Consider the following 144,179-nt stretch of genomic DNA (forward strand, 5'->3'; position numbering starts at 1 on the left):
GGGAGAGAGAGAGAGAGAGAGAGAGAGAGAGAGAGAGAGAGAGAGAGAGAGAGAGAGAGAGAGAGAGAGAGAGAGAGAGAGAGAGGGGTGACAGAAAGAGAAGGATATGGATTATTATGTGTCCTTATTGTTGTATGAAAGTTAAGGACACTGTGTAGTTGGGGACTATGGCAGCATAACTAAAAGGGAGAACCAGAAGGTAACACATACATGAGGGATCAACCCACCACACCACCGTCAACAAACCTGAGTGAACGTGTGAGATTGAGGGATCAACAGCATACAAATATCCCGGTTCACCAAACACTCTATATCCATGATCCCTCCGGATCTGCTCCTTTACCTAAAAAAATCTACTGATAAAAGACTAAATAAATATGTTTTCAGCCTTCACTTGAACACTCAGACTGTGTCTGTGTCCCGAACACTGATTGGAAGGCTGTTCTATAACTGTGGGACTTTATAAGAGTAACCAGGAAGCTTCAAAATGGCTGAGCAATGGTAGCAACACCAGCTTCTGAAAAAAAGAAGGTAAGTGCAGCAGGGATGCAGGGAGTGTGGCCTGGGGACGCATCGTCTCGTTTCCTCAGGGAACTAGGGTTACACACATAACCTAGAGACATTCCCCTTTCAGGAACTTCGAGCTGCGTACACAATGCTTTGGGAACGAGTGTCCTATTGCGTCACACTGACCAGACCCTGCCTAGTGTGTGAGTTTACAACCAGAACGTAGGACAGAGGAGCCAGGAGTGGCTCTAAGGTCGAGGTCGTAAAACCTAAGAAAAGCTCAGTGGGGTGGACCATGGTGCACTCCGAGTAGAGTGAGCCTTGATCCCGAATGGAGCAGGGAGATCAGAGAAAGATGATGAAATTGCATCCACTATCCACTTACTGAGAGTCTGCTTATTGGCAGGGAAGCCTTTCTTGTAAGGGCCATAGCAGACAAACAGTTGCTCCGACTTCCTCCACGGACTCGTCCTGTGGACAATGTTCACACTGGACTCAGCCTGTTTTGCTTCTCCTGGTCGGGGGCTAAGAACGGAGGAGGACAGAATGCCTGCAGCACGACAGGTCGTGGGGGAGTCGCAGGAACCTTAGGTACGTACCTAGGTTTGGGGTAGAGGAATGCACTGGCCATGGCAGGGGCAAACTCCCGGAGAGACGGGGCCACAGAAAGAGCCTGTAGGTCCCCGACCCTCTAAAGGGAGGAAATTGCCAGGAGAAAAGCGGTTTTAACTGACAGGTACCTAAGGGGCACCTGGCCAAGGGCTCGAAACTGGGGCTCTGATAGAGCCGCCAGTACAACGGCCAAGTCCGACACAGGCACTCTGGGTCACATCCTGGGCCTCAGCCTCCAGGTGCCGCGCAGGAAACGTGTCACAAGATGGTATCTACCCAGCTACTGTCCCGCAGGCAGGGTACAATAAGCTGCGATAGCGGACATGTAAACCTTCAGGGTGGACAGAGCCAACCCTGTGGCAAACTGTTCCTGCAAGAACACCACAACTGAACAAGCCAGCTGCTAGAAACTCTGCCACCTCAGGGGCCATAGCCTTCATAACTCTGGGCGGGGGTGAACTAGGGTTCCCCCTGCCTGAGAGCAGATCCCTCCTGGGAGGAATTTTGAACTGGTCTGTAAACCATGGTCTGCCAGGCCAACGAGGTGTCACCAGAAGGAGACGGGCTCCTTCCCAGCGAACTCTCTCCAGAACTCCTGGGAGCAGCGCGACAGGGGGAAGGCGTATACGCATAGCCTCGGCCACGTCAGCACCATGGCGTCCAGTCCCAATGGGGCTGGGTGAGAAAGAGAGAACCAGTGGGGGTCAGTGCAAAGTCTCCCAAACCGTAAACAGATTGACCTGGGCTCTGTAAAATCTAAATTCCCCGGGCCTTGGCCCTTGCCTTGAATGAGCTTTCTCTTTCGAATTCAACCATCCCGGGATGTAAGCTGCTTCCAGCTGCTTTTCTCTTGCAGTGCCAGCCTGTACAGGGGCGAGATCTGAGACCCCCCTGGTGGTTGATTTACGAGAACACCACTGTGTTGTCTGTATGGACCAACACATGGTGATCTTTTAGGTCTAGGAGGAAGTGTTTCAGACCCAGAAACACAGTCATCATCTCCAGGCAGTTTATCTGCCAAGAGAGGTGTGGCTTGCTCCACCGACCATGGGCGGAGCGGCCACTCATGAACGCTCCCCACCCCGTGAGGGATGCATCCGTTGATAGCATTATGAGATGACAAGGAGCTTCCAGGACTGGGACTTGAGACAGGAACATATATTCTTTCCACACATCTAAGGCTCGAAGGGCTCGCCGCAAGACCTTGATGGTACGGTGTGGATTGCTCTTTTGGGAGAACCCTTTGTCTCAGAGCCACCACTGTAGGGGTCTCATATGGAGGAGGCCAAGTAGAATCACCCTGGACGCTGCCACCATGAGACCTAGCAGCCTCTGGAACTGCTTCACAGTGAGTGACTAGCCTTCTCTTACTCTCCTGACTGCTGTGAGGATAGCTTTGATCCTGTCAAGCCACACGACTTCCGGCGCCGCTTTGCCCTGGCAAGAGCGGGGCCCAAGCCGCGAGGGAGAGCGCTCTCCCTAAAGAGCACTATCCGGGAGCGGAGCGTGTGCTAGCCATGCGGTTGCAATGCAAGCAACCAACTCCCTTGAGAGCTGATTGAGCATGCTCCACTCCCAAGCAAACAACACACCGATCGTGTGTATCCCCCTGAAATGAAACGGGGGGCAATGAGGAACACAAATACGGAAGTTTTGTTTGTTCTTAAACATGTTTGAACAGATCTCACACACGAAGCGCTTACCTGACAAGGCCCATATTCAAACACTTCTAAAACATCTTTACTGTATAGTGTTTGAGATTCTACAATAAAATATAAAACCAAAATCATCTTTATTTTACCTTCCTTTACATTTTTGCTAATTCAATCAAATGATTTACTCAGAGTGACCCTGACTATTCATTTTCAGGTCGTTCTACTGTACAATTTTTAAGAAACATAAGAATTAGTGGATTTGACTCGCGATATTTAAACACTCATAAAACATTTTCCTTTTTAGGTTTGCTCAATCTTTTGAATAATTCCTAATAAAAGCATCAATGTCTATTATCGTCTTAAATTTCAAGATAGGTGTAGGTGTAAGTGATGGGAACAGAGGTGGTAAGGAGGTGATTGGTAGGTATGGCTTTAAGAAGAGGAATAGTGTTAGATGTTGCTAAAAGGATGGAAATGGCAGTGGTGAACATTTATATTAAAAAGAAGGAGGAGCATAGGGTGACGTATAAGAGTGGAGAAAGGTGCACACAGGTAGACTATGTTTTATGTAGGAGAGGCAACCTGAAGGAGATTGGAGACAGTAAAGTGTTGGCAGGGGACAGTGTAGCTAGACAGCATCGGATGGTGGTGTGTAGGATGGTTTTGGAGGTGAAGAAGAAGAGGTGGAGGGTGAGGACTGAAAGAAGAATAAGAGGGTGGAAACTAAAGGAGAAAGACTGTAGTGTGAGATCCAGGAAAGAGGTCAGACAGGGGCTAGAAAGGTACTTGGTGTGACATCTGAAAATAGAAATGAAGACAAAGACATGTGGTGGTGGAAGTGCAGGAAAGCAAAAGGAGTAAGAGGTCGGCAAAACAGAATTGGGATTGACAGAGTGATGAGAAAAGTAGGCAGGAGCACAAGAAGATGCGGCAGTGGGTAAACAGGGATGTGGCGAAAGACAAGGAAAAGGAATGAGGAGCTGTATGAGAAGTTGGACACTGAGGAAGGAGAAAAGGATTTTTACCGATTGCCCAGGCAGAGTGGCCGAGCTGGGAAGGATGTGCTACAAGTTAGAGCAATAAAGGATGGAGATGGAAAGTGTTGACTAGTGACTATCTTTAAGAATAAGGAAGATGTGCAGACCGGCATTAACTACAGGGGAATTTAGTTGATCAATCACACCATGCAGTTATGGGAAAGAGTAGTGAAAGGCAGGCTAAGAGAAGAGGTGATCTGCGAGCAACAGTATGGTTTTATGCTGAGGAAGGGCACCACAGGTGCATTATTTGCTTTGGGAATGTTGATGGAGAAGTATAGAGAAGGTCAGAAGGAGTTGCATTGTGTGTTTGTGGATTTAGAGAAAGGGTACAACAGGGTGCCGAGAGAGGAGTTGTGGTATTGTATGAGGAAGTCAGGTGTGTCAGAGAAGTATGTGAGGGTGGTGCAGGACATGTATGAGGACGGTGTGACAGCAGTGAAGTGTGCAGTAGGACCGACTGACTCGTTCAAGGTGGAGGTTGGACTGCATCAAGAATTGGCTCTGAGCCCTTTCCTGTTAGGTCAGACAGGAGTCTCCATGGACTATGATGTTTGTGGATGATATTGTGATTTGTGGTGAGAGTAGGGAGCAGGTTGAGAAGAGCCTGGAAAGCTGGAGGTACATGCTGGAGAGAAGGGGAAAGAAAGTTAGTAGGAGTAAAAAAGTGTACATATGAGTGAATGAGAGGGAGGGCAGTGAAGTGGTGAAGTTGCAGGGAGAAGAGTTGGAGAAGGTGGAGGAGTTCAGGTATCTGAGGTTAATAGTGCAAAGTAATGGAGAGTGTGTTAGAGAAGTGAAGAAAAGAGTGTGAGAGAGTGCAGGCAGGGTGGAGTGGGTGGAGAAGAGTGATAGTAGGAGTGATTTGTTATAGAAGGGTATCTGCAAGAGTGAAAGGAAAAGTTTATAGGACTGTGGTAAAACCTGCTAAGTTCTATGGTTTTGAGACACTGGCATTGACAAAAATACACGAGGCGGAGCTGGAGGTAGCAGAGCTGAAGATGTTGAGGTTTTCGTTGGGAGTGACGAGGATGGACAGGATAAGTAATGAGTTTATTAGAGAACATCGCATGTAGGACGTTTTAGAGATAAGGTGAGGGAGGTGCAATTGAGATGGTTTGGACATGTGCGGAGGAGGGACATGGGGTATATTGGTAGGAGAATGCTAAAGATGGAGCCACCAGGAAGGAGGAAAAGAGGATGACGAAGAACGAGGATTATGGATGTGGTGAGGGAAGACATGCAGGTAGTTGGGTTGAAAGAGTCAGATGTAGTGTAGAGGACAGGGGGGTATGAAGATGGATGATCCGCTGTGAAAGACCCCTAATGAGAGAAGCCAAAAGAAGAAGAAGAAGAAGATGATGAAAAATAGCAATACATAAAACATTTTATGTCTTTTTATTATCTTTTCATAACGTAAATGCCGTTCTGAAGCGTCTTTACATCTATTTTGGCCACTTGCACCACCCATACCATAAGTGCACGATTAGACGCGCAAGACAAAAAAAAGTGTGGCTGGCTTGACCGTGTATTTTCAAACTGTAGCTGGCTTAACCGCACCTGAAATGTTTGTGGGAAGCTTTGAAAATCTTTAGAGGACCAGGAGGAATCCTAAAGGGATACAGTAGTCTTACTCTAACCTGAAGTCAGGATCAAACCGGGGACTCTGGACCTTTAGTGTAACTTATTTCCCATAATTCCCAGGTTGTGAAGGGTTTCCCTCGAAAGTGACATAGAAGCTGCTGGTTAAAGTATGTAATGCACAGATCAGCCCCAGTGGCCTAATGGATAAGGCACTGGCCTCCTAAGCCAGGGATTGTGGGTTCAAGTTCCATCTGGGGTGAGTGAGAGTCTTTTTAAAGGGGAGGTGGTAGTTTAGAGTTTAAGCTGATTGGAAGATCAGGGATTCAAGCCCCAGCACTGTAAACTGTCTTTGTTGGGCCCTTGAGAAAGGCCCTTAACACTCTATTCTCTAAGGGTGTATCATGGCTCCCCCCCAGCTTCCTAACATCGCAACACTAAAAAATCAAAACCCTGCTAATACATACAGAGGTATCCTGGTGATTCTGCCTGCCTACACTAAAGATATTTTGCAAGGCACTGGATACGTGCACAGCAGTGGGGGGGCCGTTAATGCCAGAAAGTCCTTATTTTCTAAATTCAAATATATTTTAAACTCAGAATCACAGACTTAGGTTTTTAACATATTTTTATAGATGAATATGTATTAAATGATTCTTTTAATTTCATAGAGTTGGATTTTCTATCCAATCTGATTTTAGCTAACCCTGTTTTTTCACTCCACAATGGAAATAGATATGATCGATTTAGTCGCAGATATACTTAGCTCTGAAGGAGAAACACGAAAAACATGTCATGGAGCAAAAAGTATCTGAGAAGAAGGCATCTGAGATGCCACCAACTGATGCTTTCTTTACAGATGCTGTAAAGTACTTCCAGAACTGCATATCCACCGTCATGGGCGCGCTGACTTTGCCGTATCTTAGCCGGCTGGAGAAGAAAATGGCAGAGCATTTCAAGTTCAAAAACTGTCCTCAGCTATATCAGGGCTTCTTCCTGGAGTTCCTGGTCAAAAACCTGCAGGTCTGCCTACATCAACACATGAGAAATACACATATATATTAAGGGTGTAACGGTACACGTACGCGTACCGAATTAATCCGGTACAGGGCTTTCAGTTCGGTTCACGTGTGTACCAAATGCAATTATTTTTACGTGAGGAACACAGTTAACATCTGAGTTTTCTCACGAACACATTAAGTGTCAAACCGCTACTTTGCTTATTTTCCGCCTCGCACTTTTAGCACATATTATTTTATTATTCTTAAACTTGAACTCATACACAATAATGCCAGGGGGTATAAAAGAGAAACCAGAGTTAGCGCAGTGTCACTGTGGCCACTCACTCCGTACCGTAAATAAGATTTGTAATGCGCCGAAATACGATTTGTAATCCATTGCAATCCAAAAGTCGTATTTTGTCTTTCGTGTACGCAGAATTGTGCCATTTCAGTTTTTACGACAGTCTAGAAATATGTGTTCTTTAGTGTTTGCTTCAAGAATTTCTCGTAAAAGGAGAAAATCCTGACAATTCTGCATATCGAGGGAATGAATGAATAAACGATGGAAGGAATAAAGACATTTGTTAAAGTATGCTAAAGGATGTAAAACGTGCACACACTCTCTCTCTCTCTCACACACATACACACACACACCCACACACACACACACACACACACACACACACACACACACACACACACACACACACACACACACACATATATATATATATATATATATATATATATATATATATATATATATATATATATACATCTGTATGACCCAAATGAGGTCAAACATATTTAAACTCTAAAATTCTTCCATTTATTTAATCAATTAAATTTGTGCCAATCTAACTGATTACTAAATATAATCAGTATAATAAAAGTTGAATTGTTGATGTTCACAAGTCTTAATAATATTTAAACTGCGTTAATGAAAAAACAACAAGCAATTTTATATTTTGCATTTCTTCCCCCAATCTGTGATGAAATTTTCCCCGAATTGTCACTTATATACCATAAACCATAAATTATGTGTACCCTTACACTCCTAATATACTGTATATACAGTATATACATATATATTGAGAGATACTGAGTAAAGATCACTAGCTGTCAGGAGGCTCTGTAATGCTGAACCCTGGTCTGGATGTGTGTGCAGATTCTACAGGATGCTGCAGGAGGCGCTGTAGCTATTGGTAACCAGGATTTTCGAGCATACGGCTTCAGACCCAGCCAGCAAGATGTGTATGACTTTATTAAGCAATGCGGAGAAGCAGATCCTTCACGAGTAAGTCCTATACACATTTCAATATGTACTGGGTATGTACTCAATACTTCCTTTTGACTCAGACAAGTAAATTTTTTGTAAATACTATTGTGGATAAAGTAACAGTCATTGGAAAGAAAAGGATCATGTACATTCCTATTAAAATATTCTCTGTATTTGACTATTTCACAATGGGTGAACAAACATCCTGCATCATCAGGATATTGTATTTGTTTAAATTTGAATGCTATTCATAGGAAATTAAAATCATATAACAGACATCAAGTTTACTTTGATGCAAACTCTCACTGACAAACTATATACATAAAATTGACATTGTTTAATTTAACACACTGGTCTTCTTCCTGTCTTGCTGTGTTTGAGCAGCTGCCATTCATCGAGGCTGCACTCAGGAGCCACTACAGGGTTCAGGACAGTCGAGAGCTGGGCTACGGAAAACTGCGTACCCTGGTAGACTTTGCCAGGCGCCAGAAGCAGCTGTGTGATGGGGCCAGTTCCAGTCTTGTGCGCTATGAATGCCCTCTGCTCCCTAAAGAGCCAGAGTGAGGCTTTTCTCATTTACACACACACAAACACACATACACACACACACACACACACACACACACACACACACACACACACACACACACACCAGATAAAATACAGTTTCAGTAGTTCTGATTTTCCACCTAGTTAAATGGATATGTACAGTGGGTACGGAAAGTATTCAGACCCCCTTAAATTTTTCATTTTTTTGTTATATTGCAGCCATTTGCTAAAATCATTTAAGTTCATTCTTCTTCATCATGAATGTACACACAGCTCCCCATACTGACAGAAAAACACAGAATTGTTGACATTGTTGCAGATTTATTAAAAAAGAAAAACTGAAATATCACATGGTCCTAAGTATTCAGACCCTTTGCTGTGACACTCATTTATTTAACTCAGGTGCTTTCCATTTCTTCTGATCATCCTTGAGATGGTTCTACATCTTCATTTGAGTCCAGCTGTGTTTGATTATACTGATTGGACTTGATTAGGAAAGCCACACACCTGTTTATATAAGACCTTCCAGATCACAATGCATGTCAGAGCAAATGAGAATCATGAGGTCAAAGGAACTGCCTGAAGAGCTCAGAGACAGAATTGTGGCAAGGCACAGATCTGGCCAAGGTTACAAAAAGATTTCTGCTGCACTTAAGGTTCCTAAGAGCACAGTGGCCTCCATAATCCTCAAATGGAAGACGTTTGGGACGACCAGAACCCTTCCTAGAGCTGGCCGTCCGGCCAAACTGAGCTATCGGGGGAGAAGAGCCTTGGTGAGAGAGGTAAAGAAGAACCCAAAGATCCCTGTGGCTGAGCTCCAGAGATGCAGTCAGGAGATGGGAGAAAGTTGTAGAAAGTCAACCATCAGTGCAGCCCTCCACCAGGCACTGCTCATCACCTGTCCAATACAGTCCCAACAGTGAAGCATGGTGGTGGCAGCATCATGCTGTGGGGGTGTTTTCAGCTGCAGGGACAGGACGACTGGTTGCAATCGAGGGAAAGATGAATGCGGCCAAGTACAGGGATATCCTGGACAAAAACCTTCTCCAGAGTGCTCTGGACCTCAGACTGGGCCGAAGGTTTACCTTCCAACAAGACAATGACCCTAAGCACACAGCTAAAATAACGAAGAAGTGGCTTCACAACAACTCCGTGACTGTTCTTGAATGGCCCAGCCAGAGCCCTGACTTAAACCCAATTGAGCATCTCTGGAGAGACCTAAAAATGGCTGTCCACCAACGTTTACCATCCAACCTGACAGAACTGGAGAGGACCTGCAAGGAGGAATGGCAGGGGATCCCCAAATCCAGGTGTGAAAGACTTGTTGCATCTTTCCCAAAAAGACTCCTGGCTGTATTAGATCAAAAGGGGGCTTCTACTAAATACTGAGCAAAGGGTCTGAATACTTAGGACCATGTGATATTTCAGTTTTTCTTTTTTAATAAATCTGCAACAATGTCAACAATTCTGTGTTTTTCTGTCAGTATGGGGAGCTGTGTGTACATTCATGAGGAAGAAGAATGAACCTAAATGATTTTAGCAAATGGCTGCAATATAACAAAGAGTGAAAAATTTAAGGGGGTCTGAATACTTTCCGTACCCACTGTATATAAAAGGACTAAATGACAACGTAAAGGTGAATTGACGCCTCTATAATGTGTTTTGCAGTAAATCTTCCAGTAATGCAGCACATACTTAATCTTCCAAGTCATAAATATGAAATAGCAGTGTTTCACAAAGCTGTAATTGTCTATACACGCCACTAGGGGGAAAAATGCTAAACTATGCATCATAAACTGTAAATGAAATTGCAGTCACTTGGGGGCAAGTATACAATTCAAAGCCTACAAGATTAAAAAAGAAGTTCTCTGGTTGTGAATAAGTATAAATAAAAGAATGATTCTCAATTATGATTACTGTATATAGCAATCACACATCTTTAATGTCTATGTTGATCGTAAATGCATCATTTGTATGTGTGTGTCAGGGACCTGCTGGTGGAGACAGTGGGTTTGCTAGGGGACAAGAGCTGGAAGCAAGCAGTGGCAAGTCTCCTTACTGCCCCACTTCTGGAGGACCTGGCTGAATGGAGCCAGTGGGAGCTGGTTTTTCAGCCCAATCATGGACCCCTCAAACACTTTGTTGACAAATATTGCGTTATATCAGTATGCAGTCAACGATTTAGTTACAGACCTCCGAAGTTACCAAGATGTGATGTCATGGGCGTAAATTTTTCCATGAATCTGCTATATTAGCGATTAAAATATGACTTATCTAGTGAACGTTAGCTTGTTTACAATAGCTTGTAGCATAGTGCACTGCAGCTAACATGCCAAAGCCGTTTCCCATGCAGTGTTTTATTTGGGACGACTTGGTATCATGTTAACATTAACACACACTTAGCATATTGTTTATTTGTGCATTTACTAAATGAGCACTGTGCTACATCCGAACTGACCCCACTGTATTTTTATAACCAATTTCTATTCTGTTCTTAAGTGTCTTAATTGGTTTTAAATAAAATTTTAAACCTTTTTTTAATTCCTTGTTTTTATAGTTGTGCTTATTGTTTAATGATAGTTTTACTTTCTTTATGTAAAGCATATTGAATTACCATTGTGTATGAAATGTGCTACAGTATAAATAAACTTGCCTTGCAGTGTCATAGACTAGATAAAATGATGGAGAAAAGAAAAATGGACATATCATTTTTCAGTGCACCTAAACCATAACTTATAAGTACAACATGACTGTATTATTTGTGTCTACTGCTAAATGTAATTGTGTGTGGTGTGCGATAAGCATTCAGATAAACTACGTATGGTTATATTAATTATTTCTTTCAGCTTCTCCCAGCAGGGGTCGCCACAGCGGATCATCCGCATGTTTGATTTGGCAAATGTTTTTATGCTGGATGCCCTTCCTAACGCAACCCTCCCCATTTATCCGGGCTTGGGACCGGCAATAAGAGTGGCTGGGGTTGAACCTGGGCCACAGCAGTGAGAGCGCCGCATCCTAACCACTAGACCACCAGGGAACCATGGTTATATTAATTATAATAACATAAAAAAAAAACTGTATACTTTTGTCACTGATGTTGCTTTGAACATACTATCAGACCACTAACTGCTCCAATTCCAGTACTGAAACTAGAATATATTTCAATATATTGCTCTTTGATAATTCTACTTATTTGATTATCATGTAGGTGTTTCTGGAGCCTCTTTCGAGAGTGCTTGGCCAGGCCATGTCTAAAACCGTGCTCCTGGATGCAGCTAAGTCAGAGACAAGGTACCTCAACAAGCTCCATCAGCTGGTAAGGTAAGTAGGTAAGGAATGAAACCTAATGTGGTGTGCTGTTATAGGACATAATCAATACCACACTTCCTTTAGCACTTATTAATTCAAATGTGTAATAGTTATACATTATATATAAAAAGAAATGGTAGCATGAAATGAACCTGAAGACCCAAACCTGTTCCAGCACGACAGTGCCCTTGTGCACAAATAAAGATGTGGTTTATACGATTTGGAATGGAAGATCTCCTGCTATAAATCTCTGACCTCAACTCTATTGAACTCTATTGTGTGTGTGTGTGTGTGTGTGTGTGTGTGTGTGTGTGTGTGTGTGTGTGTGTGTGTGTGTGACAAGTCTTGAAGGTGTTTGAGTCATTTACACAGCAGCTGAGTTTCCTCTCTCTCATGAAGTTTTCTATGAAATACAAATCTGTCTATTATTAGGCCGAGCTCATGTGAATGTCTCCCCTTTGAATTTCTTACTAAATATATCAGTTCAAATGACCGCAATGATATAAAGGTTCTGACTTGTCTGGTAGCTTAATTACTACCCGGGCTGTACAATTTTCAGAAATTCATCCACATCATTAATATTCACCAGTAATATGGTGTACATTTTTGTACCACAAGTGATATCTAAGCTAAAACATATTATCTCAGTTATTTTCGGTTGTTACTTCCTTTCCTGCAGAAACCGCTGGGTGACTCTATGAGTGACGTCTCCTCAGTACTGAGTCTGGCTGATGGTGAGGATTTGTTGGAAAACTCCGAGCTCATGTCTGACTCCAGTTCTAAAGCCTCGAAGCAGGGTAAGCTTTACTCCAAATGCTTTAGAGCACTTTTCATCCCCTTCACTAGAGTAGTGTTGTATCTCTCTCACTCTCTCTCTCTCTGAAGATGCAGATAATGATGGTGACAGCAATGACGTTAATGATGATGCTGATGCTGACGATGAAGATCTCTATGAACTGGCGGAGGAGGGTAACAGCAGTGTTGACAGTAAAGATGAGGATGAGGAAGGTGAAGGTGTAGAAGTGGCTCCTGAAGGACATTCAGATGGGGAGACTGTTAGTGAGCAGCTCAGTCAGCAGAGAGCCATCATCGAGGACATCAGGTTCACCATTTCTAGTCTTATAATGGATTTGATTTGTTGTGTTATGTTCAGTTATGTCTTTAATAGTTTAGTGTGTATATATATATATATATATATATATATATATATATATATATATATATATATATATATATATATATATATATATATATATATATATATATATATATACATACAGTGGGTACAGAAAGTATTCAGACCCCCTTCAATTTTTCACTTTTTGTTATATTGCAGCCATTTGCTAAAATCATTTAAGTTCATTTCTTTTCCTCATGAATGTACACATAGCTCCCCATACTGACAGAAAAACACAGAATTGTTGACCTTTTTGCAGATTTATTAAAAAAGAAAAACTGAAATATCACATGGTCCTAAGTATTCAGCAATGACTTAAACCCAATTGAGCATCTCTGGAGAGACCTAAAAATAGCTGTCCACCAATGTTTACCGTCCAACCTGACAGAACTGGAGAGGATCTGCAAGGAGGAATGGCAGAGGATCCCTGAATCCAGGTGTGAAAAACTTGTTGCATCTTTCCCAAAAAGACTCATGGCTGTATTAGATCAAAAGGGGGCTTCTACTAAATACTGAGCAAAGGGTCTGAATACTTAGGACCATGTGATATTTCAGTTTTTCTTTTTTAATAAATCTGCAACAGTGTCAACAATTCTGTGTTTTTCTGTCAATATAGGGTGCTATGTGTACATTCATGAGAAAAAGAAATGAACTTAAATGATTTTAGCAAATGGCTGCAAAATAAAAAAGAGTGAAAAATGTAAGGGGGTCTGAATACTTTCCGTACCCACTGTATATTTATATAAATAGTGAGGAAAATAAGTATTTGAACACCCTGCTATTTTGCAAGTTCTCCCACTTAGAAATAATGGAGGGGTCTGAAATTGTCATCGTAGGTGCATGTCCACTGTGAGAGACATAATCTAAAAAAAAAATCCAGAAATCACAATGTATGATTTTTAAACTATTTATTTGTATGATACAGCTGCAAATAAGTATTTGAACACCTGAGAAAGTCAATGTTAATATTTGGTACAGTAGCCTTTGTTTGCAATTACAGAGGTCAAATGTTTCCTGTAGTTTTTCACCAGGTTTGCACACACTGCAGGAGGGATTTTGGCCCACTCCTTCACACAGATCTTCTCTAGATCAGTCAGGTTTCTGGCCTGTCGCTGAGAAACACGGAGTTTGAGCTCCCTCCAAAGATTCTCTATTGGGTTTAGGTCTGGAGACTGGCTAGGCCACGCCAGAACCTTGATATGCTTCTTACAGAGCCACTCCTTGGTTATCCTGGCTGTGTGCTTCGGGTCATTGTCATGCTGGAAGACCCAGCCTCGACCCATCTTCAATGCTCTAACTGAGGAAAGGAGGTTGTTCCCCAAAATCTCGCAATACATGGCCCCGGTCATCCTCTCCTTATTACAGTGCAGTCGCCCTGTCCCATGTGCAGAAAAACACCCCCAAAGCATGATGCTACCACCCCCATGCTTCACAGTATTCTTGGGATGGTACTCATCATTCTTCTTCCTCCAAACATGTTTAGTGGAATTATGACCCGAAAGTTCTATTTTGGTCTCATCTGACCACATGACTTTCTCCCATGACTCCTCTGGATCATCCAAATGGTCATTGGCAACCTCAAGACGTGCCTGGACATGTGCTGGATTAAGCAGGGGAACCTTCCGTGCCATGCATGATTTCAAACCATGACGTCTTAGTGTATTACCAACAGTAACCTTGGAAACGGTGGTCCCAGCTCTTTTCAGGTCATTGTCCAGCTCCTCCCATGTAGTTCTGGGCTGATTTCTCACCTTCCTTAGGATCATTGAGACCCCACGAGGTGAGATCTTGCATGGAGCCCCAGTCTGAGGGAGATTGACAGTCATGTTTAGCTTCTTCCATTTTCTAATGATTGCTCCAACAGTGGACCTTTTTTCATCAAGCTGCTTGGCAATTTCCCCGTAGCCCTTTCCAGCCTTGTGGAGGTGTACAATTTAGTCTCTAGTGTCTTTGGACAGCTCTTTGGTCTTGGCCATGTTAGTAGTTGGATTCTTACTGATTGTATGGGGTGGACAGGTGTCTTTATGCAGCTAACGACCTCAAACAGGTGCATCTAATTTAGGATAATAAATGTAGTGGAGGTGGACAAACAGGTCTTTGAGGGTCAGAATTCTAGCTGATAGACAGGTGTTTAAATACTTATTTGCATCTGTATCATACAAATAAATAGTTTAAAATCATATATTGTGGTTTCTGGATTTTTTTTTTAGATTATGTCTCTCACACTGGACATGCACCTACGATGACAATTTCAGACCCCTCCATGATTTCTAAGTAGGAGAACTTGCAAAATAGCAGGGTGTTCAAATACTTATTTTCCTCACTGTATATATATTATCCTTCTTTCTGATGAAAGTCCTCAAAATCCCCTTCTGATTCTCTCTGTCCCGTCGGAAAAACGAGTTCGGTGTGGGAGTGGAGCTGAACGAAGCGGGTCAGAACCTAATGAAGAAGCAGCAGGCGAGGCTGGGCCGCAGTCTGGAGCGCCTCTCCACTGAACTCTACAGCAAAGACACACACTTTGTCCTGGAACTCATTCAGATTCGACTGCTAGAACATCAAACCTCTTGCTGTTTCTTGCTGCTTCTTGAACTTTCTTTCATTATTTTGACAACACCGTGGGAATAAGACATTGGATTTGTGATTGATTTATTCGGACACTTATTAAGATGTGTAGTTTTCAATATTTTTATTTGTAATGGTTCAAAGCGTTGTATAAACTGTGTGAATTGGTCTGTGTGCAGAATGCTGATGATAGCAGCTACAACGTGGACAGAAAGGAGGATCCGGCGTTGGCCTTCGTAGTGCAGAAAGACTGTGTCACTATTTTGAATAACGAGTGCGGTTTCGAGGAGAAGAACGTGCGCGCCATCTGCGACGTGGGAAAGAGCACCAAGGGAAAGCATACTTGTGGATACATCGGTAAAAAAAGTACCAGTTGCATGCCAGGTAGAAGAAGGTCTAGTAGTACAAGCGTATTTTTTCACACTAAGCTTCGTTCTCCTCCCTATGAAAAATTTACAGTAGAAATTATATAAAATTACTGAAAGGGTTTATTGTAGTTTTTCTTCTTTAGTTCTTTTTAGAACATTGTGGTGAAATCATTGAAATGGATGTTGAAGAATAGTGATCAGTATAGGATTGTGTACTTGTTAATTAAACAAATTCCAGTACATTTAGCAAAAACAGAGAAATTTACAGTACTGTACCGTATAAACTATAGTACAGTATATATGTATGTGGCAGCATGCGTGTAGATGAGGACCAGTTTGTGAGTGGCTGGGGGAGCGTCTGCTGCTACGTTTGCACTAAACTTTTATATATATTTTTTATTTTATGTATCTGATTTTTTTATGTTTTGCTGAAAGAGGGCGGGGTTACATCGATTGGCCCCAGTTTACCTCACAGCTCGGTTTACGCCGCACTTGAAAGCAGCACGAAAACCTTACTTTAATCATTATTGTTAGAAAAGGAAAATGTGAACTGACAAAGCTGTGAACCAACACAAATACTTCTCACTACAGTGACTGAATTCGATTTCCTTTTTAACCATCTTAAACATACAATACAACCTACGTTGCAGATATTTCTCTCACTCAACTTTGGAAAGGTGAATCTTATAATTTTGGGGGGAGAGGGGTGGGTACAATCTACTTCAGATTGTAAAAGGCGTTTGATTGGACAGAAAGACTTTGCTGATGTCATCAAAAATGTTGGTCCGTATTGGAATGAAATGGTTTCTCAGTGGTTAAAGACTTTTGGTCATCAGAAGGTCATGAGTTCAAATCCCAGCACCACCAAGCTTCCACTGCTGGGCCTCTGTGGAAGGCCCTTAACCCTCAATAATCAGTTTTACAACCAATGAGAGAACTGTAAGTTGTTCTGGATAAGGGCACCTGCCAAATGGCATGAATGTAAATCAAAATATAGCTGTTTGAGAAAGAAATTCAAATTATTATAATGCAAATATTGTGACTGTTTTGGAGAACACTAGATTATAGATTTTTTATATATAGATTATTATTTTATGGCTGGTATGTTCAGACTAAAAGACACAAATTAGATTTTGGTTTAATGGGAAATTTTAACAATATATTTTTTTATTTCTGGGATATTTGTGTCCATGTACTGCACATTGAATTCTGCCACACAGGCTGATATTTCATTTTGTGGAAAAACAAATAGTTTCTAATTTAAATTATATAAATAAACTGTATTAGACGTCGATGTTGTGACCCAGGAGAGTGGAGTTTCATCGATAGAAGAATCAAATAGGGCATTTTTCTACTTTTATACAGTTTCAGATGCAGAAATGGCCCAAAGAATGTTACATTAGTGTGTTTTTAGTTTCACATGCCTTACATAATTATTTTTCCAGGCACCCCCAACACCCCCCAAACACATACACACACACACACACACACACACACACACACACACACACAGGGCAGAAAGGCAACGGCTTTAAATCGGTTTTTAAAGTCACAGACTGTCCTGAAATCCACTCCAACGAGTTCCATATCAAATTTGACAAGGTCAGCAGCCCTATGGGATACATCCTGCCTCACTGGGTGGAGGAGGAGAGACCTGTGCTCTCTGTTGCCAAGGAGATTGCTGAGAAAAGGTGAAAAAAATATTATTTTAGCACAAGATATTCCAGTTTATACTCATTTTATACTTGGTATATTCTACACAATAGGGATGTGCATCTCCATGTCTGAGGCTGCTGCAATTTGTCAATGATACGATACATTAAAGATACATATGAAGCAGCTACCAATGCGATGTGATACGATTCACCCCATAACGATGCAGTGCGGATCTCAATTCGATTCAACGCAATGTGATTCAAAGAAAAAAATATGATGCTATGCGATTTATCATGGTACAGATATTTCGTTTTTATTTATTTCTTTCAGACAGAAAGCAAATCATTAATTTACTTAAATGCCTTCTGACTTCTAAAGCATGGCCCTTTCACAAACAGGCCTTTGTAGTGCAAAAAAACAGAAAAAGATTCAACAAAACCAGATGTTTTTTTCCTGTTCTGTCTCCAGAAAGGTGCAGCTCTACCTCTGCCAGGTTAATCTATCATAAGTGACTCTCAGGACACGCCTCACTTGAGTTTGGCGAAAAGGAATGGATCTACATATCAAATATTAGTCACAAATTATTGGTCACTTTCGACTAATAATTTTATAGAAATATATCGTTTTTTTACAGATGCAAATATGTTAAATACGCTGCTTCGTGATACACACATCCGATGCTATATTGTTAACTTTTATGCCGATCCCAGTCAAGGAGACGTGTCCCTGTTCCTGTCCATCACAGTATCAAACACATGGGCATTGTGCTTTCTTTAGAATCACTACATTTGCTTAATTGTGTATTGTATATTTTTTTTCTAGATCATCGCTTCAGATTTGGTTAAAATCGCATGTGAAATAGCTCTTACATCCCAACTGAGGATATCTCAAGACAATTCCTATCCTATCCCTTGCTTTTCTGCACAGCTGGACCACAAAGATCTTCCTGCCTCTCCGATCAGAGAGCTACCAGACCAAAAACCTTTTCCAATGACGTCCATCCGTCTCTCCTGCTCTTCCTCCACCGTCTTCGTTCCATCAGCATCCACAGTGAGGTGAGCACTTCCTGCATGATATTCGTCTCTGGTGCGCAGAAAAAAAACTTAATAGTATCATGCTGTTTGTTTCGATTTTGCAAAACAGGCCGAGAGGAGACTGGTGCAGATGACGAGACGAGATCTGAGTCACAACGTGGTAGAGGTGGAGCACACAGGCGGGGTGGAGCGCTGGCCTGTTGTCAAGAAGATGCTCCACCCACAGAAGGTGACACACACACACACATTTTTCTATTCATAATGCAAGCTTGCCTGAAACACCTTTGCCAACAATATAACTTTTCTTGACATTTCTTGAAAACGTTCAGTGCTGAGCCTGATGCACTTCTTGGTTCCATCTCATTAAAATGGCAAATTGCCATATAAGCCAAGTGGACTGAATTCAAGTCCTTGGTCTTTTGGAATGTTCTCAGTCATTGATGTGTTTCTGGATGTCTAGGTCCAGATGATTCTCTTAGTAATTCTATTTCAATATTAGACAAAATTGTTTCTCCTTTTCGAATAATTTCTTCTAATATTGAAATAGAATTACTAAGAGAATGAAAGTTGAGTGAAAGTACAAAAGTATTTGATTTTAAATGTACTTAAGTATTGAAAGTACTATGATTTATTACAGCTTTAATGTTTCTATTATCATTTTTGTCATAAGACTCTTCGGTTAGTCAACTAAGTTTATGTGAAAAGTTTTTCATGTAGTTGAGTAAAAAAAAAAAAAAAAACTACTCAAACTGTAGTTGAGTAAAAAGTGAGATATTTGACCTTGAAATGTAGTGAAGTTAAAGTAAAAGTCTCCCCAAATGGAAACAGTTCAGCAAAGTACAGATATGTGAAAAAGCTACTTAAGTACAGTAACCAATTACATTCACTTTATTACTGTCCAACACTGCTCAATACGGCTAAATCGTTGCCATCGTGCTGCATGTTAAATTAGCATCAATAAATAAATATGGTGCATTCATTATTTCCCTCAGTTTATTTCTCACTAATGATGCCAGTCATGAGCAACTGCGATCCACTGTGACAGAAATGTAAATGAGCAATACAGTGTAATTCAATAGTGTTCATGTGTTAACACTACGTGTCTTTTTCCGGGACTCCACAGGAGATTTTGACATTCCTTCTTCTAGAGAGGATGTTGATAGGGACAGTTCCTGGAATCAGTGGCTCCGGTCGGAAATCCCACAACTCTTCTTTGAAGCCATGGATGTATTCAGTGTAAGTATATATACACTGTATACGGCCGACATTTTAAAGTGTGTCCCCACTTCTCCCCTTAGAACGTCGCCTTTATCCTATAAAACAATAATAGTTTAATAACAGTGTATAGTCCATAAGTATTTAGACAGACACACATTTTTCCCCTCATTTAGTCTCTATACATGCTGCCATAGCGAGTCTTGCCGGAGTCCAAACTGCACAGTGACTTTACCTCTCATGCAACAATAGGTACACTTAATAATCCATATCCTTCTCTTCCTGTCACCCTCTTCTCTCTCTCTCTCTCTCTCTCTCTCTCTCTCTCTCTCTCGGTTGAGTTAAACATGCTCCGGAGGCTCCAGTGACTACTGTTCCTGACCCTCTCCCCTCCGTGGATCTTCCCACTTCGTCCAGGCCTGCCTCTGGATAGTGTTCTCTTTGACTGGAGGCCACTCTGTGCAGCTGGGGAAGGTTTGTCATCAACGCCTTGGGTGGTTCCATGAAATTCCGGAGTAAGAACAGGAGCTTTGAGGATGGATTGGACTGTAGTTGATGTCAACAGTCTCCTACACTGACTCAGGAATACATTTCGCTTTTGATCATCATCACTGCACCCCGCAACATTGTATACCTGCCACAAATGGACATTCGGTGTAAACCAGGTGAGGATGAGTTCCCTCTTGAGTCTGGTTCCTCTCAAGGTTTCTTCCTTATGCCAGCTCGGGGAGTTTTTCCTTGCCACAGTCGCCACCGGCTCGCTCATCAGGGACAAACTTACTCATAAAGAACATATTCATTTTTAATCACCGCATTATCTGTGTAAAGCTGCTTTGAGACAATGTTCATTGTTAAAAATTTAATTTAGTTGAATTGAATACACCACCACAAAGGATTTGAAATGAAGCAATCAGTATGCGATTGCAATGTAAACCTTCAGCTTTAATACGAAAGCGTTTAACAAAAAAATAATAATACAACCATTTTTCACACACGGTCTCCATTTTCGGAGGCTCCAAAGTAATCAGACACTTGGCCGATAAGCCATTTTATAGTCATGTGCGGCTTTAATTACACAATAGTGTTAACTTTGCATTTGGTAGCTATTCATGGGAACTTCTGTTCCTACAAAGATGGCTTTGTCATGTTAGGGATATCAGTAGAAGAATGCTGGAGAATAGAGCCACCAGGAAGGAGGAAAAGAGGAAGGACAAGAGCGAGGTTAATGGATGTAGTAAGGAAGACATGAAGGTGGTTGGTTTGAAAGAGACAGATGCAGAGGACAGAGTGATATGAAGACAGATGATCCGCTGTGGTGACCCCTAAAGGTAACAGCTGAAAGAAGGTGTTCATCCCTTCAGTGAACTACCAAGACTTTGCAGAGGTGCATGCTAAAGCTATTCAGTTAGCTAATGTTGGCTCAACACCTTACAAAGGAGACTTAATGTATTTTGATTCGTTTTGTCTCTCAGCTTTAAAATCTTGCGAATGCTTCCTTTGACGTATATCATTAATGCACAGCTGTTTAAAAAAAAAACGTTACAGAGTCACCCAGAGTTCAGTGGACTGCAAGGACTCTGTCAGGTTTTGCAGTATATTCCCCAGCCTAATGAAATCCTGGACTTTATAACGAAAATGTATCGTGTAATCATCACTACTTTAAGTAATTGGAAATAATGCTACTGAGGTAAAGAGCAGACGTGAAAAAAAATGAATGTAAAGCAGCAAATTAGGAACATTGGCATTAATTTGCACAATTCCATTCATCCATAAACAGGAAAACCCGAAAGACATCACGATCAGCTACCTGGTGTTTATCAAGGAGCATTCGCAGGAGCAAGACTACAGGGTGCTGAGGGAAGCCATTCCTGTACTCACCAATAAGGGTTTCCTTTGCCCTGGCCAAAGAAAAGTGCAGTTCTCTGAAGAGTACGGCAACATCGACCTGCCCAACAAGCTTCCTGGTAAAATACCACGCTGTTCTTTCAGCCTGTGTTTGTTCTGCCAAACTGAAATACTCCTACTCATAGATATGGCACTATGCATGGGGCAAACAGTTTGGCACTATACCTCTGACCATATGGGAGTCCTGGTTCACCCCATGTGTTTAATACTGTAGAAAAGCCTTTTTATTTATTATTTTTTTATTTTTTGCTCAAATAAACCTGGAAAAAACAAGTTTAAATGAGAAAGATGACTAAAGATTGGCAGATCAATTTTTAAAGGGATCCATCTGTTTTACATGACTTATTTGTTTATTATGGTATTATGCTTTAATGTGCAGTTATTGTTATCTATAATGTATTAGATAAATTATTATCTATAATCTAGTAACAGTCTAAAAATATGAGACACTTGTGTCAATTAATACAACATCCTAATTATATACTTTTTAGTCTTTTTGTTTTGTTTTCTAAACGTACTCTGGCATGTAAGACAGATAGAAGCTATAGAACATTTTAATATGAAGGTCATGAACTATAGGGACAATAAATAAAAAGGAATGAATTTGAAATAAAAGTGCATGAATATTGGATGGAGATGTAAAACGCTTGGACCCGGGTAACTCACCTTGCTCTCAATCTTCTCTGGTTTTTTTTTTTTCTCCGTTTTCCTTTCGAAATCCTCATCTCAGGTGTGGACTGGGTCCTGCTGGATTCGTGCTACCTGCGTGATGGAGATCTGTCAGGATGGAGGGATTTCTTGAGTGACCTCGGAGTGAGGGATCTTCTCATTTTCAGGAAGGAGCGACGCACCCTCAGAGCCACAGAGCTGGTAAGAGAATCATATGTAATCAGGGATCAGACTACTAAGGGAGTGGAGGTTATAATAACAGCAAATATCGAATATCTGTGGAATGGGATGTTCAAAAACCACACAAATCTCATGGTCAAACTTTTCTCTGTATTGTGTATATCTGAGAGATCTCCGATTCCTCCTGTGCAATATATAATGACTTAATTCATCCTATTAATCTTTTAATTGTGTAGTTATTTCATCGACTAGCGATTGTGGTCGTAAGTTGCATAGGTCGTAAGTCGACGACTACCTGTACCTTCAGCTGTGTAGTTGAAGGTACAGGTAGTCGTCGACTTACGACCTATGCAACTTACGACCACAATCGCTAGCCGCGGCGTACGACAGTGCGTACCAGCTTCCGGCATCATTTCACAGTACTGTACATATAGCCTACTCTACTTACGACCAAATCGATGTGTCGGTCCCAATCGTGGTCGTAAGTCAACGACTACCTGTAGTTTTCTATTGTCTGTATATAGCCTATAAAAACACAATGACTTGTTGGTGTTGTGGTGTAATGAGGCTGAACACAAAGATTATTTTCTAATCAGACTTTTCAAGGTGCTCTATTTCTCTCATACACAGCAATTTACTTATGATTTCTCATCACTACCACCCAGACAGTTCCTCCCTATCATGCAGCACTTATCAGCAGCTGAAGGTGTAATGTATCACATGCTTCTTCTGAGATATGTGAAGCCATTCAAGCAGTAAAGCATCTTTTCAAACTACTAATGAAAAGGTTGATTAAACCTTTTCACAAAAAGGTTTTCAAAGTTAAAAGTGTAATCTGCCCTCTTGCACATACATGAGCTTAGAGACACAGATGATTCCATGAGTCCTGCTGTGATCAGCTCAGGAGGGAGGCTGAATAATTGAACAAACTGCAAAGTCACTCCTAAACACTTTGCGTTTGGAAACAGCTAGTCTTTCATGGTTTTTGAGAGGCACATGCATACTCCTTATATTTCTACGCAACAAACGAGGTCATTTAACGCTATAAAGATTTACTTTGACTAAACAAATGTTTAACTTTATTTTAATTGAAGAATCTTCCCTTAGCACGAATTACAGCTTTACACACTCTGAACAGTTTGTTTCTTCTTGTTCTTCACTAGTTGGAGATTTCTTTCTGACCGTGTGATCCAGTTCATCCCAGAGCAGTTCAATAGGATTTAGGTGCAGTGACCGGGCAGGTAATTTCTTGACAGATATCACTTACAGAGCTCGGATGTGTGCTTCGGGTCATCGCCTTACTGTATTGTATGGCAAAGTTGCTTTCAATGAGCTGCAGTCCAGACGGAAGTACATGGATAATTATATGGTAGCCATTTTGGCTCAGTGTTCCTTTCACCTGGAATAAGTCTCCAACCAATCAATGTTTTTCTGTCCAATTCTTGTGTGTTTTTGTCTTTTACCTAGTAAACAAAAGGGGCATGCATGTGTCTGAAAAAACACTTTTGACAGGCCTTATAAAAATCAATGATTTAGATTTTCTTAAAAAAAAAATTAAAAAAAAATACCGTAAATTTGACAAATATTTTTATTTTGAACATAAATAAGCCGTACCTGTCTATAAGCCGCAGGTGTCTACACTGAAACTCATGAACTTTACAGAGGCTTTAACGAAAGACAGTGTCTGTAACACGGTGTAACGGGTGAAATATGTTGTGGCTCCTTAAAGAGCAGAGCGGCATTTTGGGAATAGCATTTTTTCGCTATTACTGCATGTGTGCAAGACAGAGGAATATGTCCTTATTATTTTCTGATGCTCATTTCTAAGTTTCTTTGACTAACCCGTAACGCTGTTGCCAAGAAAAATAAAAAAGCACGAGTTTTGAAAACCTGTCTGTGCTTATATGATTTCTGTTGCAACTGGAGTTAGCGAGCTCTCCCTTCACCCAGACTCAACGCGTTACAACGGCTTGTATCTAAACAGTAGCCTACCAAGAAAGTCATTGTTCCCTGTCTTTCTCCTTCCGTGGAAGTTTTTTCTCCCGATGCCGTGCAGCTCAGAACACAGGTGAGGTGCGTTTTTTCGTTTCCGTTCGGAAATTTCATTGGTCTAATGTTATGGGGCTCAGTTTTTTGGCTTAAGGTTTGTGAAACCGGGAAAAACCCAAGGAAAAATCTATAAATTAGCCGCTTCGTTGTTTAAGCCGCGGGGTTCAAAACGTGGGAAAAAAGTAGCGGCTTATAGTCCGAAAAATACGGTAGTATATCTTAAATTCAAAAAAACTACAGTGAAACTAATGGAGAATTTGAAAGAGACGTTTCTTGTTCCCCCTTTTCCAGAATGGTTGTTAGATTTTCAGCATATTGTTGCAGGAACAATTTGAAGATCATGACTGCATGTCTGAGTCGCATAACATAATAGCAGAGCAATTGCCAGACCTTTTAAAGATCAACAAACACAGCCGTAATTCTTTCATGACTCCCACCTAGAGTCTCCCTCAGTAAACAGACGACTGGCTCAGTGATTCTGAGACACAGCAGCTGTGTTCATTTGCTGTAGTAATGTGTATTTACTATAGCAGGGATGACACTGGAAGAGGCGAAATGCCAACAGATATTATAGTATGTCGGAGGCATGCCGGATTTGCAGGGCCTGACCTACATTTTTGCAATTTGCTGCTCTGCTTTTGAAAAGAGCTTTAAGTGAGATTCTCTTCTGCATGCATGTCAGTGTAAAATTGCTGCCTGCACCGAGGAACACATTCTGCACTGAAAATTGATTCAGGGCTTCTATACAGCATAAAGTCTCTTGTCATGCCCCTAGAGATATTCTTTCCAGTCACATGAGTCAATGCTGCTGTGTTTAAATGCACCCAAAGCCCTAATAATAGAAGCTAATATGAATGTTTGTAGACTCATTTTACTCATCTTGCTTTTAAGTCGCTTTAGTGGGTAAATGTGAAAGTGTATGTAGGTACAAGGTTCTGTCTCATACAGCAGATACAAAAACGGTGTATACATAGAAAAACAAAAATGGCAAAAACTATTGTACTATTTAAAAATAATATGCAATATATGTATTTTGCTTTTATGTTTGCCATTTCTTCCTTGTTTTCTGTGTACAAACACGATTCGAAAGATTTGGGGAAAAATGCAATGATATGCAAATCTCATTACCCATATTCAATTCACAACAGAACATAGAAAACACATCCGATGTTTTAAGAATTTCTTTTTTTATTTGATAGCTGCAACACGTCTAAAACAAGTTGGGATGTGGCCAAAAAAGTAAGCATTGCTAAGAAAGAAACAGCAGGGGGAACATTTTGCAACTAATTAAGGTTCTTTGGCAGCAGGTCAGTAACATGATTGGGTATAAAAGAGTATATTAGAGAAGCAGAGTCTCTCAGAGGTAAACATGGGCAGAGGTTCACTAATCTGTGAAAAATCTGTTTACAAATTGTGGAACAATTTCAGAATGATGCTCCTCCTTGCAAAGATCAATCCCAAGAGTGAAAATCAGTATTGGATGCCTGTGAACTTTGGGGCCACAGACATTCTGCAATAGAAATCGCTGCATGGGCTCTGAAACACCTCCAGAAATCATTGACTGTTAACACAGTTCGACATGTCACCCCCAAATACAGGTTAAAATTCAGTCATGCAAAGAAGAAGCCATATGAGAGCATGATTCAAAAAGACTACCATCTTCTCTGTTCATTTAAAAAGGAACTGAGGTTAAATGGAAAACTGTTCTGTGGGCAGACAGATCAAAATTTGAAATTGTTTTTGGAGACTATGCATGCTGCATGGAATGGCCAACTTTCACATGTGCAAAATCATATTAATGCTGAAAGGTATATACAGGTTTTTGACCAACATAAGCTTCCATCCATTCCATCCAAACTTCCCTTTTTCAGAGAAGGCTTTGATTTAGATCATTGCATTCTTCTTTTATTGGAATTTCTCAACGTTTTTGGAATTGGGGTTGCATTTAGATTGCATTTATTAATCATTAATAATTAAATTTTTTATTAATTTAATTAATCTAATTTATTATTACTTAATATATCATTATTATAGATAATATTACAAATATGTGTAATACAATTTTATTAATAATTGTTTTGGTTTTACAGTTCTTTCATAATTTCCTGATATACTTTATTTTTCATCTTCGTCCATCCGTTATTTGCCAAGGCATCAAGTCCATGGGCAGCGGAGGCAGAGATGTGGCCCAAAACTTCAGATCAACACTATATCATAGAGGATCAGCAGTGTGAAGAGCTCCACTCACTGATAACGGCAGATCAACTTCCACCTGATATCAAACTGCAGCAAAGACAAGCTCTGATGAACCTGCTGGAAAACAAATGGGACACAGGGTATGTCATACACACACATATTGTACTATATGGACAATTAGACTTACAATAGTCCCAATTTGCTGTTAGAATAACCTCCACTCTTCTGGGAAGATGTTCCACCAGATTTTAGAGTGTGCTTGTGAAGGTTTGTGCTCATTCAGCTACAAGGGTGTTACTAAAGTCAGGTACTGATGGTACTGATGGTACTGGTGGTACTGATGTATGTCACCCCAAAGGTGTTCAATCAGGCTGAATTTAGAGTTTTATAGCAGGCCACTCAAGATCTTCCACTTCAACCCATATAAAGTTTTAGGTCTACTAGTTCAACTGAAGGGCAAATTTCATTCTACCACATCCTATACAATTGTGCACCTCCATCTTTGTGGTAACAGTTTGGGAAAGAACCGCATGCAGCTGAAAAAAATCAAGCGTCCCCAGACCTGTTCATATAGAGTATCTCAAAAACATCTTAACAATGTAGGATTATACCCTGCTCTTCCTCACATTAGATTCTCCTCATACTTTCTCTGTAAAAGACCTGTCTGTCAATCGGCTGCTCTAATCCTCCTAATCTGTGCCGATCGTGAAGCAAAGCCTTTCGCCTTGCCGTCAAGCCATTCATCTTGTGGTCAAGTCTGTTATTCGAGTCATATATCTTTTCCATTTCCGATTCTCCCGAGTCTTAACATCTGACGGTCTATATTCTGTGGAAAATGATGCTGAAATGCAGGTGGCTGGATGTTAATGGGGTCATTGTCACTGTAGTTATTCCGTCTGATCCTATAAGCTATACAATACAAATACTAAACCTTTGTCTGGGTCAGGGTGTGAAGCTGGCTGGATTGACAATTCATTTAATATTCATTTAATGTTGTTTTTTAGGGTTTTTGTTTCATAAGCTAAAAATTAGCCAGGGGTAATTGTGTAAGTTCATAATCAGAGCAATTCTTCTTGGAAAGAAAAAATTCAGCATGTGACATGACACCCTGGAGAATCTAAAAAAAACTAGAATGTACCAAAAGTCAAAATCTCAAATGTTTTTTCAAGTTGTTTTGTCTTGAATTGGGAATTTCAAGTCTGTTGTTGGATTTTACCAATAAACTTTTCAAAAGAATGTGATTCCAAAACTATTTGAACAAAAGTTTGTGGACACCTAACTATAAGATTGGTATGTGCTTTTTGAACATTCCATTCCACCTGTAGTACCCATTTGCTCTTACAATTACCTCCACTCTTCTGGGAAGATGTTCTACTAGATTTTGAAGTGTGTTTATGGAGATATGTGCTCATTTAGCCCCTCAAGGGCTTTAGTAAATTCAGGCACCGATGTAGGTGAGGAGGTGTGAGGTGCAGTCATGGGTGTTCAAAGGTGTTGAATAGGGTTGTGGTCAGAGCTCTAGATCAGGCCACTCACGATCTTTTACTCCAACCCATGTAAACTATTTCTGAAACAACAAGTTCATTCTACAGCATCGTCCTATACAATTGTATACCTCCAACTTTGTCGTAATAGTGTATATAGTGTATATTAAAAATGACCGATATATTATACATATTTAAAGCTTTATTTACAAATGCCTTGGACTGAAGGATAAATTATGCACATACACGTGAACAGGCTTCTTTTATGAGAGTTTATAAAGAAAAAGCTTCTCCATGCTTTGTTTAGAAGGAGGACCTCTGGGGTAATTGTGCTACCAATGTTCTAGAGATTAGGTTAAAAAATATCTGGGTGTTTTCTTTATGGCGGGGTTCAACCTATTTCTGCTGCAGGAACTCCTCCAAACCTTCATAACTGCCTTTATAGGCTTGTCGTTGTTGCTAGTCACTAAGGCTAATGACCAGGCACAACAACGGGTCTGGGACTCATTGTCTCAGCGTATCGGCTCCCACGTCACCTCTTGTCCTCCAGTCGTCTCTGTGCCACGGCATATGAGTCATCAAGCTGTATGAGCAAGTTTCCTTAACCCCTGTAAATCCTCATTAGAGACCTGTCTTGTTGTAAATAATTTTTTCTTGTGTTTAATGGCTACAAAAGCAATAATAAAAACAGCAATTTGTGGTATCAGGAAAATTATCCCCAGTTCATGGCGTGTTACAGTTGCCACCATGATGGGAATATTTTCGAATAACCGCAATGGTAATGGCTCTGAGTTACTGATCAGAAGGTCAGGGGTTCAATCCCCGGTATCGCCAAGCTGCCACTCTTGGGGCCCTTTGAGCAAGGCCCTTAACCCTCTGTGCTCCTGGGGTGCTTTATCATGGCTGACCCCGGCTTCCTAACATCGCCGGGATATACGAAGAAAGAATTTAAATGTGCCGTAAAAGTACATGTGACAACAGAAGTGGCAAAAGTACACACATCCTTTACTTAAGTAGAAGTACAGATACTCATGTTTTAAAATACTCGGGTAAAAGTTGAAGTACTGATTATACTTTTTTACTCGAGTGAAAGTAAAGAAATTTTGGCTCTGACATGTACTTAAGTAAAAAGTAGTTATTACTTCTACCTGTTTTAGCTGTTAACTGGACCTCACATCATATAAGATAGATAGATAGATAGATAGATAGATAGATAGATAGATAGATAGATAGATAGATAGATAGATAGATAGATAGATAGATAGATAGATAGATAGATAGATAGATAGATAGATAGATAGATAGATAGATAGATAGATGGATGGATGGATGGATGGATGGATGGATGTGATAGCCTAGTGGGTTAATGTCAGGGTCCCCACGAGGATGAGTTTGAGAGTTTGATTCCTGGTTGCTGTGTTGGTAAATAAAACTTCTGGACCTTGTCCCCTCTGAAAACATTTCAATTCTGTCCTTTATGTTTTGGATTAATTTCTTGATTTCCTGGTCTTTAATGAAAGATAACTCCACCAAAAAAAAAAAAAAAAAAAAGGCACTTCTGTGGTAGCTCAGTGGGTTAAGGCTTGTGCCTGAACATGGTCCTTAATATAGTCCATGCTGGTGATAAGGTTTTAAAGCCAGTCCTACATGCCTTCTTTCTTACTGCGCTGGCATGAAACAAAGTATGAACCCTCCAAAAAGCACACATGCTTTTCAGCAGTGGTCGCTCAGTGGTTTAAGGCTTGTGCCTCATCTAAACATGCTTTCCAGTCTGATCTCTTCCATGGTTCAGTGGGTTAAGGCTGGTGCCTCGCTGAAGTCCTAGACTTAACACTCAACACACACTCATTACTAATTTCAGCCCATTCCACCATCATTTATTCATTATTAATAATACTTTACTGTACTACACTGTTTACATGCTGTTTTTTGCACCTTTACTGTTTCTTATTACACTATGCTGTTATTATACTATACTGTTTACATGCTGTGTTTTGCACCTCTTGACTGCTGCTGTTTTTTGCACTACATTGTGTCTGTTTATAAAGTCAGTCCTGGGTATAGTTTTTACAGTTCTCCTCATACAGTACTGTATATTCAGAGTTTACAGTAGGTTTACTAGTTGGCGCTATCTCAGGTTTTGTGTCTTGTCTTGTCTTGTCTTGTGTTTTCTGTTTGCACTGTTTGTCTGTATTGTTTTTTGTCTGCACTGTTTGCACTAGGTTGCACTCGATGCACTTTATGTAGTTTGTTGTTGTTAGTGTTAGTGTTAGTGTAGCTCCAGGGTTCCGGAGGAACGTTGTCTCGTTTTTACTGTGTACTGTGTACCACTGTGTATAGTAGAAATGGCAATAAAAGCCTCTTGACTTGATATTGAGGATCAGGGTTTGAATCCTGCTTTCTGCCTGCTAGTTGTGATGTCGGTTATGTTCCTGCTTCCTAAATCTTTCTTTAGCTTTATATTCTTGTGTTGATGGTTTAAAGGTAGATAGACCTGCTCTAAACAACCCTTCCAGCCTGTCTTCCCTGATGGTTCAGAGGGTTAAATCAGGTGTCTTGCTTTTGGTGGGGTTCAGGGTTCGAATTCTGCTTTCTGTCTGCCAGTCACGATCAGGATTCACTTCCTACATCTTTCTTTAGCGATATATTTTTGTTTTTAATGGGTTGAAAAGAAAGATAGACCTGCTCTAAACAAGCTTCCCAGCTTGTCCTCACCGATGGTTCAACGGGTTAAGGTTGGTGTCTCGCTGGTGGTGGGGCTCAGGGTTCGAATCCTGCTTTCTTCCTGCTAGTTACAATGTGGTTCAACTTGTGCTACTTACATCTGTATTTGCTTCCTGCATCTTGATTTACCATTAGATTCTTGTGTTGATGGTTTGAAAAGAATAATAGACCTGCTCTAATCAAGCTTCCCATCCTGTTTTTTTCTGATGGCTTAGTGGGTTAAGGCTGGTACTTTGCTAATGTTGGTGGTCAGGGTTCAAAACTGACTTTCTGTCTGCTAGTCATGAGGTAGGTTAAATTCCTGATTCCTTCATCTTTATATTTTTGTTTTGATGGGTCAAAAAGAAAGATAGACCTGCTCTAAACAAGCTTCCTAGCTTGTCCTTCCTGATGGTTCAGTGGGTTAATGCTGGTGCCTTGCTAATGGTGTGAATCAGGGTTCGAATCCTGCTTTGTCCCTGCTAGTTACGTTATGGTTTTGCTTCCTAAGTCTGTTTTTAGCATTATATTCTTGTGTTGATGGTTTGAAAGAAAAGATAGACCTGCTCTAAACAATCGTCGCAGCCGGTCCTTCTCGATGGTTCAGTGGGTTAAGACTGGTATTTTGCTGATGGTGGGGTTCAGGGTTCGAATCCTGCTTTCTGTCTGGTGAATTTCTTGCTTTGAAGCATGAAACGAAGGATAAACCCCCCAAAAAAAGAAGGCAAGGTGTGGGACTTGATGGCTTTGTGATAAAAGCCTTGCCTCTGAGTTCAGAGGTTGCTGGTTCGAATCTGGCTTGTCCCCACACTGGGTAAGCTGTATGGAAAGAAATGTGTGCTGAGCAATGGAGTGGTTGACTGTGAACAAAGGTTGTGAAGACCTGCTGCTTCACAGCCTCAGAAAAAGTAAGGGTGATAGGTTTTTGGCAGAATTTTTCCCTATATATGCAAAACTAAGTCGATACTTTTTTGGACATTTTTGCTTCATAACCCCCAGTTTTCAGCTTCTCAGACGCTGGGGGGGCAGATGCCCGGATATTGCCCCCCTGCTTTAGGATACACCCTCCGAATCCGAATCCACATCCAACCTTCACGCAGTCATTCCTGACACCTTCCACACTCTTAACTTTGAGCCCTGGCCGGGGTTTGAACCAGCAACCTCTCAACCCAGAGGCAAAGCTCTTCCAATTGAGCCACAGGATCTCCTGCAAGAACCTGATTTTTAGGACCTTTTTTGGTTCTTTTTTTAAAACTTTTTAAACAATTTAAAGGAAAGCTAAGGGGTAGGAATCGAACCGGGTGAGTCAGATAGCAGGAACCACTTCACTGACCATTACACCAACACAGAAGAGGCAAAAAAGCCTTTGCTTATTGGACTCTTGGCTTTTCTATAGTTAGGAGACCAGTGTTTTCTCTTAGTTCATGATGGTAGAGGGTCAAAACGTCTCCTTCCTGTACATTCTCTCAGTAACTCAAAGTCTAAGAGAAGTGACTCAGGTACAAGAACCACATCTCCAACACCTGCACCACTGATATACCATGATTTACCAGCAACCAATTTTAATGATCTTTCATTGTTCTGTTTTTAAAAACTTCTTATAATGTTCAATATGAAACTAGAGGTAAGAATTGAACCAGGGAAGTCTTTCATCATAGATCACTAATGGCATTACTTTAACACTCAAAACTTTGTTAGACACAAATAAGCAGGAAAGACAAAGACAAAGAGACACAGACCCAGCTTTAGAAAGAGTGAGAAACAAATAGAGAGACAGCAAGAGAGAGACATATACAGTGAGACAGAGACATTTACTAAAAGAGACACAGAGACAATTAGATAGAGAAAATAGAGAGACAAAGATAGCGACATATAGCCACTTTCTGTTGTTAGTGTTTATCCCGAGCGACTCTTAATGATCTCATTTACTAAATGAGCAGTAGTGAGTTAAGTGCATGCTCAGGTGCCCAAAACTGGCAGCTTGGAGGTGTTAAACATGTATCATATGTACAGCATGTGATATATATATATATATATATATATATATATATATATATATATATATATATATATATATATATATATATATATAAAAGGCTATAAAAGGTGATTAAATATAAAGGCTATATCAGTGCAGAGACGTGTGGACATCATTTAGAGCCTTTGCTATGTTTCAACACGGACAGTTAATGAGGTGATACCAGAGAAAGTGCACCTCTTCAAGTCAAGTCAGGAAGCTTATATACAGAAAATGATAGACATTTTACAGATTTAAATGATGTATTGTTTTTATCTGTACGATCAATAAAGACGGTAATTTAAGTTTCTGTTGCATTATGAGGGAAAAACCCACAAAACGCCACCTAGAGGGTTAATGGTGTGAATCATGGCGGATTTTGGTGTTTGATTTGAGACTTGGCGCATAAATAAAACAAAAGTTTACTAATTAAAAATATTTTTATCTGGAGTTTATTTATTTATTTTAGATCTAAGTAAAGAAAGGCTGTCGTGAATAAATAAATTTTTTGCCAAAGGTTTAAATTTCGCCTCTTTTTTATTTAGTTATTTATTTATGTATTTAAATTTTTTTTCAAAATGGTAAAACAGAAATGTGCGCTGAATTGATAGTGTTAAAAAAATTTCGTGCCGTTTAAAATGTTTTTATTTTTACAGCCAAATATAAATATACAGTGGTACCCCACTTATCGACCGGCTCGGACACTGACCTTTTCGCTTAGCGAACAGTTTTTCGACGAAAATTTGCGCCCGCTGAACGACCAAATGCCCGCTTATCGGCCTTTCTTTTACCCTGACCCACGTGGAGCATTTTTTTTTGTTACTTTTGTAATGTTTTTAATTTATACTTTTTACTGTATTATTGTCAGAAATCCACCTGCCGCGCCCCCTTTGGTGGCTGTCAAAACCTCCGCTTTCCCTGAAGCCCCCGGCTTCAACAATGCACACCTGGGCTCATTATTTACTCATCCCCAGCTCCTATATAAACCCTTCATTCAGCCACACTCCTTGTCGGTTATTGTTGGTATGGGAACGTGTTTGGTGCATGGTTGTCTGTGTTTTCCCTGTCATACGTATTCCTATGCGTTTCTTCCTTTCCGGACTCCACGCGCTCCCCACGGCTGTGCTTTCTTTCCAAAGCGCACCTTTGCCTCCCCTGCGTTCGCCCGTGGACCTCGCCCCTCCAGGGCGTACCACGGATATCTCTCTCTCGTTTGTCGGGATTCTATGGACTGCCGTGTGTGTGTTTGTGTGTTTTTGTGTTAAACTCTCCATGTTTTCGTTAAACCAAAGCGAACTGTGCTCCGGCTTTGCCTCCGCTCATTATGCTGCATAACAATTATATACAGTATTATTTATGTACCTGTATTATTCAGTATTAATACTGCTAAAAACAGGGCAAAAATTGTTAATAAATGGGTATCGGTGGAGGTCGGGAACGGATTAATTGGTTTTCCATTATTTCTTATCGCTCTTCGACCTTTTCGCATTTCGACCGGTTTTAAGGAACGAATTAAAGTCGATAAGCGGGGTTCCACTGTACATACATATATGTATATTTGTGTGTGTATATATATATATATATATATATATATATATATATATATATATATATATATATATATATATATAATATAATATATATATTAATACAAAACGAATTAAAAATGTTGTTCCCCCAATGAATGTGTCCAGGCTGGAAATCCACATATAGAACACAAGCAGAGAAAAGATGATGATGATCATGAATGTGTCTGTTCATGTTTACATCACTGACTCCCTCTGTCTCATCCACATTAACCCTAAACTTCTTACTGCCTTCTGCCTGCTGATTCTTAGCTCCGTAAACTAGTCTACATCTGTGGTGAGTGAGAGACAGGACTTTATACACCAGTGGATTGAAAAAGACAGGCAATGACAGGAAATCGGTTGTTCGGCTGAAATCGGCACGCAGTGAAAATTAATAAAAAAAATTTCACCAAATCAGTGGATTAAAACGAAAGTAACGAGCCGGTTTTGAAAATGTAAGAAGTAAAAAGTACAGATATTGGTGTAAAAATGTAATGAGTAAAAGTAAAAAGTTGTCTGAAAAATAAATAGTGGAGTAAAGTACTGATACCAAAAAAATATACTCAAGTACCACCTCTGTGTGACAAGTATAAAGCACCTTTCTTTTCTTTCTTTCTTATAATCGAATTATTAGAAAATAGATATCAAATTTCTTAGCCATATTTACACTTAAACCATTTCATGTTTTGGAACCTACACGAAGCAGGTTCAATCTTAGCATAATTTACATTTTAACAGCAATGGTGTCAAAACAACGATCTTTGAGCTGGATCTTTATCTTCGGGAAGAGGGTAAAGTCTGCAGGAGACAAATCTGGGAAGTAGGCCGGGTGTGGAGGTGAGATCGTGTTTCTGGTGTAAAACTCACATCTGTAAGTGTTCTAACTTGCTGTCCATGATGAAATAACAGACGTGGTAACACACATGGTAAAAATAGCACCAGTTGCACAGTTCCCAATGTGCACACTGGCTAATGAAGGTCGGTGCTCCCTGTGGCTGTTCGTGGAGCCTTGTGCTGCCATCTGTTGGCATGTTACAAAACTAGTCTTAAACTTTTTGATACCACCTCATAGTGTAAATTGCTCTGTTTTGCTAAATTAGGTACTGTAATTCATAAAAAATATACATCACAATGTAGATATAAATGTGACTGTGACTCTTGGGCCTATAAATCTTAAAAACATTGGAGCTGACTCCAATGAAACTGAAGACAGTATTTTTTCTGTGTTTTAGAAAGAAGTAGACACAAAGTCTTCGTTTTACTTCCACCTCACCCAGCTGACATGGGTGCCTGCCTTCAAACCCACACATGACGGGAAACAACTTGTGGACTACTTGCTTCCAAACAGGGTGTATTTATTTTCTAAAAAAGTGCACAAACTCTTAGGATCCCACGTCTGTTATTACAGCAATCTGGATCCAAGCGAATTCTCCCGAGCCATAGGTAAGCAGGTGTCTACATGTCCTTCCTGGTTTCAGAGTAAATATTTATCAAAGGCTTGTCCTGGCAGATTAATAAGGACTGTTCTAACTGTACAGGAATGAGACACACTGTTCAGGTGGACGAGTTTGTCATGTACCTCAAATGCTGGTGTACGAAGGAGTCTGATGTCAAGCTCGAAGGAGCTGATTTCATCACCACCGTGCAGCACATCCACTCGGTGTATTGCTACTTGCAAGCAGAGTGCTCCATCACACAGCTTCGCGAGCTCTTCCAGCACTCGCCTGCTGTCTTTATAGAGTACGACAGGTCAGGAAGCACTCAAATCCAAACGCACAACTTCTTCTTTCTATCAGAAATTTTATATTAAATAAATTATAAAATATAATAAATTATATTAAATAAAGGACTCTAAAATGTCCACTGTGTCTTCAGGAAGGACGAGTGGTCTTCCGGACACTTTTACCATTTCAAAGACGTGTGCTGGCGAGATCCAACAGAGATGTTTTTAAGATACAAGGAGCTGATCCGCAGGCCAGACAGCAGGGTCCAGGAACCTAAATTACTGGCTCCATTTTATAGCAAACTGCTGCAAATGGAAGAATTGTTCAAGGTGAGCCTTCGGGGTTTGAGTTTCGTTATTGCTATTAGAGGTCGACCGATTTATATTAGATTTTACAATTAGTAGTTTTGTTCGTCGATAACCGATTTTCAAAATGAATACTATTCAGTACTATTTTACACTCCATGTAAAGTAGTTCTGAACTTTATTACAAAAATACGAATATGTTAATAAACATTGAGAAAAATAAGACACGCATTTAAACTGAAACAAAAAAGACTCCAAATTAAAAAAACAGTTACCTCCAAAATTAAAAAGACAGTTTAAAATAAACATGACGTGGTGTTGGTGAGTTGCCTCTAGAAGCCGCTCTCGTACTCTATAACGCAACCCGGAAAAACTATAGGTATGGATTTTTGCCAATACTTCCAATAATCAGTTATCAGCCGACCTTTAGTTGCTGTGCACTCGGAAAAAAAAACTAGAAAGTGTTGCATTTCAAATGAAAACATTTTTGTCTTGTTTTATAGTCTTTGAGTGTGGAACCCAGTTCGTCCATGAAGCAGTATGTGGACCTGTTGGAGGCAATATTCGAATCATCGCCACTACCTGCAGGAGAGGTGCTTCAGGATATCTCCATCATTTTTGCCAGACTGGGTGGGTGTTTTGTTTTGTTTTGTTTTTAATGTCGTAATCACACTAAAACCATATCAGAGTGAATATGGCTCTACAGTATTGCAATAAAACGGATATTTTGTGTTTGGTTCTTTTTTAACAAAAGCCGAAAAGTGCAAACGAGGCACACACTTAGAACAAGATCAAGACTTCGAATTGAACCAGCACTACTGCAACACACTGAAAGGTAAACGTTTACTGATGACGTTTCATTCAATTACATTTGAGATGTTTTTCATTTTGTATTTACTCCATCCTCGATATTATTTCTGCAAGCGATGGTGTCTCGTCTGAAGGTGTTTCCTACCAAGACGCAGGCCTGGGTCACACTGGCTCGGAAACCTATGATACCAGACAACCCAAACCTGGAGAAGATCTTCAAATCTCATTCAGAAGTTTGCCTACTCAACCTGCCCACGGCTCAGAAAAAAACAACCAACAGACTTAACTGAAATCTATAAGGTAGTCCAATGATTTGTTTAAAGGTGTGCGCAATTTTGATATTGAAGGTATACAGGTGGTTCTCTGATTTATGAAGTAGATGCGTTCTGATGACCCAATTGTAACATGAAATGAAATATCGAGACATGGCCTAGCCTACCCAGGAGTCTTAAAGTATGGTGATGGTTGAAAAACCTCTGTATGACCCCGACCACTGTACTGTAACAGTTTCAGGGTGTTACGGATCTTCTTATAACCGAGGCCGATCTTTGTGGAGAGCAACAATTCTAATTCTCAAATCCTCAGAGAGTCTTTGCTATGAGGTGCCATGTTGAACATATTGTGTTCAGTATGAGAAAACTGTACTCAAAGCACCATATTTTAACTGCTCTAATACAGGAGATAGACTTGTATGGTCCTGTCAAGCAGACAAAAACATGAACATGATGAATAGGACATGTGGCTTTGCATGGTTACATGGCGTATAGCTGTTGTCACTTAGGGTGTACTTACTTTTGTAGCCAGCTGTTTTTACAATAATGGATGCGTGAGGAGTTATTCAGTAAATCTGTACTGCTATACAAGCTGCACACTGACTACTCAAAGTTTCATTTCTATAGTATTGTCCCTTAAGAAGAGACACTAAAATGATTACTAAAATGTGAGGGGTGTATTACTTTTGTGAGATACTGTATATGTATGTGGCAGGACAAGCGCCGGTTCACGAGTGGATGTTGGAGCCGAACGCGCTCTGTTTCAGTGTTTCATCCGCGGCAGGATAGAAACAAGAGCTAAAATTGGGCTTGGAAACACCATAGACATACTCTCTTGGCATCGGCATCTCACAAAGCATGAGATTCGTACATCCGAACATATCGTACAAAAAGTAAATGAAAAAATTTTATTTTTGTAATCACTGTCATTGTAAGATATATATAAAAAAAATTTTTAAGTTGAAACATTTTAACTCGGGAACAACCTGTTGTAAATAATCGAGGCAAACTGTATTTTTCTATCAAAGGCAAGCTGCATGAGGAGAAGCTGGCCTACAGCGAGAGCGACAGAGAACTTTTCCTCGAGATATGTGGTGTAAAGAAACTCTCCCAGTGCGTCACCACCGAACCACAGACAGAGAACTTCAGACCATGTCCAGCTGGTGCGTGGCCTCATCCCATACATCCAGAGGTTCATCTACAATCACGACGAGCTCGGTGAAATAAACGAAGACCTGAAAGAGAGCGGAATTGCCCAGGAGATCAAGTCTCTGAGCTTCGGTCAGGTAAGCTTTCGCCCTTCTTCTCGTCTCTTAGATTCACTATTTGCAATTCGTGGCTTGACTGCAGTGGCTGCTGAGTCATTGCTGGCTATTGCATCATGTCCTTTTAGTGAAGAACTGACAAGAACTTAAACAGAGGATTTTTTTATTTATTTTTTTTTTACAGGTGGGAAAACTGTACATTTATTACCGCTTGGAACAGCCAGACCAGACACCCATTTTAGAGAGCGACGACATTATATGTCTTCTGAAAGACAGGAAAGAGTTGTACATTCAGAAAGACCATCTGTCCTCCAAAATGGCCATCTGCAGGTATTTCTCGAAATGCTCTGATTATACAAGGCAATGCACTTGTCTTTTACGAGTCTCTGGGACTCTGGTTTTGTGGTTAAAGTATTATTTTGCTCCTCTGATTACAGAGAGCTGGTGAAATTGTTCACCACAGAGAAGAGATTTATGGAGGAACTGAAACACTTTCTCGAGGAAAATAGCAAATAGCAAAATTAAATATAAGATTATGAACCTGATTTCAAGCGATTTGCTCTCAATTCAAGCGTAGAACGCTGAAGCTAATTCCAATTTTGATCATTCATCTGCCAGGTGAATATATAACTCTACAAGCTAAAGTAATAATCTCCAAAATTAAGTCAAATGATCGTATATTTTAGTTTATTTATTTTTTCTTCTTTGTTAGTAGAGCTAGATTTGATCATCACATCTATACACAGACGCTGCCAACTTTAAGCAAAATCTGGAGTGTAGGTAGCAAACATGGGAGGTTATGGCGAGCCTCTGATCTCCTGGCGCTCTAGGAAAGTTTTTCCCTAAGCTAGGTGTCTGGCTCGTCGGTACACAAGTGAGTCATCGCAGCTGCGGCTTCAGAAATGCTGAGATGCAGAGATTTGTGGGTCAGGTCTCTGGAGACTGCGTCATATAGCAACTGGAACCAATCCGAACACACCTAAAGACGTTCTAATTTTCACATCAGGGAGCCCGAAATGGAAACGTCTTGAGAAGATAATGCGACTGAGCGTGAATCATAGCGTGACGGGCTTCCGTGACATCCTTCTTAATCACAGCCGAGATCTGGCAGATATTCGTTTATATTTGAATATTAGAAAAAAATATTGTTTGTCTTCTCTCCTCTAGGATTCAGACTCCTTGAAACGACTGCTGGATAATAAAGACATTCAGGAGCTTCCTCAGGATGAAGAGCGATGGGAGGTTCCGGCACCGCTGGAGACGTCTATACCCAAGAGTAAGCTCCAGGCCACGTGGTTTAGGGATTTAAGATCACACACTCCCATGATGTTTGTACGTGGTTTTTGGAACCTCGTACGTGACACGTTTACGCGCTGCTTTCATCTCGGTATCCGATCGCGTTCCCGTTGTTTTCCTTCATCTTCTGTTCGTTTGTCGCACACACGCAAGGCCGCTCGTATGCTAATCGGGATTTGAAGCCGGACATGAAAGAGCAGCTGTTACCGGGGCTGCGGGAGAAGTGCAGAGGAAGAGCATCCCTCGCTCATCCTTTCCTCCAATCAATAACCATCACACACAAGCAGACGCATACACACACACACATGTATTTCATTACAGGTTTAAAAGAACAGAATTCTGATGGTAATTTCACTAAAAAGCCCTGGAACATAGCAATACTCTTTTCTCCCTTTTTTTTCCGTCAGAGCTCTTTGCATTCAGCTCCACTGAAAGCGTACAAGAAGTGGAGATAAACACAGAGGAGGAGGAGGAGGATGATAAGCTGCGATCTTGGCCTCCCAAAGCATCGATCAACAAAACAGGAGGCCGAGGCACAGGTGTGTACAGAGACTCGGTCAAAATCTGCGAGATCATGTGAGGGGAAAGAGGTTGCTGCTGAGCTTGAAATACAGGAATGTAATAGGGAAACGTCCCAATTCCATTTATTTAAAATAACCAATCACGATTTTCACTCTTTCTCTGAAATGAACTTCTGTGTGGCAGCCTTATTGTATTATTTGACCTCTGAGGTTACAATAAAATGATTCAAGTCAAATTTATTGGTCAATGAAGAGCACTACCGATCAGGCATAACATTATGACATTACAAAATTATAGACGGTGAAATGATTAACACTGATTATCTCTTCATCATGTTACCTGCTAGTGGGTGGGATATATTATGCAGCAAGTGAACATTTTGTACTCAAAGTTGACGTGTTAGAAGCGGGAAAAATGGGCAAGTGTAAGAATTTGAGCGAGTTTGACAAGGGACAAATTGTGCCGTCTGGACGACTGGGTCAGAGCATCTCCAAAACTGCAGCTCTTGTGGGATGTTCCTGGTGTGCAGTGGTCAGTATCTATCAAAAATGGTCCAAGGAAGGAACAGTGGTGAACCGGCGACAGGGTCGTGGGCGGCTGAGGCCCTTTGTTTAGATTTGTCTTAGCTTAAATTGCTAAAGAAGTTAATGTTGGTAATTCTTGCCCGGTCAGGACTGATTTGGCAGCAAAAGGGGGACCAATAAAATTTTAGGCAGGTGGTCATAATGTTATGGATGATCGTGTATATCAGGTATATAAGTGCAAATAGTGGAATGATTTCAATTCTATTTTCAATTCATTTTGATTTGTATTGAACGTTTAATAATGAACAGAGGTAAAGCAGTTATAAAGTGTGTTTCTTATAATTGTAAGTTCACCCCTATTGAGTGAGCCAGTGGCAACTCCCCTGAGATGGCATGAGAAAGAAATCTTTAGAGGAACCAGACCCAAAAAGGAAACCCATCCTCATCAACCGAATATCCACTCATTACAGTTGAGATGATTTATGTTCCTCCAAACATGTGTACAAAGGAAAAGGAAGCCAGGAAGTGGAGGCAGTAATGAAGATGTGGCCTCCTCCAGCACCTCTCTCCTCTTCGGGTTTACCGGGTTCTCCGGCGCTGGAGCTGAGAGGAGCTCTTCCAGTATGAGCGCTCAGGAAAATACGCCAGAACTCCAACTACACAGAGAACCGGGGAGTATCCCGGGAAATCAGGAATCCAGGTCGAGAGGCAGCATTCCACATGGAGAAGGTAGGTGCTTGTGTTAGCAGATGACAGGATTAAGAGCAGAAATGGAGTTGGAGAGATATTTCCTATTTTCTGGTTCTGGTCAGCTATGGGGAAGTGCAAGTTTAGCGATAGTCTGCTTAAAAAAAAAAGAATTTAGGGCTCTGTTAAGGTCAGTTGCTAACAGCGTATTTGTGTTTTTTATGTCGTCTTAAGTTTCTATCTTAATGGTCTTTAAGGGCTAAAACTGTCTTAAATTTGACTTTGTAAAACCTGCAGAAACCCTGTACTTAGTATGTCGGTTCGATTGGCTTCTATAGAAGAAAGAAGCTACAATTGTGGATTCATCTTATCCTTTTAAGACATAAGGCAAAGAAGGAAGTAATGGAAAGGAATGGTAATGGTTTTGAACGTCCTAGCTACTAAAGTCTCTGTACCATGTAATCAAACAACCGATTTCCACCCTGATTACTGGGTTGAGCAAATTAACATAAAAAAAAGGCTTTAAATCGATTTTATTCTTATTCCAAAGAAAAGACCTTCAGAGCTGCTGTTCAGAGTGTTGAAGCTTCTAATGAGGCTACAGCTGGGTCCATGGTGAGCAAGCTGAGGCCAGTGTGGACCAGCCAGAGACTAACAGCACTCCATCTTCAGCTGGAGAACAAACATCTACACAGCAGCCTTCAGAGCAGTATGTTGTTTCGCTTCTGTCGTACTCGGTATAAGTTTTACTCTCCGAATGATTTTTCATATTTGTGTCTTGTCTTTAGGGTTCACAAGCCGGTCCAGCCTCCAGAAGTCATGGCAAGCCAGTTCCAGGGAAGCGTTCTTCACCGTCCACTAATGCCACTGACCAACATATGTCCTCGGGGACCATGTTCTTGACAAGAACGAGAGATCGCCTGGTCCAACAAAAACGGTGAGAGCGGCCAGCCGTACGACTTCAAACTGATCTTCGCGAACGGCTGTAACCCCACGCAAGAGGTGTTCGTGGAAGTCAAGACAACGGTCAAGCAGGAGAGGCACTTTATTCATCTGTCAGCCAACGAACTCGATTTCGCTCTAAAGGAGAAGGAGAAGTACCACATATACAGAGTGTATGGCGCAGGAAACTCGCAACTCACCCATCTCTGTCGCATCAAGAATCTTGCCCAGCATCTGCATTCCAAAACACTGGAATTGTTTTTATTTGTGTTAAGTACAAATAATAATTTTAAAAAAATCTAATTTAATTTTGCACTGGTAACTGTATACACTGTCTGCATTTACGCTTCATTCACAATTGAAGTTTAAAAAAAATGTTTTATTTACTGTAATTTTTTATTCATCTTTTTTTTCTACCTCTCGATTTTGTGGTCTTTAAAAGTAACCCCTTTAGATTTTTTGCACGTGTGATTTTTCGACATTTTTAAGGTGATGTTTGTTCATGAATGTCAAATTAATCGTTCTTTTAAATAAATTAACCAGGAATTAAAACATGAATGCATTTGTTTATTAACACAGACTGTACTAACTGTTGTGACTCTCTTAATTTAAATATTTAAACAATATTGTGACATCACAATGTGTCCTCGTCCTGTTTTCTGTATTGTCGGTCCTGACCGGAATAAAACTCAAAAAATAAATGTGTCAAGTGTGTCAAATGTCAAAAGTATGTCACGTCGAGCGTCTCTGTGGCAGATTTGCCCGGTTTCACACAGAATTTCAGGTTTACTCGTTGTTCTAACTTGATAGCAACGTGATAACGTACACGGTCAGAATAGCACCGGATTGGACCATTAGTCATTATACCATGAGTCTAATTTACTTTTTGATACCACCTTGTAGTAACGTAGTTGCAAGAAATTTCCTTTAGACAACCAAAAAATATATTTTAACAATGACATAATCTGTCAAAGGAAACTCATACACATGTATCACACACAAAAATGAAAAAATGTCCCCTGTTTTGGGTATAAATCTTTTTTTAAATCTGAATTAAAAGATTCTCGTGCTAAAAATACAAAAACAAAAAAGGTAAATATCTTTTATCACACATACACAACACCTACTGTAATACTGGGATAAAGGGAGGGGGCGTGGTGTTACCTGCAAACCGCGCTGCTATTGGGTGATGCAAAGGAAAAGGCGTGGCTTTGAGCAGCATTTCGGAAGCTTTGATTTTCAGCCCTGGAGAAGGACAATAGCGGCGGAGCGGCGCGCAGAGGAAACACTGGCCAGGCCTGGAGAGAGGAAATGCGGACAGAGGAACCACAAGCCCAGGACGCTTTTAGGGAAAGGAAGAGATGTGCGGTGTGTATTGAAAGAGGGGATTTGGATTTCTGGCTCGAACAGGAAGAATAAGAAACGAGGACTGGTTTCATGGTGGGTGAATTCTATTGATTATTATTATTATTATTATTATTATTATTATTATTATTATTATTATTATTATTATTATTATTCAATACATTGGTGATTGTCAAAACGATCATTTTTTTTCTCAACGTTTTTTTTAAATCTTCTTTGTGCTTCATTTCCTACCTGAAGTGTGTTTCCTCCTTCCTCAAAAAAAATAAAAAAAATAAAAAATGTGGCATGAAGCTGAACAAGGTCGCAAATGATTTCTATTAATAATAAATAGCTGGAAGCATGGATTAGACTGGAGCTCCTGAGCTTGTGTTTGTGCTCCTGTCTGCTGGGCTTTTAGTGCTGGATGATTCAGACCCCCTGTAGGTCACCTGGATATTAATAAAGCACATTAAAATCCTCATAATGACCCTGATCTAGACAAGAACAAGATTTTCAATTTGGGTTCAAGAATATTCTGCACATCAGCTGCCTCGTCTCCATACCTCTACCTCTGTAGGCCATGCAACATGCATCTACATTACATTTCTGCACGTGTGTGTGTGTGTGTGTGTGTGTGTGTGTGTGTGTGTGTGTGTGTTTACTGCTCACAATCTGATCGTAATATAGACATTTTGCTATATCAGTATCATGTCCAGGCTTTAAACGCTTTGTTCTTTCGACACGTCTCAGCACTGAGAGTAAACCAAACACCAAAGAAGCTTTTATATATATATAAATTTAATTTATATATATTTCATGTTTGAATGCAGATACACCTCGGTTGGATTACATTCTATCATTTGGCAGATTTTTTTTATATATATATTTTTTTTTTAAATAAATAGGTGCACTTCAATCCAAAAGCAGAAAGCTGAGTAGATGATGGTTATGTACATAACCTGCACTGTTGCAAGATTAGGGTACCCATTTTATGGACCGCTTACATGTATTTCCAGGGATGGACATAGTTTTTGTTGTTTTGGGAAACAAAACAGGTAATAAAGGTACATCATTTAACAGCAATTTTAGATCATGAATATCAAATGTGTTCAAGGAAAGGACACATAGTTTAGTCTAAATAATAATAATAATAATAATAATAATAAATGAGTTTTTTGATGGACAAATCTAAATCTCTGTATTGTTGTAAAGACACGGTCCAGCTTGCTAATGACGCATTCCTTATCATTAGCATGTTAGTAGCTGGGGTCATTGCTCTAGATTGCCCCCTAGTGGAGCAAAAAATAAATTAATCACAAAAGTTTCAAATCAATGATCTTTGAGAATATTTCATTTCCAACACGCACATTTTAAATCGTTTTTAAAAGCTAATCGGAGCTGCACCCTATATTCGTTTTTTTCTATAAAACTGCACTATATGCCAGGCAGGGTTTGAATCCCCTAATTTAAGTACACAGTTAATCATCAGGTCGAGTATCTGTGTGCGAGCAGGCAATAATTAAACCAGGCTGGACTGGAGCAGAGACTAGCATTTCCAATCTCGCATGTTTTTTTTTTGTGTGTGTGTGTGTGGACTAATCTAGAGACTATTTCTTTCATCAAGCAGGCAGGTGTGTGTGTCTGTGTTTATGCATGTTGCTCAGATCCTGGTTTTTCACACCCCTGCAGTTTGAACACGAGGTGAGAGAGTAACAGCTCCGCATTAATGATTCAGGAGGTGGATGAGCTCCACAGGCCCTCTCATCCTACTGCACCTTGACCAGCTAAAGAATAACATTTGTCTATAATAGAGAAAACACATATGGGCAGTAAATTTCACAGTTATTTAGATATCAAACAGAGAAACCATTGAGAATAGTGTTAAACCTGCTACATAATGGTATAATTATTAATAAATAGAGAATGCAGCAAAAATAAATAGAAATCGTAATGGGCTCAGTGCTTAAACATCAAATGTCCAGTAAACATACACTATTTAGACAAAAGTATTGAGACATGACCTTTTCTGCCATATGTGGTTCTTCTCCAAACTGTAACCACAATCCTGGAGGCACACAGTTGTATAGCATGTTTGTAGATGCAGTATAATCAAATTTTGCATTCACTTGAACTTGAAAACCCAACACCTGTACCAGCATGACATTAACCCTGTGCACAAAGGGAGCTTCATGAAGATATCGTTTGCATGGGTTGGAGTGGAAGATGATCTGCTATAAAGCTCTGATCTCAACCCTACTGAACGCTTTTGGGATGAATTGGAACACTGACTGCACCCCACCAAAGGCCCCACCCTACATCAGTACCTGACTTTACTAACTCCCTAATGGCTTATGAATATTAATGTCTAAAAGCACTCTCCATAATTAAGTGGAACATCTTCCCAGAAGAGTGGAGGTTATTATAACAGCAAATTCAGATTAATTGTGGAATGCGATGCTTAAAAAGCAAAAAACGTACTTATGACCAGGTGTCCACAAACTTTTGCAATATAGTGTATTTTGCTGGACTGTAATACTTTTTACCACTTAAAAAAAACCTTGTTTTATTCTGTTGGTACTTCTGCATACACTGTACTGAGTTATAAATGATTGGGTTTGGCTTCTGTAACTGTCTTGATGATCATTTTTTTCTCCCGTGCCATGAGGTGCATTGGGTGGAAAGGGCCTGATGGCTTCCTTGCTGTCGCCGTAGCCGTTTTATTACAGGATTGGGTTTCTTACCCAACACCAACCCTCCACCTTTTGCAGCTGGATTCAGGACCATCCATGGGAGAGTGATTTATCCCCATTCACACAACTGAGCTCTCAAGAGTTGCAGCCTGTTATGGCCAGGACTCAAACCCACAACCCCCCGGATTCAAAGTCCAATTCCCCCCTCCAGATGATTAGAAGAATGAAAAATCTATCTGGGTTTAGAGGTCTGTTAGCAGTCCTTTTGAATAGATACCTCATCATTGGAAACCTGCCTGCTCATCTGTATCGATTGATTCAGAATGCCGCGTCTCACTTTGTCGCATTCACTCAACGATTCATATCTTTGGTTTGGAATGTAGTGTCCGGGTTCTAGCTCAATCTTTGGTGAGGGACTGGACCATAAAGCCTCTCAATGATAAATTGAGATCCGTGTTGGTTTTGAAAACTTGAAATTGATAGAGGACAGTGCAGGATGACTGATGGATAAATGTCATAATGTCTGGCTTTTAGAGGTTTTTCACACTTGCTTCTTTTTAACTTCCCAAATAGGATCAAAGCAGTAAAACCGGTCAGTGATGGTTTTCTGTCAGGTGAAACCCGTACTATTGAACTTTCCTGCAGTAATCCCTCCCATGTCACGCATGTCTGGTCCATGTGATGACCAAATGGTACAGATGGGAGCTTCAGCGAGTGGGGGTTTTTGACTGTGAAAAATCGCAAGAACACTGTGAGGCCCTAAGGCACCTTCAAGACAGCAAACAGCAAATAGCATAGCAGGTGGTCTGAGCATGTGTCCTTGGACATTACCTGTTACATCATGCACTTCAGGGGCTGCCTGGAGCATTCAGCCTGTGCATTTGCAGTATGGATGAAAAGCTACACATTTTTATTAGCTCAGATACACTATATTGCAAAAAGCTTCTGGACACCTGGACATAAGTACGTTATGTGCTTTTTGAGCATCGCATTCCACATTTAGTCCCAATTTACTCTTATAATTGCCTTTATAATTATAATTTTAACACATGGGAATTGTCATTCTGGGACTGATTTGGGTCTCCAAATTCCAGTGAAGGGAAAATTCCATGCTACGGCATCCGAAGACACCCTGTACAATTGTGTGAATTCAGCTTTGCTGATTTGCTGTTTGTGGCTGGGAAAATCAGGTGTCCCAATACTTTTGTCCGTATAATGTACATCAGACCACCACTTAACAAAAAATTTGGAAGAGCTCTTGGTGAAGGCTTAGATATGGCTTTTTTAATTGTATTATTTTTTGACTATCATGTCAAAAAGTTTTCACATTTTTGGAATAAACACTTTCCGCTTCAATTCAAAGAAGGAGAAGCGCAAAAGAGAACCGGTGGTCTTCCTGGGACCAGGGAAGTGGGGTTTATGGAGTGGTGGGGGTCTATTTTCCTGGCCTAGCATCACACTTTGTAGAAGTTGTCAAGTCTGCTGTTAAAAAGGAGGGTTTGGGGAACACTGTAGTAGGAAAGCTGCTCATAGGAACACCCCCACAGCTATGTTTTGATCAATACCTGAATGTATAGAAATTAAACTGGAATGTAGCTGAACATAAGGGTTGTATGTTCTGACTCTAATGAATACAAAGAGTACCACTTTTTTTTTTTTGCTTAAAGTGGTACTCATTGTGGAAAAATAGTTTTCATTATTTTTGGTGGGCAGCAACATCTATATCTTGAAAAAGAGCTGATCTGGGCCAAGACGAGCACCTGAAAGTTAACAGCCTTGCTCAAGGGCCCTGCAATGGAAGCTTGAAGTTGCTGGGATTTTATCTAACAATCTTTCAGGGGCAGAGGTAATAAATTATTTATGGGGTGGCAAGGGGGTGGCATGAGAATTATGAGGGGTGGCAAGACTTAAGCAAGCATCCTTGCATGGTTCTTGTGGATATTCGCCATGTACACCGGGGTGCACTTTTTAATATTGGTCTATAAAATTAAAACAAAGCCTGATGTGTGATTGAATTTACCCGAACCCGATATCTGTGCCAAATGCGTTGTTACGTAAAGTCACTAATCAAAAGTTCGGACAAGATACAACCTACTGAGGTTAATACTTTGGAAAATAGTTTAGTGTTTAGCTGTTACTGAAAATGAACTACAATAATATGTCATATGCTTTTATTTATATTTAAATATAAATTCGATTCGTTAAAAGAGCTGGATCGAGTAATTTGTTTGTTATCAGTGATTAAATGTATTCAATTCAAGAAGCAGTTCCAAAGGGTCTTTTATTTGGTATATGCTTTAATATAAAGATCAGATTTCTTGCCATTATTTACGGGTATATGCTTTTTTTTTTGTCATCACACGCTGTAAATCAGTCGAGGAAACTGATTACATTTATATTTTATACTAGGGGATACAAGTGCAGGGGTGGCACATGGGGTGGAAAAGCTTTTTGTTGCCACCCTGTGCCACCCCGGTAGGTCTGCCTCTGCAACAACCACTAAGCTCCCACTTCCCCACCACTCAGTTTATAACCACTGGCCTGTGGATCATCTGGTACTGACAGGTTAAAAACATAACGTTTATTTGGATTTTTTCACCTTATTGACTTTTGCAGTCTGCAATATATTTTATTAAAAACATTTTTAAAAAGGCCGCTTATGCCAAATTCCTTCACTTGTATAAGTCGTAGATTTTTTTTTTTCTGTGTATCGATAAACTAAGATTTCACTGATTTTGCATTACGTTGAGTTAAGTTTCAATTTCAGGATATACATAATAATGAAACCCTAAAATATGTGTAATAGTAATATGATGTGATTTGTTATTGTGTATTCCCCCCATCCATGGAAAAAATTTTTGTGGAACCATTGAAACTGGTCCGATGTGCACAAAATCTAATTGTGGGGGTCAGATGGAGTGCAAGAAAAAAGGGCAGACCATGACATGGACTTTATAGACACCGACAGTGATACTGATTAAGGAATTAAGGAGTGCTAATCAAGATTTAGTGCCAGGAACCATGTAGAACCATGTGCACCTGTCATCAGTGCAGAGACTGCCTGCATCGCATTACATTCAAGTCACATTGGAGCTGCAGAAACCACACAATTAAAGAAAGCCAGCAGACACGATCCAAACGAGTGCACGAGTATAATAATACCCTGTTATGCATGTAAAATGTTGCAGTATTCGCACGTGCAAGCGGAACGTGTTTCGTGTTTTTTTGAGACACACTCATGCTGACATTGGGTTTGACCTAGCGAGTCGTATTGCTCCCGCTTCCGATTGATTGCGTCAGTGAATAAGCGCGGCGGTGTGAACGTGCCGGATTTGTGCACAGCTCTAAAAGCTGATCTCACAGAATCCTCGCTTCTACCCTTTTTGCGAAGAAAAAAAAGAAAAGAAAACGGCCAGGTTTCACAAAGTGGGACGTTTGGCGGCGATAAGACGAGATGACGAGGGAGAGTCATTGGACATGACATCGCATCAGCCTACACGAATAGGAGCTGCAGCTGTATGCTGTAACCTGCAGTGCAAACTAAGCACTCTCGATCCTCCGGCGGTAACAAATGGTCCTCTGTGTTTACATCCGCCGCAGTGCCATGAACCGAGCGAGAGAAAGAGAGAGGGAGAGGGAGAAGGTGCTCACCATCAAGGCTGTAACAGGATTAGAGATTCTGTTGAGAAAGAATTTCATTCATGTAGCTGCAAAACCAGAGGTCGAAAGGACAAGCATGGGGGTTTATACAGTGTGCCTGCTTACGCCGTGGCCTTATGTAAATTGTATCCGTTTTTTATTGGTATGATTTATTCCTATAAGTCAAACCGGGCTGCTCTGATCTACAGTGATATATACTGATGTGTTCTGAAAGAAAGACGTTCAGTCTTGCACGACAGAAGCTGCTGCTATTTTGAGCACGAGCAAAAAGAATGACAGGTTAGATGAGACTATACAAAGTCCTTATCTTCTGAAACCATCTTGCATATCTTCACACTAATTACTTCGCCTGCAGCAAGGCTCGAGCTGAGGGGATACAAAACGTACAGATAATTAACTGTTCAGTGGACTCTAGAGGATAGAAGAAGAAAAAAAAAAAAGCCCATTTTTGGAATTTTAATAAATGTAAATGTGTGTGTGTTTGTGTGACTGCAGTACCGTTAAGTGGTTGCCAGCACTCTCACTCTCCACACCTGCTCCTGTGGAAAAAATGAGCTCCTCCCCTGTTGTGTCTCGAGTGTCTGTGGACATCCTGGAGGAGCTGCAGCTCTTTGCCGCGCAGAACCTGGAGAAGCTCGAGGTTAACAAGTATTATGAGGTGATCCGCGAGCTCGGCAAAGGCACCTACGGGAAGGTGGACCTTGTCATTCACAAGATCAGAGGTAACTAGCCGTAATTAACTTAACCAAATCCATTTTGCCAAGACTATTGTTCCCGTAATATGACTCTGTATGATTTTAACCAAGGTACCAAGATGGCGCTGAAATTCCTGAAGAAAAAAACGACTAAGCTCAAGAGTTTCCTGAGGGAGTACAGTATCTCGCTGTACCTCTCCCCGTGCCCCTTCATCATCAACATGTTCGGGATCGCGTTCGAAACCGAAGAATACTACGTGTTCGCGCAGGAGTACGCCTTAGCGGGGGATCTCTTTGACATCATTCCTCCACAGGTAATCCAAACTGCATCCTCCAGAGGGAGTGACGCTGCCCGATGGGCTTGAAAAAAGTCAGAATTGCAAAATTGGATTTGGAATTCGGCAAACTTTTATTTTTTTCATGTGGCGGAAACGGGCTTCCATACGAATCTTCTCATCGCCCCTCGCTGTTTTCTTCCCCTTCCTTTATTTTTTCATTCTGCAGCGATTTCTGTGTTTTCTGTCCAGAGCGCGAGGAATCGTTTCAGCCCTAATGCAGTATAACAAAGTACTAGTGATGAGTTAAGGTTATTTATGTCTTCATATTCTGCAAGGTTCAAGCAATAGATGCATTTGGTGCAAAAGATGTATGTATTCCTTTATGGGTCCAAAATCTTTTGTACTGTTTATATATATATATATATATATATATATATATATATATATATATATATATATATATATATATATATATATATATAAACACCATAAAAGTTTCTGGACACCCCCCAGTCATGTTCATTTTTGAACACCGCATCCAGAAGCGGTTTTCCCTTTGCATTTATAATAACCTTGAATCTTCTAGGAAGGCTTCACTCTAGATTTTGAAGCATGTATGTTAGAGGTCGACTGATAGTGGACTTCATCCAAAACAAACAACACTACATGAAAAAAACTTGATTACAATAATAAATAAAAATTACTGTAACGAATCATGAAATTGTGCTAAATAAAAGAAATATGTATGTAACAATCAAATATAATTATATAATTAATGAATTATATATAGTAAATATAATATAGCACTCTCCGTGCAGCGCGCGGTCTCACGTGTAAACACGAACAGCACATGACCTCAATGACCAACCTTTAGAGGCCGGTCTCGTAATGACAGCGGACCCTATTAGAAACTCCAGCAACAAACGCAAGCCGGAAAAATTATCGTTATGTATTTTTGACGATAGCCGATAGATCTAACAATCGACTATCGGTGCAGATTAATCTGCAAAACTGATGAATCAGTAGATCTTTAGTGTCTGTAGGGATTTTTCCATGCATGTTGGGTTAAGAGGGCTAAATTTCAGGCAGGAACAGTTTTTTACATTTTACTTCTGATTAAACTGTGGCAATAGTTTGGGGAAGAGCCAGATACGTGGTCAGGTGTCCATAAACTTTTGCCCTAACATTTATTTGCATTATTATTTTTATTTGGTCTTGAATCTTTTTTATTTTTTATTCTCTGGATGTTTTCAGGTGGGACTTCCGGAGCCTGTGGCTAAGCGCTGTGTCCACCAGGTGGCCCTTGCCTTAGACTACCTGCACTGTAAAAAGCTGGTGCACCGTGACATCAAGCCAGAAAACGTGCTGCTGTTTGATAGGGAGTGCCGCAGGGTGAAGCTGTCCGATTTTGGCATGGCACGGTGCGCCGGCTCTGTGGTAAAGCGTGTCAGCGGCACCATCCCGTACACGGCTCCCGAGCTGAGCGATGCCTCCCAGCGTGATGGCATCTGTGTGGACTACAGCACAGATGTTTGGGCCCTGGGGGTGCTTCTTTTCTGCATGCTGACCGGCAACTTCCCATGGGAAAAGGCCGTGCCCTCGGATACGTTTTACGACGAGTTTGCCCGCTGGCAGCGTAGGCCGACGGGCACGGTCCCCTCGCAGTGGCGGCGCTTCAGCGACGAGGTGCTAATTATGTTCCGCAAGCTACTGGCCCTCGAACGTGAGCGGCGCTGCTCTGTCAAGGAGGTCTTTGCCCATCTTGCCCAGCGCTGGATGCTGGATGGAGAGGCCGGAAGAGGTGGGGGAGGAGGACACCGCCAGGCGACGCACAGCTCCTCGTCAGAGGAGGAGGAGCTGCTGGTGGACCGGATGAAACAGCAGACCCTGTCCCCAGGCAAGAATGGCCCGGTGGAAGCAATGGCAGGTCATCACTTCAGCTCGGTTTCCACCAACAGCTCGGTATCCTCCACGACCAGCTATGAGCGTGTGCCTAGAGACAACGCCGCCCCCAGCAGCCGCATCCTTGTCACTACGCCCATCGAGATCTGCGTCTAGACCTCACCGCTGTACACGACCATAAACAGCCTCCTTCCCCATACGGTTTCTCACTTCTTCATTACACATAAGTAATCTATCTTACAAGGGGATTATAACACCGGATCAAGCAAAAAAAATTATTAGATACACCATGTAATTTATTGAGCTGGTTTTCGTGATTATTGTGGATTTTATTTTTTTTTTGTGAGGACACATTGCACTCTTTTGGGAAAGATTGTCTTAAATGGAATTCCTTTAAGAAACGAAGTGCACAGAAAGGAGGAAAAATAGGAGGAAAAAAATGAGCACCGATGCAGCAGATCACAAGTAGGGCTAGACCAAAACATATTCCTTAAAGCAATATATTATGCAAAAAAGCATAACGGATATGGACTGGGAGAACTGTTAGGATCTCCATTCCTGATATTGTATCGATCCGTGTTTTTCGGTGGAACCTGAAATGTTTCTAAGAACTTTATATCTGATGTCAAGGAATTGTTTTAAACCACATTAAGGGGAAAAAAGGGACATGAATTGTGTGCGTGCTTCTCCGTGGGTGTGTTTTTTTCTTTTTGTATTTTATAGTGACGTTTGATTTGTTTTTTTGTTTTCTTTTTCCAATTGTTTGAAATCTATATTCAGAAGTATATTTTTTACAGTTAATTTGTAGGTAATTTAATGGTTTTACATTTTAATTTATTTTGGTACTCTGTCGAGGCACTCGTGCCAAGCCCTGCTGGCGTTGGTGCAGCCTCACTGCGATGTCTATGACTGTTTATTCCCGGACAGATTTCAAACAGGATAGAGACGTGGAGCTGCAGTTGGCTGCTTATTGTACTTGGCTCAAAGGTGTGACAAGCGGAACAAATCTCGTGCCAGTGAGACAGTGCAGAACCTAAAGCCAGCTGTCAATTTGATCAGCCTTTTTTTATTTCCCCCCCAAGCGGCATTTTAGAAGAATTTAAACTATTATGGTGCGGTGGTTAAAGCAGGGGTCCCCAAACTTTTTTCTGAGTGCCACATAATATTTCCTTTCTTTAATGGGAAGCCGGTCTGTAACAGCAAATGACATGGGCCAGAGTGCCTACCAGTATTATTGTGGACATTAAATTTTGATTTTAAATGTATTTATTATTACATTATTTATTTTTTTCATTGTTATTGAAATAAAAAAATATAGTGGGTGGGTGAATCCAACAAATAATTAGGCTACATTAATAACTCAATGGATAGTGGTTTAAAAAAACACCATGTAAAATAGTTCTGAACTTTATTACAAAGATAAAGATAAAAAAAACAGTACTGAATCATGAAAATGCGCTAAAGAAAATTCATTAAGAAGTATAATTATGTAATTCATAAATTTTTTATAATAAATATAGCGCTCTCCGTGCAGCGCGCCGTCTCGCATGTAAAAGCAAATAGCATGTGGTGTCTGTGATTCGTCTTTAGAGGCCGCTCTCGCAATGACAGCGGACCGGAAGCCGGAAAAACTACCGTATGGATTTATTTTCAAAATATGGGGGCAGGCCTTAGTTTGGGGACCCTGGGTGATAGTTTCTGCATCTATGTTGAGATCAAATTGTGTCACTTTTTTCTCATTAATCCCTGACTGAATTGTGTGATTGGACATAAATAACTAATATAACTACTGTGTTTTTTTTAAACTCCACACATCCGGGTCTAACGACTTGCATTAATGACACTGGTTTCCCAGAAGGTGATGTATTATAATTACAGATATAGTGTTTGATTTACAAGTCTGATCGATTGCGACTAGGTTCGAGATCCATCAGCAGGTTGCACATTTGCCGACCAACCAGAGCTCTCGACGTCAAACCAACATATCTATTACAAGACTTACAGGTCCGAAGGACGTATTTTTGCTGCTTTTTAATTGTTTATTTCTTTTTTTTTTTTTTTTCTTTTACAGATTGTTACATATATTTTTTGGTATCTTGTTTTAGACCTTTTTCCAAGCCGCTGGAGTGGACACACGTCACATCGAACAATTGCATGTAATGAGATTCTGACTTAGAAAAATCTGTAAATATGAGAGAATCGTTGTAATGTGAATTTATTTTGATGTAGCACAATTTCTTGTGGACGGACGGATAAAGCTTAAGGGATTAACAATTTCGGGGTTAAAAAAAAAAAAAAAAAAAAAAAAAAAAAAAAAAAAAAAAAAACAGGCAAAAAAAAAAAAAGGCAGATGATAATTGTACGTTTTCACTGTGTTGTATTACTGTGCTGTCATTGTGGTGGTGTTGTGTTTCTGTTTTCTCAAACCCAGAGGAAAAAATAATAAATCGCGTAATATTACAATCGGGACGTGACACGATTGAGCTGAACCTCACTAAGAATTGAATTTGATTAGTCTTTTACCCCTGACGGTTGGATGAAATGAAGTTTTGTGTATTTTTTTTCCTCCTGCATGAACTGGATGAGTTGTAAAGAGAAAAAAAAAACTAAAGAAAAAAAAACACGCAAACGTGGTTTAACGTTGTAGTATTATTGTACTTCGTAGCCATGTAGAAGCAGGATAGATATACTGTAGCAATCAACACACACTGTTTTCTGTGACTACTCAAAAAAAAAAACGAAAAAAAAAAAACAGTATAAACTGGCTTTATGGTGACCCTCATGTGCTCAGGCATACTGATGCCCAGCCATGTCCTTTTGACGTTTGACCCCAAAAGAGGAATTGGACAACAGTGAGCGTTCAACTCTCTTACCTACAAACCCCTTGTCCACTTCTGTCTTTGCAATACTACTGTCTTCCTGTAAAGTCGGATTGATTAAAATCTCCATGTGCATCTTATGTCCGTGTTTTTTATTTCTGTATTTTATGAAATGTTATGTTTCTTGCCGTACTTTATGCTCCTACCTACAAACCTGAAACCGACCTACAGCAGCATATCTCGGTGGTTAAGGTTGTGCTCTTCAGGAAGATCAAAACTGGGGGTCAAATCCCTGAACTTTTGCCTTGTCCTTTGAACCTCTTAGATCACTTCCTTCATGTCCTGCCTCACCTGCATAAACATATACACAACATTATTAGGCTAGATCTTTAATCTAGACACACTGAGAAACAGATAAAAAAAAGTACTTCTCTTTGAAATGTACGACTTGATTGTTTCTGGGTGAAAGAATCACATATCTGGACTAAACCTGGAGAGGAGGAAAGAAAAAAAAAAAAAAAAAAAGAGAAAGACAAACCGTAAATCAAAATCGGCGGTGCACACAAGACAGGAGTGCAGTGGCGTGTTGGAGAAAATAAAAGAGGACGATTTATTATTTAGTGCTGACTTCAGTGTTCTAGTAGTCAGTCGTGGATAAATAAATGTGGGAATACAAACATGTCAAAGAATGTAAGGCTCAACCCTGAGAATCGGATCTTATAATACATGACGAAAAAAAAAAAACGTGGGACGGAGAAAAACAATTTTTGGTACGTTTCAACATGGTTTCTGTGGTAATATAAAGCTTTTTGTGTGTCCTAAATCAAAATCACATTACAGCAACATTTGCAGAGATACAAACAGGAGAAATATGGCACACGACATGAAGCGGGTCAAGTGGTCATGATCAACACTGGGGTTTTTCTTCTATGGTCAAAAGGGATGAGATTGATACGCATCGCATCTCACGAAGATGAGTCTGATCTCGAAAGGGAAAAGAAAGAAAAACCTTCTTGATTTGTCGTAGCAATTCAGCAGTGTGAAGAAATCCAGATCGGAAGCTTATAGAGTCGACGTGAAGCGGATGTAGAGTATGCGATTAACTTTTAAACAGGAAAACGTGATATTTAGTGAATTGTTCCCCATCGATATCGATTTGTATCTGAGCGGTATGTTATTTCCGGCTGACATTCCGAGTAAAGGAAATGAAAACCGAGTGCTTATTATTAACATATATAAAAAAATCACAAAAATCACTGGCAATTCCATGAAGATTTCTGATATGTCAATCAAGCAGTAGACGTCTCGCTGATTATTGGACATACACCGATCAAGCATAACATCATGGCCACCTGCCTGACCCTGTCTCCAGTTCACCACTGTTCCTTTTTTGGACAACGTTTAATAGATACTGACCACTGCAGACGAGGAACAGCCCACAAGAGCTGCAGTTTTGGAGATGCTCAGACCTCGTCGTTTAGCCATCTTGTCAAACTCGCTCAAATCCTTACGCGGCCCCATTCTTCCTGCTTCTAACACGTCAACATTGAGGAGAAAATGTTCAAGTGTCGGCGAATAAAAATACCATCCGCTAACAGGTGTCATGATGAAGAGACAATCGGTGTTATTCACTTCACCAGTTTTATTGTTATGTCTGATCGGTGTATTAATAATGATAGTACCAAAAGGATGAATGGCCTTATTGCATTGCCGGTACTATTTCAGTTTTTTTTTTTTTCTTTCCAAGAAAAGCTGAGATGAGTTCATATGGGACTTCCAAACAATAGTGTTACCTCTGTGAGGTGTTCAGTCTTTAACATGTGCAGTTCCCTCATTTTAGGCTTTTTGGCGGGAAAAAAAAAAATATTCACAATGAATTCACAGGAATCGACAGATAAGGCGGTGAGAACTCGCATATAAAAAAAAATAAAATTAAGAATGAAAACGAGTGCAAGCCAACAAGCTTATGGTTGTCGTGTCGATGTCCGATCTACTGAATTGGACACATTTTATAAAACAAAACAATAAAAAAAAGGACCAAAGTCTTTTTTTCCCCCTTCATTAAAGTGTACATTTCCGATCCAATCGAACCCGAACGTAATAAATAAGTCCAAGCCGATTTCGCTACAAAAGTCCATGAATTTACTGCACTGTTAGTAAATTGGCTTTGTGCTGGGGTTAGATTGAGCACTTTCGAGCCCTGTGAATGTGCACCCGGATCATTTCCGGTCGTTTATGCTCGTTATTATTTTTCCGAGCAAATCCTAATTGTAGATGACGTCCCATTGTCTTTAAGAATACTCCTGTGATAATCTTTTCCGATGCTAGACTTCATGTGTAAACAGCCGCAAGCGTTGCCAAAGCTGTGTTGGCATGTCTGTAGTCAGGAAGAGAAGGAAGGTAGTGACAGTGAAACGGCAGGAGAAAGCATTAAGGTTTGTGGTGTCCGAGTCCCAGAGAGGCTTGTCGGTCAGTTGGCCTTGGTCTTTGACCTTTGGCAGGATAGTGGCTGAACTGCAGACGGGATTCTGGTTCTGAAGGAAAGACATGAAGGTTAAATGTTACCAACCATATTAGACCTATAGGGTACATACCTTATATGGGCGAAAGTATTAGGACACAATTTTCTAGATATATGTGGCTCTTTCTCAAACTGTTACCACAAATTCCAGAGCCTACATTTGAAGACTTTGGATGCAATAGCATGAAACTGTCCTTGATTTTCATGGCTTCGAGAGGAAGATCTTGAGCTCGGACCTCGACTCTATTGGGATAAATTAGAACGTTGACTGCACCCCAGGCCTTCTCGCTTCACCTAAATCAGTACCTGACTTTACGAACACCCTTGTAGCTGAATGAACACTTATCTAGTGGAACATCTTACCAGAAGAGTGGAAGTTATTAGAACAGCAAATGAACACTAAGTGTGAAATGTTATGCTCAAAAAGCACATACCAATCTTACGGTGAGGTGTCCACAAACTTTTGTCCATATAGTGTATATTTAGTGACATATTGACCACAATTCGTATGTTGAAAACGGTAACCTTGTGCAGCATCTTCTTCCCCTGTCACCTGATGCTCTGTTTGTTAGATGATACACCCTTGATGGATTTGTTCTGGAGAGAAAGAAAAAGAAAAAGAAAAAAAAAGCTGAAAGGGCTATATACAAAAGGATAAAACCGTCTGTTCCCATGACAACCATTGCAGGCAGTTTAACAGTTTGACTTTCAGTCTAAAGACAAAGATAAACAGTGGAAAGAGTAAAAAAAATCTTTATTGGAAAAAGAGTGAGCTGGAAGAGATTTTTGTTTACTTTTATCAGACGTCCAACATGGAGCTTAAATCGTTGTTTTTTTTTTTTTAAAGACGCGGTTTGGAATTTCTGCAAGACAGTTTGTTCGTTCTATCATTTTTAGGACAGTGAGACTGGATCCGAAGCTTTTAGCGCAAAAAAAAAAAAAAAAAAAAAAGGAATAGAAATTAGGCGCATATCGATTAAACAAAAATATATCTATTTTTTTTTACAAATTCTTGATATTTTATATTTTGGAAAACTGAATAAGGCAGCAGTGTGGAAACACAAATCTTTATCAGTACTTAGTGTAGTCGTCGTTTTATAAAAACCAAACGCACATGCGTGTCTCAAAAAATAAATAAATAAAACATAAAAGGTGTTTCCAAACCTTTCACAAGCACTGTATATATTCACACTGATTCATAGCACTGACATGCAAAAGGATTTCTCTGCAGTCCAGCTAAACGTTTCGACACTTTCTTTATTTTCTTTGTTAAAAGGTTATAAAGCAGTTTCAAAAGGGAAAGGGACAAAATAGACTTAATATTTTCATTAGAACTGTAATTCACACTGCGTGCTCCAGAGGGCTCTAAAAGAAATGACACACTGCTCCTTGAAGCTTGGAATGAAAAACAAACAGTACCTTGTGCTTCCTGCACTTCATTGAGAAGTTTTCCTCGTACAAGACACACCCTGCGGAGAGAAAAGGGAACCCGTGTGAAACGACTCTGAACAGTCAAGTTCAGAACCGCAGATAAAACATTGCTACACAGCACCGTGATGATATTAATGCGGACTTGCGACGTGTCCAGGTGCTCAGTCCTATTGACAGGTTTCATAAATCTTTAATCGAGTTCATTTGAATTATTCTGCTCGTGCTCAGACGCATTCCCTCAAACTTTTCAACACCGCCCTGTTGAACAGAGCCTCATTTCTCTGCACCCTCAAGCTTGCACAAGTTTGTACAGCAAACAAGGCCAGCTGTTAACAGACGCTATGCAGCTGTCTCGGCGGGCGGTGCATCGTGGAAAGTTGCTCGACACGTCTTTTAAGAAGACCTGTTAAAGTGCATGTGGAGAGAGAGGAGGTGGGGGGACCAGCTGTCTGTAATCATCGGGTTGAAACCCACTCACCTGACTGCATTGCACATATGTAGTGATACTTGTTTGGGCAGCCTTTGAAAAAGCAGCCTAATGTGGCTCCCATTTTATGGCAAGACGAGCAAATCTGCAAAGATGGAACAAAAAAGACGAACACAAACACACAAAAAAATCGTAAGCTTTGCAAACAGGAAAGATGAAAGGAGTGAGTGCCATTACTCCACCTAACAATTTTCAATTTAATTACAAAAGACTGGCCTAATCGACAGGTAAATAAAATACCTGACTGTGTTTATTCAACATCACAACACAACTTGAAGAGGAACGGGGCATTTTGTAAAAAGGCCGACCGATGCGTCGGTTTTGATGAGTAATTGGCAGCAATATTTAAACCCATACCGATAGTTTTTCCGGGTTGCGTCTGTTGTTGGCCCTTCTTAGAAGGTCTGCTTTCATTTTGAGAGCAGCCTCTAGAGGCAAATCACTGAGACCACATGCTATTTGTTTTTTAACGTGAGACTGAGCGCTGCACGGAGATCGCTATATTATATTGATTTATTAGAATTTAAGATTTTATTAATTATATAATTATATTTATCAATATAATTGATACATTCACATTTATTTCATTTAGCACAATTTCATGATTCAGTACTGTTTTTATTTTTGAAATAAAGTTCAGAACTATTTTAAATGCAGCTCCATGGTTTGTTTATTTTGTTATCCAGTATCCAAAAAAAAAAATAATCAGTTGATTAATCGGTTATAAGCAAGTACGATCCAACCTAACTATCGGTTGTACTGTAGTTTTGTATCTTCAGGAAAATGTAAATATACATGTTGTGACATGTAATGAGGATATTCATTGATAAAAGGTTCAGTCGGTTAGATTGAGCAAGTCACATTTCTGCAAAGGAATTCAAGGTCATTGAAAAGACATTTTTTGTTTTGAAAAAACAAAAAAAAAACCCTATTTTTTAAATCTTTTACTAGCACTGGGTTCAAAATGACTCCTCCACAATTTCCTGTTCATAGAGTGCTGCATTCAAGCAAACACCAGACTCACATTTCTGAGCCTTAGCTTGTGTATTGCATTTACAATATACTGTGGGATCATGCTGCAAAGTGAGCACCAAATAACATTTATTATTTAAATTTTATTCATTTATTTATATAATTATATTTAACAATATAATTAACATTCATATTTCATTTAGCACATTTTCATGATTCTTTGCAATAAAGTTCAGCATTATTTTACATTGTGTCCGGATTTTTTAATTTCTTTATCTAGTATCTATTTTAAAAACTAGATCAGTTGATTAATGGGTTATCAGCAAGTATTATCCAACCTTGCTATCGGTATTGGTAAAATCGACTATTTTTGGTGGTGTGGCGATAAAGGGAATTTGCTTGATAATGTCCTACCTACATACAGTCACTTGTGTACAAAATGACCTGAAGTGCTGCTGAAATATATTTCTAATCAAGATTTTTTTTTTTTTTACAAGAAATGGCAATTTTAATCCCAACAGCTTCTGTAATAATGTTTCAGTGCAAAACGAAACTGTCAAAAAGTATTCTAATATTCACAGTTTGGTAAAGCCCAAATGTTCAAATGTTTGACAAAAAAATTCTTTACTGATACCCCCCCATTAGCAAATGCTTCAGGTTAAGCAATAACTGGGGTGCTGGGATTTGAACTTGTGACCTTCCGATCCAGAGTCCAATATCCTAACCACTGAGCTACCACTTGTTTCCAACACGCCTTCTTCCATGGTCTAATTACAACCTACTTAATTTGACACCATCTAATCAAATGGGTGGACCCTGCTTGGTGTGGTATTGACGTACCGTCTCTTTCGCCACCTTAACGGCCCTGTCTAGCCCGTAAAGCTTCCCCCTGACGAGACAAACTCCTGCTGACCAAATGGCACAGTCCTCGTGAATCCAATACTCGCTGGCTTCTAAGGGCACTATGGGCGGGGAATACCAGTCCGTCACAGTGTCCACTCTGGATCTCTTTGCCACGGGGCTGCATGAAAGCTCCCCATCAGTGCTCCACCTTTGATAAGTCCCGCGAGAAGCTGCCTGCAGCTTGAGACATGGCTTGCGAGTCTGACTGCTTAACGAATCCGAGTCGCTCGAGTCATCCTCTCTGGACTTGGTAGGCAGCCTTGGTTCAGGCTTGAAACCCTCAGGATAGTACGGGCCGTGCAAGTCACCCAGGTCCATGGCGTTAGCAGAGCCTCCGCAAAGGCAGCACGCGAGAGTGTCCCAGCGCGTGCCCTCGGTGGAGACTCGTCCGAACTGCAGACACGGTGCAGTGGGCATTTTCCCTGGCCCCACAGATGCAGGCGTCTTCCCTCGGCTCAGCCTGGCACTTTCATCACGGTAGTTGATGACTGTACAGGTAGGATAGGCTTTTAGTTCCACATGGACGAAAGGTGAGAAGGTCTCATCCCTCTTTTCCTTTTTCTCTTCTTTATAGCAGACGTATTTTAGCTTTATTTCGGGCTCCTGAGGCGAGAACATAGAAGACTGACCCATTTTATGCTTTTTCCTTTTCTTTTTTGGGGTGGGATCCTTTTTCGCACTTTTGCTGCCTGCAGTTTTTAAATGGCGTCGCTTTGAAGAGCTTTTTTTGTGTTTCGATGTAGGTCGCGCGGTCCGTTTTCTCATCCTTAACGAGGTATTGGTTTTCGCTCGTTTCCTTGATTTCTTGATTGGTTTGGGGGACCTCCCCAGGGAGGGAATGTCTGGTGAATGTTTCGAAGCAACTGCAGAACATGAGGTAGATATTTTATTTGATTTAGCGACATCCGTTTCTTCGGACACTTCCTGCGATCGAACGACCGTTTCATTCGTTTCAGCCACAACCTTCGAAGAACGTTCAGCCTTTAAATGGCTGCCGTTGTCGCCAAATGACACGTGTTGGCTAGATCCCAGACGAGCGGACTCATCTGGTTGGAAACGCTGAGATTTTTTTGCAGAAGAGATATGACGGGATTTGTACCTGGAAGGGAAGATATTCTGGACAATGGCCTCCAACCTCATTCCTCTTCTAGTTCTTGGAGGGAGTTCTTTTCTGACTAAAGTTTCCTTCCTGGCAAACAAACGTCTAGGCGAATGCGTTTTATGACCACGTGGGTCCTCTTTCTGTACCTCTGATAATGCCGGATCGGGCTCTATTGCCGTGGCTGTGTCAATGGTGTGGTCCGTTAGTTCTGTGCTAACGTTCGGAATTAACGCGTCAGTGCCAGATGACGAATCTCTCTCGTCAAGACTCGTCAGAGGCTCAGATTCCACATGATCTTGCCTAGTGTTTGTCTCTTCAGCAAAAGCATTCTCTTCAATTTTATATCCTGCAGGCTGGTGCAGAATGGCAACATCCTTTACCTCAATCAGTGAGGCAAAGGGGGGTGACATGGAATGTTCCAGTGCACTTATAAGCTCTTGATTTAATGAAACAGCGAGCCCTGCTGGCTCCGGATCGTTCGGTAAAATGACCGGTTCGTCAGTCCTGGAGATCAGGAAGAGAACTTCAGGGTTGCCGTTTTTGTGCTGGTCCGCCACGTCGTCGCCGCGTTCGGCTGGGAAGCGTTCGTCTATGGATCCGGTGTTCCACAAGCTTCCGACAGCACCGTTCTGAAGCTCGTCCAGGTTTAGAGGAATCTTGCATTCAGTCGGGCCGTTCTGCTGCAAAGATCGGAGCGTTTCCAGAGCAAGGCTCTCGACGTCTTGTATGCCGGTGATGTTGTGCGCTTGCTGGAGATAACAGAGACTCGCGACGTTCTCGACAACCTGCGCCGGCGTGACGAAATCAAACGGACTGGCGCATGCGGCTAAGCCAACAGGCACGGACACCTGCTGCAGGCAGTGTTGGTCCACGTCAACGCACAGCGGCGCTCCAGCTGCATCGCTGACCAGCTGGCTGGCATCGTACGCCGTAGGGTGGAGCGAAAACGCCTTACTTATCGGGACGCCGTAAATCTGCGAATGCTGCGAGAGCGAGTCGTGAGCTGAAAAGACGTGGGACCTGGTCACGTACGAGAGCGTGACAGTGGTGTTGGAAAGCGCGTTGTCGGGTTGGATCTGATCGCCGGCCTGCATCGAGGGATCGCTCTGGTCTGCTGGAAGCACCGAACCGTTGGTCCCGGAACTTAGATACCAGCCGGGTGGCTGGACGATATGCAAGGCCTCGATCGCATTGGTTTTCAACAGACATTCTTCACCGTTCTTCGTCAGGTCGAAAACGCGTGGGAGGTTGCACGAGGCGGAGTGTTCCTGAGGCTGTAAACCATCAGAGCTGTCTGACGCCTTTTCCATATCAGCTGCAAAGCAAGGAAAAGACGGCGAATTACCACAGCGGATTAACACACATCGATCGATTATCGAGATTCTGACAGACCAGACTGGCGTCCCATTATGGAATACCAGTGTTCCCTACATTCCAAGTCCACTGTAACCCTGACCAGGATGGAGATGGATGAATGACGTAAATGTGAAGGAACTCTCTAGTCCCCTGCAGTGGTGGACAATAACAAAGTACATGTAATTCTTTTCTGTATTCAAGTAGCTTTTTTTTTTTTTTTACTGAAGTGTTTCCATTTGGGAGTCAAAAATCGTTACTAACTACATTTTGCAAAATCAGTCGTTGCTTTTTATTTACGAGCGGATAAAATCGTAACTGATCAAACACGCAGCAAGCCACCAATCGGTGGATTAGAATTTGTTTTGATCGACACTTAGTGGCATCTACTTACACCAACATACAGTTCAGCGTCAGTTTAACAGCACATTTGAGAGGAATAAATGATGGAATAAACTCCTCACCTCCTTTTTTATGGCGTTGAAAAGAAGGTTTTGGGCTCATGATCATTTTAAATAGACTTCTGTACTTTTACTCAAGTGAGGGATTAAAGGGAGCACTTTTACTTTTACTGGAGAAATATTTTACAGAGTTTATCTCTACTTTAACTCCAGTGCATGGTTTGTGTACTTCGTCCACCACACACGTCCATCATGAGTCAGGAAGCATTAGAGGGTCTCGGATTTAGATTTAGATCTTCTGAAACGTAAAATGTGCTTCATAAGATGCTCGAAAGATTCGCCTCAGCAGCGAGAGCCGCTTCAACATCTGGCTTGAGCTTTAACATTGCCTGGAGCTATGGTATTGGAGCTAGCAAATTTGATTAGATGGAAAGAAGACGATATAAGACACACACATATATATATATATATATATATATATATATATATATATATATATATATATATATATATATATACAGAATGTATACGACCATGGACAAGTCAGATAACCCTAATAAGTTGGTTAGATTTGTCTGTATGGATTTTATTTCGTTTTATACTTGACTAGTCACATGAACAAGAGTAAATCTAGTTTGATAGTTGAAATTTCAAACTCATAAACAGGTAACCACTAGGTTGAATTAGCCAGGCTAACACCTTCATGCTAACCATAGCTAGCAAGGTTTCGGTTGTTTGAACGCGATTTTAAAAGATGTTATTAGAATTGCACAATTGCCTGTTAATGTGTTATATGCTATTGTTGTCCCCTCCTTCATGACAGCTGACTAGGCTAGCAAGCTAAGCTAATTCAGTCAGTCACGCTAGCTAACTAGCAAGCTATCACTGCTAACTAGCTAGTTAGCATTTTAACCTCAAACAGACGAACCCTTGCTAAACCCCCCAGAATGCTAATTAATGCTGATTAAGTCCAAATGAAAAGTTTTAGGTGATCAAATGTGTCCACAGAACAAAGTGCTAGCCGATGCTAATCTCTAGGTTGCTATAAGCTATAACAAAGAAGCAGCAAAGGGTTTCATTAAAACTTACCCAGAGACATAGGACGGGTTAAAACTTGGAATTATGAAATAAAACAACCCCCATTCCGAGACTTTAGCAGTAATTTAACTGAATTAAAAACAAACTATTAAGAACAGGGTTCTGAGTTTGGGCGAGACAATGTCCAAGTGCTGTGTCCATAGTAAAGCTAAAGCTAGCTTTGTCAAAGCCGTGCTAATATGCAAGCATTATTGTCAGTGATGAGGCCATTATGGAGCATTATGGGACATGTAGGAGGTTTAATTTGTTCCCCCCTGAACACTTATTGTACACTTTATTTTTTATAAATAATTTAGGGTTTTATTTTTATATTTAATATGATTGTTTTAGGAGATATTTGGACATTATTAGAGCAGTAGGAATGAACAATGCAGTTCTGTGGGGTTTCAAATTATCAGGGGGAAGTAGTCAGGTTTGGATCTGAGAGTCCCTCGATGACGTCACATGTATCAAATGATTATTTTAATATCAAGCCATTAATATATTTTAAGTTTAGGGGGGTTGAAAAAACTTTCAGGGGAAACTAGTCAGGGTGGATGATACCACACACATGAAAAAGTGCCTATTTTATTAAACAGTATTCATTTCTGGTGAAAATTAATAAATAATATGAGTCAAGAATAAATTAGAATATATTTCAGTTGTGTAGGGGCTGAAAATTTAGGGTCTGGTGATGTCACACATTCAATAGTTCTGTGGGGCTCAACGTTTTTCAGGGGAAAGTTGTCAAGGTCCCTCGATTATGTCACATTAAATAGTAGTGGTTTTTATCATCAAGCAGCATTCAGGGGAAAGGGTGTTTCTGATGTGATAATTAACAAGGAAACCAGTCCATGAATAAATGATTATATAATTCAGTTCTGGGAGGATGAACATTTTCAGGGGAAAGTGAGCGAGGTTACCTCAGAGTTGCTCAATGATGTCATACAAATCAAATACTTACCCTCAATAAGCATTCAGGGTAAAGGATGTTTCTCATAATGTGATCATTAATACTGAAAATGGTTCAAGAATAATAAGTAGGAAAGTAGTCAAGGTCAGACCCAAAAGTTCCTCGATGAAGTCACACATCAAAATGATTTTTTTTATCAAGTAGCCATCAGTGGAAATGATGTTTCCCGTAGTGTATATTCATTCATAATGAAAACGGTTCAACAATAAATTATTACATATTTCAGATCTGTGGGGCGAAGACTTTGGGTCTAATCTAGACAGGGTCGACTCCGAAGATCCCTCTATGATGACACAAGTATCAAAATTATTTTTATATCAAGCCATGAATTATATTTCAGTTTTGTGGGCTGAACATTTTCAGTGGAAATATGACAGGATCGTTATTTGATACGTGTGACGTCATTGAGTGCTTTTTTTTTTTTTTATCATCAAAAGCAGTAATTAGGGACATTCTCATAATGTGATCATTAAAAAGGAAATCATTTTATATTATATTTCAAACTTTTTAGGGAAAATAATTCAAGGTTGTACCCAAGAGTCATTCGATGATGTCATTTTACAACCAAGGATGTTTCTCATAATGCGTGATAATGAAAATGGCTCAAGAATTAATTATATTTCAGGAAAATGTTTGACAACTTGAACAGTTCAGAGAATGGATTTGTAGCATTTCAAGGAAAAAAGTCAATAGTGCAAAAGAAAAAAAAATGATTTGAAGAAAAATTGAATTTTTCGACGGGAAAAAAAGCTCAATATTACTTACGTTTATATTTATTTATTTTTTAAGTAAAGAACATTGAAAAAAAATATCAGGACATTGGCAAGTACTGTTACTAATTATAAAAATTTTGGCAAGAAACTGCATTTATTTAGAAGCAATAATCATTAAAAAAAAATAAAATAGGCTATAATCGGATCTTAAGACCACCAGCCCCCCCCCCCAAAAAAAAAAAATTAAAAAAAATATTGCAGCTTCTTCCCCTGTAATGTTATGACAATATTATTATTATTGGAATATTGTGACTATATTCTTAAAATATTGCCATTTTACATTCAAATGTGGTCCTGGATCAAATAACGGCTTCTGTATTAACACTATTAATTCTATTCTAATTATAAAGCCGTGGTAGTTTGTAGTTGGGAAACTGAAAAGACTGAAGAAAATTTCCGTTACTTGTAAACGCAGTGAAGAAATTACATAAGACGAACAGTGGTGATCAGCTAACGGTTGCTGGCACTTACATTTAAAGCACTTGCCTTTATCCAGAGTGACTTACGCCGATACTCGGAGGTGCTGGGATGTGAACTCATGACCTTCTGGGAAGTCTTGACCACTGAGCCGGCACTTCTTGTGCAACTCGATCACACCTTCTCTCTTAACTCGTCAGCTGTGATGGGACCCGGAGAGGCGCGTGTGTCCTGCCTGACCGAGCGAAATCCTTCGCTTTGCCGCTAACGGTTTCGGGAAACGGAACCGAGGTCGCTTCGATGTCGTGTAATCAACAATAATAAGCAACGTACAGGGTGCAAAAATATTTATTGCTAATAAACCTGTTGTCAGTCGGTGTACATTTGTGGTATATTTACAATAGCAACGTATACAGGAATGGACTTTTGAGGCAAAAAAACAAAACAAAACAAAAACAAACAAACATGACATTTAAATAAATACAAGAGACTGTGACTGGACATCACTACAGACATCTGATGGAAGGGCAAAGACAGAAGGGAAAAAACAAAAAAACGTAACAAAACAAAACTCCCAATCAGTGGATTGACCATGATTACATAAAGAACCCCCTCTAGAAATCTTTATATTTAACACTAAGAAGAACAAAACCAAAAGCCCTCCAGATACAAACACCTTGCCTTTAAACTGGTCGACATTCAGTAATCCTCATCCATGTAGGAACCAACACTTCCGGGTATCAAGTAGAGTCTTGCTCTCCTTTTTTTTTTGTGGTTTTTTTGTGGTTTTTTTTTTTTTTTCTTCAGCCGTGCGATTAAGTAAGAATCAACAGGAAGCTGGAGGCAAATGTGCAGAAGCGCGTCTAGCATAACAAGCACGTCTGCAGGAACGATCGTTTCTACTCTTTATTAAGTGGAACTCGTTTAGATACGTATCCGTCTGCTGGCTATTCACACACACCAGAGTTAAAACAGTAGCTGACACGGTCGTGTTTAGTGTAGGAATAATAGATGCTTCATTAAAAACAACTATTTACATTAAGACGATGATTTAAAAAAAAAAAAAAAAAAGAAAAAAAAAAAAGAAAAAAAACATCACAGTAACTGAAGTGCACAAAAATGAGTAGAGACATAAAACTTCATACCACGTTTAGAATATGCTGTGTGCCGTGACCAGTGTGTTTCTAAGTGATTAATTACTGGAATAAAATATGGTGGACCTCTATAAACATGCATCGAAGCCGGGCTGAGACGTCACGTTTCAAAACTCCTTCGTGTCCTTGTTGTCAAACAAGTGGAGTCTTTGCTCGGCTGTCAAGCCTTCCTTCAAACTCTGGGGAGAGAACAGAGGCGGGACAACGGACCGTCATTTCCACAAACGAATACCGACAGCTTAATCTTGAAAGTGATTGCAGTGGCATGCTGGAATCGTGGTGACATGCTTGTGTGAAAGATGCGTCCTCACACATACTCTATGTGGGGGAAGAAGTATTGGGACCCCTGACTTTTTCCATGTATGTGTTTCTTCCCCAAAACTCTTACCGCAAAGTTGAAGGTATACAAACGACGTGCAGGACGTCTGGATGACGTCTGGGCGGTAGCATGAATTGAAATTTTAGGAGACCTGAACCTGTTCCAGCGAACTCCATGAAGATATAGTCTACATTGATTGGATATGATGGAAGATCTCGAGTGGCCTAATAGAATAGAGGGGCTGCGCTGGGATTGGGATTCCGTGTTACCCCAAGCAAATCTTAACTACTGAACTCCTTTGAGATGAATGTGAACGCCGTCTGCTCACCTCCTCGCCCTACATCGGTACCTGCCTTTAACTAATACCCCTGTGGCTGAATGAGCACAAATCTACACAAACTATAGTGGACCATCTTTTTAGAAGAGTGGAGGTTCTCATAGGAGAAAATGGGGAATGAAATGTTTTATTTCTATTCTACTTTATGATCTAGAATAATAAAATAAAATGTTCTCTACTTCCTTTATGGCACCTGCAAATAGATATAATACTTCCAATTGATTTGTATTTCCATCTCTCTCTCTCTCTCTCTCTCTCTCTCTCTCTCATTATTTTGTCATGTTGTTTTTGTCCTTCTTCGCCAAGCCGCATGATTTTATATCAAGGAGTTTTAATTCTGGTTCAATAAAATCTACCTACTATTGTATTCATTCATTCTAATTTCATTCTTCAAACTTTTAGTTTTTTATTTCGCTACATGCTGTAACTGTATGTATGTGATGAGAAAAATCGGTATGAATTTATAGTTTCTATAGTAACAGCCTGTGTCTGGGGAGCTGTAATGAAGCCACTCCATGTTAATCAAAGGAGAATTACACTGTAACCAATAATAATAATAAAAAAGTGGGGTTTTTCCCCACAAAGGCAATCATTGACGGGGTTATATTTTCTTGTATAAGACATTTGTGGACGGAGTCTCCAGTAGAAGTGCTTTCTAAAAGTTCCTAAATGCACATGAAGTCACATTATGACAGGAAATTCCACGACATGCAGTGTAACTAAACTGTTTTATTCCTTTCCGTATTCACCAACCGCTTTCTCTTGAAGGACAAATCTTCTGATCAATTCTGTGCACGTATTTCATGCAAATGATCAGGCATTACACTGGGTTTTTATTTAACTCCACTTTAACACACCAGCATGGTGGTGAATGACAGCATACCATTTATTTCGCAATACCAATAAAAGAAAATACACCAGCGAGCATTGCATGAGGAATCCCTGCACCCCTATTTTTTCATGCAGTTATCTAAAGAGCCAATCGTGTTACAGAAGTGCAATGCATTAAACCCATGCAGATACGGACCAGCAGCTTCAGCTAAAGTTTGCATCATCCATCAGAATGCGGGAAAATGTCAATGATTTGAGGATTTATAGGTGTATTTTTAGAATTGCAGCTCTAGAGATTGCTCAGAATGATGCTTTTTCTTCCTCTTCATCAACAAAGCAAATAAGGAGTCTGTGGTGCTCTTCCTCGGCATTAAACCATACTGTTGCTCACAGCTGGTCACCTCTTCTCTCAGCCTGGCTTCCACTACTCTTTCATGGTGTGACATCAACTTTATTCCCCTGTAGTTACTGCAGGTCTGCACATCTCCCTTATACTTAAAGCAGGTACCAGTACACTCCTTCTCCATTCTTCAGGCATCTTCTCACCTTCCAGAATCTTGTTAAACAATCTGGTTAAAAACTCCACTGCCATCTCTCCAAAACATCTCAAGGCTTCTACCGGTATGTCATCTGGTCCAACCGACTTTCCATTCTTCATTCTCTTAATCGCTACTCTCACTTCCTCCTTACTAATCCTATCTACATCCTGCTTCACCAACTCCACATCCTCCAACCTTCTCTCTCTCTGATTTTCCTCATTCATCAGCTGCTCAAAATACTCCCTCCATCTTCTCAACACACTCTCCTCACTACTCAACACATTTCCATGTCCACCCTTTATTTCTCTAACTTCCTGCACATCCTTCCCAGCTCGGTCCCTCTGCCTGCACTGGACGTTTTTGCTCGTTATTGCATCATTCTGACCAATTTATACCGATTGGCCAGAATGATGCAATAACGAGAAAACGTCCAGCCCTGAGGACAGAAACGGCACAATGACTAAAGGTCATCCAGGTCATCATCTGCACATCTTAACCTCACATTAGCAGTGAATAGGTGTTAACTATTCCTCAGTCACAATTCAGAAAATAGAGTGGGGGGGAACCACACAGACACACACACACACACACACACACACAGACACACAAACACAGAGACTGGCCACACCACTGTGTTAGAGGAGGGAAAAGTTCAAAAGCACACTTCTCACCATTACTTACCAGGCTTTCTCCTGTAGGGAGCAACAAAGAAATACACCAGATCACTTACATGGTTTATTTACAACACTTTCCTCCCACCTCCTAAAATTGTGGATATACACTATATGGAGAAAAGTATTAGGACACATGACCTTTTTTGCCATGTGTGGTTGTTTTCCAAACTGTTACCATACAAATGTACAGAATGACTTCGAATGCGGTATAGTTCCAGCATGACAATAACCCTGTGCACAAAGCGAGCTCCATTAAGATATGGTTTGCATGATTTTTTTGGAGAGGAAGCTCTTGAGTGGCCTGATATAGAGCTCTGACGATCTCAACCCTACTGAACAACCGTTGGAATGGACTGGAACGCTGACTGCACCCCAGACCCTTCTCAACTCCCCTACATCAGTACCTGCCTTTACTTACACCCTTGTGGCTGATGAACACAATTGTCCACAAGCACAGTCCAAAATCTAGTGGAACATCTTCCCAGAAGAGTGGAGGGAATCATAAGAGCAAATTAGGACTGAATGTGGAATGCGATGCTCGAAAGGAAGCAAACCTCTGGCAAATTAGTGTATATCGGTGGATTGGTGATGCTCAACCACCCCTTGTATTGATGCGGATGATGTGGTGTGGGGGTGAGTGTACAGTGATGACTGTGTGATCTCGGTATACAGCATACGAAAACATTATATATACAACCAAACGCTCCAAAACACCTACATATGAGTGTAATGGTCAAGTGTCCACAAACTTTTGGCCACACAGTGTACATTCCACAAAGCACTGCAGGATGTGACCCGTGCTGCTCGGCACTGATCCGAAATGCATCCGCAGTGATCCACGTTGGTGGAAGACTAAATGAATGGAGACCCAATGGATTTGAGCCCTAGATCTGTACCTTTGATCTCATGGTACGCTCGGAGCGCTTCGCAGCAGCGGCGGCCATCTTCAATATATCGGGGTTGCTCTTGGATTTCATGATATCTGAAAGGATACGAGAACGTTAGTGTGAAAGCGTTTGTTCTTTACCAATCGCACTTGAGAAGGAGATTCTGCAAAGCAATCGTTCTACAGTGCTTTGTGTGGGTTCTTTAGAGATACTTATCCGGGATTCCTACCGTATCCTCCCCGCTGCACCTCCTCTGGCGTGGGCTCTCCCAGTGCCTCATGGGCTAGCTGTAGCTGCTCCCGTAGTCGCCCCAGATCTCGCTCGGCCTTGGCCTTCACGATGCTCAGCTCCGTGTAGATGTCCTTGTACTTATCTGTTGAGTACTTTTTATCCTGGGGGCGACCAAATCAAATTAGTTCTCAGTGCCGTGCTGTGCCATCATCTGTATTCATTAGCTGATAATTGAGTACGTACCCTTTGGGCGGCTTGTAGCTCGTCTTTTAATGAGTTGATCTCCTGCTTCAGATACTGAACTTCTGATTCCTTTACCCGCAGCATGACCTACAAGCGAGCTCATATTACTTTGAATCTGATTTTCGATATGTAAAAATAATAATAAAACATCCAGAGTATCATTAGTACTTGACAGCTTCAGGTGAGTTTGTTTGGCCAAAGGTGTGTGCTATTGCACAGGCCACTCAAGATCTTCTAGTCCAAAGTAAATGTGATTCTTTACTGCACTTAAGTAGCTTTTTTTTGCGTAGCTGTACTTGAAGTGATTCAATTTGGGGCGACTTTTACTTGAACTTCACTACATTTCAGTCATTTTTGCTACATTTTGCAAAATCTGTTCATCATGCGCTGAGAATTGTATTGTAGGGTTTTTTTTTTTATACATATATTTAAGAAATATTTATTATTTTACTTCATTCCTTCTAAGATTTATTGTTGTCTTGATTACTGGACTTCAATATTAGTTATATAAGTATAAGTTATAATATATAAGTTATTATGAAAGAAGATTTGAAAGCCAGATACCCCAAGGGCAGATACCTCAGAGAGTTAGGAGCTCAAACAAGGTGCATCTAACAATCCAGAACAATCCAGTAGGGTTTTAATGAAGGACGAGGAAATGCACACACACCTCTAGCTCATATAGCTCCTTTCCCTGAATGACTGTTCCGGATTCGGCTTCTTCACTGGTCATCGATCTCATCTTGGTTATTTCAGCAGCCAGACGATTATTCAGCTCCTTTACAATAAATAAATTAAACAAGCACACAAAACCCATTGTAACAATACAAATCACCTTAAAAATAAAGAAATAAAGAAATAAAAAAAAGAATGACCGTGAGTGTGTTTCTCTGCTCGTAACATCTTGCATTGAACCTCTGTGTGTGTGTGTGTGTGTGTGTGTGTGTGTGTGTGGTTACCTGGTTGTGTGCATTAAGCTCCTGGTTCTCGCGTTGGCACTGACGCAGGGCCTGTCTCTCGGCCTCCAGGGCCTGTGCCAGGTGAGCGTTCTCCAGACATTTCTGCGAGTATTGCTCTGAGAGCACTTCGATTTCCCTCTGAAATGACAGCAGTTCTTCCCTACCAAACACAAACACGCACGCACAAAGCCCTGGTGTCAATCATCACTGCTTTTTTTTTTTATTCGGCTCTTTCAGCCTGTATTCAACTGAAAACACATGCTGTGCGCCAATAAAAGGATCTTGGCCGTGCTGATGAATAAAAATGCACGTGAATGAAAAGGCTGCGGTATTCTGGTGTTATCGAGTTCACCAACCCTCTTAACCCCACAGCTTTATCTACATTTGGCAGCTTCTTGAACGCTTCAATCAATTCCTTTGGTACACAAAAGGAAGGTAGTACATGAGTGCTAATACTGTCTCATTACAGGAGATAATCACTCTTTTGTTTGCAAAACTGGATCGGGCTGACAATCGACCCACACCGAAGACGATACGCGACGCCATGGCCGTTCCGTAAACTACTTACTCGTGTTGTCTGCGGATTTCCTCGATGTCCGCGTTTTCCGAATTGTTGTTGGCTTTCCGTGCTTTATCCAATTCTTTCTCCAGCTCGGTCCGATGTGCGTTCTTCATAGCTTCGATAGCTTTCGGATCAAAAGATAAACAGACAGGTCTACGCAAAGTCCCAAAGCTATGCCAATTTCATAGTCGTCGACGCTCTGTTATCACCACTCACCGGCGATGGTGGCTGCCGTCTCCTCAGCCAACAGTCGCTCCTTCTCCTCCTGCAGGTTCTCCAGTTCCCGCTGGTGTTTCCTCTGCAGTTTGTCGATTACCTTCTGGTGCGACTCCTCCATGGCAGCGAAGCCTCTCTCGCATGTATCCTGTACGGCGGACAGAGAAAAATGTAATGGGGCGACATTAAGCGCATTGTATTTTGCGTGGTTTTGTAACCGAAATGCATTTCACAAGCACACACAGCAAGTAGAGAAAGGGTTTCCACAGAAACGTATACTCCTCACTAAACACAGAAAGCACATGGAAGCCGGACAGAGACTTTGTACAAGTTACCTACATACTAAATTAGAATGATTATTCCACACTGCCTTCCTGTCCAAATCGCGCCCTAACGCCAATGATACCGAACGGTAACGACAAATTTTGGCTCAATAAACATAACTGAGAAACGGTTTCCTGAGAGCTTTTCATCTTTTAACGGGAAGCAGGAGACGACTTCAAAAGCGTAAACGGTGACACCAGCAGCATCTGGGGGACCGAACGAACAATGAGGCATGTGCAAACAATGAGAGGATATCTATAGGAAGATGTGTTTTCATAAGCACGCCTTCAGAGTTACGCCTTTGTTACAATTATGGTGCAAGTTTCCACACGAGGAGGGTTTTAAAAGCCCTGTTCCGAAAGCAGGTCGGGCCAAACTCGACTTCCGACGCCTACTGAATGGCACTAATCTTCAAAAATCAGTCATCGGAGCTGTCCATACCTCCGCAGGCACCGATCGGATGAGCATACAAGCCGTTTGTTTGCGAGGCCTGGGACCGAAGCCCTGTCTCATGAACCTCTGCTTTAAAGGCAGCTAACTCCCAGTGTGAACAGAGCGGCTTCCTGTCCCCACATCACTTGCACTTGTTTATTCACCTGTTCCCTTTGGCGAAAAAAATTATAAAAAAATCCGAATTACCTCTTTTGTCGGGAAACTGACAACGGGGTGAAGAGCGACATGCAAACACGAGGTTTTGAGATCTTGCATTTCGATTTGCCTGAATATTCAATACGTAGAATAACATACAAAGATAAATGCTTTACACTTAATTGCATAATTGTAGCTAATAGCGTGAGAAAAGCTCTACGGATAACAACAATTAGGCTCATTGAGGTGCTAATTGTCCCACAGTAGGGATGTAATGATGCACGTCTTCGTACCAAACCGTTACGGTACAGGACTTTCAGTTCGTGTGCACCAAATCCAATCTTTGTTTACGTGCGGAACTAAAAATCTAAATTCCCTCACAAAGCTTTTAAGTGGCAGACCACAAGTTTGTTTAGTCTGCGCCTCGCATGTTGAACGCAGTGTCACTGTGGCTACTCGATCCGTACCGGAAACCCGATTTGTAAAGTGCATGCGTGAAATTGCTGACTTCCTGTCAACGTTTGTAACCGTAGTAATATGGATTCTTTTGCGTTTTATGTACAGCTTCAAGAATTTTACTTAAAAGGTGAAATTCCTGACAATTCCGCATATCGAGGGAGTGAATAAATAAAAGTGAATTCATTCGGTTAGGAATAAATCAATCGAAGGAATTAATAAATATCTTGTGTTTCTTAAATGTAGACGTTTGTTAAATGTGTGCTAAAATAAGTAGAACAGTTAATAGAACACATCTTTAGAAAATAAAATATTAAATGTAAAAAAAAAAAACATACATACGCATGCGTGTGTGTGTGTGTGTGTGTGTGTGAGTATCTATATCGTTCTACACACACACACACACACACACACACACACACGGGGTCTACCAAATGTAAACTATTGAATCTAATTTTTCCATTAATTTAATACATTTATTTGTGCCCAATTAACTGATGAACTCAATTTAATCAATATAATAAGTGTATTGCATTAATTCAATTTATTGTATTAATTTATTTATTATTACATTTTTCTTTTGAAACTAAGCAGGCATTTGATTTAAAATCGTTTTGAATTGTTTAAAAAATGTGAACTGTTCATTTGAACCGAAATTGAACAGAAGTTCGACCGGACCGCGACTTAAAAACCGGAGATACGTACCGAATCATGAATTACGTGTACGTTACACCCCTAATGATCAGTACATCAAAAACGTTCTCGGAACCCGAAATACTGGCTCAAAATGCTTCTAAGCGATCAGGCGGACAAACCGCACACGAGCCAGGCGTTTAACTTAACGTTGGAAAGTTCAATTTTAACCTACATCGAATACGATTACATTTATTTTTTAACCGAAACCCTTTTTTTTTTAATGATCAGACTAAAATGAGTGACTATGAATCATCATCATGTAAAGCCTGTTTCTTTTTTTTGAGAGAGGAACTATTATTATTATTATTATTATTATTATTATTATTATTCCATGAAGTCAAACATTCTATGTGCTACTGAAATGGTTTCCTCTAAACACAGCCAACAACAAAAGCTACAAGCATGCCTACGGTTAACAACCATGCAAGGCTGGAGATTATACAGGTAAAGCAGAAAAGGATGGTAAGAATCAGTAAGTACAGAGGATGGAGTGGGGGGAAAGTGGGGGTGAGGGGGAGGCAAGTCGGAAGTTGCCACAAGGGTACACAAGCCATAACGCATGGGGGGAAAAAATAAATAAAACAGTAAATACAAGGAACATCACGACCTTCAGGTTTTCCAGGTCTTTCTCGTATTTCAGACGGAGCGACGTCGCATCCTCCTCTCGATCTCGCCGCTTCGTCTCCTGCGCCACTAACTCCCGGATGCGCTGTTTGAGGGACGCTGCGCTTAGCTGTGTGTCATCTGGATGGTCTGCTCCAAGAGACCCGAGCAATTCGTTCAGCTCGGATAATTCCTGGTTGAAACGTTCCGCCAACAGGGTGCACTCCATCTCGTGCTTCTTCTTTAGGTTCTCCATGCAGATGGTCAAAGAGTCGATCTCTCTTATGTTCTCCTCGGATCTCAGGCGTAGCGTTTCCTCACTCTTGGACACTTCCTCTTTGAGTTTAGATGCTTCCAACTCGTAGGCCTCCCTTAAGTCTCGGAGCTCCTTCTTATGTTTGGCCACCATGTCTTGCAACTGAATGGCCTTGTCCAGAGAATCAATGGGCTCGCCCTCTATGAAGATGCTCGTCGCTGGCTTGGAGTCGTCAGGGTTCGGCGGGCTTGATGTTTGGGTCGACATTTGGTCAAGCCTTAATTGAAGCTCCAGGTTTTGCTCTTGTAACTTGTAACAACAAGCACAGGCGGCTTCATTGTCGAATCTGGTTTTGTTCTCCGTTTGGAACCTTTGGTGTATTAGAAGATATGTATGAGTCACATCTAAGATGGCGTCTTGAAGACACCGAGACCACTGGGTTTGAGGCTCACAGTTTGACAGAGTCAAAGCCGAAGACTTGAACTGTTCGTCTAAAGGTTCTTCAACAGTTAAAGCAAGCTCATTCAACATGGTTATTTTACTCTGTACAGTTTCAACAAGCTGTTTCATAACCACACCATTAAACTTCTTATCACCTACATCTTTATCATTCTGCATCTCTACATGCTCAGCTCCGCTTTTGACATTTCTGCTAACGGAAAATAGCATTTCGTTTTCCAAAAGCATTCGTTCTACTACATTTTTGGCCACGAATGCTTGTTCGCAATCTGTAGCTACTTGACTATTCTCAATGCCACGTAAAACTCGACCCAAGATCTCGCGCTCGAACGATGCCATCGTGCTTCCTGTCAAATTCCTTCCCCCATTACCTTCCTCGAAGCAAACGCTCCATTCATCACTGGACTTCATCAACATGGCTAATACCTGATCAAGCGCGTTAGACCTCCTCTTAAAACCTTCTAACACGTCCTCGATCACATCATCACTCTGCAACTTACTGTCTGCTCTGCATTCGTTATCTGTCTGTATCTCTTCCACATCTCTTTCTTTCAACTTTTGAACGTTTTCCTCCTCTAAATGCGCTCGGTTAAAAGACTCTTCGGCTTCCTGCGATTTCATCTGGAGCGCTATGTTCTGGGCTCGGAGATCTCTGCAGTCTTGTTCGACGAACTGAAGCGCCTTTTCCTTCTCGGAAAGTTTACACTCAATGACGTCGATATGGTTTTGGAGTCGCTCTTTGTCTGACTCGAATGCTTTGTCGCTGTTTTCGTTTTCGACCACCTGAAATCCGAGACCTTTCAGAGTCGCCTCTTTGAGCTGCAGCTTCTTCTCGGTATCTTTCAAACTGTTCCCCAGCACCTCCAACTTGACGAGTGCCTCTTCAAGCTTCCGAGACTTGTCGAGGAGTTCCTGCTCGTACAAACTCGTAAAACCTTCTTCCTGAGCGACTCCGCTTTGCCGGCACGGCGTCCCACTTTGATGCCTTTGAAGCTCCGTTTTTAGTCTGTCTATTTCTCGGTCCGCCTCTCGCAGCTGGTTGACTATTTCCTGATAACGTTGGTTCAGGGCTTCGTTTTCACTCGTTAGGAGCTCGACCCGCTGAGACTTTTGAGCCGAGTCTTCCTGCTGACAAGGAGATAAATAGGAAGGTTTCTGGACCCTTCCTAACATGTCCTCCATTGTGATCAGCCGCGCCTCGTAATCCCGAATGCTGTCCCCGGCCTTGGCTAAACTCTTCCTCATTGTCTCGTTCTCCATTTCCTGATGGTTTTTCAGACTCTGCAAAAGTTTCTGACATTTCGTTAGGTCACCTGTCCGATCGGTTTCGGTTGTGTCTTGAGGAAAATCAGGCTGCGCCGCCTCAGTGTAACAATGCAGCAGTTTCATCAACTCCTTAACCGACAAGGGTTTATCACAATCCATCAAATCCTTAAACTCGCCGATCTTGCCGTCGTTATCCACAAGCACGAAAGTGACAGATTTTGTAAAAAGACTAGAAGAAAGGAGCTCTGAGGTGGAGGATGTTTTGGTGTCAGGAAGGGAAGGGTCCTGGGTGCACAAGTGCGAAAGTGAAAGGCCGAGCTGTGCCTGCATGTTGCGCTTTTTCAGTTCTTGCAGCTGGAGAAGCTCTTTGGTTTCCTGGTACTTCTTTGTTAAGCTCTGAGCTTGAGAACTAACCAGTTCTGGCTTCTTCGTCTGGGGCTTTGTCTCAAGACTCAAAGGTGACTCCAGCTTGGAAAAGGGGACCAGACAGTTGGTTAAAAAAATGTAGCAGAGGTGATTACGGATCATTTTTTTTTCTTTTCATTTGTGTGATCACATCAACAATTGTCTCTGAAGATCTGAAGTACATTTACATTCTATAACAAAACCCTTGCCGGGTTATTAGGGTTAAATTCAGAACGGACATGTCTAGCTTCATTCATTTAATGATGCAAATTAGCGTGCTGGAAACAGAGGTTTAATGGCTATGGTTAGTAAGTCATGATAGGGCATGCACATTAAATGGTTAGAGCTAATTCATGGAGTAAGTACTGCAAAATAAGTGCTAGTGTTTTTATTTGAAACAGACTGCATAGGGTTACTAGTAGCATGTTTTACTGAAATCTTGGTGAAAATAAACAACCTGAAGTATTTCATTTTATACACAATTATTTTCTGACAAGTTGTGCCTGATTACTCTTGTGCATAGAATTGAAAATGATTTCCATACAAAGAACCACATATGGTCCCTAATTAATTCAGCAGCTACAAACAGAACCAAGTAGTATTCAGTCGCCTCGAAAAAAATCAAGCGCCGTGTCAAACACTGTTTCGGTTTCTCCCGTTCACTACATAATCAACCAGAAGATACATTAAATGGACAAAAGTATTGGGACACCCCAGCCACATGCAGTTCTTCCCCAAACTTTTGCCACAAAGCCGGACGCACACAATTGTGCAGGATCAATAACGATGCCCCTGTGCACACGTAAGCTCGAGGAAGATGCTTTACACAGATAAGAGTGGAAGCTCTAGAGTTGGTTTGCTATAGGGCTTTGACCTTAACCCTATTGAAACACCTTTGGAATGAATTGGAACGCTGACTGCACCCCTCCTCCCCTCATCTACATCAGAACCTGACTTTACTAAGGACTAAATGTTAAACAGGATGAGATCACAATCTAATGACCACCGAATTAATTGAATTTAATAAAGCCAAATTAATTTAGTGTGGCTACTTCAACTACAAAACACCATTTCTCTTTAATTTACATGGAAAGCAGCGATCGAGCTTCAGAAACTCACAAACACAGACAGACATTCAACGTAATGTTTTTTTGACCTAGAAACCATTTGCAAATTTGCAACCCCCCAAAAAAATCACATGCCTGTTGTTTATGTTTTTTTTTGTTTTTTAAACAATCACTGCAGCAACAGAGATGCGCTTAGTGCCTACTTTTATAGAAACACCAAACATTTAATCATCCAGAAGCAGCAAAATGCAGAAAATCATACAGATACAGTCCAAAAACGTCACTCAATTTTGACAAGTAAAATCAGAACGGAGAAAAAAATAAAATGTGCCCAATGGTATTCGGTTTGTTGGTGCCAAAAATGCTGGTTTGGATATCTGAGAAAGTCCAGATCCCCACACAAAGACTAGGCAGAAGCACCTGGATGATGACAGACATGACTGGACTACGCTAGCTTCGTCAGGAAGATAATAAATAATCACTCTTTACAGCAACGGTAAGCAGAAAAGCATCTCAGAATGCACAAGGTATGAAATATTGTTTTGGATTGGCTACCACAAGACCACATAGGGGAATCGGAAATATGAGACTACAGTATGCACAGGATTAAATCTTCCCCGCCCACCCACCTCCTTCAGACTATTCTGTATAAACTCAGAAAAATTGAATTAATAAAAAATAATAAATAAATAGAAAAAACTCGCCATCTGGCACCAAAAACCAGTGCACTATTAAAATCCCTGTGCTCACATTTCTTCTCCCTTCTGATGTACACGATTAATATAATATCCGAGTATCTATGTGAAGATTCTGACCTGTATTGTAAGCTTTTTTTTAATGCATTGAACTGCCGTCACTACATGAATAAGCATATGTAGATTCATCTAGGATTTGACATAAGAACTAACTAGAGCGGAGTTGAAATCTAAATTAAAAGATAAACGGTAGATTTTTAGATTTAATAAGGAAATCCCCCAACATCCTGGGTGACAACACAATCTAAATAATACATGAAAGAAGCTTTTGAAGGAGATGTAATGGAGGTCGCATGCAATATTAAACTGAACAGAGGAAAAAAAAAACGCTCGCATCTTAAAAAAACGACAGGAGAAGAAAAAGAAAGAAGCAAAAAATGGGAGGAGGAGGACCTCGTTCATTTACATGCAAAATGCTCTGAACATGCACTTTTTTTTTTTCGCAGTTTTGGAGTTGGTAATTAAAAGGAAAAAAAAAAGAATAAAGAAAAGAAAAGAAAAAAGGGAGTTTGTTTTAGGGGTTGTTTTCTGGTTTCCAAACCAAGACATGCAAAGTCTGTTTAATGGAAATAAAGGCAACCTTTGCCTGCATAAAATCATGATTTTTTTTTTTTTACGAAAAAAACAAAACAAAAAACAAAAAAAAAGCACACATAGGGAAAGAATTTAGCCTTACCGGTGAGATGTACCCGGCGCGGATCTGATGCTCTCGATCCAGAGCAGCCTTGAGTTGGTTCTCCAGCTCCTGCTTGTGCTGGTTAGAATCCACCAGCTGCTGGTGGCACGTCTCCAACTGTGCTTTCAGATCTTCTACCTGCGGCGGCAGAGGGGAAAATTGAGCATCGTCTATCAGTAGTGGTTTAGACGTGTGTACAAAGTTGTTATCAAAAAGTTTCAGCCTAGTTTTGTAACTTGCCAACGGATGGCAGCACAAGGCTGCACGCACAGTCACAGGGAGCATCGACCTTCATAAGTCAGTGTGCCAAAAGACATCATCCTGTGTACATGGGGAGCTGTGCAACTGGTGATAGTTTGACCACATGCATTACCACGTCTGCTATTCTGAGCTAGTCACTAGCAATTCACACACAGCAATGCAACCAGGCTTTTCATGAATCATAAATGGTTTACAAGGTAATACTTTGTAAGGTATTACAGCATCTTCAGCTTTGCTACCTCCAACTCCACTTCCATACCATACAACATCGCAGGTCTCACCACAGTCCTATAAACTTTACCTTTCACTCTTACAGATACTCTTCTATCACAAATCACTCTTCTCCACCCACTCCACCCTGCCTGCACACTTTTCTTTACTTCTCTAACACTCTCTCCATTACTTTGCACCTCCACCTTCTCCAACTCTTTTCCCTGCAACCGCACCCCTCCACTGCCTCCTCTCATTCACACACATTTACTTTGTCTTACTCCTACTGACTTTCATTCCACTTCTCTCCAGCATGTACCTTCACCTCTCCAGGCTCCTCTCAACCTGCTCCCTACTCTCACCACAAATAACAATATCATCTGCAAACATCATAGTCCACGGAGACTCCTGTCTGACCTCGTCCTTCAACCTGTCCATCACACTGCAAACAGGAAAGGGCTCAGAGCCGATCCTTGATGCAGCCCAACCTTCACCTCGAACCAGTCTGTCGTTCCTACTGCACACTTTATTGCTGTCACACTGTCCTCATACATGTCCTGCACCACCCTCACATACTTCTCTGACACACCAGACTTCCTCATACAATACCACAACTCCTCCAGTTCCAGAATGACAATGTTCCTGTGCACAAAGCCAGCTCCATGAAGATACGGTTTATACGAGTTGGAGGGCGTGGTACAAAGTGGAATGCTATAGAGCTCTGACCTCAACCCCAATGACAATTGGGACCTAAATGTGGAATAAGATGTTCAGAAAGCACATCATATAGTTGGGGTCTAAATTTATCAAATATGAATCCAGATATTAAATGCCACTATACACTTTCAAAACACATTATGTATAATTATAAGTAAAAAAAAATTAATTTGAGGTTTAATTGTTATATTGCGCTGTAATATTTTCAAATTGTAAAAGGTGAAGACACACCCCCTTTTTGTAGCTCTCCAGTAGTTTTTCGAGCTCAGACGTCTCTCTGCTCCTCAGTGGCGTAGACAACGGTATTCTCCTTTCCTCTCTGATCGGGGTTTTCTCCACCTGCTGCCAGCGCTGCTCGATCTCCTCCTCCACCTTCTGTTGACGCTCAGGCGATGGCGGACAGACGCTTCCTGCAATTGCGTGCACGCTCTCAGAGTCGATCCCGCTAGCGTCGGGAGAAGGCTCGAAGGTCAAGCTTCCCGTCACGCACTCGTACCTCCTCCGCCTCTCCTCCCTCCTCTTGCTGCGCTCGGCGTCGCTCAGCTGCGCCTGGAAAGCGTCGGCTTCGTGGGCTCGCTGCTGAGCCAAGGCCTGGGCGATCGGTCTGAACTCGGCCCAGTCGAAGGTTTTGGAGCGTCCTTCGCGCCGGCGCTCACGTGCCCGGCTCTTTCTCGGCTCGCGCTCCGCAGACGAGGCCTCGGACGATGCCGAGTCCTGAGTGACGTCGGGTCGCGTGAGGCTCTCCAAAGCGCTGAAGGAGCCGTGTTCATCTGTCAGGCTGGAATACACAGAATTTCAGCTTGTGGAATTGAATCTCATTAGGTTTATATGAATAAAACAATTCAGACACAAATACACAAAATTATACAGTGACCAGACTTCACTCCCCACACGGCAGTTTCAAACTCCCTCAAATCCTTACACTTCTACGCCGCTTCTAACGTGGACTTTGAGGATAAAATGTTTATCGTATCGGACCTGCTAACAGGTGCCACGATGAAGCGATAAACAGTATCATTCACCTGTCAAAATGTTAGGATGTCAATGTTATGCCTGAACTGCGTACAGTGATACCCTCTAAATCCTCTCTACATACAGAGCACCATTATATGCAATGAAATATTGCCTAGTTCTGTTTTTGTTATGCCAAGTTCTGCTGTATCACTTGACCTAAAATCTGTACTACACTTCCTGTTACAATCTCTCAGACATTCACTGCATGCCGATTCAGGAAGCCCATTATTCATCATGAAAAAAAGTGTTTATTCGCCCCAATCCAACTGGATTTTCTAATGTAGTTATCAATGAGTATCACAGTATTTGTGAGAGAAATAAATTGTATTTTTTAGCTCTTCTAAAAGAAACATCCCACAGTGTTTTTTTGTACAAATGTCAGGACCCACTAGAGGGCAAAAACGAACAGTGGCGTGCAAAAATAAATAAATAAATAAAAACAAACCACAGAACAACTCTGAAAGAAAGGCGACTACATTTCCATCAATGTGTGTAACAGATCCTGACCTCGCAACATCAGGCGCTGTGGAGGGTCGGACATTTTTCATTACAGCCTGGATCCAGTTGCGGCGTATTCCTGCTGTCATGGCAGAGAGGGTGTGCACTCCCTCCTGGGTCTAAACAAAACAAACAAACCAAAAGCAAAAAAAAAAAAAAGATAAAGAAATACATTAAAAACATATATAAGACTGGTGTGTTCCACAGAATCCCAGAACAAATGACTTGAAAGGTATTTGAGGAAAAAAAGAAATGTATAAAAGCCTATTTATATATAATGTATTAATCTGTGTATCATTTAAGACATTATTTAATTTATAAAAAGCATACACACACACCTATAAACATATAAAAAAATACGGGAATTAACAAGAATTAATGGGAATAAACTGTGAATTCACAAAATTGCAGCTAAGCCTATATAAGGGAACTTAAATGTAGTTCTTGCAGGATAATTTCGGATAAAAACAACCAGATTTAATGCAATTTCTGTTGAATTTCTACCCTGCACACTCAACAATCACATTACACAGGAATACTGAAGCCACAGTTCTGTATTTGAGTCTGAAGATTACATCCATTCAAATAAATTTTAACATCACTTTGGTAAATATATTTTATCTACAGTAGTACATTTTAACTAGCAAATACCAAAATGTGTTTATACAGTTGCAAGCCAGCTGGTAAATCAGATAAGCTGAATGTAAGCTATCACTATTTCACTGACAATTTATGAGACACTTGAGCTCAAGCTGATGCTGTTTCTTCTACCTGCTTGCCAGTTTTCTGTTATCATACAGAACTACTGTACTGGTCAAAAGTAAACGTTACTATTAATGTTTTGGATAGATCTGCATTTATTTGATCAGAAATACAAAACAAAACTGTAATATTGGTTACAGTCAGGTCAAAAATATTTTTTCAATCTGTATTAGTGTACATCTATGTCAGGTAATGACCAAACATGTTTATATTTGTTTGTATATAATACAGTTTATAAAATCATAATTTGCTCAAACATTACCGTAAATTCCCATAAATTCCTGGTAAGTTTCCCTCTTGGATTATTTACAAAACTCCCCAGATGAAGGTCCCATGGTAAGTTTCCGGAAATGTTCCACCCCTTTGCAACCCGAGATCCAAATGTATAATAGTACTGTTGAACCGGGTTACACTCGTGAATATACTTACATGAATTTGAAAGCCGTAATTGCGTTGAGCTTGATACTCTGTAACATTAGAACACGTGCTGAGGTCAATTTCACCATCAAGATCTGATGCCTGAGAAGATAAAAGATGAAGAGAACATGACTGGAACGAGCCGCAACACACACGAGTCATGTGAGTAAAAAGATGCTACACGTTCCATTGTGTCGTACACGCTAGGAACATTAGTTCTTTAATAGTTAATAGTTTGTGCAGTCCTTTTACATAAAACTGCAGGGAAACCAAAGAAAAAATACCTCCTCAGCAATCGAATCCTTATAATAGCGCAGGCTGTGGTCAGTCAGTACGAACCAATACTTCTTCCACTGAAAAATAGAGAGGGGGGGGGGGGTGTACATGAAAAACCTCTCTTGGCTTTGGGTACATAAACACTTAGGAAGACATTTAGCCTGCTTTTAAAGCTTATAAAAAAAAGAGCTGAGGGATGGTAGCCTTTAAACTTTAACCCATTGAAGCAAGACTATCAAAGTGTAGCCGTGCCCTTTCCGAGCTCCGGTCAGCCCTTTGAGAGGGAGGCGGCGGTCATTTCTCACAACTTTGATAAATGTGCCGTGGTCAGATGATGAAGAAATTCATAAAAAATTTTATTACACATCAAAACCTTAAGTCTTAAACTACACCTAGACTATAGAAACAAAACTTTATAGACAACCGACCAGATACGGTATAACGGTATAATAAGCGCCACTCTTCTGGGAAGATGTTCCACTAGATTTTGGAGATTTGAGCTCATTCGGCTAAAAAGGGTGTTAGTAAAGTCAGGTGCTGATGTAGGGTGAGGTGAGGAGGCCTGGGGTGCAGTCAGCGCTCCAATCCATTCCAATACGGTTGAGTCTAGAGCTCTAAAGCAAACATTGTAAAGCATATCCTTATGGAGCTCGATTTAGGCACAGGAGCTTGGTGCTTTGCTGCAAACAGGTTTGGGTCTCATAGTTCAAGTGAAGGGAAATGATCCAAAGACGTCCTATAAAATTGTGTGCTTCCAGATTTGAGATAACAATTTGAGGAAAAAATTTATAAATAAACAAAATAACATGGCTGAAAGAAAATCAGGTGTCCCAATACTTTTGTGTGTTACAAACAGTGTATTTCTGAGAAAGGAAGGAGTCTAACCTAAGCCAGGATGTGCTTGCACATGTTTAATGACCACTGCTTGTTTTACTGGTTTGGCAGGAGGTAAAAATGTTGCATAAATTCAAGTTTTTGGTATATAAATATATAACAGACCTTCGGTCCAACCTCAAACTTAAGCCTTGCCGACTCTCAAACATGAGCGTAATGTTAAAATTGTAAAAAAAATATATATATATATACTCAAACATAAACATGATAACCTGGCTTAGAAAATGCATAAGGGTGTTTTCAGAAGCCTTGTGGATGAACTTGGATGAAAAGCCACGCAGCAGGTTGTCAACCTTAAAATGCAAATTCGCACTGAATTGTTTATGAATAATGAATAAAAAATAAAAAAAGGGAAAAAAAGGAAAGAAAAAACCACACACACACACACACACACACACACACACACACACACACACACACACACACTTTTCACTGTTCTTGTGTTTTTGGACTCTAGAACCATGCATACTTTTAACTTAACAATATATAACAGGCCACCTACCTGGCCTTGCTCGTCAAGTTTCACCATCCAGCCTTTCTTGAAATTCAGCAAGTCGGGCTGTAAGCAGAAAAGGAAAAGAGCACCAGTTATCGAACCTCAATTAAACACACCTAGAAAGTGCGGTTTGCGGTTTTCTTCCGTGAGGTTGCGTGCACTAAAAGCGCATGAAGACACTTTCGTTCTACAAACCCTCGATTATTTTCCACTGACTGAAGCAGAGGTCAAAAAGAAAGCCATTACTAATACAGGCATTGCCACAGTAAGAACTAGGGGTGCAATAGATCGCAGTTGGCCTGTGATCAGTACAGAACAAACCCCACGGTTCCTAATCTGAAACAAACCCAGGGTTCTTAATCTAAAACAAGCCCTACAGTTCATTAATCTAAAACATTCTTAATCCGAAAACCATAATGTGATCCGAACCGTGGGTTGTGTGGTCCGTTGCACTGGCAGTGAGAACCAAGATAAACACAAATAGTGTTCTGGCCCTGGGTTCTTTTACACTCTCTCCCAATAGATAAGTGCACCGTGGTCAGAAAAGCTTGTAAAAGTACACAAACACTTAAATTAACACTCATACAAATAAACATATGCACACACATGGTTAAAGACAGTCAACAGTCAGACTGTCTCACTCACTCACTCACTCACACACACACACACACACACACACACACACACACACACACACACACACACACACACACACACACACACACACACACACACACAAGACGAAGCCAAACAGAACAGAATGGAATGTGTGTTTGAATGCAGGGAGGATATAGAGATGACCTGGGTATGAGAAGGGAGGATGCTACACCCACTGCACGCGCGCACACACGCGCACGCACACACACACACACACACACACACACACACGAACGAGGATTAGGGTATCTGTGTTCTCACAAAAAAAAAAGAAAAAAAAAAAGATGCCACACAGAAAACAAGTTGGAAATCAGGATTAGTCTTGGCACATACTAATGAGATGATTTAGCAGTGAAAGCTTACGGAGCCTAACAAAACAGGGATCCTACACATTTTTTTTGATGGAGATTCAAAGCACTTTTGTACGTCGCTCTGGATGAGGGCGTCTGCTAAATGGCTAGAAATTTCTAAATTCCACACTTTTCCAGACTCAAAAATGGAGACGTATATAAAGTTTTTTAAAACCCTAGTTAACATCGGAAACAATGAATTACAATTACAACTAAATCACGTGTTCGCTTGCAACCTCTGATGTACGCCAGAGTCAGAATCTCTGTATTGCCAAATAATATCTGGAAAGGCTGAAGCTACTGAAGCGCATGCAAATGAACAAAAAACGTGTTCGGTGCACAGCATTTTATTAAAACTGCGATTCAAAAACAGTGCAATGTTAATCATTTATTAGTGTCGTTTTTAAAACTGTAAACCTTCAATCGCAAAACAGCTCTCGAATATTTTAGTAATCGACTTTTCTAACGATTGTTCCACCGAATAATCGGATAATAAGTACTTGTACATTTAACATTACTAAATGTACGAGAGAAAATAAGACGGGTCGCTTAAAATGAACAAATTTAAAAATTTGGGGAAAATCTAAATTCTTATTGCTGAAATTGCATACAAGAATAGCTGTAAAAACTACAGCCATTTAAAGCATTTAATTGCCACAAATATATAAATAAGTACAGAAAATATATAAGTCTATTTCAAACGACTTTGAAAAGGGTAAACGCACTATACTGTGTTTTCTTCACATGTATTTATTCTGAAATTATCCCAAACTTTGGAAACATTCCGATGTTTTCTTTGGCCTGAATCTTCTCCTCACCCCTCGTGGTTTTCTCCCCGTTCCTCTATTTTTCATTCTGTACAGTCTTCTGTGTTGTATGGAACCCCGTTTCTGACACATTTATACAAATATTTTTTTTTGTATTTAAAAAAGGGAAAAAAAAATAAAAAAATAAAAAAAAGACTCTGGCGGTTGCGACGTCATTTCTCGCAAAAATCCATCATTTCCGGTGCATCCACCTGTAACCATGTTGTGGGCCTGAAGTTTAAAGCTGTTGGTGTATAAACGAGGCTCCTCTGCTTCATCTGTCTTGTTCCGTCTCCACAGAGGGGGTTGACGCCCACTCGGCCAAAAAATAAATAAATACACAATTGCGAGAAAAAAGTCTGAAGTTGATACATTTGAAAACAGCGTTTTCGCGTCCCAGAGTGGACTGTGGAAAGGAAAGCTTTTACAAAAACATTGTCATTGCTGCAACGTTTCACGAAGCTGAAAAGTAAATAAACAGCGAGCGGAAATGACGTGGACGAGCAACTTTTGAAAAACAACTGAAGATGAATGTGTGGACGCAGAATTTTTAGGCGGGGGAAAAAAAAAAAAATAAATAAAAAAAACGCAGTTGTCAAATGTATCCGAATTAGTGTCATGTAGCCTTTGTTTTATATAAAAAAAAATTTATAAAATACTTTTGTTTATATAGATTCTTAATTTTAGATTTTAGAAAAGCGAGTAGGGCAATAGAAAAAAACCCATGCGGTCTTACAGAATCTAGAACTAAGCATGTCAACGCCAAAACAAAGAGCACTTCTATCAGATGGAACGTCCGTGCCGAAATCCTGCTGTTCCCCCTGCGCTGACTTCTCTTCGCTCTGTCCCTGTATGTGAAACATTCCAAAGCAGCTGTTTGTTGTTTTGCAAGAAAACGGGCTTCGTCTCTCAGAATGTCTCGTTGACCTTCAAACTTTCGGAAAACAACAAAAGCCTTGTGATGGCGTTCTTTCCAAATCCACTGACTTCACACCCTTGGGTGAGAGCGTTCTCTCTTATCGAAAAGCCGTGCCGACACAGAAGGAGGGGGTGGCGATTGGGACGAGTACTCACTGTCATGACTGACTCCGTTGTCCTGCGGTCCAACGACTTGGCTCGTCTCAGCGGAGGAAGAGTGGAGTGGTGGAAGTCCAGACCGTGGTCAAACTTCTGCTCCTACAGGACAGAGAATGGACATAAAAACCTCGTAAGGATCCTATAACGTCTGATTGTTTTCAATATCAAAAATCAACGATCCTCTCGATAACTCTGAGCTGGGGTCCAGGAAGCAGGACACTGCAAACTAACAAAAGCTAAGTGAAAGCTCTGGGCTTTGACCAAACAGCCCTTATTTCCAGGAGAAAACGATCACAGGAGCCTGTTCCGTTATCACGATCGCCATCTTTCCTGAGTAAACGCCACGCTTGAATTGAACAGCTTTAAAATACCACGAAGCGGAACGTATCCTGGCTCAGCACAAACGCCCCAGGTTTTGACGTCTAGAATGTCGGTGTGAAATGTTACTTGCCATGGCTTGCAAGATACAAAGAATATTGGTGGAAAATATACGATGAACAGCAGATGAACAGAATGCTTCTGTCCTGACCTTCTGTGAAAACACTGTACCTGTCTGTTGAAGCGTCTCATTTCACTGCGACCCTGACGGGCCTCGCTGCGCGGCGTCTCCTCCACCTCCATCCTCTCGGCGTTCTCCAGGTCCAGCGCCTTGAGCTTCTCGATCACGTTCGAGCGCCCGCTGAGAACACACACGACGGGTAGAACGTTTGTGAAATCGTGTGGAATCCACTTAACATGTACTCAATGTGCTAGAAACGGGAATGACCACCATCTTCTATGTGGAAAGATGATTATTATGAACGAGCTACAAATAAATTAGATATATCTAAAATTATTTCAACCCAATCTGGAAAAAAAAAAAAAAGAAAAAGAAAAAAAAAGAAAGTGCTTGGTGTTGACTTTGGAACAACAACAAAAAAAGATTGCCGTCCTGACTTTAAAGAGAGGAATTTGGTTTTCATAGCAGCCGGGTGGAAATATTAAATGGGTCGTTTTAAATTTTGCCCTTATTTGGGGAAGACACGGCACCGAAGGCCCTCCTTAAAAGGCAGCGAACGAGCTGGTAAGTGAGCTATTCATGTCACATGACTGCTCTCAGCCTCATTGGCTGCTGGGTATAAAGTGGCACGGTTCCCATAAACCCAAATTAGCCTAAAAACCCAAATGGATCCATTTCTCTCCATTAGGCAGGTTCAGAGTGTTCGAGCTCTCTTGCCACTGCGAATAGTTTTCATGAGAAGAGAAACGGGAGGCCGGCTCGGACCACAGAGAGGCACGTCAGCATCTTTGTTTAAAATGCTTCGCTTTGGGGCTTTTGACCTTGGAGCTGTGGGAGAGGAGAATCCCAGAAACATGAGCCCCATTCAAAAGTTGTTGAAGCACAAATGGGTTTATGTCCAACATGAACAAAATAAAAAAAATGGCAAAATTAAAAAAATGGCACGCTTTCTATTCAATCCGTTTTATGAACGGGGTTATTTAAGGTATGTTAATAGAAGACAGTTCCATACTTTCTGATCTTTTGCACAGTGCGTGCTTTATAGGTTACATAGTATGTGCCAAACAGTATCATGGGTTTTGCATGGTGAACCAAAAAAACATACTTTGGGTCCATATTAGTCAAACAAATCACACAGTGTGCAAAAGGGCAGCGTATCTTTACTTTTCATTATTTATTGTAAATCAGATTAGGATTATAATGAGTGTGCGTGTGTGTGTGTGTGTGTGTTTTCTCAGATTTTTCAGGCATGAAACAAATCCCAAGTACTAAAATAAACAATTATTGAAGGTAAATGAGGGTTTCCGCAGGTTTCACCAAGTCAAATTTAAGACATTTTAAGACATTTTTAGACCATTAAGAATGAAATTTAAAACCCATATCAGGACATCACAAACATACACAAATACGCTGTTTGCAAACGGCCTTAACTGAGCCCTAAAATTCATTGTTTTCATGCAGAGTATCGCTAAACTTGCACTTCCACACAGCTGAAAAATGTCATTCGTTTTGCGTCTGTGGTACAATCCGAGCACCAATAACAGAAAGCTGATTGGCTGTTGCATGTGGGTCTCATTTGAAGTCATAATACAGCGAATTATATTTGAAACAAAAACGTTCTAATGTGCTGCAGGAGCATTTCAATGAGCGTTTAAAGGAAGCGCTACATGGGAAAATTACGAACTGTTTATAATTATTTAAGGCCTAGAAGAGCTCATTTTAAGACTTTTTAATACCTAAAATGTAGATATTTATATTATAGTCTTTTTAAGACCCCACAGAAACCCTGTTCTGGTAAATGTTAAAAAATATACACTAGAATTTCCTGATGTGGGAAAGGTTGCATTTTAAAAATCTCTCTCAGGCACATTAGATTAAAAATCCTGCCAAATGATTCGACATCTGGTGGAGCCCAAATATGAAACTTGAGCTGTGGTCAAAGAACTGCAACATTTTTACTAATTATTATTTATAATTGCTCGGTTTTTCCCAGTCTTTCAGTTTAAATATAGTGTTCAGGTTTAGGCCACACCTAGTTAAATCTGAATACAGATCCTGATTACTCAAACACTAAACAAACATTCTGAATAACAGCATTGCGTTACACCTCTAGTGCACACATGTACTAGATGAACAAACGTGATGGGACACCTGCCCAATGGAATGGTTCTTCTCTGATCTGGGAAATAACAAACATGTTCCAGCATGACAATTCCCAAATCCATGGGTTGGAGAGAAAGATCTCAAGTGGCCTGCTACAAAGATCTGATCTCAACCCTATTAAAGAAATTGGGAACATTGACTGCACATCAGGCCTCATCAGTACCTGACTTTACTACCCCCCTTGTGGCTGAATGAGCACAAATCTCTACAACCTCACTCAAAAATCTAGTGGAACATCTTCTCAGAAGAGTGGAGGTTATTTTAACAAGAAATGGAGATTTTCAAAAAGCACATCTTAGGACCTGGAGTCCATAGTGAACGATGTTTGTTCAAATATCTATTTCAGAATGGCTGATCCAGAGGTTAGATCCAGCTGCAGAGGTTTCCCTGGCTCACCTCCTCTCTGGGCTGAGTACAGCATCTCTGTCCGGTCTCTCCCTGCGTTTCTCAGGCTTGGTGCGTCCTCGAAGCGCCACGTGGCTGTCTGTGCTGGCGTCCGAGTCCAGGGAGCTGATGGAGCCGCTGATGTGCGAGCCGTTAGACAGCAGACTGCTCCCTGAGGGGAATGGTTCACTGTGGGCGGGCGATGGGCACCGGGGAACACCACCCAGCAAGCCTGCGGTCGGGGAAACCAGGTCCTGCGGGGGCTGGGACATACACGGGGAAAAGGAAAACGCGCTCCGGTCCACCTCATCGCCATTGACAGAGCCCAGGTCTGCTTCTTCTGCAGAAGAAAGAACGTGAGACATGAAAAGGACTTTACATTCATTTTCAGCAGTTACATCACTGTTGTCTTTAGTCTTATTTTAGATTAATCTTTCCATGGAATATAACCAGAGCGTAGAGTCGTTCGTGTGTGTGTGTGTGTGTGTGTGTGTGTGTGTGTGTGTGTGTGTGTGTGTGTGTGTTCGCTCGCCTGTTTGTTCTACGAGGGCATGAGCAAACAATCACGTGTATGCAGATCAAGCAGGGTGGGAAATGTTCAGGATCAGGGACGTTCATGGTCCCATCACCTGCTATAGACAGTGTCTTCCTTCCTGCGTTCCCTGCTCAAGCTGACTTTTGCTAAACAATTATACATGTATTCAGGTAAATAAGCCTTGTTTATTAAATTATACAAGATTACTGACCCAGTCGATAAGACATCACAATTTGGCCCGTGTCAAACTCGCCTTACGTTTTCCCATTTTTCCTGCTTCTAGCATGTCAACATTTCTCAAGGTTCCTGCAGCTTTCAAAAGTCAAATTTAAGACTTTTTAGACCTTTTTGGGACCATTAAGAATGAAATGCAAGACCTAAATCATGACATCATCATAAAACATCAGTTTTATGCCTGTTGTACAATCTGAAAGAGATTTGCACCAATAACAGCAAGCTGATTGGATGTTGCATGTTGGGTCTCATTTGTAGTCAAAATACAGCGAATTAGATTTGGGGAAAGTTATGCCTAGTCGGTGTATTATAAATTTTATGGGATGGAAACCAGCGGAGTTATACTTCTATAAGAACGTCGGGATTCCCGAATACCTGCAGGAGTGAGCAGTGAGCCCTGGGGCGTCATATCTGGTGAGGACCATGCCTGCGACGCCTCGGCTTCTCTGCTCTGCAGCTCCTCCTGCCATATGATGGAGCTGGAGTCTGGAACTTTCTCCGCCTCTGGGATTCCCGAGCCAGTCACAGCTACTTTGGCCGGACCGGGCTCCTGAGGGAAAGACAAATTTTCCTCAGCACTGTGGATAGGAACGCTGCTTTCACTCACATAGACCCCCGTTCTGAATGAAGCTCTCACACACCTGAGACGTTGTTGGCTCTACCTTGCGCTTCTTCTTTTGATTTTGCTTGTTGGTCCTTGGATAAACAACCAGCTGCTCGCTCCAACTGGTGGGAAAAAAAATAACGTTCATCAGAAAACCTGCAAATGCTGCAACACCTGGAGAATATAAGCAGCGCAGACACGCACCCGTTAATCAGTTCCTTGTTGTCCCCCCGGATGTAGTATTCCTGTTCAGGCGTGATGATACACAGTGCGTTCTTCTGGCCAGTCTTCGGTTCGGCATCAATCACATCCGTGCACAGGTTCATGTTGACGGTGCCTTGCGGTAGTGTGCTTGGCTGTGAGGGGAAGCAGATGGAAAATGTCATTTTTCCCCCCTCAGTCTAGCTCACAAAGGAAGTACATGTCAGTGTTTTTGCCAAACAAACATTTAATTGGGGGGACGTCACCATAATCAAATTCCAAGGCAGTATTGAAGCAGTCCTACACTATGCAGACAAAAGGTTTGTGGACACTTAACCATAATTATTAATAACTGCTTTTCGAACACGACATTCCACATTTAATCCACGTTCCTCGTTATAATAACGTTCACTCTTCTAAGAAGTTGTTCCACTAGAGTTATAGAGATTTGTGCTCATCCAGCCACAAGTGAATATTAGTGCACAAGTTACCAAAATGGTCGACATTTTCAGGGGTTGAGCTCGTTGAAGGTCTTTCTGATCTCAAGGGCAGAATTATGCGTTTGCTATTTGTTCTAACGTGCGGTCCATGATGAAATCGCAGCCGTGTGTTGTACGTGGTCAGAATAGTACCATTTAGCAAAATAAGTAACTTGTACACAGAGTCATTGTGCTGGAACAGGAGTCTCCTCGGGCAAGTGAAGGGAAAATATCATGCTACCAAAGCCGAAGACAATTGTGTCCCAATGCTTTTGTCCATATTTGTATTTATATATAAATATATAAAATAAATAAATAACTGTGCGTTTCATGTGCTTTAAAAGTTTTATTGCACACGGCTCCATCCTCGGGTGGCCAGAAAACAGCGAAGAAATAATAAAAGAATAAACAAGCACTGTGGAGTGTTAAAAACTACACTCTTACTAGTTACAATTAACAAAAATAGCATGGGGTATAAAGTATAATTCAAAGACATTGTTTACAATGAATGTGATTTTATGTGCAGTATGTGAAAAAGGATTCTAACTGTATTCATCCTAAAAAAAATAAAAAAATTTTGACAAAATATTACCACTTTACATTTCGCATTAAAGAAAAAAGCTGATCTCGGCATTATTATGGAACAGCACGTTATGAAACGCTATTGATATTGTGAAATTTGATCACTTCGGGTTGTGTGCTCAGTGTCCCGTGTTTGTTTGTTGCTCAAACACTGTAAAACAACCTATTGAGAGAAAAAAAAGGAAAAGAAATAATAATATAGCACTATGCAGATCATATACTCATCACGCTCTGTTATAATGCCGACTCAGGAAGCCTTTATCAGAGCGAGAGGCCAGGCCGGGGAATACTGGAAGCAGCAATGTACAGCCCTAATCTCGTGGTGTGGAAAAGGAATCTCAGCCAAATCCCGAGAAGGAGAATAATCAAACATGCTTAATCTTGTCCCTACAAGCAGCACAATGTACAGTGGTACACAAACCATGAATTTAAGTAAAGATGCACTCAGTAAAAGTGCTCCCTTTAAACTTTCACTTGAGTAAAAGGTGCAAAAGTGTTTGATTTATTATAATGTTTTAAAAAAATAACATTTTTGTCACGAGACTTTTTGCTTAATTAACTCCTCGATCAATTAATTGAATAATAATATTAAAGGGTCAAACACTGATTGATATCGATTAAAATTACCATTAGCCCAAAACCTTCTTTTCAACTGCTTCATAAAAATCGTGCAAATGCGGCCACGGGCTTTGTGGTGAGTTCCAGTCAGGAGTTTCTTCCATCATTTATACCTCTCTAAATTTCTGTTTCTGAACTGACGATGGACTGTATTTTCGTGATGAGTAGATGCCACTGAGCGCCGATCAAAACGAGTTAAAAACTGATTGGTGGCTTCCTGAGTGTTTGACCGGTTACGTTTTTTCACGCATACAGTGGGGGGGGGGGGGGGGGGTGAGTATTAAGTCAGCCACCAATTGTGCAAATTCTCCCACTTAAAAATATGAGAGGCCTGTCATTTTTATCATAGGTACACTTTAACTATGAGAGACAAAATGAGAAAAAAACCCAGAAAAAACACTTTTTTTTTTTTAAGAATTTATTTGCAAATTATGGTGGAAAATAAGTATTTGGTCAATAACAAAAGTTCATCTTAATACTTGTATATACACTTTGTTGGCAATGACCGAGATCAAACGTTTTCTGTAAGTCTCCACAAGGTTTTTACACACTGTTGCTGGTAGTTTGGACCATTCCTCCATGCAGATCTCCTCTAGAGCAGTGATGTTTTGGGGCTGTCTGATTTTCAACTCCCTTCAAAGATTTTCTATGGGGTTGAGATCTGGAGACTGGCTAAGCCACTTAAGGACCTTGAAATGCTTCTTATGAAGCCACTCCTTTATTGCCCGGGCGGTGTGTTTGGGATCATTGTCATGCTGAAAGACCCAGCCACGGTTCATCTTCAATGCCGTTGCTGATAGAAGGAGGTTTTCACTCAAAAAAATCTCACCATACATGGCCCTATTCATTCGTTCCTTTACACGGATCAGTCGTCCTGGTCCCTTTGCAGAAAAACAGCCCCAAAGCATGATGTTTCCACCCCCATGCTTCACAGTAGGTATGGTGTTCTTTGGATGCAACTCATCTTTCTTTCTCCTCCAAACACGACAAGTTGAGTTTTTACAAAAAAGTTCTTTTTTGGTTTCATCTGACCATATGACATTCTCCCAATCCTCTTCTGGATCATCCAAATGCTCTCTAGCAAACTTCAGACGGGCCCGGACATGTAATGGCTTAAGCGGGGGGGACACGTCTGGCACTGCAGGATTTGAGCCCCTGGCGGCGTAGTGTGTTACTGATGGTAGCCTTTGTTACTTTGGTCCCAGCTCTCTGCAGGTCATTCAAAACCCCGTGTGGTTCTGGGATTTTTGCTCACCGTTCTTGTGAGATCTTGCGTGGAGCCCCAGATCGAGGGAGATATTCAGTGATCTTGTATGTCTTCCATCTTCTAATAATTGCTCCCACAGTTGCTTCTTCACACCAAGCTGCTTACCTATTGCAGATTCAGTCTTCCCAGCCTGGTGCAGGTCTACAATTTTGTTTCTGGTGTCCTTTGACCGCTCTTTGGTCTTGGCCATAGTGGAATTTGGAGTCTGACTGTTTGAGGTTGTGGACAGGTGTCTTTGATACTGATAACGAGTTCAAACAGGTGCCATTAATACAGGTAACAAGTGGAGGACAGAGGAGCCTCTTAAAGAAGTTACAGATCTGTGAGAGCCAGAAATCTTGCTTTTTTTGTAGGTGACCAAATACTTATTTCCCACCATAATTTGCTAATAAATTCTTTAAAAATCAGACAATGTGATTTTCTGGATTTTTTTTCTTCTCATTTTGTCTCTTATAGTTGAAGTGTACCTATGATGAAAATTACAGGCCTCTCTCATCTTTTGGGAGAACTTGCACAATTGGTGGCTGACTAAATACATTTTGGCCCCGCTGTAAATAAAAAGGAACGACTGATTTTGCTAAATGTGGTTGTCATAAGTAATATATTTGACTAGTGAAGTTCAAGTAAAAGTCTCCTGAAATGGAAACACGTCAGCAAAGTACAGATACACGGAAAAGCTACTAAAGTACAGTAACGAATGGCGTTTATTTCGTTACTGTTCACCACTTGTGACCCACTTGTGCGTCCTGGACTTTCAACTGCTAAGAGGCTCGGCTTCATGGTGGCACATCTCACCGTTTCTGCCTGAGCTGTTATCAGCCATTTTGCGGCCCCTCGATGTAAACCAGGTGCTGGCTGTTTCCTAGCTCCTTTTATGGCCATTTTAAGTGGATCTCGCTTTATTAAAAGCCGACAGCGAATGTCGGCGACTGCCAAATATGGCGATTACAGCGTGTCACAGCTACACAACTGCAGCACTCGTTCTGTCTCAGACTGCTTCTGAGAGGATAAGAAAAAAAAACTGCGTAATGAGACACCGGGAGTTCACATGAGCCAGAAGTGCATAGTAAATAATAGCGCCATCGCTCAGAACAAAAGCACTGCGAGAACAGTTGACACAGACCGTAAGATCAACTATCCCGGACGATGAGCACGGAAAGAGCTCGTAGCCAACTGGTACGGTAATGTTTATGCCACACAATTGTCTGATCTTTGCACTTAATAGGTGGTGGAAAACTTTGTTGTTGTTTTTTTTTTTTTAGATAAGACAGGAGCAACAAATCAGTCTTGTAAAAGAAAAAGAAAAAAAGAGAAGGCACTAAAGAGTCTTATTATACAATCAGGGTAACAAATGGCTGAGTTTTTGGCAACACCACAAAGAGAGCGAGTCTTGCCAAGTCTGCCGTTCAAACGCTTTACGTTAGCGCCCCAAACCAAGGGGATCAAATTACATGCTTCTATTGTCTCGGCTTTGGGTGACTAGCTGATTATTTTTTAGAAGTAATATTATTGGGGACACACACACACAAACACACACACACACACATCCTTAATAACTACAGAGAAACATTTCCTTTGTTCGGAGTCGAATGAGACCATCGAGGAGAAGAAAAATGTAGACAAACTATCGAGAAGCATTGAGATTGTATTGCAGATGCACATTAGACAGCATGAATGTGTCTTGACTTGCAGTGCCTTTAATCAAACTGCAGAGTTGAAGGGTGAGAGACAACACCCCCTTCCTCCAAACACCCCCCCCACCCCCTCCCCCAACACCTACAACTTTTGAGGTTATACAATAAACTCTGGAAGCATTTAATGAACAGACCCGCCAGATTGCTGCATCCGAGCTGCTTTAAGAGCAGATGAGTGATGACCCTCAGCCCCTCTACCCCGTCTGTCATCTCCAGATGATTTGATTTAAGCTTTCTAAACACAGACTCTGGTTACAGAAATAGGTATTGCGGTTGCGCCGTTCGGTGGAATGAGAATCTCCGAGCATTTTTTGCATTTCCATGTGGTTTCAGGGGGCTAATGTTCTCAGAGAATGGTGACGTCACGATGGCCCTCTTCGCTGTTTCACCAAATAAGGGCATATCGGGGGGAACGCTTTTCTGAGCGCAGGCTTCGCGGTTCGAGCATCTCTTTCTCTCGCAGTCCTGCTCGTTTCGAAGAGCTCGGCGTCGAGCCTTGAAACGTGTGTAATGATTATCGTTCGTGATGCTGATCTCGGCAGACAGAGGAATAAGTTGTGGACAAAGGCTAATTATAAGTGGGGTCAGCAAAATAACCAACCTAAATCGTAGTTTCCACTTTTTTTTTTTTTTTTTTAACATGAAAACCAAATAAAAAGAAAAAAGAACAGGAAATGGGAATCTGTCCACATTTCCGAACAAATGTCACAAAATGCATTAGGATGAAGAGCTCATTTTATAGCAATTCCCTTTTTTGCTGCGATTATAACCTCCATGTTTCTGCAAAGGCTTTCTACTAGATGTTTGAGCGTGGCTTTGGGGAACTGTGATCCGTCAGACAAGGAGGCTCGAGATTTGGTCGGCGTTCCTATTAATGCCAAAGGAGTTCAATGGGGTTGTAATCAGACTAACGCATGTGGTCAGAATGGCACCAGTCAGCACCATTGATACCACCTCGCATTTATGGAGCTTGCTGTGTGCACTATTAGGGTGCAGGGACAAGTTTGAGCAAACAAGTTTGTGCTTTGAACGCAATAAAAAAAAAAAAACCCTCAAAAATGCCTTTGTTCGGTGTCCAAATACTTTTGCCTCTAATGTATAGATTTAAAAGCCAGAAAGAGAAAAACACATCCCTACTGTCTTCTGGTTTGCTCATGCAAGTCAGCACACTGTATTATTTCACATTAAACAATAGCAGCTCAGCCGGCTAAATCATTCTTACCCTAGTCAAATGAAAGTTTATTTTTGGAGCCACTTGAGATCGAAATTTCTCGACTTTATTTTTATTTTCGCCTTGTCCTCCCGACCAGCGCTTCCCTGACCTACTTCTCCAGCTTTTCCTGAGAGAGGGGGGGCATCTCGGCCCAGATGAATAGCAAGCGCAGACAATAGAACTGACAGAATCTTTAAACCTCTACAATTGAAGGAAAAGCGATACCACACTGAACTTGTTCCCGAGCGCACGCTCTCGACAGTTACGGCAACTACGTGACTCTGCTTCTCGTCTCACCGTGCTGATGCACAGCGCGTATTGAACTGGATCGAACTGAAACTCTGGCGATCTGAACAACTCAGGAGTGTTCAGAGCGTGTGGGCCTCACAGATTAAACACAAACTCTGTAATCTCTGTGCCTGATCAGGCAGCCGAGTTTCCCCTCATGACACACTGCAGCGAATTAAACCGGCTCGATCGCGCCACGGGGCCACTTCGCATCCGCTTCCCACTGCACTTCATCATTCACTTACTTGAATGAATAAGAGACATCACATGATGCCTTTATTCAGTGTATGACCTCAGCATGTTGTGGAGAGCAAGTGCCAGGAAAAAGAGAACGCTTTTATAAATAATAAGGGTGCTTACCGACTCGTCCAGAGCGAAGCGCAAGCAGCCGTGTTCGTAGAGCACGAAGAAGCGCCGCTGCCATTTCTGTACGGGGGAAAAAAACATTTCAGCGCTTTAGAACCATCGCAGAGGATTTGTCAAGGTTTCAACGAGTCAAATTTAAGACCTTTTAAGACCTCTTTAAGACCATTATGAAGGAAATTTAAGACCCATATCACAACACATGAATGACCCTAAACGAGGCCTAAATTACTTTCCTTTAAGCCGAGATCGCTAAACTTGCACTTCCCCACACCCGTAAAATAAAGGTTTATGTTTTTAAGTCTGTGGTACAGCCCATGAGAGATTCACACCAATAACAGTAAGCTGATTAGCTGTTGCTTGTTGGTCTCATTTGTAGTCGAAATACAGGGAATTATATTTGAAACGGCCGAAAGAAAGAATTAAAGTACCATGGAAACAAACAAAAACAAAACAACATTCTAAAGTGCTGCGGGAGCATTTTAATGAGCGTTATAGGAAGTGTTACATGGAAAATGGGAAAATTAAGACCCGTTTAAAATTTGGTTTAAGACATCGGACAGCAAATGTTTTTAAAAGCCTGAAATTCTGATTTGTAAAATGTGAGACTTTTTTTAGACCAAGACTCTGCAGGGACTCTGCTTTCTAATCATCTTCTGACTTTTAAAAGACGTAGCAAGAGCAAAGGGAGGACAGGAAACGGATCACTTCTTACCCGAGACCGCTGCATCGGATTGTCAAAATCCGTTCCCTCTGGAGCCAAACACAGCCAGCCTCCATAGATCGGTTTCGCCTGTAAAAGACAGGACAAGATATGAAACACCTAAACATTAACAAGATCAGAAGAGCGGCTTGAATAAACAAAAAATGGGATTTAATTCTTGCGCGTACGCAACTGACAAGTTCATACTGCCAAAGCGTTTATCACTGCATCTGCACCACTTTCCAGGTGCCATTGCACCGGATTGCAAAAGAACTTGTGCGAACAGCAAATCTTTAAATAAACAGGGTTTCTGCAGGTTTCATGAAGACCATTAAGAATGAAATTTCAAACCAATATCACAACAAAGACACGTACAAATACGTTGTCAGGTTGAAATACACGATGAACCTCAGCTTTGCAAAAAAAATAAAAATATCGGAGTCATAACTGCTTTGACTTTGTAGTAGAGGTCTACATGGCACTAATTTGCACAACCCACAGAAATATTTGCAGTACTATATTGTTTATATTAACAATATCTATCCATCCATCCATCTACAACACAAAAACATAACATATTATGCTGTAAATCAACAGTGTGATCAGGGTCACATCCAGAAACTACTACTATGGTATTTAGATTGTTTTTGTTCACCTGCTAAACCAGTGTACCTAAGGCACTATGATCACAAGAACCTGCAAACCATTTCAAATATGGACAAACATTTGTGGACACCTGGCCATAATATTAGTATGTGCATTTTGAACTTCCCATTGCGCATTTTGTCCGCTCTTATAATAGTCTCCGCTCTTCTTGGAAGATGTTCCACTAGATTTCGGAGTGTGTTTGTGGAGATCTGTGCTCATTCATCCACAAAGGTGTTAGTAAAGTCAGGTACTGATGTACCTGGGGTTCAGACAGCGTTTAAAATTATTCCAAAAGGTGTAAGGTTGAGGACAGAGCTCTATAGCAGGCCACTCAAGATCTTCCAATACAACCCATGTAAAGCATATCTTCACAGGTCTGGATTTGTGCTCAGGGGCATTGTGATGCTGGAACAGGTTTGGGTCTCCTAGTTCGAGTGAAGGGGAAAAAGCCATGCTACCAAATCCAATTGTGTGCCTCCAGCTTTGTGGTAACAGCCTGGGAAAGAACCACATATGGCTGGAAAAATAAAGTGTCCTAATACAATGCAATGTCCTTTGCACCATGTTTGTGTCTATGTAATACCAAATAAGTTTATTGAGCAAATTAAAACAAATACAGTCCTTCTGAAGGGGGAGGGGGTTGAAAAAGATCGCATCATGCGCTTGTGTGTGGACAACGCAATTTAAAACATTCCTAACAGAAGTTAATCACTTACACAACACGCACACAGAGGAATGTTCAGTCACATGGGAAACCGTTCAATCAACACACATCAGTCAGTGACGTGCTGAGCTGCAGTTACGCTGTACGCGTACGCAGTAAATGAATAACTGTTACGAATGCGGGTCCAGAGTGTGTCGACAGAGCAGTGTGCGCAAATACCTTCGTCTGTTGTTCTTTTTGTCGAGAATATCGGAAAAAAATCCCTATTACACTGTACGCTGATGAGACCCTGAACGCCTGGTGCTTTGTGAGAAAGGCCACGGAGGCACTGTGCAATGCAGGACGAGACAAGTTCATGTGGCTTCAACAGCCACGTCAAAAAAAAAAAGAAAAAAAAAAAAGAGTATAATATTAACATTTGGCTAATGGCCCTGAAACTCAATACGCTCTCCGAGAAATGTGAAGGGTGGCTGTTTGTTTATTCCAAATGGAGTGCATCAAGTGTGTAAAGCGGCCATTATTATTCTTAATAAAATGTGCTGCGTAAATAATATTTTCTTCTCTAAGGTCAGATAAACGCCGCATACTGTAGCTGACTGTAGAGTGACGGGCGTCAGGTCGTTTAATAGCGTTTATGAAACAGAATCTAAAAAAAGAACGAGTGCTCCTTTCCTTTTTTGAAAATGAGGAGGAGGGGGGGGAAAGCACAACAAAAGCCAGCTGTGAGTGCTGTGTGTAGTGTTGCCTGAGTGCTTTGCCCAGGAGAGCAGCGGCACACCCCTGCACTTTTTCCTCCACACATTGACGGCCCGCTTCCTCTCCTGGGCTCCTCTCCTAACCCCGCGGCCCTCCCGCCGGCATTGCGCTTAACTTCCAATTTCCTCCCCGGCCCCGGGCCATTCCCAGGGGGGCGCTTTTTCTCCCGGCATCCCCCTCTTTCACCCCTGGATGCACTCCCTGGGTCTCTGCTGGCGCAGGACCCTCCCCAATCGGCCGACCAGTTTCTCCTTTTTTTTGCAGGCTCGGTTTCTGCTTCTGAAGTTGAAGCGACCTTTTGGGGGAAAGAAACTCAACTTTCCCAACCCACACTTCCTTTCACAAGCTCCCCCCCTCAATAAAAACCTCCCACAACCCACAATCCTGCTCCCTGGAGCTGCCAGGATGGCTACAGATAAACAAAAGAGACATGTACTTTTGCATTATTGGGGCAGATGCAGAATCGTGCATGAAAGACAACAAAAACGAGCTGCCATTCCTCAGTTATAGGAATAAAGGAATTTGTGTTTGCTTGGATTGCGAATTGCTTTTTATTTATCAATTGGGAAATCTTGGGTTTCAGAGTCCGAACTAGGATTGTTACGATTTCACAGTCAGGGTACAATCGCCTCACCAGGGAATTATTCTAAAACACAGATTCAAAACTGAGCCTCCTATTTCACATTTAGTCCCCATTTGCTCTTGTAATAACGTCTATAATATAAAAACGTGGAGTGTGCTTGTGGACCTTTGGGCTCATTCTGGCACAAGAGACAAAAGTCAGGTGCCGATGTAGAGTGAGGAGGCCTGGGGTGCATTCCAAAAGGTGTTCAATACGGTCAGAGATCTATAACAGGCTGCAGAAGATTCCTTTTTTCCACTCCAATACATGTAAAGCATATCTTCATGAACTTGCTTTGTCATGCTGGAACATGCTGGTTTGGGTCTCCTAGTTCAATTACAGGCCAGATTTAATCCTACTTTATCGAAAGACATTCTATACACTTGTGTGCCTCCAATTTGTGTTTACAGTTTTCTAGATGAACCACATATGGATGGAAAAGTCCGATGTCCCAATACTTTTGCCCAATACCTATAGTTAAATTGGCTGATTGTTGAATCAACAAACAAACAAACCAACCCAGTTCCAGTTTTCAAGACGCAGCCATAAGGACGAGCCTCGGCTAAATGTGCTGCGTGTTTACTCCTTCAGACCTGGAGCAAACTCGCAAACAGGAACAGAAACTACACAGCAGGACATGAGCACGTCTGTAAGAAGGAAATTTACAACCATGATGAAATCTGGTTTTTTTGTGTGTGTATTAATTCAGGAGTAAATCAGAACAAAATGTTCAAAGGGTCATTTATTAAAGCAAAAAAATTACCAATTTATTGTTAGTCAGGTATTAAATGGGGGCGGGGAAGAAAGGTTGCCTCTAAAGCCAGAATAACTTGCTATGCTCTTTAGAAACAAATTAACTCGACTGCAACAGAGATACATATTCCTGGAAACATGAGGTCTTGTGGGTGCACTGGGAGCAGGGACATTTTCTAGCTTCGCTGACAGACAGAGACTTTCTAGTTTCATAGAAAGACACTGAGATTTCTGGCTTTCCTGAGCGACAGATGGACACTTTCGAGCTTCACAGACAGCAACATGGACATCATCTAGCTTTAACAAGAGACACTGGAACACTTTCTAGTTTCACCGAGAGACACATGGATGCTTTCTACCTTCAGCAAGAGACACTGGGACATTTTCTTGCTTTACCGAGAGACCCATGGACACTTTCTATCTTCAGCGAGTAACACAGGGACACATTCTATCTTCACCGAGAGACACTGGGACACATTTTAGCTTCACAGAGAGACAGTTTTTAACTTCACTGAGAGAGACTAAGACACTTTTTTACCTTCAGTGAGAGACAGGGACACTTTCTAGCTTAACCGAGGGACACATTTTAGCTCTGTGTGCTCTTTTTTGCATTTTTAGAACACTCTGTGGAAGACACGGAGACACATACTGCACTGCTTAGAAACAATTGAATTTGGAACAGATGGGGAGACATGTTCCGTATAATCCTCTAAAGTCTATAAATCAGAAAATAATGCGATCCCAGAGTTTTAATTAACTTTGATTTAATCGGAAGAATGGGGAGACAAAGTTGTTTCGGTTTGCATGCATTTTCCTTTTTTTTCTATCAGTGGTGGCTTTAGTCTGACCTCTGCGATGAAACAATCAGATTAAAGCTGTCCATGTCTAACGTTAGACGATGCAAACGCCGATAGATTTTATTCCATGTTAATCAACTCCGTTCACCTGGACAGAAAGTGGGGACGGCATGTCTAAAGCGAGAAAATCGAGTCGAGAGAAAAGGCTTACGGGTGAGGGGAAGAGGGAAGGGCTTCCAGAAGGTCAGTGTGTGTCTGAAGCTAGAAAATGTGTCACCTAGAAACTAAAGCCAAAAACTGACTCCGTGTCTCGCTATAAAGACATAAAGCATACCTAATGTCTCTCTGTTGAAGCTAGTCTCCCTGGGTGAAGTCAGTAAAGTGTCCCTGTCTCTCATTAAAGCCAAAAACTGTCCCTGTGTCTCTCAGTGAATCCATGAGACTTGTATAACTGTCAAACAATCCAGATTAATATATCAGTTGGCACATTTGCCTGTTTTTTGTGTTGGATATGAATAGAGGTCGACCGATATGGGGTTTTTCTGCCCAAATTAGAAATCAGTGCAGCGGATGGCCGATATACGATGCTAGTTTTTTTGGCCAATGTGTCTCCCCCCCTTCAGCTCATAAAATCTAATAGTTAATAAACAAGTCATGAAACAGCACAAAAATCTCCTATCAGTGCACTTGTTACGAGTTCTGGTCCCTGTGCCTACCTGTAGCCTAAACTACAGCTGGTTGAAGGTTCACGAACAATACAGTTCCAAAAGTTCACTCATTCTCTCTCCGAATGCTATTCATATTCTCTCCCCAAAATGAGCAGAATATTTAACCAATGAAATATATATAAATAAAAATTTATAAATTCAGAAATTTCCCCACTGTGGGACGAATAAAGGAGACTTAAGACAAACAATAAGAACTTAAAACCCGGGGGACACCAAGCCAACGGTTGGCTGTCGGGTGTGTTTTTGAGCGTCGGGCGACTTTATTTGTAATTTTCCGCCCCGTTGGCTCTGGCCGGAGGGGGTCAGCTGTTTGTTAGCTGATTCTGCATGTTTAACAGCGGCGGAGCTCATCGGCGTATTAGCACACGAGAAAAAAAAGGAACACGCTTGTTGTCATTCTTGCGCTTGTCTTTGCAACTTAACAGACTTGATTGCAAAAAGCTACAGGAATCCGTTAAGATAACGATCGCGGCAGGTGTAAATGATGCTTGCTTTATATATTCACAGTTCTAGTCTTTCTGGTTTCCCTTTTTTGACGAGGAATACAGACTACTGCCACCAGCTGGTATGGGAGAGTTATGTCTCTCACGCAAGCGCAGAACGTACACGCACGGTTTGGTGAGTCAGATGCGCCTGCCTAAAAATCGGCCTAATTTGCAGCACAATCGGCCCATGGCGATTAATTAAATGCTAAAAATTGTCCGGCCGATCAATCGGTTGACCTTTATTAAGGAATTATTTGTAGTAGTAGTATTAGATCAACCTCTACAGCATCTATTAATGAAGGCATCCAGAAAAGGCTTGCTGGCATGGTGTGATCCGTGAGATGAGTCAGGAGTCAGGTGGTGGAAGGGTTAACCACTCGTAATAACACCCAGTCCTCCCTACGTGTGTGCTGCAAGATGCTGACGTTGCTCGAAGTCTCCAGGTTCTGCTCAGAGTGCTGCGCGTCTGGGTGTGAGACCAATTAACAGGATGTAACATGCTTTAATGGTCTAAAACTTCCTCTCATTCATGACTCTCCCAACTGCTCAGAAGCTTAATGTCTACATGCAGTCCATTTGTTCAGGGCTTAATGTTTCCATACAGGCCATGTCAAGACAGAAGATGAGCCTTAACCGCCTCTTAACGCTCACGTAAACAGGAGCAGAGGTTTTCCAATTAAGGCCTGAGCCTGAGCCGTACAGACAGTAGATAGACAGGCTGAAACGCTTTGGAGCACCTGAAAGAAATCTGGAGATGCTCTTTTTCAAAGCGGCCCGAGCGCTCGAGCCCTTGGCAGGAGCCCGGTTTTCCCTTGAAGCACTTAAGCTGGCGAGGCATTCGTTTAGGCTCCGCAAAATGGATGCGATTTTGGAGGCGGGCTGCTCCGATTGCTCCTCTAAAGCAGACAAATTCGTGCACGCTTTAATGAAACACAAATAAGGCTCGGCATGAGGAATTTGCGAAAGGAAAGGAAAATCAGATGGGGTCTGCGGAAGCAGAGCAGTGAATGAGTATTGCTCGAAAAGGAAAAAAGACCGACTGACAACCGCCCGCTCGACAGTGGGCTTTCTTGGCACTTCCGAGGCATTCAATCACCATCATTCTCATGATGGACTCGGTTCAGGGTCAGTGTCTCACCACAGTGACTTTTAATCATTTTAATGCAAAAGTATCTGATTCAGATTCACCAAAAGGAGTAAATGTTTCAAGTTGCTCATGTTCAAACGAAACAAACTGATTATCTGGCACTTCTTCAGCACAGACTGATGTTATTATAGATTCAAAATCTCTGATGGTCTGTGAATCTGCAGTGGTCTGTGAATAGTAACCTGGAGACCCATGATCAAAAAAGATTTTAGTAAGTGTGTTATATATATATATATATATATATATATATATATATATATATATATATATATATATATATATATAAATACTTAACACACAAAGTATAATCCATGCATAATATACTACTAGTTCATTGTTTATAAATGATTAATAAATCTGTCTAACGAGGGTGTTTTTTCAATGGCTGCAAATACATATTGATCTAAAACATTTTTGGAAAAATTATATAAATATATATATATTTTTTTTAAAGACAAAAATTGCAGAAAAAAAAACATTAAACATTTTATATATATATATATATATATATATAAAAAAAAAAATTACAATTATCCACCAAACTGTACCTCCACCTGTCTGTCGGAAATTAAATCTTTTTTTTTAAATATATTAAATAAAATGAAAAAATATATATATACTAAAAAATGGCAATATTTATCATTTTTAATTATTTTATCATTTTAAAAATTCTATAATATATATATAAATATATATATATTTTATAAATGAATATAAATAAATAAATAAATAAATATATATATATATATATATATATATATATATATATATATATATATATATATATATATATATATATATAAAAAAACACAGACAAAAATCTTTTATAATGATACCAGATATGCACTTTTCATTCATCATGGCTTCACCCAGACCTACTAAAGAGGTTCTTGGAAAATTTGTTTTTATAGCCAAAACAAACATTTGACACACAACAAACTGTTGAGCAGAACTGTTGGGTTCTATTTAACAAATAATTAAAGCTGGTATTTCCAGGATGACAAATAAAAAAAACAACAACACAATATCCATTTCATACAACTGTGCAAAATAAATCCTCAGATGAAGATCCAATGAAGCGAAACCCAAAACCCATTTCTTGGCACCATATTGATTTTTTTCCAACCAAAACCTATTCCTAATCCACCGATCACATTTACATGAAAACGTAGCCAAGGGTCTCAGGGGCCCTGCTCATGGGGCCCGGGGTCTTGAAAGCTTTTGCTCTCATCACTGAGCTTCCACTTTCATTCACCTGGTATCAACATTGAGAATATTTGAGTCTACAAAACACACTTATTGTATAAGGAAACATTTAGGGAAAGGAAGTATGAGGCTGTTATCAGGAGTTAGAGCACACACACACACACACACACACACACACACACACACACCATAACCTTGAGCCTGTTTATTTACCTGGTTGAGGTCTGGGTCGGTCAGCAGATGCAGTTCTCTGGGTTTGAAGCAGTTCTGACATTTACTCTTGTTGAAAATATTCGCCTGGAATTTCCTACAGGGATTTTCTTTCGCAGTAGACATGATCACCAGCTTGGATTTTACAACCTCGGGGTCCAGAATGACAGAAATCCCGCTTGATTGTTCTATTATTTCCCCCACCTTCAGATCCAACCGGAAACCGAGCCAAGCATCCAGAACATGGTGACAAAAAAACCCCGATCCAGCACAATTTTGGTCTCCAGTCCAAAAGAGTGGATATATATTCTAATGAGTCCAGCCAGAAAGCTAGCAAACCCTCGGGTTGGAGAAAAGCTGCTCAGTCCATGGCCTGGAAGCACAAAGCCGACCCCTGAGCTGCTCTCATCAATACTGTTGTTAGCCACAGAACAAGCCGCGAATCAAAAACCGTCGTTTTTGACTATCAACTAGAGATAATTATGGGTGGAGAGAAATTAATTCCGTTGTGTAAAAGAAACAAGAACTATATATATTCGTATATATAAACGAGGTAGAGTTTCATTTGTAACCGCTCCCTCCGTTAGCTAACAGGCTAATGGGCGAATCCCAGCTCCTGGTCCGTCAGGATGCCGCCTGAGCCGCCGCCGCATGTTTTTTCCAACTCCGGACGCCACGGCTTCGACCTAACGCGGTACAACTACCAGGGGCAGGTCGTATTATTTTATTTGTCCCCCCCTCAACGTGCCTCTGCCTAGGCTTCTCCGTGTTCAGGGCTGGAGAGGAGAGGAGAAGCGAGGAGGTCGCTCCCTATGGAGGGTTCAGGCAGAGGGACGGGAGGGGGAGGGGTGAGAGGAGGGGGGCGTTTACTCACGCAATCACTCGCTCGCGCGCTCACACGCTGCGCATGCGCACACGCTTTATCTCGCGAGACCTCGGTCTATGTAGACAAGCGATTGGGAAGATCGGATCATTGTAGCGATTCGGTTCCTTGATTCATTTGAGTCATTTAGTTTATTTAATTCCTTTGACCAAAAATAATACACAAAACATGAGTTAAAGTTATTACTCCAGCAAAAGTGCCACCTTTTAACTTTCACTTGAGTAAAAGTACAAAAGTATTTGCCCTCAAATGTTCTTGTTCAAAGTATTATGCTTTATTATGGCTATAATGTTTATATGAAAAGACTAATGTTACTCTTAACATGCCAATTTATTAATAGAATGATTAGAAAGAAAGTCAAACACTGACTGCTATCAATTAGTGATCATGAGCCCAAAAACGTTTTCAACAACATCAAAGAATCACGCAAATGAGGCCACGGGTGTTGTGGCGAATTCGAGTCAGGAGTTTCTTCCATCATTTATTCCTCTCAAAATGTTCTGCTTGCTGTTGAACTGATGCTGAACTGTATGTCAGTGATAAGTAGATACACCAAGCGCCAATCAAACCAAGTTCAGAACAGAGCACACGCTCTACAATGATTGGTGGTTTGCTGCATGACTGACCACTTAAATTTCCACTCGAATAAAAAAAAAAGGAAAGACTGATTTCCTAAAATGTAGTTGAGTAAAAAGTAAGATATTTGAATACAAAATACAAATACTTCAGTAAAGTACAGATACATAAAACAGCTACTTAAGTACAATAAAGAAGTACATTTACTTTGTTACTGTTCACCACTTTTAAATATTTAATGAGCAGATCCCCAAGCAGCTAAGGACAAATTATGATAAACAGATTAAGTAGCTTACCTCTTATATCTTCTGGTTCCTATTGTTAGTTATTTTGTCACTTGACTCCAATAATAATTGTAACAATAATGTCAAGATTTGGCCCAAAAAATCCTGATCTATTACATTGTGTAGCGTCTATGGGAGTCACATGATAAAAGAACAAAAGACTCAGACTTGAAAACTCATGAAATGAACTACTCCATTCTGTATAGTACATAACCTACAGAGATTTTGAGATGATTTGCTCTTGCGCATCCAGTAGAAAATAGACGAATCGCTCTTTGAGACTATTCGTTCTTCTGAGTCGCATTAAAGACTCATTCGAATTGAACAAATCGTTCATGAACGACTCGTCACTAATGTGAACCTAAACAGACAGTACAGCATGACAGAGAACCTCAGCATGATGACTGATCCAAAACTGAGACACACCGGTCCGGCCTTCTAGACGGGGGGCCACAGACAGTCCTATCTACCCTGGATTATTATTTATTTTGACTTTAATTCTGGTTGTTATTTGCTTGTTCATTCTATACCTCTGTAGTTATCTTGAATCTTGAGAGAGAGAGAGAAAGAGTGAGAGAGAGGTACACTATATGATCATATTTAAATTTTCATATTTATTTTTCTTAAACTTCATATTTTATTGTGTACTTAATTACTGTGACTCTACCTTTAACTCCTAATCTACATCTGCCACCCTGTCATTTTTAATCACATATCAAATATATACAGAGAAATCTGAAAAAGAATGAACCAAATCCTTCCCAAATTGAACTCCCTGTCAGCCCCCGACAAACTGCCCCACCTACTGGGGGAGCATAGAGAAAGCTACACACTCGCGTCACACTAAATACACACCTGTCACCAGGTGAGAGACAGTGTGTAACCATGTTATTTAGTGTATGCAACACACAAAATCGTACACAAGTCGAGTCAAGTCATGTCAAGAAGGCTTTTATTGTCATTCCAACCATCTACAGTGCAACAAAACAACGTTCACCCTGGGCCAAGGTGCTAACGCATAATATAAATGAACAAAAAGAAACAGAGAACTGCACGAAATCCGAATCTAAAAATAAAGCATATATGCAACATTCAGTGCAAAATAAAAAAGGACAATATAACACACAGAGACAGTTAACACACTATACTTACCTCTTTTGTCTCCATTGTAAGTTGAGTTAGTAGTCACTGTGCAGCTTGTATTGCAATACAGATTTACCGTCCTCTGAAAATAACTCCACGTACAGCCATTATTGTCTAAATAACAGCCAACAAAAGTGAGTACACCCTAAGTGATAACTGCTGTGTGTCATGTAACCATAATAACCTACATGTCCTATTGATCATGTTCATGTTTTTGCCTGCTTTACAGGACCATACAAATGTGTGTATCCTGTATTAGAGCAGTTAAAATTAAGTGCTTGGAGTACAATTCTCTCATTCTGACCACTGGATGTTCAACATGGCACCTCATGGCAAAAAACTCTCTGAGGGTTTGAGAATTAGAATTGTTGCTCTCCACAAAGCTGGCCTCGACTATAAGAAGATCCGTAACATCCTGAAACTGAGGTACAGTACATTTGAGTCCTTGTGCTGTGTGTCAGGTGTAGAAGATGCTTCAAAAAACAGACGCATGAGTGCTGCCAGCATTGCTTTAGAGGTTGCAGAAGCGGAAGGTCCACTTGTCAGTGCTCAGACCATACGCCACACACTGCAACAAGTCATCCCAGAAGGAAATCTATTCTGAAACTGGCTCACAAGAAAGCCTCCAAACAGTTTGCTGAAGACAACCTGTCCAAGAGCATGAATTACTGGAACCTGTCCTGTTGTCTGATTAAACAGATAAACCTGTCCTGCTGAGATGGTGTGGAATATCAAGAAAAGTGTGTCTTGCCTACAAGCATGGTGGTGGTAGCATCAAGGTCTGGGGCTGCATGAGTGCTGCTGGTACTAGAGAGCTGCAATTCATTGTGGGAACATGGATATTCTGAAACAGCACATGTTGCCCTCCATTCAGAATTTGGGCCGAACGGCAATTTTTCAACATAATAATGACCCGAAACACACTGCCAAGATGACAACTGCCCTGCTTAGGAAGCTGAAGGTGAAGGTGATGGAGTGGCCAAGTATGTCTCCAGACCTAAACCCTATTGAGCACCTGTCGGGCATCCTCTAGTGAAAGGTGGAGAAACGCCATGTGCTTAACATCCAGCAGCTCTATAATGTCATTATGGAGGAGTAGAAGAGGATCCCAACAACAACCTGTGCAGCTCTGGTGAATTTCATACCCAGGAAGATTAAGGCAGTGCTGGATAGCAATGGTGCTTTGACATGTTTACTAAGGGTGTACTCACTTTTGTTGCCAGTTATTTAGAAAATAATGGCTGAATGTTGACTTATTTTTAGATTACAGTAAATCTGTACTTCTGTACAAAGTGTACATTACATCTAAATATATATGTGTCAGTATAGCATTGTCCCTTGTAAAGATATAATAAAATGGTTCCTAAAATGTGAGATATATATATTCTTTTTCTTTTTATGTAAACTATTTATTTATGTAATTATTTTGTCGTTTCTGCTTTTCCTAAACTGCTTCAACTTTATTTTATTTTTGACTTTATTTTATTTTTCCTTTCTTTCTTTCTTTCTTTCTTTCTTTCTTTCTTTCTTTCTTTCTTTCTTTCTCTCTCTCTCTCTCTCTCAATTCACGTTCAAATTAAACTCTCAAAAAGGAGCTCTCACTCTCCGTCTTTGTGCACACTAAGAATCTGCACGGAATAAATGTCACGGCTTTGTGCGGTATAAATGTATGTTCAGTAAACGTTTCATACCGCATAAAAAGGCATTTGTTCTCTGTTCACATGTCATCCACATGCCTAAGCTGGACTAGTGTGCACAGAACACCCTGACTCAGCCAAACGCTATTAAAAGACCCCCAGATCCTAGCAGGCTCTTCGTGGTGCCAGACAGAGCGAGAGCCCGGGGTCTGTGAATGGACGAGGAGGAAGACAGGGTTTAAAGCTGGTTACCTAACAGGAAAAACTCTGACTTTTCCACTGGGGGCTTAACTCCTCACATGCACTGTAAGTGGACTGAAAAGAAGATTACAGCTCTGTGGGCATGTGTGTGTGTGTTGTGTGTTTGAGTTCAGGTTGTTTGTTTGTGTGTCTGTGTGTGTTCTGTGAGTTTCAAAATCAGCAACTCAAAATCTATATTTTGTTATTGAATGATCAAAAGTACCAGGATGTCTACAAATTGTAGAAATGAAAAAAATCATATTACTCGAATATTCACTTATGAGGATATCGACACACACTGTGGCATTCATGGCAGCAGATTAGTGTAAGGGCAATGTATATTTAGAAGCGTTTCTCAGCCACACTTTACATGGAAATAATGACAGCCGTGCTATCAGAATAACCCGACCCATGCAGATGCAAAAGATAAAAACTAGTTGAAGCAAGAGGTATTCATATCTTGTGGGTCATGATTGGGTCACTTTACTCTTCTTTCATTAGTTTGTTGATTAGATCATACAGTGTGCTGATACCAGAACTGTAGATCATGGTACTTTATATGTTTCAAGCTTAAAAACACTACATAGATGAAATTAGTAAACATTTATACTTCAGTCAAAGCTATTAACATGTTCATTCACATGACGTGACAATGTACAGTGTAATCGGGGAGAAGTCAGAGTGTGGAAAAATACTATACTAAACAAAAATCCAAAATCCTTTCATGGATTAAAAAGGCTGTTAATTACAATGTGCTATTCATCGACTCTCAAATTAATGATTTTACATCCAGTTTGTGTGTGATTATTATGTAAGTAATAAAAAGGAATCTTAAACTGCATTGTAGCCCACTGTTTTTTCCACCAAAGATGGCTGTCCCCTCCGTCATGGTGTTGCCCCTGCTGGTGGTGGTGTTCGCTGGAATCTACTACTTTTACAACGAGTTCCTTCACTTCATGTCCAAGTCCGTAGTGCGAAACAAAGTGGTGGTGATAACAGATGCCGTATCTGCGATGGGAAGAGGTAAAAAAACTAAACAAAATACACTTTTTTCTGTCTTCTTTCATATTTTAGTTTGTTGATCAAGCAATTGGGTCACTATTTCCTATCCTCTAGGAAGATGTTCCACTAGATTTTGGAGTGTACTTGTTAAGATTTGTGTTCATTCATCCACAAGGGTGCTAGTAAAGTCAGGTAGTGAAGAAGGTGAGGTGAGGAGGCCTGGGGTGCATTCAGCATTCACATTCATCCCAATAGGAGTTCAAAAGGTTTGAGGTCAGAGCTCTACAGCAGGCCACTGAAGATCTTCCACTCCAACAAATGTAAAGCATATCTTTATGGAGCTGGTTTTGTGCACAAGGTATTGTCATGCTGGAACAGGTTTGAGTCACCTAGATCAAATGAATGAAAATGTTCAAATATAGCTGATCAGCCAAAACTCGACTCCAAGTAATACATTTTACCAAATGAATGTAGAGTGTGTGAATCATGCCATTTGTTTCCCCCTAAATGTTTACTAGACAGCTGGTCAATGTTGCATCTTCATGCCCAGTAAAGGAAAATAACTAAACACACTGACTTATGTTAAACTGCAAAATTTTGTAATATTCTTCTTAATGCACTACAGAAAACATGTGCAATAATCGAGACCATTAGTCCAGAAAGATAAGTCATGAGTAATGACTTTCCAAATGCCGTTGTGTTGTGTCTACAACTTGACACATTCAATCCTATAATGTTAAGGATAATCTGAGGATTAGCTAGCCAACTGAGCTCTGCTGAGGTGGACACTCCCTTATTAACAGTCATATAGAGAAAGGTAACATTAGCTAGCTGGATCATCTGAGTTCAATAGCTCATGTTAATTGACATGTTTGTAGCAACGTAGTTATATCCTGAGCGTTACCTATGAACTGGCGATGTGTTTAAAGTGTTATTGAAGTGATATATTAAGTTTTACACTGTGTTTTTATATAGTGAATCATCACAAGCTCTTTTAAGCTAGTCTAGCTCACTCAGCTAGCACATGGTTTACATGTACCTTTCTCCACTGGTTGTTTCTTTTGAAGTGTTTAAAAGGAAGATACCTGATAACCCAGCCATTAGGGGGGCACAAGCCAGTGTACTCTTAGTGCCGGTCCCAAGCCCGGGTAAATGGGGAGGGTTGCGTTAGGAAGGGCATCCAGCGTAAAACATTTGCCAAATCAAATATGCGGATCACAAATGAGAATTTCATACCGGATCGGTCGAGGCCCGGGTTAACAACGACCGCCACAGGTATCGTTAGCCGACAGGGTACCGGTGGAAATTGGGCTACTGTTGGCCGAAGGAGGAGAAGGAGAGGAGGAAGACGTCTACAGAGACAGCAGGAAAAGGAGCAGTGTAGGAGAGTAGAGGTTCGGGTTGGTACTTTAAATGTTGGTACTATGACGGGTAAAGGGAGAGAGATAGCTGATATGATGGAGAGGAGAAAGGTAGATGTGTTGTGTGTTCAGGAGACCAAGTGGAAAGGGAGTAAGGCCAGGAACATTGGAGGTGGGTTTAAACTGTTTTTATCATGGTGTGGATGGGAAGAGAAATGGTGTAGGGGTGATTCTGAAGGAAGCGTACAGTAAGAGTGTAGTGGAGGTGAAGAGAGTTTCTGATAGGGTGATGATCGTGAAGGTGGAAGTTGAAGGGATGATGATAAATGTCATTAGTGCCTATGCTCCACAAGTTGGCTGTGAGATGGAGGAGATTCTGAAAGATTCTGGAGTGAATTAGATTAAGTGGTAGATGGCGTACCTAGGAAAGAACGATTGGTGATTGGGGCAGACTTTAATGGGCATGTAGGTGAAGGGAACAGTGGTGATGAGGAGGTGATGGGTAGGTATGGTTTTAAGGAGAGGAATGTGGAAGGGCAGATGGTGGTAGATTTTGCTAAAAGGATGGAAATGGCAGTGGTGAACACGTATTTTAAGAAGAAGGAGGATCATAGGGTGACGTATAAGAGTGGAGGAAGGTGCACACAGGTGGATTATCTTCTGTGTAGGAGATGCAACCTGAAGGAGATTGGAGACTGTAAGGTGTTGGCGGGGGACAGTGTAGCTAGACAGCATCGGATGGTGGTCTGTAGGATGGTTTTGGAGGCGAAGAAGAAGAGGAGGAACGTAAGGTTTGAAAGAAGAATAAGATGGTGGAAACTGAAGGAGGAAGAGTGTAGTGTGAGGTTCAGGGAAGAGGTCAGACAGGGGCTTGGTGGTGGTGAAGAGGTGCCGGATGATTGGGCAACTACTGCAGGAGTGATGAGGGAGGCAGCTAGAAAAGTACTTGGTGTGACATCTGGAAATAGAAAGCAAGACAAGGAGACGTGGTGGTGGAATGAGGAAGTGCAGGAGAGCATTAGGTGAAAGAGGTTGGCAAAACAGAAGTGGGATCGACAGAGTGATGAGAAAAGTAGGCAGGAGTACAAGGAGATGCGGCAGCAGGTTAAAAGGGATGTGGCAAAAGCCAAGGAAAAGGCATATGAGGAACTGTATAAGAGGTTGGACACTAAGGAAGGAGAAAAGGATTTATACCGATTGACCAAGCAGAGGGACCGAGCTGGGAAGGATGTACTGCAAGTTAGAGCAATAAAGGATGGAGAGGGAAATGTGTTGACTAGTAAGGAGAGTGTGTTGAGAAGATGGAGGGAATATTTTGAGCAGCTGATGAATAAGGAAAATCAGAGAGAGAGAAGGTTGGAGGATGTGGAGTTGGTGAAGCAGGATGTAGATAGGATTAGTAAGGAGGAAGTGAGAGCAGCGATTAAGGGGATGAAGAATGGAAAGTCGGTTGGACCAGATGACATACCGGTAGAAGCGTGGAGATGTTTAGGAGAGATGGCAGTGGAGTTTTTAACCAGATTGTTTAACAGGATTCTGGAAGGGGAGAGGATGCCTGAGTAATGGAGAAGGAGTGGGCTGGTACCGATCTTTAAGCATAAGGGAGATGTGCAGACCTGCAGTAACTACAGGGGAATTAAGTTGATCAGTCACACCATGAAGTTATGGGAAAGAGTAGTGGAAGCCAGGCTGAGAGAAGAGGTGACCATCTGTGAGCAACAGTATGGTTTCATGCCGAGGAAGAGCACCACAGATGCCTTATTTGCTTTGAGGATGTTGATGGAGAAGTATAGAGAAGGACAGAAGGAGCTGCATTGTGTATTTGTGGATTTAGAGAAAGCGTACGACAGGGTGCCGAGAGAGGAGTTGTGGTATTGTATGAGGAAGTCAGGTGTGTCAGAGAAGTATGTGAGGGTGGTGCAGGACATGTATGAGGACAGTGTGACGGCAGTAAAGTGTGCAGTAGGTACGACAGACTGGTTCAGGGTGAAGGTTGGACTGCATCAAGGATCGGCCCTGAGCCCTTTCCTGTTTGCAGTGGTGATGGACAGGTTGACGGACGAGGTCAGACAGGAGTCTCCCTGGACTATGATGTTTGCAGATGATATTGTGATTTGTGGTGAGAGTAGAGAGCAGGTTGAGAAGAGCCTGGAGAGGTGGAGATATGCGCTGGAGAGAAGGGGAATGAGAGTCAGTAGGAGTAAGACAGAGTACATGTGTGTGAATAAGAGGGAGGGCAGTGGAGTGATGCGGTTGCAGGGAGAAGAGGTGGAGAAGGTGGAGGAGTTCAGGTACCTGGGGTCAACAGTGCAAAGTAATGGAGAGTGTGTTAGGGAAGTAAAGAAAAGAGTGCAGGCAGGGTGGAGTGGGTGGAGAAGAGTGACAGGAGTGATTTGTGATAGAAGAGTATCTGCAAGAATGAAAGGGAAAGTTTATAGGACTGTGGTGAGACCTGCGATGTTGTTTGGATTAGAGACAGTGGCATTGAGTAAAAGACAGGAGGTGGAGCTGGAGGTAGCAGAGCTGAAGATGTTGAGGTTTTCGTTGGGAGTGACGAGGATGGACAAGATTAGAAATGAGTTTATTAGAGGGACAGCCCATGTAGGATGTTTTGGTGACAAGGTGAGGGAGGTGAGATTGAGATGGTTTGGACATGTGCAGAGAAGGGACATGAATTATATTGGTAGAAAAATGCTGAAGATGGAGCCACCAGGTAGGAGGAAAAGAGGAAGGCCAAGGAGGAGGTTCATGGATGGGGTGAGGGAAGACATGCAGGTAGTTGGTGTAAAAGAGGCAGATATAGAGGACAGGGTGGTATGGAGACGGATGATCCGCTGTGGCGACCCCTAATGGGAGAAGCCGAAAGAAGAAGAAGAAGAAGAAAAGGAAGATACCTGATAAACTGCCAATGGATGCTCGTCTGTCCCCACTGTCTTAGACACTGCTGCTAAACATTTTTTGACTGAATGTAGCAGGAACCTCTTTCAGAGGTTGATCTTGGGTTAATGCATTAATGTTTAGTCTGTAGCAATGGTCAAACATAAATGTCTAATATATTGAATTTCTGGAATATTTTATGTAAAATACTAAAATTTTTCAATTAAAGTGATATAACAAGATTACACAGTGTTGCTTTAAACTGCTTGCTTATACCGCAATACACAGTCCATCAGTGTTTCATCATGTTTTAAACTTTCATAGAACCGTCTTACTTCTTCTTCTTTTTTTTCTTCTTTTGGCCTCTCCCATTAGGGCTCGCCAAAGCAGATCATCCGTCTCCATACCCCCCTGTCCTCTATATCTGCCTCTTTAAACCCAACTACCTGCATGCCCTTCCTCACCACATTCATTAACCTCCTCCTTGGTCTTTCTCTTTTCCTCCTTCCTGGTGGCTCCATCCTCAGCATACTCCTACTGATATATCCCATGTCCCACCTCTGCTGGAAAGGGCTCAGAGCCGATCCTTGATGCAGTCCAACCTCCACCTTGAACCAGTATGTCGTTCCAACTGCACACTTCACTGCTGTAACACTGTCCTCATACATGTCCTGCACCACCCTCACATACTTCTCTGACACACCTGACTTCCTCATATAATACCACAACTCCTCTCTCGGCACCCTGTCGTACGTTTTCTCTAAATCCACAAACACACCATGCAACTCCATATGACCTTCTCTGTACTTCTTTATCAACATTCTCAAAGCAAATAATGCATTTGTGGTGTTCCTCCTCGGCATGAAACCACACTGTTGCTCACCGATGGTCACCTCTTCTCTCAGCCTGGCTTCCACTACTCTTTCCCATAAGTTCATGGTGTGACTGATCAACTTTATTCCCCTGTAGTTACTAAACATCTAAACATTTCTTTTATTCTTAAAGATAGGTACCAGCAAACTCCTTCTCCATTCCGCAGGTATCTTCTCACCTTCCAAAATCTTTTAAACAATCTTGTTATAAACTCCACTGCATCTCTCCTAAACATCTCCACGCTTCTACCGGTATGTCATTTGGTCCAACCAACTTTCCACTCTTAATCGGTGTTCACTTCCTCCTTACTAATCCTATCCACTTCCTGCTTCACCATCTCCACACCATCCCATCAGCTGCTCAAAATACTCCCTCCACCTTCTCAACACACTCTCCTCACTAGTCAACACATTTCCATCTTCATCCTTTATTGCTCTAACTTGCAGCACATCCTTCCCAGCTCGTTCCCTCTGCCTGGCCAATCGCTATAAATTATTTTCCTGTTTCCTTAGTGTTCAACTTCTGCTACAGCTCCTCATACGCCTTTTCCTAGGCTTACGCCACATCCCTTGTACTCCTGCCTAATTTTCTCATCACTCTGTTGATCCCAATTCTGTTTTGCCAACCTCTTTCTCCTTATGCTCTCCTGCACTTCCTCATACCGTCTCTTTGTCTTCCTTTCTATTTCCAGATGTCACACCAAGTACCTTTCTAGCTGTCTCCCTTATAACTTCTGCAGTATTTACCCAATTATCCAGCACCTCTTCACCACCACGAGCCCCTGTCTGACCTCTTCCTTGAACCTCACACTACTGTCTTCTTCCTTTAGTTTTCACCATCTTATTTTTCTATCAGTCCTCTCCTCCTCTTCTTTACCTCCAAAACCATCCTACAGACCACCATCCGGTGCTGTCTAGCTACACTGTCCAATGCCAACACCATACAGTCTCCAATCTCCTTTAGGTTGTCTCCCTTTACTTGAACTAGGAGACCCAAACCTGTTCCAGCATGACAATGGCCTTATGCACAAAACCAGCTCCAAGAAGACAGCTCCAAGAAGATATTCAGTCTCCTGCTATAGAGCTCTGACCTCAACCATATGAAAATGCAAAATGAAAACCATTGAGATGAATTGGAATGCTGACTGTACCCCAGGCCTCCTCACCACACCTACATCAATACCTGACTTTACTAATGTCCTTGTGGAGAAATAAGCATGAATATCCACAAACACACTCCAAAATCTAATGGAATATCTTCACAGAAGAATGAAGGTTATTAAAACAGCAAAGGAGGACCAAGTGTGTAATTGGTTGTTCAAAAAGCACATACGAGTCTTATGGTCAGGTGTCCACAAACATTTGTCGTTATTTTATATATATATATATATATATATATATATATATATATATATATATATATATATATATATATATATATATATATATACTATGTCTATAAAAGCATATGCTTGAATTGAGGAAAGTTTATTCCATCAAAACTTCATAAAATCTCTGGAATTTTCTCTCTTTCTGTGTTCCAGAGTGTGCCAGGCTGCTGCATGAAGGTGGTGCACAGTTGGTGTTGTGTGGGCCCAACTGGGATAAGCTGGAGTCTCTGCATGATTCACTGTGTAGTGGCTCAGACCCCAGCAAAGTGAGTAAACCTTGTATCAGAGAAACCCACACACCCTCTCAGTAGGACTTCGTACATTCACCCACATACCTGGTTTCTGTTTTCCAAACTCACACATTAGATAAAAGGACAGGAAGGCTTCAACCTCTGACCATGTGTCACTGTCAGCTCTTTCTTTTGCTTTGATGAACAATGGCAGGATATCCTTCTCCCTGACAGCTCGCTGTCTCCTGCTATCTGACCAATTTCAGGACACCCCACAGACATTACTGCTATTCCCATCGTTTCAGATTCAACAAACATGACTAGGTGGAATTTTGGTGTATCTTGATTTAATAGGAACAAAATAATTAGGAACAAAATGATCTTGAACCCCTTCATATTTATCCTATAAAATATCCTGAAATTATTTATTTGCATTTCAAAAGTGAAACGAGCAGAAAGTAATTATATTAAAGGAACAATACATGTGATGACATATTTTTGGGAATATATACTAGCAGTTAAGTTCAGATTTTTTATAAAGTTTTAATTGCTATTTAGTAAAACTTAACATGAATGAATATCAGCCCCAAGCCTCTTCCTGTTAGTTACATTTAAATGATTTAAACTCATTATTTTTATACCCTCAAGGAAACTAGACATGGAGTTCCTGCGCACTAAGAGCAATTTAAAAATAATAGTTTTCTTTTCAGGCATGAAAATATGTTTGCAAGGTCAAAAGTCTTGGTGAACTTTGAGCCCATTTGTCTATTTTCATCTGACATGGGGCTCATTATGACTCGTTCCACCCATTATAATAAGTCCTGGTTTCCATGTCTCTGGTGGCTGCTATCTGTTCTTCCTGTTGTAGACCTTTCCACCCAAGTTGGTGTTGCTGGAATTCAGCGATATAGAAAGCATAGAGGATGTGATTACGGAAATCGGCGACTGCTACGGCCAAGTCGATGTGCTAATAATTAACGGCGGCATGAAGGTCAAAGCGGCAGTCCAGAACCATTCACTGGAGATGGACAAAATCATCATGGATGTCAACTATTTTGGGCCCATCACTTTGGCAAAGGGTGCGACTGTTAGAGTCTTAATTCCACTTATTTCACATGTCACAGTTTAAGAAGTGTGTTAGAATGGTATTTTTTATGTGACTAGGCATTCTGCCGTTAATGATTGCCAGGAGAACGGGTCATTTCATCATCGTCAACAGCATCCAGGGGAGACTGGCTGTACCGTTTCGCAGCTCCTGTAAGATATGAATTTGATATATTAAACGCAATCAGAATAATATACCATTAAAAGGTTAAAAATTTATTTGAAAAGAAATGACTAAAACCTGCCTGAGTGACACTTAAGCTTGGCTTATTACAGCATGTCCAACACCTTAATCCAATACAGTATGCCTGATTTAATGTTCTTTTTTGTGTGTTGAAGACGCCGCCTCTAAGCATGCAGTACTGGCCTTTTTTGACTGTCTGAGAGCAGAAGTGGAGGAGTATGGCATCTCTGTCAGTACAATCAACCACACGTTCATCAATGCTGCAGCCCAGGAAGCTACCCCCTCCCAGTCTCAGCCCACCAACGCCCTGTGGGCATGTGAGTAATTACACACCACTACACAAAAACATGCAAGCAACAAAGCACCATGACCATTCCGGCTGCTTTTCCATGTAAAGATCCAACCGGCAGATGCAGGTTTTTCTACTTATACATGTGAAAAATAGGCCAGAATAAACTTCTACTTTTTAAGTTACATGTAATCTAACTTATTATTCAGTATTATACGACAATTATCCCCTGTGATATAAGAGGAATGTATTACAGTCCCATCACAGAGCTGAACAGACATTAAATCCCAGCTTGTAAACAGTGATATTATTTATACAACCCCTGATTGTGTATTTCTTTGCTGTGAAAACTTAAAATCTGATTCAGTATATATTTTTCCATTTCTACACATCATAATATGCAGTAAAATTCTAAATTCTTCATGATATAATGAATGGAAATGCATTTGTGTACCAAGTTTCTAATTACTAGCCATTAGGTGAAACTAGCTAGCAAACTAGCACATGTTTATGACAGACAAACACAAGGTATCAGCCTTTTTATTATATTCTATGTGACTTACTAAACAGCAACCAGACATTTCAAAATCTACCAAAAAGACAGATGATTAATATTAGCACTATCTATATAAGATAAGTGAACTACAGTAGTTAGCTAGCCTAGCATAACCATTCCTGGTATCATGTTATCCTGTTCAAATTGGTATATTTAATGTGATTGGGCTTATATAATGTTAACAAATGTTCTAATAATAAACAGATTAATCACATACAGTGGCTTATAACTGGAAATAGCAGGATACCAATTTATAAATCCTAATTCGGCTCATTTTGAACAACAATTTGCTAACTTTGGAATAAAACGGCATCTATGAAGGTCCATAATTCAACCTTTTCATTGCCTAACCCTGATGCTCTCCTTCTCTAGACATTCTAAGCAAGCTAACCACCCACGGCGTGAGCCCCGAAGGCTTGGCCTATGAGATTATGCGAGTGGTGAACCGGAAGAGAAGAGAGGTCCTCCTGGCTCACCCCATCCCCTGGGTCGCTCTCTACATCCGCTCAATTATGCCCAGCTTCTTCTTTTCTGTGGTGGCCGCAGGGGTGAAAGACACGGCTATGAATCAGCAGCTAAAATAGATGCGTACATTACATGCTAATAAATAACTCGTGCTGTTCTTTTTAACGATGTGTCACAAGAACACAGCTGTTTTGAGCTAGAATTCTCATATTGACGTAGGACCCCTGACGTAATACAGGAACAAGTGGCGATTTGGGAGGACGATGTTTTAGTCCGAGCTTTGACCTATTTGCTTTATTTGGCACTGTAGTATCTGCTCTAAATATCTTAGCATGCGCTAGATTTTCCATTATGCTTGCGCCTATACATAGCATGACATGGGGAAATGAGATGATGACAGGGAGATTTTGGCCTCATATTAGCTTCATTTGCATTTTCAGCACTATGTAAGATGTAGTGTTGTCATGTCTGCATTCTAGCTTAATTGTTTAAGTCTATTATTTGCCTTCAAATGCCTGCTGACGGTAGAGCAATTGACAGACATGCTGTTTCACCTTCAGGCCTCAAAGGCAAAACCTATTTTTGCAGAATCCTGCAGATGGCACTAGTGGACTTTTCTGCTGCAACAACAGGACAAGCAAAATACTGCCACCTACTGTCCATTACTCACTTTTATCCAATTCAGCTTTAATACATGATTCTTGTGACATGATTTCTTTCATGCAGTAATGATTAAAAATAAAGAATTCTAAATCACTGTTTTGAACTCTTTACACGAATTTATTATTCAGCAGGAAAAAATCCAAGCATGTACTCTATATAGACAAAAGGCCTGAGGTTCAGTCAGCATTACAATTCATTCCAAATGTGTTTGACAGGGTTGAGGTTTAGAGCTCTATAGCAGGCCACTCAAGATCTTCCCCTCCTTCATGTGTACAGGGACATTGTCATGCTGGAACAGGTTTGGGTCTCCTAGTACAATTTAAAGGAAAATGTAAAGCTAACAAATTCAAAAGCATCCTATACCATTGTGTGCTGCTAACAGTTTGGAGGAGAACCACATATGGCTAAAAAATAAGTCAGGTGTCCCAATACTTTTGTCAATATAGTGTAGCCCCCAGACTCTCTTCTATAGCAACTCAAAGACAGTCAGGCAGTGATCATGCAATATGAACTGTATGTGATTTTATTAATAGTTAGCATTGTGTTAGTGTTGTTAGCATTGAAACTAGCTATTTAGCCATTTCATTGATTAGAATTCCTAGTGAAGAAATGAATTGATTTATGGTTGTAATACACAGGGTTGTCCAAAGATACATCAAAATGTATTTAAAAATAAAATACAAAATACCTTAATTTTTAAGTGTATCAAAATAAACCACAAAATACAGCAGTCACACCGTGTATCAAAATAAATGACTGTATTTTTGTATTTTAAAAATACTAAAAAATAGTTTTACAAGGGAGCATGAAGAAATTTCATGCTCCCTTGTAAAAGTATTTTTTAGTATTTTTCCAATACTAAATACACGTTTCTCCCAGATAAAGGTTAGTTTTAAAGTAACCAACTGTTTAACAGGTTGCGAATGACTCATACTGTATGACATATAATGCATCCTAATTCACTTGTTGTTTGGTAACGAAGGGCTATTTTGCATCGGCAACACCGACTCAATGACAAACAAGTCATTCATAAGGAGACAAATGATGGCACCTGTATTTATAGCAGCTAGTTTCTAAATAATGAATCATTTGATTGTTAATCATAAATATTATAATATATTATGTGACAGGCAGTCATTCATGCAATACAAAATCATGATCTTTCTAAACAGCTACGTCAATTACAGATGATGTTAATCAAAAATTTATTTATCAATCGCTGGACATCTATTTAAGTTGAAAACAAACATTTTAGTATTTCATAATTAAATGATCAATATGAAAACTGGCAGCCTACATGTTTCTTATTTTGACCACCTTCTTCCATATGGATACATTTTCTGTTCTGATCGCAACAAGTCTGTACAAACTACTGAGTAGGCACCAATCAGAGGCCACATTTTTATGATGTCATCATGTAGAACTTTTTACAAAGTATTTTACAGTATTTTAAAACTACAAAAATACAAAACACTGAAGTATTTTGATACAAAATTAACATAATTTTCACCAACCCTCTCAAATACAATTTACAAAATATATATATTTTCTTCTTCTTCTTCTTTTTCTTCTTCTTCTTCTTTTTCTTCTTCTTCTTCTTCTTTCGGTTTCTCCCATTAGGGGTCACCACAGCAGATTATCCATCTCCATACCCCCCCTGTCCTCTACATCTGCCTCTTTCAAACCAATTACCTGCATGTCTTCCCTCACCACATCCATAAACCTACTCTTTGGTCTCCTTCCCGGTGGCTCCATCCTCAGCATTCTCCTACCGATATACCCCATGTCCCTCTGCTGCATATGTCCAAACCATCTCAATCTTGCCTTCCTTCACCTTGTCTCCAAAAGTCCTACATGCGTGGTCCCTTTAATAAACTCATTACTAATCCTGTCCATCGTCGTCATTCCCAACGAAAACCTCAACATCTTCAGCTCTGCTACCTCCAGCTCCACCTCCTGTCTTTTAGTCGATGTCACTGTCTCTAATCCATACAACATCGCAGGTCTCACCCCAGTCCTATAAACTTTCCCTTTCACTCTTGCAGATACCCTTCTATCACAAATCACCCCTTTCACTCTTCTCCACCCACTCCCCCCTGCCTGCACTCTTTTCTTTAGTTTTCTAACACACTCTCCATTACTTTGCACTGCTGACCCCAGGTACCTAAACTCCTCCACCTTCTCCACCTCTTCTCCCTGCATCCGCACCACTCCACTGCCCTCCCTCTCATTCACACACATGTCCTCTGTCTTACTCCTACTAATTTCCATTCCCTTCTCTCTAGCATGTACCTCCACCTCTCCAGGCTCTTCTTAGCCTGCTCTCTACTCTCACCACAAATCACAATATCATCCACAAACATCATAGTCCAGGGAGACTCCTGTCTGACCTCGTCTGTCAACCTGTCCATTACCACTGCAAACAGGAAAGGGCTCAGAGCCGATCCTTGATGAAGTCCCACCTCTACCTTGAACCAGTTTGTCATTCCTATTGCACACTTCACTGCTGTCACACTATACTCATACAAGTCCTGCCCCACCCTCACATACTTCTCCAAAACACACAGCTTCCCCATACAATACCACAATTCCTCTCTTGGCACACTGTCGTACACTTTCTCTAAATCCAAAAACACACAATGCAACTCCATATGACCTTCTTTAAATTTCTCCATCAACATTCTCAAAGCAAATAATGCGTCTGTGGTGCACTTCCTCGGCATGAAACTTTAGTTAAGTTGAACAGTTCAGTCGAGTTCACATGACTTTCTTTCATTTTTTTCCTTGAATACATTCCGGAGGAAACCACTTGAACAGACGAGACGCTGATGCTTGTGTTACTTACAATGTGTGGTTCTGGTTAATGTCTCAAATGTATAATTACATGCTAAGCTGTTGGTTGAAGTGAAAAATGGCACTGTATGCTAAAGTAGCACAGATATAACTTGAACTTGCCAGAGTATTGCATGTTTTATAAATCAGCATGTCAGCTCTTTCATATGAAGCTATACATGATAAAACAAACATCACTTTGTATTAATAATGAGTGATTGGTCTCTTTCTACCAGAACCACTGATCTCAAACATGTGGACTATGCACTGGTCAGTGTAGCTATAGGATATTTTATTATATACATTTTTCTCTTTTGTCTGGTTGCGGCTTGAATTGCCTGTAAGGGCTCAGTATGTTGTGTACGGAAGTCCTGGGAGGACATACATTATAATATATTTTTCTTTCTTGTTTTCTAGTGATCTTGAAATAACAACCATTGTTTCCTTGTAGCCATTTGTGGCAGCAGGCGCGTGCATGATGCTGCCTCTTGAACAGGCTCTTATGCCAAATATGTAGAACATCTACTTTCTAGAACATTCCAGAACATACATCTAGAACTTTCCGAATGATCAGTACTTAATTTTACTGTGTATTTGGCACAAGGGCACTTTCTATAGGCAGCATCATTGATAATAACCATAACCATTTGAAGACATGCTGTGGCTTGCTGCCACAAATAGTTATGGTTTTTATCCATGATGCTGCCTCTAGGACATGCTCTTAAGTCAAAATTACATTTGTTATGTTGAGATTACAAGAAAATTCAAGAAAGATCAAGAAAGAAAAAATATTATAATGCATGGCCTCTTAGGACTTCTGTACCTGGGTGAATATCCTATCAAATAGATTAAATAATCCAGGCATACTGGGTGGTAATTTTGCCCACTTAACACCATTCTGTAGTGCATTCAATGCTGCTGCTGGACTTTGCTCCAGTTTTACATTCTAATCTTCCTCTGCTTTAAAAGTGGGGTGCCATAATTTTCTAATGAAGTGGGTCTGTGGCCAATATAAGCACATAAAGGACTGTTTCTATATGTGAGACAGCTGCACAGGACTTACTGTACTTTCTTGTACTTACATGCACAGTCCTGAATGCAGCAGCTTTTGCAATCAATCAATTTTTTTCCTGCCTGTTATTTTTTTTGTCCTGTGTTACTCATAGTAGCCTTGTTGACCCATATCACGGCATGAAGTTTGGTGGTTCTATTGGTGGTGTCAGATCTGCAGAGAGGAATTGGAAAAAAAATCACAACTCGATGTAGACCTCTTATCTTACCACACACTCCTGACTTCTGCCAAAACTGCCTTCTACAAGGAAAAGCTTGAGACCTCTGCACAAGATCCTCGTAAGCTCCACAACATCTTCTCTTCACTACTCAACCCCCCTGCTACACCTGCTCCATCCTGCCTGACTGCTAATGACTTTGCCTCCTTCTGTGATGAGAAGATTAAGAAAATTTGCCAGACCTTCACTTCCTCCCTGTCAATGCCTACACAACACAGCCAACAATCCACTAAGTCTCTGTCAAGCTTCTCAACCTTAACAGAAGATAAGATACTGCAAGTCATTCAATCTTGCAATCCCACCACCTGTCCTCTGGATCCAATCCAAACAGGAACTATGCTTCGGACAATCACACAAGATCTCCTGCCCTTCATCTCCACAATCATCAACGGGTCATTAACATCTGGCTATGTACCAACTACCTTCAAGCAAGCAAGGGTCATTCTTATCTTGAAGAAACCTGCTCTGGATCCATCAGATATCAACAACTACAGACCGGTATCACTTCTCTCCTTTCTTTCTAAATCTCTGGAATGCACTGTTTTTAACCAACTGTCTGTCTATCTCTCACAGAACAACCTCCATGATCCTAACCAGACCTGCCCTATATCGGATATGTTAAAGTGACATTCAGATTATCATCATCGCCATCGCACCAAGCTGAACATGTCATTCCTATGCTCGTAGAGAGGGGTCAGAACCTCTCACACCCTATCATACGTTTCAATGTAATAGAACAAATTGTGAACTCCTTTGAGCAAGCACAACCAAACACTGTAAACAAAATGTTGGAGAGAACTGTGAAAGCTGCATTCCCCAGCTTAAAGAGGAGCAAAGTTCAGACATTTATCCAACATCTGAGTGCACAGAGCGCATGTGAATACGAATGTAGCCAGGCAAGCACCTACCAGTAGGGGTGTGGTTGGCTAATTATCCCAAGACTTTTTAAGCAGGCACTGGGCAAGAGGCCTCGAAATGTGGGCCCTGTTTTGAAAGCACATGGGCTATAGTGCTGCCTTGTTTGGTTGTGTTTGAAGTCGCCCTAGAGGAGGTAGGCCAAGTTTGTTTAATTTGTTTATTTAGAGGGATTTATTTTTGATTGTATGGAAAAATTGTTTTTGTTTATTTAGTTTTAGATAAATTTAGCAATGCTGACTGTGTATGTTGACAGCTGCTGGTGTAGATCTGGATAAATGCTTGAACATTAACTGATTGTTATATCTGCTATATGCCAATGAAGGTAAATTATTTAATATTTTATTAAATAAGTGTGTGCAGTTGGTAACCATGGTTTTAAATGTTTTGTTTTAAAGCAAATGATGTATTGTTAATTTTTGTTTTTCTGTTTTAGATTTATCAATTGCTGTTTCTCCCGTGTTGTTTTTGTTTGGTCCCCTGGTTGGCCAGTCTCAGGAGTGTGCTGCATGGTGGCAGCAAGTGTATCGTGTGAATTGTTTGTGTCGCCCATTGATTGAATGCGAGACTCCGGTTCCATTTACTGATATTTATTAACACCGTAGAACACTTTAGCCTGCTTCTCAACCAACGGCAGAGTCATTTCCCAGAAGAAATCTTCAGTCAAACAAAATATGATCCTTCAACTCACACACAGTTGTAGAAAACACCACGTAGCATGGAGTGATAAAGAAACAAACTAGCAGGTAACATCACCGCTACATGTGCGCTTTGGTCACCGTGAGTGGCTTACGGCGCTTACAGGCGCGACTTCCGGTTTTTAACCATGTCAAAATAAAAGTACGTATTTTCTAAATAAATTCAAAAACCGGCTGCATTTACACTCCCACCATCACACAATGTGTGATTCACAATAAATAAATTACATTGTTAACAGAACCTTATAAACCATTGATGTAAATACACAAATATACCTTCAAATATAAACAAAACAATGACATTGAAGAGCTAACCTACTTATTCAGCCTCAAGCAAAAGTACTGTTTTGTGTATTGACCTTTCTAAGTAAACTGGCTTATTTGAGCGTGTGCCTTTACGGTCTAGTGTTGTGTCACTAAGTAACAGTTTGAGTTTTCTGACTCTTCCGTCAGCTCCTTGGAAGACTTTAACTACCTTCGCCAGCTTCCACTGATTTGTTGGTGTGCCATCATCTTGCAACAGGACAATGTCATTCACTTTAGCATTTCTCCTGTCCTTGTTCCATTTGCTCCTCTGCTGTAGATTCAGCAAATACTCCTTTCTCCACCTGGTCCAGAATTCATTGGATAAGAACTGTACTCTCTTCCATCTCTTCTGAAGATAGAGATCTTCCCTTACAAACTCACCAGGTGGTGGTGCGATTATTGACGATTTCATTGTCAATATGTGGTTTGGAGTTAGGGGTTCAGGTCCTAATTGATCATTGAGATGTTCCGTGGTCAATGGTCGACTATTCACTATAGCCATCACTTCGTACAGGAATGTTCTTAATGAAGAACTGTCTAATCTTCCAGCAGACTGGTCTAGGATGGATGTGAGGACACTTCTCACGGTCCGTATCTGCCTCTCCCAGACGCCGCCCATGTGATTGGAAGCAGGTGGGTTCATGACAAAGTTGCATCCTAGCTCTTTCACACGTTCTTGCTTCATTCCTTTCATTAATACTTGAAATTCATTGCGTGCTCCCACAAAGTTTGTGCCTTGATCACTTTGTAGATGACTTACATTGCCTCTTATGGCAATAAAACAGCGCAATGCATTTAGGAAGGCATTAGTAGAAAGGTCATCCAATACCTCAATGTGGATGGCACGTGAACACATGCAGGTGAATAGAAGCCCATATCTCTTCAGCTCTTTCCTTCCATCTTTGACATAAAATAGTCCGAAACAGTCCATACCACTATAAGTAAATGGAGGGGTTGCTTCCATCCTCTCTGGTGGAAGATCGGCCATTTTTTGTTTTTGATTACACTTTCTGAGCTTTCTGCATTTGATGCACTTGAAAATGAGTGACACTTCACTACTACACCCTAGGATCCAAATCCCACTGGAACGTAGTTCATTGATGGTCATTCCACGACCCTGATGCTTCACCTTCTCATGATAGTGCTTTATCAACAATCGAGATACATGATGTCCTTTGGGGAGGATAGCTGGGTGTTTGACATGAGGGTGGAGTGTTGCTTGTGTCAATCTACCTCCCACCCTCAGGATATCTTGGCTATCCATGAAAGGGTTCAACTTGTGCAGCTCGTTTGACTTGCTCTTTTGTACCTCTTTCTTTTGTTTAAGAGCCTTGATTTCATCACTGAACGCCTCTTCTTGAACTGCATGGATTATGAATTGTTCAGCATCCATTCTTTCTTCAAGTGTCGTAACTTTATTGGATCTTGTTTTAAGACCTTTCACCTCTTTTGCAAAACGCTTAAGTCTTGCTATGGCTCTTACGACTCTCTTCCAATCAGAAAACTTATGAAGTCGATCTGATAGGGACCTTTTCTCATTTGCTTTCGTTGTGTGAACTTGTGCTTCTTTGATTTCTGGGTCGTCCTCATTGAGGTCTCGCACCTGAATCTCTTCTTTGTTAGGGAGCTCCTTTTGCCACAAGAAACTAGGTCCCGTGAACCAGTTAGACTCTACAAGCTCCTTTGCCATGAGTCCGCGAGAGGCGTGGTCAGCCGGGTTATTTTCTGAGGCAACATATTGCCTCTGACTTGTTTCTGTGCTCGATTTGACCTGCTGGATCCGATTGGCTACGAATACATGAAATCGCTTTTCATCATTGTTAATGTAACCAAGGACGACCAGATTTTCGATCTCCATTTCTCTCTTTAGCCGAGCACCTGTCCTTGTGGCTATGACCGCAGCGGAGAGTTCCAGTCTTGGGATTGTTGTTCGTCGGAGCAACCCTTGCCTTCCCCATAACAAGAGCGCAATGGACTTCTCCAGACTTCGAAACAACCCTAAGGTAAGAACACATTCCATAGCCAGAAACACTAGCATTGGAAAAATGGTGAAGTTCACACTGTAGAACTTCCTTGGCTGCCAATGGTATGTAGTGCCGTGGTATCTCTACCGAAGACAGATTATGAAGGTCTTGGAGCCATGCTTCCCAACGCGGCCTGAGGTCATCAGGAAGTGGCTCATCCCATCCTACCTTGTCTTGGCACATCCTTTGTAGAATCTGTTTACCTTTCAAAATGATAGGTGCCACAAATCCAAGAGGATCAAAAATTGAGGCAACTGTTGACAGTACTCCTCTTCTGGTAAAAGGATGCTCTTTTACCCTCACTCTGAACTGGAATTTATCTGAGCTAATGCACCATTGGACCCCAAGAGCCCGTTCCATCTTTTGCTCACCCAAGGCCATGTCCAGGTCAGCTGCAACTTCAGCAATTTCTTGCTTTGGGATTGTGGCCAGAACCTTCTTGTTGTTGGTAATGAATTTGTGTAAGCGGAGTTTACCGGTGTTGCAGAGGTCTCTTGCCTCTCTAACAAGCTCGATAGCTTCCTCTTCACTGTCCAAACTTGTTAATCCATCATCAACATAAAAGTTGCGCTGTATAAATCTCACTGTAGCTTCACTAAACTTGCCTTCTCCTTCTGCAGCCAGGTGTTTGAGCCCAAAGTTTGCGCATCCAGTTGACGATGCAGCACCAAACAAGTGAACCTTCATGCGGAACACTGACGGTGGAGCTTCCATATTGCCTCTTTCCCACCACAGAAATCTGAGGTAGTCTTGGTCCCTTGGTGCAACATGAAATTGATGGAACATCCGCTGTACATCACACATGATCGCTACTTGTCCTTTGCGGAAACGGCACAAGACCCCTACAAGGGTATTTGTAAGGTCTGGCCCGGTGAGTAGATGCTCATTCAGTGATGTATTGTGAAACTTAGCTGAGCAATCAAATACCACGCGAATCTTTACTGGCTTTTGAGGGTGGTAAACTCCATGGTGAGGGATATACCACGTGGTCTGATTGGTTACCTCTGGCTCTGGAACCTTTTCAGCATCACCTCTTGCAATCATGTCCTCCATAAAAGCCACATAATCCTTGTGATATTGATTATCTTTAAGACGGTTTTCCAGACATCTGAGTCTATGTTCTGCACACACTTTGTTGTTTGGCAGATTGGGCCTCTCTTCCTTGAAAGGCAATGGCATTTCGTAATGCCCATTTGGCTTTTGCTTGATTCCTTCTTTCAGTTTCACCACAAACCTAATATCTTCTTGCGACATTAGAACTTCTTCACTTAACTTCTCAGTAAAATCTGACTCAAAGACCTTGAGTATATCTGACGGAGTGATCATTTCCTTAACTTGAGTTCTATAAACAAAATGGACCTCAGACTTGAGCTCTGTAGAGGGCTTGGTAGCTGGCTGAACTTTCTTTATGATGATACGGTGGCTCACACCGATTTCATCCTCATGACCATAATCAACTTCAGTGCTGCTGTAGCCGATAATGCTCAAACCCAACACAGACCTTTGTGCATATGGCTGGTTTTCATTGCCCGTGATGACATCTCTGGGAAGTAAAGCTTGTGGACAGTTATACCCGATCAACAATCCTACTTCACAGTCGAGCTCTGGAGACATTTCCTCTGCCAGATGTTCCAAGTGAGGCCATGACTTTGCGGTTATGCTTGTGGGTATATGGGATCTGTTTGCTGGTATGTAATCTCTGGTATAGGTTGTTGGGAGTTTGATTTTTGTGTCAGAGCTAATGCCTCTTACCTGTAGTCCTTGCACCTTTTGGCTATTCACCACTTTTGTTTTTGATGTTATCGTGGACACTAAGTTTTACTGGCTCTTTCTTGGCACCCAATGTTACAGCTGCATCCTTCAGGATGAAGGTTGTGTCGCTCTGACTATCAAGTAAAGCATACACTAAAACTTCCTTGTCTGGTTCCGTTGTCGTGGAGACATAGACTGGAACAATAGATGAAGTATGCGTACTGCTCTTCTCTTGAACAACTCTGTTAGAGGTAGCTTGCTGTATTTCAACTGATTCAGACTGTTTCTTGTCTCCTTTGTTTTCTTTTGATCTTTCTTGTTTTATTCTTACTCCTTGTTCTTGGTCTTTCTTCCCACGATCTTGATGAAGGCAAGTGGGGTGGCGTTTTCCACATAAGTCACACACACACTCCCTGCATGTACAAGCTCTGGAGTTATGGCCAAACCTAAGACAGCCAAAACATAATTTCTCCAGTTGCACAAACTTAACTCTCTCTTCAACTGGTCTTTCCATGATCTTGAAACACCTATGGAGAGTATGGCCTTTCTTTTTGCAAAACATGCATGTGATGCTTGTCTTCTCACTTGTATTAGTGGTGAAAGTCTTAGCACTGATGTTTTGATTTCGTTGATACTTAGACTGTTCTCGTTCTGTTGGCTTTGTTCTTTCTTGGTCAGTTTTTCACTGCATATAATGATGTGATGGGGTTGCATGCAATTCGAGCCTCCACATTGAGAAATCTGACAAAGTATCTGAAGTCAGGGAACATTTTGTGTTCATCTTGATAAATCGTGGCTTCTCTGTTCCAGCGTGAGCTTAACCAATCCGGGAGCTTGACAGTAATCTTTTGGTTTTCCACACAGTCATTGAGAGTTTGTAGACCTTGAACATATGGCATAGCTGATTCCACACTGCTCAGGAAATCAACAAACTCACGAAGATTTTCGCTGTCCTTGGGGCCAATTTTATGCCATGTATGTATCTCGTCACGGTATGACTTGGCAACTATGAATGGATTACCAAATCTGTCTTCAAGTATGTCCCAAGCAGCACGATAAGCTGTTTCTGTTCCTACAAGGAAATGGCCTTCAATAGCTCTCTTGGCTGAGCCACCAACATACTTGCGTAGAAAGAAAAGCTTTTCCTGAGTCAGCAGGTTCTTGCGATCAATCAGAGTAAAGAAAGAAAGCTTCCAATCATTATACTTAAGAGGATCTCCTTTAAAAACTTCAGGTTCTGGGATTGGAACTCGATTAGCTGTGATTGCTTCAGCAAGAGTTCTTACAAGGTCATTGGAAGCTTCATGAGAGGCTAAAAAGGCTTGAGTGGCTGGAGCTTGAGTGATTGGGACTTGTTGCGTGAGTGGAAGTGCAGTTGGGGTGATGACTTGATTTACAGGGACTTGAGAAAATGTGTCTGGCTGTGGACCAGAACATGAGGTGTACATGGAGGGATATGGGAGAGGGTTTTTAGTAGCTTTGACCTCATGTAAGTGATGGACTTGACTGGGCTTGGCTTGTTGTGCAGGAAGACCTTGGGAGACTGATGCTTGATAGGAGGGAAAAAATGGATCCATTAAAGGGTTAAGTGCAAGTGGTGGATCGACAGATTCTGAATAAACCTGCAGTCTTGCTGGAGCTGCAACATGCCCTTTAAGTTCTTCTAGCCGTTCTACTTCTCTTCTTTTCCCTTCCAACTTCATTTTTCTATCAGCACTTTCTGCTATGAACTGAACTCTTTTTTTAGCACTCTCTGCTTCAATTTCCCTTTCTTTAGCTTCTCTTTCAGCCTTCAAGATTTGATCTTCCACCTCAAGTCTTTGAATTTCTTCCTTCTGCTGATGTTGTGCATTTGTTATCTTCATCACCTCTTGCGTAGCAGCAACTTCAGCTGCCGCTTGTTTTGCATTAAGGGACAGGCTGGAAGAATGTCTGGATACTTTAGAAGAAGCTTTTGACTTAGCGGTTTTAGCTGAGGAAACACTAGAAACTGTGCTGTCAAACACTGGCTTAGCATTAGGCCAAGATATGATTTCTGAATCATCACCATTGCGGAAACGTTGAACATTTGTATTTGCAATCCTAGTGAATGCCTGGCATGTCATTCATTCTCCGAACGTCAGGTTCAGGACTTGAAATGGCTCTTATTTTGAGGTAAGTATTGTCCATGTCAACTTGAATGGTGTTGATTTTATTTACAATCTCATCAATCAGATCATCAGCATCGTTATTCTTAATGGACCGTTTTAAGCCATTGATGTGATACTTCCATCTTCTGTACGTCCTTACAAATCTCACATTTAGATCCTTCAATTTGTAATCTAACAAAGCTTTTCCCTTTTCAGTGAGCCTTTGTGTGCGTCCAGATTTCCTAATTCCAGGAGGTAGTTGTGTATCATTCGCATCATATCAAAAACTCTTGGCACAGTCTAAATATGAAAACTCACTTGTATGAACAATACTTTGATATTAACTTACAACATCTTAGATTCAACTGGGGGAATGGTTAATTTACTTATTTACTTAGTTTCTTGCTAGATAATCAATTGCAGGAAAGGAGAATGTCCACTGCTGCTTTAAGAAGAAAAAACCACAAATGAAATGTCCGTGTGTTATAATGGCAGTACTTGCGCTACTTTCAAGAAACTCACATGCTTGCTTGTGTAGCCTTGTCCGTCGCCCTTTGGATTCACACGAACAGTTCACATTCACATGATGGTCTCTCCTTTACCGCACGTGGCCTGCAACTGGTCCGTCTTCGTCCGCTCGGAGTCTTCACCGATGCAGAAGTGTTCTACTATGCCCCCCGTTGATTGAATGCGAGACTCCGGTTCCATTTACTGATATTTATTAACACCGTAGAACACTTTAGCCTGCTTCTCAACCAACGGCAGAGTCATTTCCCAGAAGAAATCTTCACAGTCAAACAAAATATGATCCTTTAACTCACACACAGTTGTAGAAAACACCACGTAGCATGGAGTGATAAAGAAACAAACTAGCAGGTAACATCACCGCTACATGTGCGCTTTGGTCACCGTGAGTGGCTTACGGTGCTTACAGGCGCTACTTCCGGTTTTTAACCACGTCAAAATAAAAGTATGTATTTTCAAAATAAATTCAAAAACCGGCTGCATTTACACTTATTTTTATTGGTGATACCTTCCCAGCCTTATGCTGCCAGCTTAACTCATGGTGCTTGTATTTTGTGTGTGTGTGTACATGCCTTTGTGTATGGGATTTAAGTTTGCAGTGTTTTCTTTTGTGGTTATTGCCTTTTGAGTGTTTAATGTAAGAGGGATGTCCCCCTATGCCGCAAGGTTTGCCGCACGCAACGAAAGCAGTCATCGTAGAGAGAGAGTTGAGCTGGCTGTTAACCTCTTTGTACGACCAATTCTGGATGAGCTACTGGTATCAATTTGTTTAATGTTTAGGTGTTTTATGTATATTCTCTGTCCTATTTTGTACATTTTTGTACATTAGCCATCTGAAGGGTTTCGTTTTTGGGCCTGTGCTCTAAACAGGTTTCTCTCTCCTTCGAGTTCATTTCAAAGGGGTGGCGTAGTTGCTACACATAGTAAAAACTATGAAAGTGCATGTTAGCATTCCCAAACGTAGTACTGTGCAGGTCTCAGGCCGAGTGTACATGCAGCCGGTTAAAGAGGACAGCACACTCATTTTTAAACCTGATGTGAACCCCCAGTGGCCAGATGGGCTTGAATTCACAGACAGTCTAGTGAGGCTGAAAAAAGGAGCTGCAACAAATATCATGATTGAGGTGTACAATGACACGGATCATAATGTAACTCTCATGGGCTAGACCCTGATCGGTACGTTACAGCTTGTCAAGAACGACTTCCCTGCAAGTATGTTTGAGGTGCCAGCAAACCCTACCTCTGTTGGGGTATGTCACATCCAGACTGCAGCTAACTGTCACGATAAAACCAGTTCTGATGAATGGGTCCCGCCTGTCGATGTCAGCCACCTGAATAAACACCAGAGACGGGTAGTACCGCAAATGTTATGAGAAGAGTGCCAGTCTTTCTAAGTCAAACAATGACATTGGGTGCATCAGAAATTTTTAATTTAAAGATGATGAACCAGTCAATCATACTTATGTCTGTACCAAAGCCTCTGTATTGTGAGATGAAAGAATACTTACATGACCTCATAGCACAAGGCTGGATTGAAAAATCCAACTCATCATACTTTTCTCCAATCATGTGCATAAGAAAGTAGGATGGTAGCCTCCGTTTATGTACCGATTATCGGAACCTAAACAGAAAGACTCACCCAGATAAACAGCCAATTCCGAGGGTGCAGGACATTATGGACAGCCTTGGTGGTAGTTATCTGTTTTGTCATTAGATCAGGGGAAGGCCTACCACCAGGGGTTCATGTCAAAGGAGAGTGAACACCTAACGGCTTTCGTGACATCCTGGGGCCTATATGAGTTGGGGCATATCCCTTTCGGGCTAATGAATGGTCCCGCAGTCTTCCAGCGATGTATGGAAAAGAGTTTAGAAGGTTTGTGAGATGAGATCTGCATCCCATACCTTGATGACACCTTAGTGTTTAGTAAGACCTTTGAGAACCATGTCCAGGATGTCAGAAAAGTACTGCAACAGCTTAGGCAACATGGCATCAAACTTAAGCCAAGTAAGTGTGAGCTTTTCAAATCTGACTTCCACTATCTGGGTAGAATAGTCTCTGCAGAGAGAAGTAAAGTTGATCCTGCAGACACTGAAGCTGTCTGATCCCTGAAAGACAAAACATCAGAAGAATGTTGGTGAGCTGAGGAGAATGCTTGGTCTACTTAACTACTACCGACAGCACAATAAAGATTTCTCTCGCATTGCTAGCCCTTTGTATGACCTGTTAAAAAGTACTCCAGAAGATAATGCCCACCTGAAAGAAAGCCAGAAACGATCAAAGACAAAATGCATGAAAACTGGTGTCATCGAGTAAGCCCATTACCTCGACTGAACAACATCAGAGCACTCTTGATCAACAATTGACTGTTTGCTCCAGCCCCCTGTATTAGCTTTCCCTGACTTTTCACAGCCTTATATACTGCATATGGACGCGTCAGCTCAAGGCACAAGCGGCTTTATTATTCCCGAAACAAAATGAGAAACTTCATGTGATTGCCTATGGATCCCGTACTCTATCAGCTGCTGAGAAAAACTACCACTTGCACTCAGGCAAGCTTGAATTTATCGCTTTGAAGTGGTCAATCACCGAAAAATTCTGTGATTACTTGTATTATGCTCCAACTTTCACTGTATATAGTGATAACAAGCCCCTTACATATGTCCTGTCAACTGCCAAATTAAATGCCACAGGTTGCAGGTGGGTTGCAGAATTGGCAGATTTCCACTTCACAATCAGATATCGATCAGGCCGTGAAAATATTGATGCTGATACACTGTCCCGATTACCCCTTGACATAGGAACGATGATGAAAGAGTGTTCTGAGTAGTTGCTATCTGATGAAATAGGTGCAACAATTCAAGCTGTAGAAGCTCAAGAAGGTCCGAGCATCCATTGTACGTCTCAACCAACTGTTCATCTATTGAAGCCTGTCCAGTAGTCCCGACGATAACACCATTGTCAGGGAATGAGATCAGAGAAGCTTAAATGAATGACCAAGATATTAGTCCTGTATATGAATGCAAACTATCTGGAACCAAACCACAAGTGAAACACCTCAAAACATACAGTCTTAAAACAAAATGGATGTTTTGTGAATGGGGAAAGCTTACCATTAATAAGGATTGTATACTCTGCCGAATCACTTTCTGGGAAGATAATATTCATGTAGTTGTGAGACAGATGGGTGGTGAGCTGCCAGTTTATGAAGTAAAGCCAGAAAAGGGAAAGGGACGATCCAGAGTACTCCATCGCAACTTATTAATGCCTTGTGATCACCTACCCCTTTAAAATGCTCTGCCTCTAAAGATCAGACCCAAATGTACATTGGGAAAGCCTCGAATCAGCCATGTGGAATCTGATGATTAGAGTAAAGATGCTCATTAAAGCATCCAACTATTCTTCATCACCCTGAAAAGAAGCCAGTACCTCCAGGATCCCAGGGTGGAGAAAGCTCCACTGCTGAAACCGAGTCATGCACTATAGCCAGTGAAACTTCTGGTTGTACTGGGGCTGGTCATTTAGTGTGCTTGTTTGCCATTGTACCAGTTAGTTACCGTATTTTCCGGACTATAAGCCGCTACTTTTTTCCCACGCTTTGAACCCCGTGGCTTAAACAACGAAGCGGCTAATTTATGGATTTTTCCTGGGTTTTTCCCGGTTTCAAGCCAAAAAAACTGAGCGACATAACATTAGAACAATGAAATTGCCAAATGGGTTCAGGTAAACCAATAAAATTCTTTATATTAAATCGCGCTCCCACTGAATTGTCCCGCACCACATCATAAATATGGATGATGTTCCTCTGACGTTTGACCCGCCTCTCACTCGGACTGGCAACAGAAAATGCGAATCAATCATCACGCTGAAAACAACCGGGCATGAAAAAACACACTTCACCTGTGTTCTGAGCTGCACGGCATCGGGAAAAAAGATTCACCGATGGTGATTTTTAAACGCACGACGATGCCAAAAGATAAACTCCCGAGAGAAATTGTTGTGAAAGGAAGAAGGAAGACAGTGAACAATAACTTTCTTGGTAGGCTACTGTTTAGATACAAGCCGTGTAACAGACACTGTCTTTCATTAAAGCCTGTGTAAAGTTAATTATTTTCAGTGTAGACAGGTGCGGCTTATTTATGTTCAAAATAAAAAAAAATTGTAAAATTCAGTGCGTGCGGCTTATATTTGGATGTGCTTAATAGTCCGGAAATTACGGTAAGTCCAAAAGGGGCAATCATGAGGTTACGACCTACGCCTTCTTGGAGCCAGGAAGTTCGGCGACATTTTGTACAGAACAACTAATGAAGGAACTAAGGTTGACTGGTAGGAAAACAAACTCCTTCTTTGTACTATGGGACAGGAAAAGTCTGTTAGTACACGTTTTCACCCAATTGGAAGTAAGTGAACTAAATGAGAATAATTTTTTGGATCTCCCTCAGGTGTTCTCACAAAGAGAGATTCCAGTTAAAAAAGAAAATATTCCGTTACAGAAGGATGTTTAGAAATGGAGGTACCTTGATCTTAGATTGATGCAGGTATTGATGTACTCATAGAAACTAATGTACCAAAGATTCTTGAGCCATGGAAAGTCATCAACAGCAGAGGTAATGGACCTTACACTGTCAAGACCATCCTGGGCTGAATTGTAAATAGACCTTTAGAGAGAGAGAACATCCAAACTAGCAGAAGCACAAGATGGCCACAGG

General features: G+C 41.0%; 4 protein-coding genes and 1 pseudogene across 8 annotated transcripts; 3 read left to right on the forward strand and 2 right to left on the reverse strand.

Moving 5' to 3' along the window:
• The first annotated feature begins 6,187 nt into the window (after positions 1 to 6,187).
• On the forward strand, positions 6,188 to 43,331 carry LOC310734901 (annotated as a pseudogene). Its single transcript, XR_014538180.1, has 36 exons — positions 6,188 to 6,415; positions 7,562 to 7,690; positions 8,057 to 8,232; positions 10,209 to 10,466; positions 11,024 to 11,039; positions 11,430 to 11,542; positions 12,058 to 12,076; positions 12,210 to 12,327; positions 12,416 to 12,646; positions 15,091 to 15,248; positions 15,452 to 15,629; positions 17,154 to 17,331; positions 18,224 to 18,351; positions 18,440 to 18,559; positions 18,719 to 18,722; positions 19,454 to 19,566; positions 21,091 to 21,189; positions 21,323 to 21,509; positions 22,181 to 22,320; positions 26,500 to 26,735; positions 27,059 to 27,119; positions 35,549 to 35,759; positions 35,855 to 36,065; positions 36,192 to 36,369; positions 36,849 to 36,975; positions 37,100 to 37,180; positions 37,270 to 37,440; positions 38,456 to 38,713; positions 38,877 to 39,022; positions 39,130 to 39,200; positions 39,523 to 39,623; positions 39,860 to 39,968; positions 40,396 to 40,527; positions 41,543 to 41,763; positions 42,272 to 42,430; positions 42,510 to 43,331. The product of XR_014538180.1 is annotated as an uncharacterized misc_RNA (transcript).
• A 584-nt stretch (positions 43,332 to 43,915) lies between these two features.
• On the forward strand, positions 43,916 to 55,736 carry bsk146 (brain specific kinase 146). Its single transcript, XM_083555805.1, has 4 exons — positions 43,916 to 44,103; positions 50,856 to 51,082; positions 51,167 to 51,369; positions 52,588 to 55,736. Exons 2-4 carry the CDS (start codon positions 50,911 to 50,913, stop codon positions 53,389 to 53,391), a joined length of 1,179 nt encoding a protein of 392 aa, XP_083411931.1. The 5' UTR covers positions 43,916 to 44,103; positions 50,856 to 50,910; the 3' UTR covers positions 53,392 to 55,736.
• Positions 55,737 to 57,779: 2,043 nt separating this feature from the next.
• LOC310734144 (uncharacterized protein) lies at positions 57,780 to 66,550 on the reverse strand. Of its 3 annotated transcripts, XM_083555804.1 has the most exons (7): positions 66,314 to 66,550; positions 65,412 to 65,619; positions 62,306 to 64,785; positions 60,485 to 60,578; positions 59,995 to 60,044; positions 59,101 to 59,172; positions 57,780 to 58,588 (listed from the first exon to the last, which is right to left on the reverse strand). In XM_083555804.1, exons 3-6 carry the CDS (start codon positions 64,778 to 64,780, stop codon positions 59,125 to 59,127), a joined length of 2,667 nt encoding a protein of 888 aa, XP_083411930.1. In that variant the 5' UTR covers positions 64,781 to 64,785; positions 65,412 to 65,619; positions 66,314 to 66,550; the 3' UTR covers positions 57,780 to 58,588; positions 59,101 to 59,124. The 3 variants fall into 3 exon arrangements, 2 of the variants coding, with proteins under 2 accessions (XP_083411930.1, XP_083411929.1); XM_083555803.1 differs by lacking the exon at positions 65,412 to 65,619 and having other exon boundaries at positions 66,314 to 66,472; XR_014535982.1 differs by lacking the exon at positions 65,412 to 65,619 and having other exon boundaries at positions 58,443 to 58,588; positions 59,010 to 59,172; positions 66,314 to 66,456.
• A 2,246-nt stretch (positions 66,551 to 68,796) lies between these two features.
• Positions 68,797 to 112,114, reverse strand: LOC310734614 (myosin phosphatase Rho interacting protein). 2 transcript variants are annotated; one of them, XM_083556887.1, is made up of 25 exons: positions 111,249 to 112,114; positions 103,242 to 103,319; positions 102,524 to 102,589; positions 96,026 to 96,177; positions 95,859 to 95,943; positions 95,593 to 95,767; positions 94,461 to 94,788; positions 91,952 to 92,081; positions 91,400 to 91,501; positions 88,519 to 88,575; positions 87,131 to 87,199; positions 86,859 to 86,948; positions 85,677 to 85,786; positions 84,387 to 84,933; positions 82,968 to 83,105; positions 78,088 to 80,532; positions 75,417 to 75,564; positions 75,207 to 75,324; positions 74,639 to 74,798; positions 74,350 to 74,457; positions 73,680 to 73,766; positions 73,435 to 73,597; positions 73,215 to 73,300; positions 72,316 to 72,336; positions 68,797 to 69,797 (listed from the first exon to the last, which is right to left on the reverse strand). In XM_083556887.1, exons 1-24 carry the CDS (start codon positions 111,369 to 111,371, stop codon positions 72,322 to 72,324), a joined length of 5,580 nt encoding a protein of 1,859 aa, XP_083413013.1. In that variant the 5' UTR covers positions 111,372 to 112,114; the 3' UTR covers positions 68,797 to 69,797; positions 72,316 to 72,321. The 2 variants fall into 2 exon arrangements, with proteins under 2 accessions (XP_083413013.1, XP_083413012.1); XM_083556886.1 differs by lacking the exon at positions 72,316 to 72,336.
• Positions 112,115 to 115,913: 3,799 nt separating this feature from the next.
• Positions 115,914 to 127,096, forward strand: dhrs7cb (dehydrogenase/reductase (SDR family) member 7Cb). Its single transcript, XM_083557002.1, has 7 exons — positions 115,914 to 116,074; positions 116,878 to 117,031; positions 123,665 to 123,777; positions 124,610 to 124,820; positions 124,906 to 124,998; positions 125,185 to 125,346; positions 126,247 to 127,096. The coding sequence occupies exons 2-7, from the start codon at positions 116,878 to 116,880 to the stop codon at positions 126,456 to 126,458; spliced, it is 945 nt and encodes a 314-aa protein (XP_083413128.1). The 5' UTR covers positions 115,914 to 116,074; the 3' UTR covers positions 126,459 to 127,096.
• The last annotated feature ends 17,083 nt before the right edge of the window (positions 127,097 to 144,179 follow it).

Source organism: Silurus aristotelis (genome assembly GCF_946808225.1).
Source record: "Silurus aristotelis genome assembly, chromosome: 12".
NCBI lineage: Eukaryota > Metazoa > Chordata > Actinopteri > Siluriformes > Siluridae > Silurus > Silurus aristotelis.

Bases quoted from the DNA above. Each gene is read 5' to 3' on its own strand.
- bsk146 (XM_083555805.1), top strand. From the start codon at position 50,911: ATGAGCTCCTCCCCTGTTGTGTCTCGAGTGTCTGTGGACATCCTGGAG. The intron at 51,083-51,166 runs GTAACTAGCCGT...ATTTTAACCAAG, and splicing joins TGTCATTCACAAGATCAGAG to GTACCAAGATGGCGCTGAAA. The intron at 51,370-52,587 runs GTAATCCAAACT...GGATGTTTTCAG, and splicing joins TTGACATCATTCCTCCACAG to GTGGGACTTCCGGAGCCTGT.
- LOC310734144 (XM_083555803.1), bottom strand. The intron at 60,045-60,484 runs GTGAGTGGGTTT...TTCTCTCCGCAG, and splicing joins CATATGTGCAATGCAGTCAG to GGTGTGTCTTGTACGAGGAA. The intron at 59,173-59,994 runs GTACTGTTTGTT...CTTTCTCTCCAG, and splicing joins TGAAGTGCAGGAAGCACAAG to AACAAATCCATCAAGGGTGT.
- LOC310734614 (XM_083556886.1), bottom strand. From the start codon at position 111,371: ATGTCTACTGCGAAAGAAAATCCCTGTAGGAAATTCCAGGCGAATATT. The intron at 74,799-75,206 runs GTAAGTAGTTTA...TGTGTTTGGTAG, and splicing joins GAAATCCGCAGACAACACGA to GGAAGAACTGCTGTCATTTC. The intron at 73,598-73,679 runs GTACGTACTCAA...GGTCGCCCCCAG, and splicing joins AGCTACAAGCCGCCCAAAGG to GATAAAAAGTACTCAACAGA.
- dhrs7cb (XM_083557002.1), top strand. From the start codon at position 116,878: ATGGCTGTCCCCTCCGTCATGGTGTTGCCCCTGCTGGTGGTGGTGTTC. The intron at 117,032-123,664 runs GTAAAAAAACTA...TCTGTGTTCCAG, and splicing joins CGTATCTGCGATGGGAAGAG to AGTGTGCCAGGCTGCTGCAT. The intron at 123,778-124,609 runs GTGAGTAAACCT...TTCCTGTTGTAG, and splicing joins GTGGCTCAGACCCCAGCAAA to ACCTTTCCACCCAAGTTGGT.